Below are 144179 nucleotides of genomic sequence, written 5' to 3'. Positions count from 1 at the left end.
AATGGTTAACATTCAGCTATTAACCAAAAGTTTGGAGGTTCAAATCCAGCCAAGGGTGCTTCAAAAGAAAGGCCTGGTGATCTAGTTCTGAAGAATCAGCCATTGAAAACCTTACGGAGCACAGTTCTCTGATGCACACGGGGTCTCTGTGAGTTGCAGTTGAGTCCATGGCCAATGGTAACTGGTTTCAAGGACTAATCATTGGGATCCATGACTGTGTGGCTGGCCGTTACAGAAGGAACCACCCATGCATGCTTGTACTTTTCAAATCTCTCAGGATGGGCGCCATTCCAGAGCTGACTAGGGCTCAGAGTAATTCCTCCCGTGGTGGTGATACAGGTGTGTCCCCATCCCAGCCATGCAGCTGAGGGCCTAGTGTCCCCATTCAGATCTGCCACTTACTGGCTGTGTGAGTTTAGGCCAGTCCTGCCCCAGCCCATACATGAGAAGGCCTGCTGTGACCTGGTGAACACCTGCTGTGTGGACCAGATGAGTGCTTTATGTGAAAGCACTTTATTGAGTACGTGCAGAAGGGTTCACTGATGGCACTGACTTCAAAGCAGAGTCCAGTAGATTTTACATACTCTGTTTTGTAATAGGAGCCCTGGTGACACAGTGGTTAAGCATTTGGCTGCTAACTAAAAGTTTGAATCTACCAGCTGCTCCTTGGAAACCCTATAAGGCAGTTCTGCTCTGTCCTATAGAGTGACTATGAGTTGGAATCGACTCAATGGCGATGGTCTGGTTTTTATTTAGCAATAAAATGTACAGCAGTTCACAACACAAAATTACAGTGTGACCAGGTAAAGGCTATATGTGTTTGCCTGTGACTCTGCTTCATTTATTTCTGATGCTAGGGGAGGGTGGGACATTTTGGGGGTGAAGTCCTGGGCCAAAATATCAGAGGAGCTGGACATCTCTGACTCTACAGGCCTCTTATGAGTTTGTGAAACGTGTCTTTACTGTTGTTGTTAGCTACCTTCAAGTTGCCCCTGACTCATGGAAACCCCATTCACAAGGGTATCAGACTGTTGGCTGGTCTTCTGAAGTAGATCATCAGGCCTTACTGCCTAGTCTGTCTTAGTCTAGAAGCTTCAGTGAAACCTGTTCGGCATCATAACAACATGTACGCCTCCACTGACAGACCACACTTGAGGCGTATTGGCCAGGATAGAACCTAGGCCTCCCACTTGAAGGCAAGAATTCTACCAGTGAACCACCACTGCCCCCTTGTTTGCTGTTAGGCCCCTAATCTGCAGAGGCCGGTTGCTGAGAGGTGGGTCCTCACTGGGCCTTTCTTCTACTCAGGCATGTTTCGAGGGGAATCAGAACAGCTGTGAGCACAAAGGAAATATTTTAGGGGCAGGAGGAGGGTCAATGAGGACCCTACACCCCTGAGGTAGAGTAAATGGCATGGAGTCATAGCCCCAGAGTGTCCTCCTCAACGGCCTTCTGGGGGGCCACCACCCCTACTGGGAGCCCGAGCCAGAAGTGTGGTCTGTCTTCACCATCCGACCAGGCCCCGCCCAGGGCCGGCAGCCTTCTAGCACTTGGCGTCCCAGCTCCTACATCCTCTGTCACCTTTGCGCCTGGAAGCCCCCGAGGGCCCATAATGTACAAATGTCTGAATAGTTCGGAGCACTGCTCTCTGCCGCCCCAGGGGGGTGGAATCATATTCAGAATGCATCTTGTTTTCCCCTGTCTCCCCATAGAGGAATGAACTCTTAGAACATACTCAAAACACACATTTTGTTACATATGCCCTGATTTGCCCCTGAAACCGAACCTCAGACCTTATGGCTTTTCTTTCCTCAACTGAGCTGGAGCCTGGGTGGCTGCTTTGCTTCTCACGCACAGCCTACATTCACCCATGTTTCCTGTTTCCTGAGTGCCCTGATTATAAGGATCACCAGGGGCAGTTGCTAAATACTTCCATTACCAGGCTTCTCTCTGGAAGTTCTGGATCAGTAGATTTGGGGTCCCACCCAGTTATTTTTTAAAACACTTGATCCAGATGTTTCTTAGGTCCAGGTGAATGAACACTGGGTTCAGCTTCAGCCTAAGGCTCTGCTTTTCAAAATCTGCTGCATATTAACACACTGATGCATTGGTCTCAGCCCCAGAGGCTCCACTTTCTTTGGCTTGGTGAGGGTCAAGGCATTGAAATTTAAAACCTCCTGAGGTAGGCAGTTCTACTCTGTCCTATAGGGTCACTATGACTCAGAATCGACTCAATGGCACTGGGTTTGGTTTTGTTTTTGGAGGTAATTCTAATGCACACGCAATCTGAGAACCACTGGCCTACACTCCATCCAGCTCCACAATAAAAATTGTTAAAAAACCAAGCAAAGTCCTGTGGAGCTCCCTGAAGACTCTTGTTTATATTGCTAAGCATGATGTGCACCCCTTTTGGAACCTGGGTGACTTAATTTGCAAGCGCTTTTACTGCCACAGCCCTAGTTTGGACCCTGATACCCTTGCCTGGACTACTGTGGTGATTGTCTTGCTTCTAGATACACTGAAGTAAAAGTGAGCTTGCAAAACTGACCACATCCTATAATCCCTTGCTTAAAGTTCTTCAGTGACTTTCTCTCATCTACAGGGTAAAGTCTTTGCTTCCTAAAGGCGGGTGATGTTCAGCATTCTCCGTTTCTAACCCTTAATACCTCTCTGCGGTACCAGTACCAGTTTGCATCAAGTCAGCTCCGACTCTTGGAGACTCCGTGAGTGTCAGAGTAGGACTATGCTCCATAGGGTTTTCAATTGCTGACTTTCGGGGAGCAGATTGCCAGGCCTTTTGCCCAAGGCACCTCTGGGTGGACTACAACTTTTGGTTAGCAGCCAAGCACATTAACAGTTTGTACCACCCAGGGACTCCAACACATTTCTAGCTTCATGTTAATGGCTAAGAATAGCTAAGATTCATTAAACTTTACAGTTTGGCAGACACTATGCAAAATTCTTTACATTCATACATTCCTGTAGTCTTTACTTGCCAACAAGGCTGGCAAGTTAACATCACATTCATATTACAGACGAGGAGGGTTCAACGGTAGAATTCTCAGTGGTAGAATTCTCGCCTTCCGTGATGGAGACCCATGTTTGATTCCCGGCCAACGCACCTCAAGTGCGGCTGCCAGCGATGGCTTGTGTGTTGCAATGAGCTGAACGTGCCTCAGCAGAGCTCCCAGGCTAAGATAGACTAGGAAGAAAGGCCTAGTGATCTACTTCGGAAAATCAGCGAATGAAAACCCCGTGGACCACAGCGGTCTGCGCCACAGCTGGTCATGAACGTGGTGCAGGCATAGGCAGCATTTCCTTTCGTTCACATGGGGTCATCATGAGTTGTCAACTAACTACAACAACAAGGTTAGGTTAACCTACCAACATTGATAAGTCGTTGTAATTTTACAGCCCAGTAGAGAAGGTAATCCCAAAGCTGTTAGGGTTTTATAGCCCTGTAGAAGGTTAACTTGGAGTCCCTGGGTGGCACAAACAGTTGAGTGCTCAACTACTAACCCCAAGGCTGGTGGTTCATAATCCATCCAAAAGTGCCTCCAATAAAAGGCCTGGCAACCTACTCCCAAAAGGTCATCGTCATTGAAAACCTTACGGAACCACAGTTCTACTCTGCACACATGGGGTCGCCATGAGTCAGAATCGACTTGGCAACAACTGGTTTGGTTTTGGTTTCTGTTTAGGAGGCGGTGTTGTTGTTAGGTGCCATCTTCACCAGTATAATATCTAATTCAGCAATGTTTTTAGGCATTCCTTTCCTGACTGACCATAAACATCTCTAGTCCTTAAATACTATTTGAACCAGCATTTAAAAAGTTTTTCTGCTAGTTTCCTCTTTACAGAGTTTAACATTTTACTGACCAATGCTATCAAATCCGAGAATTTTGAACTAATAGCAAATGTTAAATCAGATTTGTTATATGTATTACTAAAATATGAATGAATATGTTATTTCTGGCCAGCTTTGTTATCAGCCTCCAGGGCTGAAGAAAAACTAAAATAGTAACAAGACTTTCTTAGTCCCAAACACTCCAGGATGAATCACTCTTGGGCGTCTGACTGGAGTTCTCTCGTGCTGGCTCGGAAAACCATGGTGTGCATGCAGGTGGTTTTCCAGACCACTCAAGAGAAGATGCTGCTACAGACTACCTACTTCCTGCTCCAGGGGCGTCAGGGGATGCTTGCCCACATCCTGCTCTCTAGGCTTTGTCCAATGGGTGGGCCCAGTCACCTGTCGGGACTTTCATCCTACCCCTGGCAAGAGTCTGTGCATCTCTCCTGAGTTGCTGAGGGGCTTGGTGTCTTAGTTTCCTAGTGCTGCTGCAACACAAATACCCCAAGTGGGTGGCTTTATAAAAGAAAATTTTGTATTTTCATAGTTCAGGAGGCTGTAAGTTCAAATTCATGGCGTGGTTCTGGGTGGAGGTCCTTCTTTGTCTATTTCAGCTTCTAGTGACTGCCAGCAATCCTGGGCGTTCCTGGGCTTGTAGACACATCTGCCTCCACCCTCAGCTAGTCTGTCTTCACGTGTCTGTGTCTAATCTGCTGGTTTTATAACTCAGAAGTGATTAAACTTAGGAAACACTACACTGGTATGGTCTCATTAACATAAAAAGAAAAGCCTACTTCCAAACAGGGTTAGAGTCACAGGTGTAGGGGCTAGGATTCCAACACACATTTTGGGGGACACATTTGATTGGCAACACTTGGGAAAGGCTTTCCTGAGAGGTGCATAAGACATGGCCATAATTGGATGCCATGAGCCCAAGCTCCTCTTTGGAGCCCCTTCTGGCCATCTATGTCCTCCAGCTCCAGCCTGCTGCTGTGTTGGGGGAGTGCTAGTTTATCTTTGTGAAAAAGGAGTTCCATTGAGCATGTCTCCCCTACTCAGGGTTCAGGCTACCAACTTCATGCCATTCTCAGATCTACCCCTTTGCCAGATGTTTGACATTCAGACACCTCCCCCCATCCCACTTACCCAGACAGGTTAGTCTTGCCTTAGGGTCCAGCCACCCATGAGTGCCCCAACACTCACATCCTGTACTCCCAGGCTGATCTCCTTCACCAGTGTGAAGATCTCCTGCCCTGGCGTCCTCTCCTCCCAGTCTCTGAGGTCATTGTTTGAACAAGGAAACATACACATTTCCCAAGAACTAATAATCAGTTCCAGGGACAATGCAAATCCATTTTTCTAAATAAACATTTTTTTATGAAGGAAATAAACATTTGCCTAAATAAATATGTTTCCTAAACAGTCTGCAGAAATGCAAACAAGTATACAGCATAGACAAACAACTTTTTTTGCGGACTCATTTGTCAATTCCTGTATAGGACTTTACTTTGCCTCTGGAGGAGGAGAAAAGGCCCATTAAATTCATTTTCCCTAAAGAGAGGTCTGAACTCAAAGATAAGTTAAAGATGTCACAGCTGGGGGTGGAGGGTGAAGGGGACCTGCTTGCAGCTTTAAAATGGCAGTATCCCAGCCCTATTTCTAGCTCTTACTCGTCAAGATTTAAAAAATGATCTGAGTCTAGTCTTGGCCAGATCATGTCCTATTATTCATTCATCAAATATTTAACAAGCTGATAGTGTGTCCCTGCCTCTGTTCTCAGCTCTGGGGATATGACAAAAAAAGGATATGACAGTGAGCGGTAAAGATACGGCCCCTTCCCTGACTGAGCCTGCAGACAAGCAAGTACAGAGAAAGCACCGTCGGTACAGTAGCTGATGACCCCACCTCATAGAATGAGCTCTCTCCTGTGAGGAAGCTGGATCTCAAGCCCATACATAGGGCAGTAGTCATGGGTTAAATGGTCCATAAATACAGTTTAGCATAGTCTTTATGAAGTCCACCCAGGACAGTTGTTATTCTCTTGTAGTGACGGGACGGTGTTTAACCAGCTCCCTATCGATGAACAAGGTTCATGGTTTTGATGAACATGTATGTTATTTCTTATCCTCAAAATTTAACCAATGTCTCCTTTAGAAAGGGCACAAACATCAGGCTTTTTCTCTGCTCATCCACCAAGTACTACCTAGAAAGACAGTATAATCTATTGAAAGAAATGTATTGCTAAAAGCCCCGAGTTAGCAAAGTATTAATATATTGGCTTGTACACTTGAGGAAAAACCTCTATAACTGAGTTTTAGCTGAGGATCTACTATTGAACAGAGACTTTGACATATATTTTATTTAATAGAGGTCATTCTTTCTCAACTCTGAAGGTCAGTAGAAGTCTGTGTTACTTAGGATACAGCTTGTGTAAGAAAGGGAAAATAATAGTATTTTAAAAAGATTTTTATTATTTCTTTCAGGTAATAGTTGAGCAAAAGTCATCCAGGGCTGACACTGTGGCTTCATAGCCCTGGGGCCTCTTTATCTTGCGGCATTATCATTTTCAGCATACGTCTTGTGGTCTAAGACAGCTGCACCTGACCTAGCTCCTATGTCCTCATTCTAGGAATACGTCAAAGATCAAAAACATATGACACTTCTCTACCACTCTTCCATCTTGGGTCCATCCCAGACATCACTCCTCAATCACACCTGTCTTTCCTGATCCCAGATGTGAATAAAACTTCATTCTTAATGGAAATCTTTTGGCGTCCCCTACCAGGTGATGGACATAACACAAAGGTTGAAATTTATTTGTTATTCTTGGGCTAAATGATCTCTAAAGTTCATTTAGATTAACCAAGGCATCTCGGCCTACCCAGCTTTTTCTTGGTTTTAGCACTGAAAGCCTTGCGTCCCAGAAGCCCCTCGGTTCCAGGCAAACTGAGATGCCCGGTCGCCTACTCTAGGTTCATTTCATTTCTACCCATCTGGGACTCATCTGTGATTTTAGGATTCTATGGGATATCTTTGAAATCTCAATATTTTGACATCTGAGTTGTGTCTCCCCTCTTGTCTCTGCTCTCTCACTGGAGTAGTGTTATACTATAACACACATTTGCCACAGCCTTATGGTGGGGAGTGTACTTTTTCACCTCTTGACTTTGACTATGTGTCTTGCTTCAGCCAATGGGATGTTGGTGGATGTGATATGAACAAATATTTGAATATGCTTATGCAGTTGGGTGTGGGGGCACTGGTGATTCAGTGGTAGAATTCCTGACTTCCATATGGGAGACTGAGGTTTGATTCTCAGCCAAAGCACTTCATTAGTAGCCAGCACCCATTTGTAAATGGCAGATTGCGTGTTGCTATGATGTTGAACAAGGTTCAGCAGAGCTTCCAGAGTAAGATGGAGTAGGAAGAATAGCCTGGTGACCTACTTCCAAAAATCAGCCAGTGAAAACCCAATGGATCACATGGTCCAGTCCTCAGCTGATCATGGGGATGGTGCAAGACGCACAGCATTCCCTTCGGTTGTGCATGGGGTTGCTGTGAGTCAGGGGCCGACTCAATGGCGGCTAACAACAACAGCTGGGCTTACTTTCTTGCACTTCTGCCGTCTGTCCGAGTAGAAAATTCCTGGAACAGAATCTCCCCAGCCACCCACAGATATGCAGCCTGAAGAAGAGCTGCGCAGCCCACACACAGACGAGTGAGCTGGAAACAAAATCTTATTAATATATTAATATATGCCACTGATATTTTATGATTGGTTTTAAGTAGCATCATTGTGGCAATAAACCCAAAAGCCAAAACCATTGTTGTCCGGTCGATTCTGACTCACAGCGACCTACAGAACAGAGTAGAACTCCCCCACCAAGGTGGATTCGAACTGCTGACCTTTTGGTTAGCAGCCAAACTCTTAACCACTATGCCACCAGGGTTTCCATTATAGCAATTGCTAAACACAATTTTCCTAGCCAACAATTGTGATACGTAGTCCAACCTAATTAAGATTGTATTTCCCAACTAGATTCCAAGTCTCTGAAGACAGCTGCCACATCTTATCCTCTTCATCACAACAGGTAGTTGCTACTCAATACCTGCCACTTGATGAATGAGGAACTTACCGATAACTGAAATCCCACAGAGATTTCTAGTTGAGAAATTTCGAGAGTCTGTGCTAAGGAACATCTGTCCTCAATAACAGGGAAAAAATTCATGTCACAGATGAAGCTGTTTAGCATAGCAGGTCAAGCTACTGGAAAACCAGGAGAATTAGCCAAGTTTAACTCATAATACTATATTAAGGCTCCTTGCTTGTTTAAAATGTTTGTATATTTACATCCTTTTATCCCCATTCTCCACTGTCATTTCTCTTCACATCACGAGCAACCATTCTATTTAAAGTACCTTTTTTTTTTTTGCAAAATTTGCTGCTTGGTGTGCATGTATTTTAAATGTATGCAAAAGGCATTATGTTATACACCTCCTCCTGTTTTCATTCAGCGCTGTGCCTTTGGGGGCCACCCATGTTCTGAAGGCATGTCAAATCTGTTACGCTCGAACAGTTGCTTAGTCCTCCATGGTGCCCATGCCCACATTTTCCACATCTCTCTCCTGGTGATGGGTACACAGGTCAGTACAAAGGATGCTGCAATGAACCCCTTTGAACATGTCTCCTTATGGGTCAGCTATTGCTGCAATAGTCCTGTGTAGCAGTCCACCTTAAACAGTGCTTACAACAGCAAACATTTAATTTTCTTTCTCACAGGTCTTCAGGTCAGTTGGGGATCTCCTGGGTTTGGCTGGATTGGCTGGGCTTAGTGTCAGGCTGTAGGGTGGGTTTAGGCCTGTCTCTCTTCATTTTCCTTGGACCAGAAGCCATCCAGGGCATGTTTTTGTTATAGTGAATGGCTGGAGTGTAAGAAGTAAAGAAAAATAATGCAAGCACGTTTAAATCCACTGCTTTTGTTCTGTTCATCAGCATTCCACCGGCCAAAGCAAATCACCTAGACAAGCACACCATCAGTGGGCTAGGGAGTATGCTCTACCCGCAATGGAAAGGAACAGCAAGGTTACATGGCAAAGAGTGAGGACATATACGTCATTCCAGGGGAGGGAAGAGTAGGCCAATAACCCAGCCTACCACAGATGTACTCACGGATGCCATTGCTAGGTCATGGGATACGCAAGGACTAAGCGGTCCAGATGAATCCCCAGAAATGACTAAAAATAAAAAAATAAAAAAAAAAGAAACGACTACACCAGCCATATATCTGCACCAGCAATGCCCAGGCTCTCGATATTACCACATGCCTGCCAACACTTGGCATTTCCAAATTTCTAGTTTTTTCCAATCAAATGAGTGTAAAGTGATATTATAATGCTTTAATTTGTACTTCTCTGATGACTAGTAGCTTGAACATTTTTTAAAATTTGCCTGATGGCCTTTTGGACTTTTCTTTTCTGTAAATTAGCCTGTATAGACCGTTTACCCATTTTTCTGTTGGAGTTTCTGTCTTTTTCTCACTGATTTCCAAGAATTCTTTTTCTTTGTCAGTTTTGGACATTACACCATTTTCTTCCATTCTTTCTGTCATCTACTAACTTTGACCAGTTCTTTGTTGAGCAGAAACCCTTTTTTTTCGTATAATCAAATGCATTGTGTGTGTGCACCTTATAGTTTTTATTTAAAATGTTTGTTTAAGGAGTTCTCTAACATACAAATGTAGTGTTAGGTAGGATCTGGTCTTATTTTTCTTTAGGAGAATCAATTTTAATTCATGAAATTATTTACACTTTAATTTCCCAATTTATTCCTAGGGAGAGACTTTATCATTTAATAGGTGTGGTTGTCTTTCTTTAGAAAAAGACTGGTACAGTTTATACAGAAAATTAGAGCTCCCATAGCTGGTAGCTGCAATTTCTTATTAAAAGTGTCTACTAGTGACCTGGCTATGGCACAATAAATGAGTTTTAAAATTGATTTCTAGCTTAGTGGTTGGAGGAATCATTAAACTTGACATTTTGTTCTATTTGAGGTTAGAGCTCTTATGAGAACTAAAAATAACCCAATCTACTTCCTATCCTGTGTCCTGGAAGGGTGATTTCATGGCCTATATACAAAACAGAATGATAACGAGGCATTCCCATCTTTAATTGCCAAAAAGTTAATTTTATCACAATAACAATAGGGGATGTAGAATTATTTTCTTTTCCTTGTTTGTCTTAGTTTTACTACTTTCAGTAAAAATATTCACATATTTTTTCTCTTCACTCCTCATACCACCCACATTTTCCCTCAAGAACTACGGCTGCTAACCAAAATTTCCACAGTTCAAATCCACCAGGTACTCCTCGGAAACTCTATGGAGTAGTTCTACGCTGTCCTATAGGGTCCCTATGAGTTGGAATCGACTCGACAGCAATGTGTTTGGTTTTTGGTTTTGGTTTAATTTGTAGCTAATTGTGAAAAATGAAGAATTTTGAGCAAGCAAATGTCTGAGTAAGTGGGCTTCCCACCTTTATTTTATTAAATTTAATTGAAGCATAACACACATGTAGAAAAACATGCAGTTAATATGTTTACAGTTCCATAAATTTCACAAAGTAACCAGCCCCCAGATCAAGAAGCCAAACATAACTGACATATCAGAAATGCCTTGGGTAGCCACAATCCCAGCTTCCAGCAGCATAGTTTAATGTTGCTTGATTCTGAACTTTATATAAGTAGAGTTAGAGAATGTGTCCTTTTTTTGTGGTTGGTTTCTTTGGCTTAGTATGCTTGTGAAATTCATCCATGTTGTGGTGTGTGTCGGCATTTCGTCGTTTTGCATTGCTATAGAGTAATCCACTGCCTGAATGTACCACAATCTACTTACTCATTCTGTTGTTGGTGAACATTGATTTGTTTCCAGATTTTGGCTACTATGAGGATAATGTTGCTAGGAACATTCTTGAACATGTGTTTCGGTGAATACATCTATGTATATCTTCTGTTGGTATTATACCTAGAAATGGAATTACTGGGCAAGGATATATGTATATCCAGCCTTTGTAAATACTGTCAAAAATGTTTCCAGAGTGGCTGTACCAGTTTGCACCCACTAACAGTGTATGGAAAACCCTGATTGTGTAGTGGTTAAGAGCTACGGCTGCTAACCAAAAGGTCGGCAGTTTGAATCCACCAGGTACTCCTTGAAAACTCTATGGTCCAGTTATACTCTGTCCTATAGGGAGTGTTCTAAATTATCCACATCTTTGCTAACACACATTATTTTCCGTTTTTTTCATTTTATCATTCTAAACCCATTGCCATTAAGTCGATTCCAACTCATAGTGACTGGATAGGACAGAGTAGACTGCCCGATAGGGTTTCCAAGGAGTGGCTGCTGGATTCCAATTGCTGACCTTTTGGTTAGCAACTGAGCTATTAACCACCGCACCACCAGGATTCTTTTATCATTCTGGTGGATGTGAAAATAATATTTCATTATGGTTTTAATTTACATTTCTCTGCTCTGTTGAGCACTTTTCATCCATTTTTCGGCCATTTGAAATACTCTTTTTTTTCTGTTTTTTTTTTTATTGTGCTTTAAGTGAAAGTTTACAAATCAAGTCAGACCCTCATACAAAAATTTATAAACATCTTGCTATATACTCCTAATTGCTCTCCCCCTAATGAGACAGCACACTCCTTCCCTCCTCTTTTCGTGTCCATTCGGCCAGCTTCTGACCCCCTCTACCCTCTCATCTCCCCTTCAGACAAGACATGCCAACATAGTCTCGTGTATCTACCTGATCCAAAAAGCTCATTCTTTGCCAATATCATTGTCTATCCCATATTTCAGTCCAATCCCTGCCTGAAGAGTTGGCTTTGGGAATCATTCCCATCTTGGACTAACAGAAGGTCTGGGGACCATGCCTCCAGGGTCATTCTAGTCTCAGTCAGACCATTAAGTCTGGTCTTCTTATGAGAATTTGAGGTCTGCATCCCACTGCTCTCCTGCTCCATCAGGGGTTCTCTGTTGTGTTCCCTGTCAGGGCAGTCATCGGTTGTAGCCAGACACCATCTAGTTCTTCTGGTCTCAAGCTAAGGTAGTCTCTGCTTTATGTGGCTCTTTCTGCCTCTTGGGCTCATAATTACCTTGAGTCTTTGGTGTTCTTCATTCTCCTTTGCTCCAGGTGGGTTGAGACCAATCAATGCACCTTAGATGGCCGCTTGCTAGCTTAAACAACTCCAGACCCCACTCGCCAAAGTGGGATACAGAATGTTTTCTTAATAGCTTTTATTATGCCAATTGACTTAGATGTCCTCTGAAACTATGGTCCCCAAACCCCTGCGCCTGCTACACTGGCCTTTGAAGGGTTCAGTTTATTCAGGAAACTGCCTTTGGTTTAGTCCAGTTGTGCTGACTTGTCCTGTATTGTGTATTGTCTTTCCCTTCACCTAAAATAGCTCTTATCTACTATCTAATTAGTGAAAACCCCTCTGCCTCCCTCCATCCCTACACCCACTTGTAACCATCAAAGAATATTCTCTTCTCTGTTTAAACTATTTCTCCAGTTCTTAGTGGTCTTATACAATATTTGTCCTTTTGCAGCTGACTAATTTCACTCACCATAATGCCTTCCAGATTCCTCCATGTTATGAAATGTTTCATGGATTCATCATTGTTCTTTATATTCCATTGTGTGAATATACTCTGATTTATTTGTCCATTCATCTATTGATGGGCACCTTGGTTGCTTCCATCTTTTTGCTATTGTAAACAGTATTGAAGTGAACATGGGTGTCCGTATATCTATTTGTGTAAAGGCTCTTATTCTCTAGGATATATTCCAAGGAGTGGATTGCTAGCTTTTTAAGGAAGGGCCAAATTGATTTCCAAAGTGGTTGTACCATTTTACTTTCCCACCAGCAGTGTATAAGTGTTCCAGTCTCTCCACAACCTCTCCAAAATTTATTATTTTGTGTTTTTTGCATTAATGCCAGCCTTGTTGGAGTGAGATGGAATCTCATTGTAGTTTTGATTTGCATTTCCCTAACGGCTAATGATTGTGAGCATTTCTTCATGTATCTGTTAGCTACCTGAATGTCTTCTTTAGTGAAGTGCCTGTTCATATCCTTTGCCCATTTTTTTTTATTTGGTTATTTGTCTTTTTGTAGTTGAGTTTTTGCAGTATCATGTGGATTTTAGAGATCAGGCACTGATCAGAAATGTCCTAGCTAAAAACCTTTTCCCAGCCTGTAGGTAATCTTTTTTACTCTTTTGGTGAAGTCTGTGGATAAGCATAGGTGTTTGATTTTTAGGAGCTCCCCATTATCTGGTTTCTCTTCTGCATTGTTAGTAATGTTTTGTATACTGTTTATGCCATGTATTAGGGCTCCTAGCATTGTCCCTATTTTTTCTTCAATGATCTTAATCATTTTCGATTTTATGTTTAGGTCTTTGATCCATTTTGAGTTGGTTTTTGTGCATGGAGTGAGTTATGGGTCTTGTTTCATTTTCTTGCAGATGGATATCCAGTTATGCCAGCACCATTTGTTAAACAGACTGTCTTTTCCCCCATTTAACAGACTTTAGGCCTTTGTCAAATATCAACTGCTCATCTGTGGATGGATTTATGTCTGGATTCTCAATTCTTTCCATTGGTCTATGTATCTGTTGTTGTACCAGTACCAGGCCGTTTTGACTACTGCGGTGGCATTATATGTTCTAAAATCAGGTAGTGTGAGGCCTCCCAGTTTGTTCTTCTTTTTCAGTAATGCTTTACTCATCCTGGGCCTCTCACTCTTCCGTATGGAGTTGGTGATTTGTTTATACGTCTCATTATAAAATGTCAATGGTATTTGGATCAGGATTGCATTTTATCTATAGATCACTTTGGGTAAAATAGACATTTTTACAATGTTGAGTCTTCCTATCCATGAGCAAGGTATGTTTTTCCACTTACATAGGTCACTTTTGGTTTCTTGCAATAGTGTCTTATCGTTTTCTTTGTGTAGGTCTTTTGCGTCTCTGGCTGGATTTATTCCTAGGTATTTTTTCTTAGGACCTATTGTAAATGGTATTGATTTGGTGATTTTCTCTTCGATGTTCTTTTTGTTGGTGTAGAGGAATCCAGCTGATTTATGTATGTTTACCTTATATCCGGATACTCTGCTAAACTCTTCTATTAGTTTCAGTAGTTTTCTTGAGGATTCTTTAGGTTTTTCTGTGTATTAGGTCATGTCATCTGCAAACAGAGATACCTTTACTTCTTCTTTCCCAATTTGGATGCCCTTTATTTCTTTATCTAACCTAACAGCTATGGCTAACATCTCCAGCACAATGTTGAATGAGAGTGGTGATAAAGGGCATCCTTGTCTGGTTTCCGTTCTCAAGGGGAATGCTTTCAGTCTCTCTCCATTTAGGATGATTTTGGTTGCTGGCTTTGTATAAATGCCTTTTATCACATTTAGGAATTTTCCTTGTATTCCTATTTTGCTGAGAGTTTTTATGAATGGGTGTTGGACTTTGTCAAATGTCTTGTCTGCATCAATTGATAAGATCATGCGGTTCTTGTCTTTTGTTTTATTTACGTGATGGATTACATTGATTGTTTTTCTAATGTTAAACCCTCCCTGTATACCTGGTATGAATCCCACTTGGATGCAGTGAATTTTTTTTTTTTAATACGCTGTTGGATTCTATTGGTTAGAATTTTGTTGAGGATTTTTGCATCTCAGTTCATGAGGGATATTGGTCTGTAATTTTCTTTTTTTGTGGTGTCTTTACCTGGTTTTGGTATCAGGGTTATGCTGGCTTCATAGAATAAGCTTGGGAGTGTTCCATCCCATTCTGTGCTCTGAAATACCTTTAGTGGCGCTAACGCTTTTCTGGAAGTTTGGTAGAATTCTCCAGTGAAGCCATCAGGGCCAGGGCTTTTCTTTGTTGGGAGTTTTTAAATTACTTTTTCAATCTCTTGTTATGGGTTTATTTAGATGTTCTGCCTCTGTTTGTGTTAGTTTAGGTAGGTAGTGAGTTTCTAGAAATTTGTTCATTTCTTTTAGGTTTTCAAATTTGTTAGAGTACAATTTTTCATAGTATTCTGTTATGATTCTTTTAATTCAGTTGGGTCTGTTGTGATATCGCCCATCTCATTTCTTATTCAGCTAATGTTTTTCTTTTGTCAGTCTGGCCAATGGTTTATCAATTTTGTTAATCTTTTCAAAGAACCAGCTTTTTTTTCAATTGTTCTTCTGTTCTCTATTTCATTTAATTCTGCTCTAATTTTTATTATTTGCTTTCTTCTGGTTGCCTGAGGTTTTTTTTTTTTTTTTTTTTTTGCTGTGTTTCTATTTGTTCAAGTTGTAAGGGTAATTCTTTGATTTTGGCCCTTTCTTCTTTTTGTATGTGTGCTTTTATTGATACAAATTGGCCTCTGAGCACTGCTTTTACTGTGTCCCAAAGGTTCTGACAGGAAGTGTTTTCATTCTCATTGGATGCTATGAATTTCTTTATTCCACCTTAATGTCTTCTATAACCCAGTCTTTTTTGAGCAGGGTATTGTTCAGTTTCCAAGTGTTTGGTTTCTTTTCCCTGATTTTTCTGTTATTGACTTCCAGTTTTATGGCTTTATGGTCAGAGAAGGTGCTTTGTAATATTTCAATGTTTTGGATTCTGTTAAGGCTTGGTTTATGGCCTAATATGTGGTCTATTCTGGAGAATGTTCCTTATGTGTTGGAAAAGAAAGCATACTTGGCTGCTGTTGGGCAGAGTGTTCTGTATATGTCTATGAGGTCAAGTTGGCTGATTGTGGCATTTAGCTCTTCTGTGTCTTTATTGAGCTTCTTTCTGGATGTTCTGTCCTTCACTGAAAGTGGTGTGTTGAAGTCTCCTACTATTACTGTGAAGCTGTCTATCTCGCTTTTCAATGCTCTTAGAGTTTCTTTTATTTTCTTGAAGCCGTGTCGTTGGGTGCATAAATATTTAATATGGTAATATCTTCCTGGTATATTGTCGCTTTAATCATTATATAGTGTCCTTCCCTATCCTTTGTGGTAGATTTAAGTTCGAAGTCTGTTTTGTCAGAAAATTTTATAGCCACTCCTGCTCTTTTTTTTCCATTCTTTGAGTTTTAGTTTGTATCTTTAAGTCTAAGGTGTGCCTCTCGTAGGCAGCATATAGACAGACCATGTTTTTTTAATGCATTCCGCAACTCTCTGTCTCTTTATCAATGCATTTTGTCCATTTACATTTAGCGTGATTATAGATAGGTATGAGTTTAGTGCTGTCATTTTGATGTCTTCTTTTTTTGTGTGTTGTTGACAGTTTCATTTTTCCCTTTTTTTTTGTGCTGAGTAGTTTTTCTTTGTAAATTGTGTGCCCGTCTTTTTTTTTTTATTGTTGTTGGTTTTGTTTTGCTGAGTCTTTATGTTTTTATTGTATTTTACTTTGATGTGTAGGATTGTTAGTCTCATTTGTATTTACCTTAATATTTACCCCTATTTTTCTAAGTTTAAACCTAACTCGTATCTTCCTATATCGCCTTGATTTCCCCTCATATGGAAGATCTATGACTACCTTATTTAGGCCCCCTGTACTGATTTAATGTTGTCATCTTTTACAGGATAACATCTTCAATTCCCTGTTTTGAGCATTTTTTTAATCTTGTTTTATTTTTGTGATCTTCCTATCTGGGTTGATATCTGGTTGCTCTGTCCTGTGTTCTAGTGTTGGGTTGATATCTGATACTATTGATTTTCTAACCAGAGAATTCCTTTTAGTATTTCTTGCAGTTTTGGTTTGGCTTTTGCAAATTCCCTAAGCTTCTGTTTATCTGTAAATGTCCTAATTTCACCTTCATATTTGAGAGGCAGTTTTGCTGGGTATATGACTTTTGGCTGGCAATTTTTCTCCTTCAATGCTTCATGTATGTCATCCCATTGCCTTCTTGCTGCATGGCTTCTGCTGAGTAAAAAAGAGCTTATTCTTATTGACTGTCCTTTGTAGGTGACTTTTTGTTTGTCCCTAGCTGTTCTTAAAATTCTCTCTTTATCTTTGTGTTTTGGCAAGTTTGATTATAATATGTCTTGGTGACTTTATTTAAAATCTACCTTATGAGGAGTTCGATGAGCTTCTTGGATTGATATCTTCTCATCTTTCATGATATGAGGGAAGTTTTCTGCCAACAAATCCTCAACAATTTTCTCTGTATTTTCTGTTATCCCTCCCTGTTCTGGTACTCTAATCACTCGTAGGTCATTTCTCTTGATAGAGTCCCACATGATTCTTAAGGTTTCTTCATTTGATTAAATTCTTTTATCTGATTTTTCTTCAAATATATTGGTGCCAAGTGCTTTATCTTCAAGGTCACCAATTCTGTCTTCCACTTGCTCGATTCTGCTCCTCTGACTTTTTACTGAATTGTATAATTCTGTAATTTTATTGTTAATTTTCTGAATTTCTGATTGCTGTCTCTCTATGGAGTCTTGCAACCTATTAAAGTTTTCGTTATGTTCTTGAATAATCTTAATTTCCTTGACTGCTTTGTCTGTGTGCTCCTTGGCTTGTGCTGCTTTTTCCCTGATCTCCTTCCTGATGTCTTGAAGAGTTTGGCATATTAATCTTTTGTATTGTACATCTGGTAATTTCAGGAATACATCTCCACCTGGAAGAGTCCTTGGTTCTTTGTTTTGGGAGTTTGTTGAAGCAATCATGGTCCGCTTCTTTATGTGATTTGATATTGACTGTTGTCTCCGAGCCATCTATAAGTTATTGTATTAATTTATTTTATGTTTGCTCTCTGTGTCCTAGCTTCTTGTTTGTTTTATTTTGATATACCCAAATAGGCTACTAGAGTGAGCTAACTTGATTATTGGAGACTTTGGAGCATTATGTCCTGTTATCAGATGGCTAGAGCTGTTACCAAGTGTATGAGCTGAGGAGTCCATTCACTATTCTTGTATAGATTCAGCTCAGGTGTCCTGGTAGTTGGTCACCTAGTGCATAGTGCAGGCTCTCACCTATGATCTTAACGGAGCAGTGGTGATTGGCATATGCACAGGTTTCTGGTAGCAACAGGGGGTCACACTCTGGGGAAGCCAGGGGGCTGACAACCTTCCCCTGAGTGTCTGTGAGGAAAGTACATCCCTGTTCTCTAGAGCATTCTTATGGGTGGGCTCTGTAGCCATATCATAGGCACCCAATGCTTTTAATTGTAAGGACTGGTAGGCAACACTTATCCTTGGACCCCTGTCACAGGTGGCTAGGTCATGTGGGTGGAATCTCCAGTCCTTAGGCAGCTGCTGTAGGTAGGTGAGGGCCCTGTTTAAGAGGCAGAGCAGTATCAGACGTCAAAAACCTGCCTCTCCACTACACAGCTGAAACAGTTACAGTCAGGCCTCAAACAGATTTGCCCTTGCAATATAACAGCCAGATCCTATCTGCTGTAATGGGGCCACCTGGATCCATACGGGGGTGAAAGACAAAGTCTGTGGACTTCTTGTGTCTGGACTGGAGCTGCTTCTGCTCTGAGATTCCAGATTAGGGTAGTCGGCAGAGTATTTTTCCAGTTTGTTAATTTGTTCCTTCTACAAGGCCAGAAGAATGGCTCAGGGAGCACAGTAGGACCTATCTCAGGCCCATGGAAATCAACCGTTAGTGAAGCCAGCTGGGGCAGAGGGAGGAGGGATCATATAAATAAGAGAGGGCTCTTTCAAAAGGAGGAGCTATTAGATTCAGGCAGTAAATAAGACAAAATCACTTATCTTGTGCCAAGAGCACTGTTTTATCTCTGATTCCAGAGGTGTGTGCAGACTGTCTGGGCTAGCTTGGTCCCTGCCATGATCACGCCAGGGGCTGGGGGCTGCACCACTTCACTTGCCTTCTTTCACTGAAGCAGCTGCGTCCCCAAACACTACCAGCAGCCCCACTGCAGTTGTGCCAGGGAATTGGAGCTGAAGTGCTGCTGCCAACTCGGGAACTTCTCACTGCTTCTGCACTGTCTCTCCCTCCCATTGTCACTCAGTCCAATTTCTTAACTTTGCCTTTGATGCTCAGGGTTCCTAGCTTGTCATATATATAATTGATTCACCTGTTTTTTCAGGTCTTTGTTGTAAGAGGAGTCACCACAAGTGTCTGATTACTTTGCCATCTTGGCCCCACCCCCCCACATACATTTTAGAATCAGCTTATCAATATTTACAAAATATCCTGCTAGGATTTTGATTGGCATTGATCAATATGGGAAGATTAGACATATTTATAATATTAAGCCTTCCAATCTATGAACATGGTATATTCATTTATTTCCACCACTAGTTGCTGTCAAATCAATTCCAACTCGTGGTGACCCCATGTGTGTCAGAGTAGAACTGTGCTTAGCAGGGTTTTCGATGGCTGATTTTCAGAAGTAGACTGCCATGCCTTTCATCCAAGGAGCCTCTGGGTACTCAAACACTCAACCTTTCAGTTAGAAGCTGAGTGCTTAACTGCGCCACCCAGAGACTCCATTTACTATGTCTTATTTAATTCCAATAATTTGTATAATTTTTGGTGTATATTTTGCGTATCTTTTCTTTGATTTACTCTTTAAGTATTTGATCTTTTGATGCTATTTTGTAGATACCATATATTTACACTTTATTCCTACTATTTCGACAGGTATCAGAAATAAAATTGATTTTGATATATTAGCCTTATATTTAGTGAATTGTTGAATTCACTTATTGATTCTGATAGTCTATAGATTCTTCTGGACTTTCTACTTATACTACCATATCATTTATGAATAATGACATTTTATTTCTTTCTTCCCATGTTTATGCTTTTTATTACTTTTTCTTGCCTTTTTGCTCTGGCTAGAAATTCCAGTACAAGGCTAAAGAGAAGTAATGATGGTGAGCATCTTTATCTAGCTCCAGATTTGGGGGGGTAAAGCTTTCAATAATGTTTTTAAAAATATGATATTTCTTAAGTTTTTTTTAGATATTCCTTATGAGATTAAGGAAGTTCTCTTTTATTTCTAGTCCTAAGAGTTTCTTTCTTCTTATAAAAAGGTATTGAATATTGCCAGGGCTTACTTAGCTATTGATTAGGATAGAAATTATACAAGAGAGATGTGGGCCAGTAATTATCATCAGAAATGGGTCTTCGGGTACAGCAGAGCTGGCAGGAGAGACTGAACAGCCTGGGACTAATAAGATCTCTCATTATTCTGCAGATATATTTCATTTATTCATTCATTCAGCAAAGTATTATTGAATGCCTACCAAGTGCTAGTTGTTAGCATACAACCGTGAATATGATAGTTCCTGTTTCCAAGTAGTTTCCAATCTAGTGGGAACACTTACCATCAGGGCCAAGTTTCCCAAACTGTGTCCAGCGATTCGCTGTGGAAATATGGTCGGATAAATAAGTAAAATTGCTACAGTCTCCATTTTCCCTTGGAGAATCACACTGATAGTGTCAAGCCAAAGCCTCTGACAAAATATGTGATAGAGATGCTAATTTTTAATTTATTTTTAACAAGTATTCCCAAGTTTCTTTATCTAACTTTCTACAACTAACATCTTATTGGGGAAAAATGTTTTGAGAAGTGCTATTTGAGTATATGATAAGAGGTACCATGTATTGGAACACATAACACATGCTGGTTTTTTTACAGACATTATCTTTACCTGCCCGGTAAGCAGGAAACTGAGTACCAGGAGAAAATAAGTGTGTTTTGCAGAATTGCAGCTTGTAAAAGGCTGTGCTATAATTGAAACTCCGGTCTTTCTGCCTCTGAAATCTTGCCTACACACAGAGAGGGACAGGTATGGTATCCAGGAAGCCCTCGTGTGTGCGCATTCACAGGCATGTGCATTTTTCTAGGAAGAGGATCCATAGCTTTCATGAGATTTTCCAGCATTCTGTGACACAAAAAATGTTAAGAAACACTAATTCATTGACGCTATTGCGTCAACCCCATGTGTGTCACAGCAGGATTTTCAATGGCTAACTTTTTTGGAAGTGGATCATCAGGCCTTTCTTCAGAGGTATCTCTGGGTGGACTGGAATCTCTAGCCTTTTGGTTAGCAGCCAAGTACATTAACCATCTGCATCACCCAGGAACTCCACTAGTTCACGTAGCCATCCTAAATCATCTCATACTTTGCAAGTGTTTTGTAGTGTGAAATGCTAAAGCCTTTAGTGTCTGATGTGCTCTTTTGGATACAGGAAAATCTAAATGGATATTATAGGAGTTGGTGGGAGAGGAGGACTTTTCCTATTAACACAATTCTTCCATTTCAATAACCCAAGTATATATCAAGGACTTCCTGTGTAGCTAATATTATGTTTTGCATATGCATAAGATTGGACTCTCCTGCTAACGGAGCACCTAAGTGGAAAGACCTGTGACTTCTACTCCCTTTATGTTCTCAAAGCACTCAGAAGAGAGACCAAAAGACCCAACCATGCATCTTCCAGGGCTAAGTGGTGTGAAACAGGACACAAACGCCTTAGAAGCGAGAGGCTAGAGGATCGGGGTGGCATGGATCATCAACAGGGCTCAGAAAGGTGCTTGGTAGGCAGTACAGGAAGTATTTGGATACAAGGTGTGAAGACTTTTAAAATTGTTGAGTTTTTCATAGATTTGCATCACACACAGCTTTTGGTAATTAAATCCTTTGCATTAGGTAGAGCCCACTAGCATGCTCGGGTAGGATCTACCTGGAACTACACAACCACAATGATCACAACACTCACTGAGCTCTTTCAGTGTTTACCAGTCACTAAGACACATGGTTTGCATGCATATTTCTTTCTGATTTATCCCTTCAACAACCCTACTAGGAAAGAATTGTTACTGTTAATATTTTACAGATGAAGAAATGAGCCTTGGAGAAGTTAAAGAATTTGCTCAAGGTCACAGAGAAAACGGTAGGTCCAGGATTGGAACCAGGCTGTCTTCAGACCTGATGATTAACAGTTTGAAGGTTCCAGTCCCCGGGGCGGGGGGGGAAGGTCAAGGTCCTCCCTGGTCTCCCTGGAGTGTGGTTCTATTTTTCATTTTTCCATCTGTTGGCTCCAGCAGCTTTGGCCAGATGGTGACGTCAACTCCTGTGCAGGTTCATTTTCTTCTCAGGAAGGGGTGCTAATATGCTGGTTGTTGCAATTCATAGAAGCAAAATGGAGGAAGGCACCTGGAGCTATGGGGGTGGGGGCATGGTAGCTCAGAGAAAGACCAAAACGGGGAGATTTCCATAGATACATGGCAAGCAGTTGCAATAAGGCAATACTCCAAAAAGAAAGAAAATAAAGTCCATATCCATTTAGAGGCGTGTTTTAGTGTCATGTGCCTAACTGATGACAGAATTAGGATTAAGAACTGAGGTTCATGAAACTTTTTCACTATGCACTGATACTGCCTGGGTTTACCAAGACACAGAACACCATGACTGCCAGTGATTGTCAGTCTAGGATGACTAGCTTTGGCTGAAAGGGTAGCAGTTCAGTCAGCCAAGATCCTGATAAGAAAACCAGTCCAGGCTGTATTCTTCTAGCTATTCAATGCTGGCAGCCACTGGGATTAAAACTGTATTATCACTTGTCTGTATATTTTATGACTTTGAATTTCATCTTCTAGTTTCTCAAATTGGGAATCCAATGGTCTGGGATTCTCTTGCTTGCAAAATTGTCATATTTTTATTATTAGTTTGAACCACATGAAATTGCCATTTTGTAAGTCAAAATGGTTGAATATCGGAAATTTCATATGTTCAACTTAATAATAAAAATATTTGTGCTGTGAGATATGAGATGGTTGATAGCATGTGAGAAAGAAGTGCAGTCAATGGATTGATGGTCTCACTGAGGTTGAGGACTTGCTGGAGTGGGGGTCCTGTGGGCAGGATGTTGGAAGGGTAAGGAGAGTAGTTGGAGGCTAAGAAGCTGGATGTTAAGACTTCAGAGGGAGAAGGGTGCTGGTGAGGATAAGAACTAGGGCATGACTTGAAAGTCAGTGGCTGAGGTGGGGGAGGAAAGATGAATGTAAGTATGCTCACCAAAACATTCTTGATACTTTTTAGGGATGGGACTTTGGAGATTTGTAAATATGTGTGAGGTTGTTATTGTTGTTAGGGGCAGTCAAGTCAGTTCTGACACACAGTGACCCTATGTACAACAGAATAAAACACTGCATGGTCTTGCACCATCCCCACAATTGTTGCTATGCTTGAGCCCATCGTTGCAGCCACTGTGTCAGTCCATCTCGTTGATGGTCTTCTTCTCTTTCACTGACACTATACTTTACCAAACATGATGTCCTTATCTAGGGACGGATCCCTCCTGATAACATGTCCAAAGTACTTGAGATGAAGTCTCACCATCCTGGCTTCTAAGGCTCATTCTGGCTGTACTTCTTCCAGGAAAAATTTATTTGTTCTTTTGGCAGTTCATGGTATATTCAATATTCTTTGTCAACACCTTAATTCAAAGGCATTAATTCTTCTTCAGTCTTCTTTATTCATCACCCAGCTTTGATACACATATGAAGCAATTGAAAATACCATGGCTTGGGTCAGGCACACCTTAGTCTTCAAAGTGACATCTGTTTTTCAACACTTTAAAGAGGTCTTTTGCAGCAGACTTTCCCAATTCAATACATTGTTTGGTTTCTTGACTGCTGCTTCCATGGGCATTGATTGTGGTTCCAAGTAAAATGAAATCCTTGATAACTTCAATCTTTTCTTAGTTTATCATGATGTTACTTATTGGTCCATTTGTGAGGATTTTTATTTTCTTTATGTTGAGGTGTAATCTATACTGAAGGCTGTAATCTTTGATCTTCATCAGTAAGTGCTTCAAGTCCTCTTCTCTTTCAGCAAGCAAGGTGTGTCATCTGCGTATCTCAGGCTGGGAACAAGTTTTCCTCCAATCCTCAAGCCATGTTCTTCTTCTTCATATATCCCAGCTTCTAATCCAACTTGCTCAGCATACGGATTGAATAAGTATGGTGAAATGATATAACCATGGCACACACTTTTTCTGATTTTAAACCACATAGTATCTCCTGGTTCTGTTTGAATGACTGCCTCTTGGTCCATTTACAGATTCCTCATTGAGCACAATTAAGTCTTCTGGAATTCCCATTCTCTGCCCTGTTATCCATAATTTGTTACTATCCTCGTAGTTGAATGTCTTTGCATAGTCAATAAAACAGGTAAACATCTTTCTGGTATTCTGTACTTTCAGCCATGATCCATCTGACATCAGCAATGATATGTTAGCTCCATGTCCTCTTCTGAATCCAGCTTGAATTTCTGGCAGTTCCCTCTCAACGTACTGCTACAACTGTTTTTGAATGATCTTCAGTAAAATTTTACTTATGTGTGATACTGATGATATTGCTTGATAAGTTCCACATTCTGTTCAATCTCCTTTTTTTGGAATGGATACAAATATGGATCTCTTCCAGTCAGTTAGCCAGGTAGCTGTCTTCCAAATTTCTTGGCATAGATGAATGAGTCCTTCTACTGTTAAAACATCTCGATTGGTATTCTATCAATTCCTGGAGCCTCATTTTCACCAGTGCCTTCAGTGCAGGTTGGACTTCTTTTGATACCATCAGGTCTTGATCATATGCTACTTCCTGAAATGGTTGCACCTTGACCAATTATTTTTGGTACAGTGACTCTGTGTATTCCTTCCATCCATGTACGAGTAGGTACTGTTAATATTGGCATTTTACTGAGCCTGAGGAGGTAGGTTTATGGATGTTTAAGAAACTTTCCTAATGTTACATAGTAAGCAACCATGCCCAGATTTTAAATCAGGTCTATCTGCCTCAAAAACACATGGTTTTCCCAATATGCTATACTGTGAAAAGAATTTGAAGAGTTAACACAAACATAAGCTAATATTAAACTGTTGTTTAGATGTTATTTTTACCTTTCCAAATTCTATATTTCCTTCAAAATCTGGCTGAAGTATGAACTCTTTCAACAAACTTGCCTCATTAGGGGTGGCCCAAACTGATCTTTTCTTGACTTTAAATGTAAATATCCAGGCAAAAGTATATCTCTACCCACCCTAACAGAAACTTTCTTGCTGTTAGCCTCAACTTTTCTACAGGATTCTGAAGACACCGAGTTGTTTTTCTTGTATTTCCAACTAGGCTTTGGACCGGGCTGAGCTACAGCTAAGTGCTGTGTCAGCCTAAGAGGTCACCATAAGTGAGAACACTGGAGCCAATTTTGACAAAGAGAAAGGAGCCTGAATGACGTGAGCCCAGACTTCTGGATCTTGAGTAAAGACGAGAAGGAGCAAAAGTATCTCCAGTATAGCAGGTTTGTCCTGGCACCAAGGTCTCATCTTCAAAGGAAATAATGACTGGCTGCAGACCAGCAGAGTCAGGGAGATCTTTCTAGGAAGACTGGAATGAATCTGTGTTGTGGCTGGGCCCTGGTTCCCAATCAATCAGAGAAAGCCTCTGTGTGTCTTCACAGGAGGGAAAATTACTGACGCTATAGAAGAGACATTGCCCCAGCTACTATGAGTTAGCCTTCTCTTGCCTCCAAGATAGCAAAGCATTTAATTTCCTGATTCTTTTGTACTTGTTGGACTATGACCCTTTCGGATGCTTTGGGGTTGAGAGATATAAACATTCTATCTCACACTGAGATCTTTCTTGGGATAAGTGTGGGTTCCTAGATAGTATCTCTTGGTTCTTGCTTCAAACCTTCAGCAGGAGAATAGACAGGACAGTTTTGCTCGTTACATTTGGCAAATAAGGGAAACTAGGCTCAGAAAAGAAGCAACCTAAATTTGTTTATTGTCGTTATGACAACTCCAGGTATAACAGAACGAATGTTGCCTGGTCCTACCATCTTCAAAATCATTGATATGTTTGAGTCCATTGTTGTGGCCACTGTGTATTTGGAGTGCCTTCCAACCTAGAGGGCTCATCTTCCAGCAGTATATTGCACAATGTTCTGTTTTGATCCATAGTTTTCATTGGCTAATTGTTGGAAGTAGATTGCTAAGCCTTTCTTCCTAGCCCCAAGGCATCTGAAAGGATCTTAGTCTGGAAGTTCCACTGAAGCCTGTCCACCATGGATGACCCTGCTGGTATGTGAAATACAGGTAGCACATCTTCCAGCATCACAGCAACATGCAAGCCCCCACAGTACGACAAACTGACAGATGGTGGAAGAAGTCTAGGTGTGTTCTAAGGAAAGGGCACTGATGCATGGAAGTGCTGGAATCTGGGCAGGGAGCCAAGCTTCAGAGAACCCCTTGGGGATGGGGTCTAGTACAAGCTTGCCAGGTTAATGATCTTAGTCTGGTGTCAGCTGTGCCTTAGGAATCTTAGGGAGGCTGTTGCCCAAGCTAGGCCCCAGAGAGACAGAGGCCATCATGGTGAGAGGACAGCCATGATTAGGGAAAGGCAGGTATGGGGGGAGGAGTCAGGCTGGAGATGTAGATGTCCCACCCCACATGGAAGAGCTCCCTACTCCATAGGGTTCCCAAGGCTGTGATCTTTACGGAAGCGATTGTCACATCTTTCTCCTGCAGTGACTGGTGGGTTTGAGCAGCCAACCTTTTGGTTAGCAGCCAAGTGCTCAGCCACTGCACTATCAGCGAGCCTTTGAATTTATACCACTACCCCTAAAAATCAGAGAAATAAGCATGGGGGCTCCCACACCCACAGTGGGTTGGTTAAGGTCTACAGTGGCCCTGGGGGCAGGCTTGGTTCTCTTTCCTGACCCTTGTCTTCAGTGCTATTGGGCCCAAGCAGACCCTTGTCCTGACCAATTCCCAGGCCTCTATCACCTTGCTACACTCTCTGTACTGTCAATCATACCTGGCCTTGCCCAGGTCTTTGACATCAGAGCCGGAGAATCAGATTTCTCCTGTCTCCTTGCAGACACTTTGCCTTTACCTCGCCATCTCCTCCTCCCTTGACATGTGTTATAAATTGAATTGTGTCCCCCAAAATATGTGTTGTAAATTCTAACCTCTATGCCCATGCTTATAATCCCATTTGGGAATGGGTTGTCTTTGTTACATTAATGAGACAGGATTAGGATAGTGTCTGTGTGAAATCAATCTCTTTTGAGGTATAAAAAGAGATTAAACAAGCAAAAGAGAGAAGGAGAGATGTGGGGAGAGAGATGCCAAGCCACATGAAGATTGCCTGGAGCAGAAGCTCGAAGAGACAAGGACCTTCCTCCAGAGCCAACAGAGAAAGAAAGCCTTCTTCTAGAGCTGGTACCCTGAGTTTGGACTTCTAGCCTCCTAAACTCTGAGAAAATAAAATGCTATTTGTTGAAGCCACCCATTTGTGGTATTTCTGTTAGAGCAGCACTAGATAACTAGGACAGCATGCCTTTAGGGTAGTTCAGTGGACACCTCTGCTTGTAATCATCTGCCTTAATTATTGAGGGCCCATACCTGTAGCAGCTACTGTGGCTTGTGTGATGTACAAGTGCTAAAAGAACAAGGAAACTAGAAGTCTTACAGGTAAAAGGGTGAGTCCAGACAGGCTGGAAGGACCCATCACATATTCTGCTACTGCTCTACACAGCCCCCTGGAAACAGGTACAATTATTGTGCATTAGATTATAACCTACAGGAATTTATGGGGAGTTCAAAGGGATGGACTCCAAATGACACCTGGTTTAATAAAGTTCTTTTAGTTTATGTTATTTCAAATTGGGCCCTGGTTCCAAATCTTGATATGACCCAAGGGCAGGAATCACAACTCCACCCCTTCACAGCAGCATATCCCAATGTCAACACATAATTGCTTGCCTTTTGCCCATTATTTCCAATAATAAATTGAAGGCCTGTGGCTCTCCAGCCCAGACATTGTTGATGATGTCAGGGGCGCTTGGGAGTTGATAACTTAATTTGCTCAGAAACTGCAATATCATCTGTCACTTGCCAAAGATGATGAAAATTGCAGCTCCTGCCCAGCAGTGCAGTCACTTCTGATATGGGGAAGGCAGGTGCGGACGGACATGTTCCAATCTGTCTGGAACAGGCCTGGGGAAGGGAGCAAAGACAAGACAGGGTTGGAGACAACCGGGGGCTGTTTAACCTCCCATTTACAATCCTCCTTGTCAGAATGCGGCTAAAGCCCCAGCAGCAGCCACTTCAGTGGGGGAGAGAGAGCATTGTTGTGTCAGTTGGTGCTTTAGAATGAAAATGTTGATCGCTGAGTGTCTATTTCCCTCCCTGGAATATAGGCTCCAAGAGGGCAGGGACCGTACAGAAGGCTTGAAAACAGGAACACAGAAGAAGGAATGCGCTGAGTAACACTGAGGGGTAAGGATCCTTTTCAAGACACTTATTTCAGCCTTTGAAGCAGACGTGAGAATCCCAGTGAAGGAAGAAGCAGAACCAAGACAGCCGCTGGGTTAGACATCAGGTGGCTGTAATGAGCAGACTCTGGATCTGGGATGCCCAGGGCCGAGAGGCAGCCACTTGCGTTCTTAATGATGCCCGATGCTGAGGGGAGTCGTAGGAAGTAGTGCTAAGGAGATCTGTGACCACCTCGGGCAAGAAGTGAGGCTGCTCTTAATTGTGACTCCGTGTCATCATGTCTACACAAACTACACACAATGCAATGCTCTCCTGCAAAACCGGCTCCTGTGGCTTATCAAAGTTTTTCCCTTGGCATGAGTCGAGATGATTTAGGCAGCAAATGAAAGGATGCGAACTCAAACTAGCTCAAGCAAGGAAGAATTTGTGGATCACACAACCGGAAGGCCCAAGGCTGGGCCTGACTTCTGGCAGATCTGTATTCATGGGCTTAAATGATGTCATTCTCTCCTCATTTCTTGGCTCTGCTCCCTCTGTGAATTAGCTTCATTCTTGGGCTGACCTTCCCCCCATGATGAGGAAGTTGGCCACTGGGAGAAACAAGGCTAAATCCTTATGCTTTGGGATCCAAAAGGAAGAGAGTACCTCTTTCGCCCCTCTCAAATAACACTCTGTGGCCCTGCTTGAGACACAGGCTACCTCTGGGCCAGTCACCATGCTAGAGGACAAGGAAATCTGATTGACAACCTGAATCACGTGCTCACCCCCAGGGGCTGGGGAGAGCTATGAGTTAGAGCTCTGCTAGAGATGAAATGATACCTGTGCCTTGCAGGGTCCCTGCTAGAAATAGATGGTACATTTAAAAATACATCCTCCAAGGGAGTTTAATGAAGGGACTCTTTATAAAAGTGAAGGCAAGGAAAGAAAAAGGGATGGTGAGACACCTGGATGAGCAACACCGGGTTTCACCTATAGGCCTGATGATAATCTAGGGGAAGGTGTGGCTCCTGAAACCCAACAAGAGCTGTAGCCAGAGGAGAGAAGCCAGCTCCTGTCAAACCCAGAGGGAAGGAAAGCAGGGTAAAATACCCTGCCCTCTCTCCTCCTTCATTCGGAGACCCTGACGATGCTCCTGTTGGTTGCATCCAACAGAATTCGAAAGCAAGAGAACCAGATTCTAGTCCCCAGAGGCTCCTATCATGGTATGGGTGGGACTGGAGAACCTTTGTAAGGAGCAGGGGCAGAGGGTGGAGAATGAACTTGGAGGTGCGATAGACACTACTCGGCAGACGACCACAAAGAGGAGGTGGGAAGACAAGCGGCCTTGTTTACTGCAACTCGGAAGAAAACACCTACAACGCTGTAAGCCTTAGTCGCATTCAGCTGCGCACTCGTCAGTTATCTTCTTCTGAACAAACAGGGAATGGATCGCGGGAATACCCCTACACCAGTGTTAAAGAAAGACGAAGACTAATAGAGACCAAAGATTTCATTAACCAAGTAACAAAATTGACTGGTGGTCAGGGAACCTGATAGAGCAGAGTCTGGGTGGGCCCTTGAGGATGAGGTTCAGGGGAGGAAAAATGCAATACAGCTTTTAAAACCAAAAGACCGCAGTGTGTCTTTCCGCTTCACTAGGAGAGCAGAGTCTCTGAGTGGTGGTGTCTGACTGGGCCGTCTGAGTTATCTGTGTCGGCGTTGGACTTCCTGGAGCTCACTCGTGGTAGCACCTGGAGTGATGGTGCCCGGCAGCCACTGCTGAGATGGAAGGTCCCTTTTGGGGTGATAGTGTAGAGATGCTCACGACATGCCCAGGAGGGATTGTGTCACCCGGTCAGGTCTGCGCTGGCATCAGCAGCTAGGACACCAGTGAGAACTTAGCAGCAGAAAGCAGCAGTGCCAGGCAGCTGCCTTGACTGTGTGGCTAATCGCTCATGAGTTTTATTCGGTTGGTCCAATCCTGGTAAGAAGTTGAATGAAAAAGAGCTCCAAGTTAAGTAAACGGAGCTCATTGGCGTAGACTTTTCATTGTTAAAGCACACACACACAGAGAATTAGAACTAGCTTGGAAAATTCAGAGCTCACAGTCATCATATAGGAAGGCAAGTAGTGTTTCCAAGCGGTGGACCGCACAGAAGCAGTGTTTCATAGAACGTGGCGTAGGAGTCAAAGGTGCTGGGAGCCCACATTGTCTTACACGGGCCCTCTCCCTTGTTTGCTGGGGTTGTTGCTGTCAGGTGCTCTCGGTCAGAGCCCTCACGCGGCAGAGCAGAACTGCCCACGGGATTTTCTTGGCTGTAATCTTTATAGGGGCAGATCACCAGGTTTTTCTCCTGCAGGGCAACTGGATGGGTTCCAACCGCCAACCTTCCGGTTAGCCTCAGAACACTTAACCACTGCACCACAGGGCTCCCTTGCTGGGAGTAAAGGCAGCAAAACACTCTCCAGGTCCCAAACAAGAAAGCTTTCTGCTTGAGTCATGCTCTCAGCCGATTTCATTGCAATGATAACATAATACATCAAGACAGAAATGCACAGATTCCCCTCCCCCCCAAGGCCTTTATAACATAATAAAAATAATCAGGTGCTCCAAGGCTGCTTTCAGAGGGCTATTGGCTTCCATTGGTGGGTGGTCGGCAGTTGGTCACACCCCCAAAGAGGTGATCATTTTGAGGCAGGTATAAATAATCGTTAGATAATTTTTTTTGTGGTTGTCCAAAGAAGGAAGCAGAATCCCCCTTTAGAGTAATTTTGGAAAAAGATGGGGTACAGATGTATAATAGTGGGACAGCAAAAGGGACAGGCCAGGAATTAGTTCTTTCAAAATTTTATGTAACTCATTTCCTTATGTACCAGTAAAGGATTCTGCAAAAAGTGAGGAGGCCTCCTGTATCACCAATCCCCACTTCTCGGCGAGGAGAAACAGCGGCCAATAGAGCTCCCTACCCAAGGGAAGAAGATATTCTTCTTTGTTGAAAACCAGCCTGAGCGCTGAGTAAATGCAAATTCACACAGATAGTTGTTTGGATAGAACCGATGCTGCAAAATGTCCAAATATGTCTTTTTTTTTTTTAAGCAGAAATATTTAAAATGTTAAGTATTTTCAGCAAGTCAAATGTCACAGAACCATTTTGCAGTTTTTCTAGTGTTGTGTTAGCGTGCGACCAAAGGCATTCTACATTCTCAGGGCTCATCTCTTTTCAAAATTTCACAGGTAAAGCTTACAGCTCCAGAGGGCTCCATACTCATGTCCTCATTTATCTAAAATTCACAGTTACTTCAGGAACAAGCCAATGTCTTAGAAGGAAAGTAAATGAAAAACTTTGCAAGAGGTTTGATATCTGAAACTGCCAGTCTGGACTCTCAGAGGGTGCTTTCCAGGAATCACCAGAACATCTTCATCAAAGGATTATAGTTGCTGGGTGTGGTAGGCAGCCTCTTAGGTGGCACCCATGGCCCTTGCTCCCTGGTATCCACACTCTTGTGCAACCCTGTCCCTTTTGAGTGTGGGCTAGACTTATTAACTCACTTTTTTTTTTTTTTTTGCCAGTTTGAAGTTTTTATTAGCATTTTAAATTGTTCGTTTTAAAAAATATTTTATTGTGCTTTAGGTGAAAGTTTGCAGAGCAAACTGGTTTCTCATTCAAAAATGTATACACAAATTGTTTTGTGACATTGGTTGCAATCCCCACAACGCTTCAGCACTATCCTCTTTCCACCTCGAGCTCCCTGTTTCCATTTTTCAGTCGCTTCCTGCTTTCTTGTCTTTGCTTTTGGGCAGGTGTTATCCAGTTGGTCTCATATGCTTGATTGATCTAAGAAGCGCGTTCCTCATGGGTATTATGATTTGTTTTCTAGGCCTGAGTAATCTTTGGCTCAAAGGTAAACTTTGGGAGTGGCTTCAGCTCTGAGTTAGCAGGTTATTCAGGGCCCATAGTCTCAAGGGTTTGTCTAGTCTCTGTCAGACCAGTAAGTCTGGTCTTTTTTGTGAATGTGAATTTTGTTCTACATTTTTCTCCCACTCTGCCTGGGATCCTGTATTGTGATTTTGGTCGGAGTGGTAGATAGTGTAGTCGGGCACCATCAAGTTTTTCTGGGCTCGGGCTGGTGAAGGCTGTGATTCATGAGGTCCATTAGTCCTTTGGACTAATATCTTCCTTGTATCTTTGGTTTTCTTCATTCTCCTTTGCTCCAGTAGGGACGAGACCAGTATCTTAGATGACCGCTTGTAAGTATTTAAGACCACAGACACTACTGACCAAAGTAGTATGGAGAACATTTTCTTTATGACCCATGTTATGCCAATTATCCTATATGTCCTCCCAGACCATGGTCCCGAGCCCTCGGTCCCAGTAACTCAGTCCCTCGAAGTGTTTGGTTATGTCTGGGAAGCTTCTGTGATTGTGCCCCCTTTGTGCTGTATTATATGTATGAACATATATGCTGCACATAAAAATATGTATGTAAAAACATCCACAGTCTAACCTATATCTGTGCACGGGTGTACTCCTATATGCCCTCTTTTCCTTATTCAGCACACCTATCAACCAAGGTATCTGCTTGTATTTTTTTTTTTCTTTTACTGATGTTATAGGTTTGTATATGTTAAATTATTTACCGAGGTTGCCTTTTTTTTTTTTTTTCCTTGTGTTTCTCTCAGTGTCTTCCTTTGCCTTGGTCGAGTTGTGCTGACTTCCCGTATATTGTGTATTGCCTTTCCCTTCACCAAAGTTAACACTTGTCCACTAGCTAGTTAGTGATTTCCTCTTCTCTCTCCCCTCTCTCCTCGGTAACCATCAAAGATTATTTCTTTCTATGTGTAAACCTTTCCCTGAGTTTTCATAATAGTGGTCTCATACCATATTTGTCCTTTTGTGATTGACTTATTTCACTCAGCTTAATGCCTTCCAGGTCCATCCATGTTGTGAAATGTTTTGAGGATTCGTCACTGTTCTTCATGGTTGCGTAGTATTCCATTGTGTATGTGTACCATAATTTGTTTATCCATTCATCTGTTGATGGGTTCTTAGGTTGTTTGCATCTTTTTGCTACTGTGAATAATGCTGTAATGAACATGAGTGTGCATATGTCTATTCACATGATGTCTCTTATTTCTCTAGGATATATTCTTAGGAGTGGGATTGCTGGATCATATGGTATTTCTATTTCTAGCTTTTTAAGTGCTATATCAATTTCCATAGTGGTTGTACTATTTTACAGTCCCACTAGTAGTGTATGAGAGCTCCAATATCCCCACAACCTTGCCAGCATTTATCGTTTTCTGAATTTTTGATCAATGCCATTCTTGCAAGGGTGAGAGGGTATCTCATCAATGGTTGTGATTCTTATTTCTTTAATGGCTAGTGGATGTTTGCAGCTGCTTCTTCTTATTTTGAGTCACACGACATCAGCAAATGAAGTTCCTGAAAGCTTGACTCCATCCACATCATCAAGTTCAACTCTAATTTGAGGAGGCAGCTCTTTCCCAGTCATATTTTCAGTGCCTTCCAACCTGAGGGGCTCATTTTCCAGCACTATATCAGACAATGTTCCGCTGCTATTCATAAGGTTTTCACTGGCTAATTCTTTTCAGAAGTAGACCACCAGGTGCTTCTTCCTAGTCTGTCTTTGTCTGGAAGCTTAGCTGTAACCTGTCTGCCATGGGTGACCCTGCTGGTATTTGAATACCGGTGGCATAGCTTCCAGCATCACAGCAATGCACAAGCCCCCACAGTATGACAAACTGACAGAAGCAAAACAGACAGCTACAAACATCCATTAATAACGGGAACCTGGAATGTATGAAGTATGAATCTAGAAAAATTGGAAATCCTCAAAAATGAATGGCATGCATAATGATCAATGTCCTAGGCATTACTGAGCTGCAGTGGACTGGCATTGATCATCTGGAATAGGAGAATCACATGGTCTACTATGCCAGGAATGACAATTTGAAGAGGAATGGCATTGCATTCACTGTCGAAAATAACTTTTCAAGGTCTATCCTGAAGTACAACACTGTCAGTGATAGGATAATATCCATATGCCTACAAGGAAGACCAGTTAATATGGCTGTCATTCAAATTTTCACACCAACCACTAAGGCCAAAGATGAAGACACTGAAGATTTTTATCAACTTCTGCAGTCTGAAATTGATCAAACATGCCATCAGGATACACTGATAATTACTGGTGATTGGAATGCAAGAGTTAGAAACAAAGAAGGATTGATAACTGGAAAATACGGCCTTGGTGATGGAAACAATGCTGGAGATCACATGACTGAATTGTGCAAGACCAATGGCTTCTTCATTGCAAATACCTTTTTTTCATCAACATAAATGGTGACTATACACATGGACCTCACCAGATGGAATACACAGGAATCAAATTGACTACATCTGTGAAAAGAGATGATGTAAAAGCTAAATATCATCACTCAGAACAAGGCCAGGGGCCGACTGTAGATCAGACCATCAATTACTCATATGCAAGTTCAACTTGAGAGTGAAGAAAAGTGGAACAAATTCATGAGAGCCAAAGTATGACCTTGAGTATATTCCACCTGAATTTAGAGATCATCTCAGGAATAGAACAGTAGTGATTGAAGACCAGGTGAGTTGTGGAATGACATCAAGGACATCAGACATGAAGAAAACAAGAGGTCATTAAAAAGACAGGAGAGAAAGAAAAGACCTAAATGGATGTCAGAAGAGACTCTGAAACTTGCTCTTGAACATCAAGTAGCTAAAGCAAAAGGAAAAAATGATGATGCAAAGGAGGTGAACAGAAGACAAAGTATTATGATGACATGTTCAGAGACCTGGAAATAGAAAACCAAAAGGAAAGAACATGCTCAGCATTTCTAGAGCTGAAAGAACTGAAGAAAAAAATTCAACCCTCAAGTTGCAATACTGAAGGACTCCACAGGGAAAATATTAAACGACCCAAGAAGCATCAAAAGAAGATGGAAGGAATACACAGAGTCACTATACTAAAAAGAATCAGTTGCTGATGTTACCATTTCAGGAGGTAACATATGATCAGAAATCAATGGTACAGAAGGAAAAAGTCCAAGCTGCACTGAAGGCATTGGTGAAAAACAAGGCTCCAGGAATTGACGGAATATCTATAGAGATGTTTCAACAAACGGATGCGAGGGCTGGAAGTGCTCACTTGTCTATGCCAAGAAATTTTGAAGACGGCTACCCAGCAAATTGACTGGAGGAGATCCATATTTACGCCTATTCCCAAGAAAGGTGATCCAACTGAATGCAGAAATTATCGAACAATATCATTACTATCACATGCAAGCAAAACTTTGCTAAAGATCATTCAAAAGTGGCTGCAGCAGTATATTGACAAGGAATGGCCAGAAATTCATGCCAGATTTAGAAGAGGATGTGGAATCAGGGATATCATCGCTGATGTCAGATGGACCCTGGCTGAAAGCAGAGAATACCAGAAAGATGTTTACCTGTGTTTTATTGACTAAGCTAAAGCATTCAACTGTGTGGATCATACCAAATTGTGGCTAACATGGCAGAGAATGGGAATTCCAGAACACTTAATTGTACTCATGAGGAATCTGTACATGAATCAACAGGCAGTTGTTGGAACAGAACAAGGGGATAGACATGGTTTAAAGTTAGGAAAAGTGTGCATCAGGGTTGTGTCCTTTCACCAAATCTATTCAATCTGTATGCTGAGCAAATATTCTAAGAAGATGGACTATATGAAGAAGAATGGGGGGAAGACTCATTAACAACCTTGGTTATGCAGATGACACAACCTTGCTTGCTGAAAGTGAAGGGGACTTGAGGCACTTACTGATAAAGATCAAAGACCACAGCCTTCAGTATGGCTTACACCTCAACATAAAGAAAACAAAAATCCTCGCAACTGGACCAATAAGCAACATCATGATAAGTGGAAAAAAGATTGAGGTTGTCAAGGATTTCATTTTACTTGGATTCACAATCAACACCCATGGATGCAGCAGTCAAGAAATCAAAAGATGCATTGCATTGGGCAAATTGGCTGCAAGAAATCTCTTTAAAGTGTTAAAAGCAGAGATGTCACCCTGAGGACTAAGGTGCACCTGACCCAAGCCATGGTGTTTTCAATCGCCTCATATGCATGGGAAAACTGGACAATGAATAAGGAAGACTGAAGAAGAACTGAAGCCTTCGAATTGTGGTGTTGGTGAAGAATATTGAATGGACTGCCAAAAGAACGAACAAATCTGTCTTGGAGGAAGTACAACCAGAATACTCCTTGGAAGTAAGGACGGCAGGACTGCATCTCACATACTTTGGATATGTTGTCAGGAGGCATCGGTCCCTGGAGAAGGCCGGGGATCCTGAACTATACAATAAGACAAGGGGTGAGTTATACAGGATGTTTTGTAAAATCCTGCAGCACACAGGAGCTGGCTCTTAATTTTATCTTGACCAGCTTGGCTTCTCCTAAATTCCTGGGTCTTTCTTGATACCTGTGATGTCCTCTGACCATTGGGAAGGAAGCCTGTTCAGGTTGACCTCATTCAGAATTGACCTGTACAACGCTGATTTGCTATAGAGGTGTCCATCTCAAACGCATTTTTATATGAACATTGAGCGTTCATTTCAGTACTGTATAGGATAGTAAGATATTTTCTTCCTTGTAAAAGAGGCATTTCGTAAATTCTAGGCAAATAGGTACTAAAGTACCTTAATCAATTTGAAGGGCACTCAACAATCACTTTGTAATTTTAAGGGTGTTTTTTTTTGTTGTTCTAGATGATGCCCAAGCCAGCTTTCAGAAGCGTGTGGCTTGCTGCATAAGTAATTCACCCCTACAGTTGAATTTTTCTATCCAAAAATTATCTCATCACATTTTCGTACCACAGTTTATATATTACAATGGTCCACAGACAGCCAATTTGAGGGGAGGTAGGAGCCCTAGTGGTGCAGTGGCTAAGTGCTCGGCTGCTAACCAAAAGTTTGGCGGTTCAAACCCACCCAGAGACTCTGTGGGACAAAGATGTGGCAGTCGGCTTCCATAAACATTATAGGCTTGGAAATCCTATAAGGCAGTTCTACTCTGTCCTATAGGGACACTATGAGTCAAAATCGACTCGACAGCCAATGGGTTTGGTTTTTTGGTTAAGTCTTATGTATGACATCCTAGTGACTAAAAACTTCATTGATACTTAGGAATGTTATTTATGATAAAAAGCCTTATTGAAACAGAGGATTCTAAGTCAACCTATCATAAGCAAGCCTAAACACACAAACATGTTGGGAAAAAACAGCCATTTCCAACTCTAACTTTAAGATTTAAGCTCCCTGCCATTCGAACCAGTACAGGTTTACCAGGTCCTAAGTACTGGGTAGGGGTCAAACAGCATGACTCTTAAGAGTCCTTCCAAATCCAATATTCTATGATTCCACAAACAAAGAGGATGCATTAGGAGTACGTAAGATTGTTGTTAGGTGATGTTGAGTTGGCTCTGACTCATAGTGACCTTATATATAACAGAAGGAAATGTTAGTCCTGTGCCATTCTCACAATCATAGGTATGTATGAGGCTATTATTGCAGCCACTGTGTCAGCCGTCTCATTGAGGGTCTTTCTCTTTTTTGCTGACCCCCTACTTTACCAAGCATGATGTCCTTCTCCAGAGATTGGTACCTCCTGATGACATGCCAAAGTATGTGAGATGAAGTCTCACCATCCTCACTTCTAAAAAAATAGAAGAATTCAATAAAGAGTAAAAAGGCAAGATTTCCAAATGAGTTAAAGATGAAAATGATTTTAGTCACAGATCAGACAAAGAGTTGATGGTTTGATACTGAATTTCCTTCATTCCAAACCATGCATTACAACAGAAACCAAATAGATGTAAAATATTACTCCAGATATCCTGGATTGACAAAAGTTAGGCAGTTTAAAGGAAGAGGATTCTGGGATCCTAGACAAAATGTAAATTAATACAAAAAAAAAAGTCTAGCAATTCAGATTGTGATAATGAAAATATGCTTCCCTATATTTTAATTTAAGAAGCCCTGGTGATGCGGTGATTAAGTGCTCAGTTGCTAATCAAAACATCAGTGGTTTGAACCTGCCAGCCACTCCAAGTGAGAAAGGTGTGGCAGTCTGCTTTCATAAAGATTTACAGTCTTGGAAACAACATGGGGCAATTCTATTCTGTCCTATAGGGTCGCTATGGTCAGAATCGACTTGATGGCAATGGGTTTGGTTTGGTTTGGGTTTTGATGGTACAATGGTTAAGCACTTAGCTGTTAACCATACGGTTGGTGATTTGAACCTACCAGCAGCTCATCAGGAGAAAAGACCCGGCAATGTGCTCTCATAAAGATTACAGCCTAGGAAAACCTGTGAGGCAGTTCTACTCTGTCCTACAGGGTCCATATGAGTCGAAATTGACTCAAAAGCCACATCTTTTAATTTAAGGAACTCTGGTGGTGCGCCTGTTAAGCGCTCAACTGCTAACCAAAAGATTGGCAGTTTTAACCTATCTAGTGGCTCTATGCAAAAGCATTTTGACTGTGTGGATCGTAACAAATTATGGATAACATTTCAAAAAATGGAAATTCCAAAACACTTAATTGTGCTTAATGAGGAATCTGTACTTAAATCAAGAGGCAGCAGTTCAAACAGAGCAAGGAGATACTGCATGATTTAAAGTCAAGAACGGTATGCATCAGGGTTGTATCCTTTCACCATACTTATTCAATTTGTATGCTGAGCAAATAATCCGAGAAGCTGGGCTACGTGAAGAAGAACACAGCATCAGGATCAGAGGAAGACTCATTAAGTGTTTTGGAATTTCCGTTTTTTACAATGTTATCCATAATTTGTTATGATCCACACAGTTGAAATGCTCTTGCATAGAGCCATGGACTGCCAAAATAACAAACAAATCTGTCTTGGAAGAAGTATAACTAGAATGCTCATTAGAAGTAAAGACGGCAAGACTTTGTCTTACATACTTTGGACATGTTATTAGGAGGGACCAGTCCCTGGAGAAGGACATCATGGTTGGTGGAGTAAGAGGTCAGTGAAAAAGAGGAAGACCCTCAATGAAATGGATTGACACAGTGGCTGCAACCGTGTGCTCAAGCAAAACAATGATTGTGAGAATGGCACAGGACCAGACAGTGTTTTGCTCTGTTGTACATAAAGTTGCTATGAGCTGGAGCCAACTCGATGGCTACCAGCAACAACAACAACAGCTCTGCAAGAGAAAGAACTGGCAACCTGCTCCCATAAAGATTACAGCCTAGAAAACCCTATGTGGCAGTTCCACACTGTCACATGGGCTCACTATGTGTTAAAAGTCAATTCGATGACACCTGACAACAACAAGAATTTAACTATTTTAACTATAAAATATAGTTTGTACCTGTTAGAGTACATGATTAAAAATATTATACTACCAAATGGTGAGATTGTGATGAGATTGGCACTCATATATTAGTGATAACACCCCCCAAAAAAAGAACAACCAAATTCACTGCTCTCGAGTTGATTCCGACTCATAGCCACGCTACAGAACAGAGCAGAACTACCCCATAGGGTTTCCAAGGCTGTAAATCTTTACGGAACCAGATTGCCACATCTTTCTCCCGTGGAGCGGCTAGCGGGTTCAAACCACTGACATTTCGGTAAGCAGCTGAACAATTAACCACTGCCCCACCAGGGCTCCTCATTACTGATAGCAGTATATACTAATATAATTTTTGGGGAAATAATTTAAATAGTCCATAAAATATTCAAACAATTTGACATATTAATCCCACTTCTGGAAATGCACACCAAGGAAACAATTCAAAGGGGTAATTACAATGACGGCAGATAAATATGTAGTACACAATCATGCATATAAAATGGAAAATAAAAATTTTATTGCACACTAGGTATATAACTAGGTAAAATGAAACATACGGAGTAGGTTTAACTTAATAATTTGAAAAATTAGAATAATATATTGCCAAACATTGAGTTATTTTTCTCAGGATAAATCCCACTTCGCCATGGTGTGGTATTCGTTTAACATAGCACTGGCTTCCATTCCCTAATACTCTATAAGTACTTCTGTAACCTCTTTAATAGGTGAGATTAATCAATAGGATTTTTTTTTTTGACTCTGTCATGTTTTGGAATTAATATTAAACTTAAAAAATGAGTTATGATATTTTCTCTTTCTATTCTCTGGAACAGTTTGAAAGGCAAAAAGAAGTGAGTTCTCTGTTATTCAAAAATTTGAAAAAAATTACCTACGAAAGTATTGGGGTTTGTTGCTTTCTTGAGGAGTCTATCCGGTGGATGATACAACAGGGAGTGCGGAGGCTCCCCATTCCATTGCTTGCTAGCAGTTTCATCCCATATTAACCCATTTTTATGTAAAACAGAAGATATTTCACAGAAAATCATATTTAAGACAGATCATTAAAATGTAAATCTATTTAAAAATAGTTTCAGCAATGAAAAGAAGTAATGTACTTTGTTTTTATATGCTTTGAGCATCAGTGGCCTTAAAGGAAGAAATCTAAAGAGAACGCCATTGCACTTTCACACACAGCAGAATCAGCAGGAAGTGTGTGTGAAGTGCTCTCTCTTGGTCATGAAGAGCTCAGAGCCCACTGGCTGCCACGTGAGTCAATGCATCAGGTCTTTATTCAGTGTCTTGCCTCATACAGTAGCTACTCTTGACAATCATTTGACAATAATTGGTAAATAAATGCTTAGTCTCCCAAACTCATATCTTCTCTACAGACTGCACAATATTGTGCCACTGCTTCTTGTTATTGGAGATGTTAGGTTAAAATGTGCTCCTCAGCAGAACACCGTGTGCTCTTGTCTCTTCTGACTGGCTGTGGGTGCCCTTTATTCCTGCAATCATTGAATTATAACAGAACTGAACCCTGGGCATGAAATGCAAACAACTGAATGAAAATAATATAAGAGCTTTCTTGGGAGGTGGGGAGAGAGGCAAGGTTAGGACTTTCCTGGCCTGAAGCCTTCCGTTTTGTCCCAAGCTGCCCCTTCCACTGGCAGGGAGCATCAGTCCTTGCAGTAAGGCACCCTAGAGCCATATTGCACTAGGCAAGACAGAATCTTCACACAAGGATGGACACTAAATCACTTGAGCTTTCTTTTCTAATTAACTTTCAGCTCTTCACCTCCTGCCCAGAATGTGCCAGGCTTGTCCCTGCTTCACCCTTTGCCTGTGTTGGTCTTCTGAGTACTCGAATTCTACCTTCTCTTAGATTCAGCCAAGTTCTATGTCCTTTAAACATCCTCTATAACTACTCTAGGTCACCTGGAGCCTTCCCTTTTCCAAATTCTTATGACACATGCTATATAAAACTTTCTAAAGAAATAAGTGTTAATAGGTATAGATTAGGCATTGTTTTTGCCTCTGAGCATACATTCTCCCTTCCTTTGGTAATATAGCACCCGGTTTTCCTTTGAAGTAGCTATCCTACCATTGGATACAATCAGGCAGACCTGTCAACCAATACAGTTTTCCTCTGCAACCAACAGGTGAGCATGTGACCCAACCTGAGCCAATAGGATGCTTCTTCCCAGAATTTGCATCTCAAGCAGTGATATAGTGGTCCAAAACTAGTTGGAGCTGATATATATGCCCAGTAGCATCAGGGCCCTGAGGAAACCATCCATCCTACTGCTATCCAGGCTCTCAGCGCTGCCTGGGGCCTGCCCCTTCCTCACCTGATTTTCCAGGTTCCTTTTTTTTTTTTTGAATTTGTAAACCACTCTATCTTCTTCTATAATGATGTTCATGCTTAAAAGGGCCACAGTCAGTTTCCATTGCTTGCCACCAAAGGACCTTGACTGGTGCCTAGTTCTGCACCTTGAGAAACTCTGAAATGCCTCTTTACCCTTCTCTTCTTCGCTTGCCCCTTCAGCCTTTGCTACTGAATTTGCACCTGCAAACCGATTCTGCAAGAAGAGAATCATCTGACAGTGACTCCAAGAGCTCATTCTAGGCAGTTTGGAAACTGTCCAACAGGAACCAGGGTCTTCCCCTCACTTCTCCCAGCAGGAGGTGCTGCACCTAAACTTGGCCTCCTACAGGACGATTGGCTCTTCCTTCTGGCAAGGGGATTGCAATTTCCATGGGCCCAAGACCCCAGGTGCTGAGCAGCTGGCATTCCCAGTCAACCCTCTACACCACGGGCACCCCAACGCAGACTGCCTGGAGCCTTGATGTATATTTCCCACAGAGAAGGTTGTTTTCTCACATTTGCCTGGTAAAAAGGGCAATGTCCCTCCACTGGCACCTAGACCTAACCTGCTTGCCTGGCAGAGAGCCAGCCCCAAGCACAGCTTTCTGTAGGAGCAAGGGGAGGTAAGGGATCCTCGCTGTGCCATGGCCTTTTACGTTTTCACTTTTCCTAGTAAAGCCTAATTCCTTAACCCATTCTGTGACATACTGTAATTCATTCTGAACTCAAGCAGGATAGCCCAAATTTTCACTTGTCCTCTGGTATAATTATCACTAGCTCTCTCCCTCATCCTAAAAGTGTCCCGGTTTGGACAATAAATAATGTCAGCACCCTACACAGAAAGGAGCCACCTTGCACAACACAGGTCCACCCAGAGAAGAGAAGAGATTGCCAGTGAGAGATAAGTATATGTGGCTGTGAACAGAGAGAAAGCAAAGACGGTTTCCATGTCTCCATGATTCCTGGCACAAAATTTCAGGCAATTTTGTCATGAGTCAAATGCTAACTTAACATTTACATCTCAAAAAATTTGGCAGTAATAGCAGTTCACTTGAGCAGATGTGTAAGATTGTCATTTCTGAAAAAAAAATGCTGACATGTAACACAAGTATGTACATTCACAGAAAAAAAAATTGATGTTACAACATTTAAATGGTAGAAGGTAGTGATCAGATACTGCATGGGGTATGTTCTTGCAAAGGAAGTGTATGGTCCATGAGGGTGGGGTGGCACCTTCATTTCTCCCCACACTCACAGCAGTCCAGGACATGGGTACTCTCTGCAAAGGGCTTTAAAGAGAACCAGGCCAACACTTAAGACCATTGAAGCACCTAGGAGTTGGATGTTGGTTCTCACATCCCCCTGCTCTGAGAACTTTCCCTCTCTGATGGTCTGGCCAATCAATAATGCAGAAGTGTTTGGTTTTGTTTCACCTCATTAGCACTAACTGAAAAACCCAGTGCTATTCCAACAGGGCAGAAGGTACCCCTGTTTTTGTGCCTGTGCTTACAGGTACAGTGTGATTAAGCTGTTCCAAAAGCTTTGTTCTTATAACAGCTCTTTTGGTGTTGTTTCCAGTCCACCAAATTCAATCATCTTAAAGACTGTTATGTACCAAGTAAGCCATTCTCAACATACATGCAAATAAGTTCAGCTTAGCACTAGGGATGGATGAAAAGCCTAAAAATGATGAAAGGTTTTTATCAAGTACCCATTACCTATAAGACACTCAGCAAACTTTAAGTGTCTCATTTTGTGCCTAACACGAACATTTATGGAGGGCCTACTAGGTGCCAAGGAGTCCCTGTGTGGTGCAAACATTTAAGAGCTCAGCTACTAACCAAAAGGTTGGTGATTCAAGCCCACCCAGAGGCACCTTGGAAGAAAGGCCTGGTGATGTACTTCCAAAAAAGCAGCCATTGCAAACCCTGTGGAGTACAATTTTACTCTGACACACATGAGGTCGCTTGGGTCACAATCAACTCAACAGCAACTGGTTTTGCTTACTGGTTTACTAGGTCCCAGGATCTGAGTAGGTACTTTGTCTTGTGATTTCTCACACTGCCCGTGATTTAGGCATTACCCTGATTTTATAGAGGAAAGCAAGCAAGTTAGCTTCCCCAACCCAGGTCCCAAGGCCACAGAGCTGGCCTAAACCAAGAGGTGTGTCCCGTGCCCTTGCTCTTTCCATTCCAGTGGTTCCTACCCTCAAGGAGCTGAAAAGGCCAGGTGAATATCTACAACCAGAATAAAGAGATCATTGTTTTATACCCTACTCTGTAGCAGAAAGGACCTAAGTAGACAGATAATAAAAAAGGTGAGCTCTAAGGCCAGAGAATGGCAGAGAGAGTAGATGCTTTAGGTATTTAAAGGAGGCAAGAATGCATCAGACTAGAGTGGTGGGGAATTTTTCTCAAGCTAGGCCTTTAAAACGTGAAAAGAAGGGTGGCTTTCATAGCAACCCCTACGTTTAGCTATGTGTGGCTTAACAAGTGGGGTGGGATGAAACTACACTTTGCCTTAGTTAAAGTCTTGACACAAGAGACTGAGTAACGTTGACCTTTAAGACTGGAAAGTAGAAATCATACTGCTGGGATGAAGAATGCAAAGCAAGTATGTTTTGAAAATGTGTGCTTAGAACTGTGAGAAAATGAAATAACAACTTCCATGACACTGAGACCCTTGAATTTCACCAGAGATTCCACATATGGGTTCTTGCACAACTTTATCAGTGTCATTTATGGGCAACCCCTTCGAGGATCAAAAAAATGTTTACTGATAGATATGTTCATTGTCTTGGTTGTACCGATGGTTTCATGGATATATATGGGTATGTATGACCTCCTGTCTGTCATACTGTAGTGGCTTGCACGTTTCTGTAATGCTAGAAGCTATGCCACAAATACCAGCAGGATCGCTTGTGGTGGACGGGTTTCAGTGGAGCTTCCAGACTAAGGTAAAACTAGGAAAAAAGGTCTGGTGAGCTACTTCAGAAAATTAGCCAGTGAAAGTCCTACGGATAGCCACAGGATATTGTCTGATATAATGCTAGAAGTTGAGCCCCTAGGATATGGATCTTTATGCATTCTATTTCATTTTTGATGATTTCTAATTTCCTTAGATTCACACTTCCCACATTCTATGTTCCATTATTAATGGATGTTTGCAGCTGTTTCTTCTCATTCTAAGTCATGCCATATTGACAAATGAAGGCCCCAAAAGCTTTACTCCATCCACATCATTAAGGTCAAGTATATTTTGAGGAGGCAGCTCTTCCCTAGTCCTATTTTGAGCTCCTTCCAACCTGAGGGGCTCATCTTCTGGCACTATATAATGTTCCACTGCTAGTCATAAGGTTTTCACTGGCCAATTTTTCAGAAGTAGACTTCCAGGTTCTTTTTCCTAGTTTGTTCTAGTCCAGAAGCTCCACTGAAGCCTGTCCACAATGAGTGACACTGCTGGTATTTCAAACAGCTTCCAGCAACACAGCAACATGCAAGCCACAAACACAAAATTGAGATGCATTGATAATTACTGGTGATTGGAATGAGAAAGTTGGAAACAAAGAAGAAGGATCAGTAGCTAGAAAATACAGCCTTGGTGATAGACATGACACTGAAGATCACATGATAGAAATTTGCAAGACCAATGACCTATTCATTGGAAACAACTTCTATCAACAATATTTCCAGATGGAATACACAAGAATCAAATTCACTACATCTGTGGAAAGAGATGGTGAAGAAGCTCAACATCATCAGTCAGAACAAGGCCAGGGGCTGACTGTAGAACGGACCATCAATTGCTTATATGCAAGCTTAAGTTGAAGCTGAAGAAAATTCAAAGAAGCCCACGAGAGCCAAAGCATGACCTTGGATATATCCTACCTGAATTTAGAGACCATCTCAAGAATAGATTTGACACATTGACAACTAATGACAGAAGACGAGACAGTTGTGGGATGATATCATACATGAAGAAAGCAAAAGGTCAATAAAAAGACAGAAAAGAAAGAAAAGACCAAAATGGATGTCAGAAGAGATTCTGAAAATTGCTCTAGAACATGCAGTAGCTAAAGTGAAAGGAAGAAATGATGAAGTAAAAGAGATGAACAGAAGATTTCAAAGGGTGGCTCAAGAAGACAAAGTAAAATATTATAATGAAATGTGCACAGACCTGGACATAGAAAACCAAAATGGAAGGACATGCTCAGCATTTCTCAAGCTGAAAGAACTGAAGAAAAAATTCAAGCCTCAAGTTGTAATATTGAAGGATTTTATAGCTAAAATATTGAACGATGCAGGAAACATCAAAAGAAAATGGAAGGGATATACAGAGTCACTGTACCAAAAAGAACTGGCTGACATTCAAATATTTCAGGAGGTAGCATACGATAAAAAACCTTTACATAGATCAAGAGGCAGTTGGTTTAAAGTCAGGAAAGGTGTGCGCCAGGGTTGTATTCTTTCACCATACCTATTCTATCTGTATGCTGAGCAAATAATACGAGAAGCTGGACTATATGAAGAAGAACGGGGCATCAGGATTGGAGGAAGACTCATTAACAACCTGCGTTATGCAGATGACACAACCTTGCTTGCTGAAAGTGAAGAGGACCTGAAGCACTTACTAATGAAGATCAAAGACCACAGCCTTCAGTATGGATTGCACCTCAACATAAAGAAAACAAAAATCCTCACAACTGGAACAATGAGCAACATCATGATAAATGGAGGAAAGATTAAAGTTGTCAAGGATTTCATTTTACTTGGATCCACAATCAACAGCCATGGAAGCAGCAAGTCAAGACATTAAACAATGCATTGCATTGGGTAAATCTGCTGCAAAGGACCTCTTTAAAGTGTTGAAGACCAAAGATGTCATCTTGAAGACTAAGGTATGCCTGACCCAAGCCATGGTATTTTCAATCATATCATATGCATGTGAAAGCTGGACAATGAATAAGGAAGACTGAAGAAGAGTTGACGCCTTTGAATTGTGGTGTCGGTGAAGAATACTGAATATACCATGGGCTGCCAAAAGAATGAACAAATCTGTCTTAGAAGTACAACCAGAATGCTCCTTAGAAGCAAGGATGGCGAGACTGCATCTTACATACTTTGGACATGTTGTCAGGATGGATCAGTCCCTGGAGAAGGACATCATGCTTGGCACAGTACAGGGTCAGTGAAAAAGAGGAAGACCCTCAACGAGGTGGATTGACACAGTGGCTGGAACAATGAGCTCAAGTATAACAACAATTGTAAAGATGGCTCAGGATCGGGCAGTGTTTTGTTCTGTTGTGCATAGGGTCGCTATTAGTCGGAACCGACTTGATGGCACCTAACAACAACAACAACAACATGATGGGATGAATATGTTTTGCATGTTGCAAGAATGTGATTTTGGTGGGGGGGCCAAAGGGAAAGGGCAGAATGTCATGGGTTGAATTATGTCCCCCCAAAAATGTGTGTCTCAACTTGGTTAGGCCATGATTCCCAGTATTGTGTGGCTGTCCCCCATTTTATGACTGTAATTTTATCTTGAGAGGATTAGAGTGGGATTGTAACACCATTCTTACCTAGGTCACCTCCCTGATCCAAGGTAAAGGGAGTTTCCCTGGAGTGTGGCCTACACCACCTTTTGTCTCTCAAGAGATAAAAGGAAAGGGAAGCAAACAGAGAATTGGGGACCTCATGCCACCAAGAAAGCAGCACCAGGAGCAGAGTGCATCCTTTTGGGCAAGGGGTCCCTGCACCTGAGAAGCTCCTTGACCAGGGGAAGATTGAGAACAAGAACCTTCCTCCAGAGCTGACAGAGAGAGAAAGCATTCCCCCGGAGCCGATGCCCTGAATCGGACTTGTAACCTACTAGGCTGTGAGAGAATAAATTTCTCTTTGTTAAAGCCATCCATTTGTGGTATTTCTGTTACAGCAGCACTAGATAACTAAGACAGTGACCCTATGTACAACAGAACAAAACACTGCCTGGTCCTGAGCCATCCTCACAATTGTTGTTATGCTTGAGCCCATTGTTGCAGCCACTATGTCAGTCCATCTCGTTGAGAGTCTTCTTTTTCGCTGACCCTCTACTCTACCAAGCAGTATGTCCTTCTCCAGGGACTGGTCCTGCCTGATAACATGCCCCAAGTATGTGAGACTCTCTTCTAATGAGCACTCTGAAATGTACTTCTTCAAGACAAATTTGTTCATTCTTCTGGCAGTCCATGGTATATTCAACATTTACCATAATTCAAATGCATCAATTGTTCTTCAGTCTTTCTTATTCATTTGTCCAGCTTTCACATGCATATGAGTTTATTCCTAGCTCTGTTTTTTTAATTACGCCTTTTATACATGTGTACATTTAAGCCAACAGAGGAGGTTCAAGAGAAGTTTTCCTCTCCTGCAGGTCAATGCTGTTTATCCAGCACTTTGTCAGCCCAGGCAGCACTTCTTCTTGCGTAATCTCAGGGCTCCTGCTGTTAGGTGTTCGTGTGCTCGTAGGGAATGTGCCCTTTGTACTGTGCAGGGAATGTGTTCAAGGTGCTAATGTAGATGAGTCATGCAGGCTCCACAAGGGCAGGAAGCCTCTTAAAGGAAGGTGTCTATGTTAGTGGACCAGGTAAGCTTTCAACAAGGAAAAGGGCTTTAGAGGATTTAAAAATTTATATAAAAGTCAACTAATATTCATTGTAGAAAAATGAGAAAATACAGACTCCCAAAACTTTTAAAATGCCCTCAGGAATATCTACTGCTAACACTTTGGTATTACAGCCTTCCACACTTTTAAAAATAAAAACATTTAATATATGTATTTTTCTACAAAATTATAACTTACCGTAATGGTGTTTTATAATTTGTGTTTTTACATAATGCATTGTGAACATCATTTCATGTCAGTAAATACTCATCTTTGCCAGTTGTTTTACAGTTTTCCCCTCAGGGGCTCCCTGGGGAGAAGCATGGAGTCGTACAAGGTGACAGGGCTTGGGCCTCCCACTCCCCAGCCAGGGCAGGCCTGGGCCTCCCACCCCCCGGCCAGGGCAGGCCTGGGCCTCCCACCCCCCGGCCAGGGCAGGCCTGGGCCTCCCACCCCCCGGCCAGGGCAGCCCCCTCGCATCTGTTTTCCGCCTTGGCTTCTGTGTAGCTTTGGTTTTTGTGTGGTTTTGCCAGTTACTTTTTAAACAAAGTTCCTAGCTGAAAAAACTGTTAGAAACATAAATAAAAGTAACTGTTTTAAAAACATAATGGCATTTTTTACAAATAGGGAGGTGATATGAATGGGTCCAGCTGGGTGTCATACCATGGTACAAGGTGACGTCTGTGGTCAACTACGGAGCATGTAGCTCTCTTCAAGGCGGTGACATTCATGCAGAACACTTTTCATACTCTCATACTAGTTAGGAAATACTTTCAAGATTGTATTTCATTCTTTTGCATCCCCTTTCTTCCTTCCTCCCCATTTCCAAAACACAGTTCCACCCTTGATGAAGGCGTATATTTGGCAAGCTTTCCTAGCACAATATCTGGGGTATGCATCTGTTGTTCTGCTTGCTCAGCCTACTTAGCCCTTCACTTAGTAATAGCCCCCTGATCGTCCATTGGGAACCGCCCTTCTTCTCATTCATGTTGAATATACCACTTCTATGTTTTTAAAGGCAATTCTGGTTCATTGCTTTGTTTGGTGCTCACTCCACCCCCTGCCTCATGGAGGAGCACATGATCTAAGCCTGACCAAAGGTTTCCACCTCCCATCCACTGTGACTGGTTCATATTTGGTCATGTGACCCCAGCCAGGCCAATGAAAGCAATCCCTGAACTTTTTCTATTTTTGCAGGTATTCCAAGAACATTATTCACTTTTCTCACTGGGTTTTCTACCAGGGGCTATCTTTGCCACCTGTGAAGAGAGTCCACATGAGAATGATGCGAACGCAGAGGACAGTGGACACAAGAGATGGAAGGACGGAGTCCTGGTGGTGTTATTTGAGTATCAGGAACAAGCCATGCCGAGAGGAATCTATACTTACTATGCTTTTCCATCTTAGTTAATGGGTTCTTTAGTTGCTGTTATTTAATCTAATCTAATTTTTTCATTTTAGTTTTATTTTGTCACTTGTAGCTGAAAAGGTTCTAATTCAAACTTCAATGTTCATAAAATCGGAGCAAAGAAAGTCTCATTAACCATCCAGTCTTTGACTGGTGTGTACAATGTCCAGGGTACAATGTCCAGGGAGTTAAGAAATTAGTCCCAACAAGTTTTAGTCATTGAAAATAGTTTATTTATAAAGCACCCCCCAAATCAGATACTTTTTTTTTCCACCAAGCCACAAGATTTAAACCCTTTTGCCTTGTTTTAGAAGAGCACTAATGAGTTTCTCCAGTGTCGTCTAGTTCATACAATTAACCAAAACAGGTTAATAGTGATGTTTCCTAGCACATGGCTCAGGTTAACTATTTTATCAACCAGCTTTGGTTGAAGAACCTCAATGTTTGCAAGGTGAAGTCACTGTCTCCGCAATTGTTTTCTAATGCCAACAGGGAGAGGTGAAATTTCCACAAATTTACTGAGTTCCCCCAGGGTATGTGCTCTGTGTAGCAGGTAGCTCTCTGTAAGGAACAGAAAGAGGAAGCCTATAAGAAGTTTTTATTTATTTATTTAAAACTCTTTTTTTATTATTATACTTTAGATGAAGATTTACAGAGCAAATCAGTTTCTCATTAAACAATTAATACACATATTATTTTGTGACATTGGTTGCCAATCCCACAATATGTCAACATTCTCCACCTCTCAACCTTGGGTTCCTAGTTACCGGCTTTCCTGTCCCCTTCTGCCTTCTTATCCTCTAAAGAGTTTCAAAAGATAGTTTCCAGGCCTCACCTAGACTTATTAAATCAGAATCTTAGAGGAAGGGGCCCAGGCATCTGTATTACTTAAAATATTTTATTTATTTTCATTGTCATTGAAAATGTACACAATAAAACATACACTAATTTCTACATGTACAATTCTGTGACATTGATTATATTCATCAAGTTGTCCAACCATTCTCACCCTCCTTTTCCAAGTTATTCCTCCACCTTTAACATGAGCTCACTGCCCCCTAAGTTTCTTCTCTAACTTTCAGAGCTGTTGTCAGTCTGATTCCATGAAGCTAGTTCTTTAAAAGAGCACAATTCTCAAGGGAGACATTCTTTACTAATTACAGGCTTCTATGTTTTTAAAGGCAATTCTGGTTCATTGCTAGATGCAAAAATGGCCATGCCCTAAAGTTGGTAGCATTTTTACAGAGAGATCCAATTTCTGAAGCTTAAAAGTATCACTAAAAGCTGTTGAATTGAGCCCGTTCTGGAACACCTGACCAGATCTCTAGGCCTCCTCCCCTCTCCCTCACCCGATGGACAATGGCACCTTTTCCTAGGAGAACGTGGCAAATCCATTTGTTTCTCCAGCACCAGGTTGATGCACTGTCAGAATTTTAATTGCTCCCTCAGGGTTAGCAGCAGCTACTAGAAATGTCACTGAGCCCCAAATGGCCAAAGGAATAACTGATATTGTCAGCTTATCTTCCACTGGCAAGAGAAGTCCTTTACTCTCCAGGGGAAAGCCGGAATAGACTGATTTCACAGGTAAGTTACCCAAAGACAAGGCAGACTGCAGACTTGATTACAAAAGCAGTTCTGTAGCCCCTAATTAGACATGGCCCTGAATTAAGACAGTGAGTCTAGAACTTCCTAGTCACTGTTGTAGTGTAAACTCTATGGTGGACTGGATTGGGCAAGGCACGTTTATCGTTTTCTGAGCTGTAGGTCAAGCATAACTAGAGGACAAGGTAAGGTCAGTGATGATAGCTGGAAAGCAAGCAGAATTTTTTAAACTGGAGGCTCTAGCTGCAGGTTAAAATAAAGTAATTGTTCCATCAGCAGATGGAAGCCAGCATCCCTTAACCAGAGATATCAGGTGCTGCCCACTTGGGTTGCTGGCCTCATTCTATCTCAGTAGTGGCTGGACCATCCTTTGATGAGAAATGTTGTTCTATGCTTTCAGCCCAATCCAATTACTGAAGTCCTTTAGAGTCAAGTCTCTTTTACCAGGATTCCTCCAGGCATTACTAACAGGGCTGAATTACTCAATAAGCAAGGTATTCACAGGCCCAATTGTGCCTTGCCACCAACCTGCAATGCACATTTTCACCCGCCACCACCACAGCAAAGATGTGGTGAAACCCACATGAAATTGCTCACTACAGATTATCAAGTAAGCACAATTAAGCCTATACGAACTTTGCTCAGTGTAAGCTGGTACATACTGGGTTTACAGGTTAATCTGCCCCTGACTACCAATCATGAAACAGGAGCAATGCAAAGCTAGAACCCAGGTCTCCCTTGCTGTTGGCGCCCTGCGTTGGTCATTGCCATCAATGGACCTCCATTCCCCTCTCTGCAAAAGGGAATTAGTGCCAATCACACCTACCTCACAAATTCTGGTAAAAAGAGAGTGTGGAAGGGAACTATAATGTATTTTGAAGCAATAAAATATTATATCTATTCCATATAATCTTCTTACAAATCTCATTTTTTGTGAATCCAGATGGGGCTCCAGGGGTAGGAAGTGAGGGAAATTCATTTGTAGGTTATTGGAGGAAGGCCATTAGGATGGCGAAGTTCGTATTCCCCACCCAGAGGACAGAGCAAGTGAAGCAGATGGCAGCCCAGACGAGCAGGGGTCCAGTGAGGAGGGTGTCAGCAAGCAACAGTCCCAGAGCCAGTAGGAGCCTGAGTCAAACCCTGGCTTATTGACTCAAGGGAAGATCTGATTGGGCCAAAAGCAAAGAGAGCCCCTATGTCTTCTTAGCTTGTTTCCAAAAAACCTAAATTACATAGAAATTAGGTGTAAACAAGTTGTCCTGGCCAGAAGCTCGGCCCAGAATTCCACCCTCCATCCTACCCTAGACTGTTGTTGTTAGGTGCCGTCGAGTCGGTTCTGACTCATAGCAACCCTATGCACAACAGGACAAAACACTGCCTGGTCCTGCACCATCCTCACAATTGTCACCATGTTTGAGCCCATTGTTGCAGCCACTGTGCAGCCACCCTTAAAAAAAAAAAACCCACTGCCGTCGGGTCGATTCCGACTCATAGCCACCCTAGACTATAAAAAAATATTTCATGCAGGGAGGAGGAGGCTGCAGGAGAAGGGGCATGGAAATGGTAGGGAAGCACCTCTCAGGTTCCTAACTGAGCCCCGGGATTGACGTAGGCAGCAGGGATGGCCAGGTGTGGCAGCTAATCAGAGATGCTCTCTTCTGGCTGCACATTAGAACGATCTGGGAGAGCTATTAAAAACAAAACAAAACACCAAGACCAATTGAAATCAGAAGGAGGACCAGAGACAGGTATCAGTATATTTGTAAAGCCCTCCAGGTGATGTGAACTTGCAGCTAGAGCTGAGACCCGCTGATCCAGTAGAAAGGAATGTGGACTTCCACGTCCTGATGCATCATGGGAGGGGGTAACGATGGGACCCTGACTGAGGCCCGTCTGGCCTGCCTCATTCCCTACCTCTGTGGCAATGGGCAAAATCCTACAATCATCCTGCAGCTTGGCAATTGACGAAAGCCACCCACCCGGGGAAAACACGGTTTGAAATATAAATAAAAGTGATATTTTGAGCAAACTGAAGTCTGTGGCCTGAACTTCCTGATTGTTATGCATTTCTGCACATTTCAATTCTACACATGCTTACTCATACCCTAAAATTCCTGCAGGGTGTTGCCAAGGAGAATAGGAGTCTGACTAGCATTGGTTCATTCAAAAAGTACGGTCTTGAACATTTACCTAGTGCCTGGAACCGTTCTAAGCCCGCTGGTGCTACAACAGTGAACTACACAGAAAGTAGCCCTGCCCTCAGGGAGTTTACACTCTAGGGGAACACCACTATGACTTTTGTGCAAATTTTTATTGCTCCCACCTAATCTGCCCAGGTGCCTCTCTTTATTTTAAGAAGCCTCTGTTGCTATCTTTGGTTTTCCTGGAATAGATAGATAACCCCAAGGTTATGGCTTCATTGCCCTATAGGCCACTAAGAAGTTTTTAGCAGCCTTATTTCAGCATTCCTATTCTCACTATGTTAGCCCATTTCCTCAAACCCTTTTTGAACCAGCTTTCTCAGTTCTCTGCTTGTTCACTCATTAATGAGTTAAATAAAACTTTGAAATGTGCTTATTTTACCTAACTTTTAAAAAAACAGTTTGAGAACTGTGCTTTTATAGTTTTGTCACCTTAAAGCGTGAAATCTTAGAATAATCAGTTAACATCAGTAAGACGTTTCTCCTTAGTAAATTAGTCACTCAGACTCAAGGACATACCCAATTCTATTCATGTTAAAACATATCACAAAGTTATCTCTAATTTCATGCCATTATTTTCAACATAAAAAATGGTCAGATTTTAACAATTCCATATGTGATCCTTAAAGTTGTGTGTCAACTTGGCTGGGACATGATTCTCAGTGATTTGGCAATTATGATGTAGTTCAGCAGTCATATGATGATATGATCACTTTCATGATGAGACTTAATACAATGTGATCACCTCCATGATGGGATCTGCTGAGAAGTCAGTCAGCTGAAAGGGAGTTTCCTTGGGGGTGTGGCCTGCATCCAATATAGGTGGACTTTTTGGCAAGCCTCATGGGCTTTTGCTCACTCTGGATCCTGTAGCTGGTTCCTGTTCATCTGACCTCCAGTTCCTGGGGCTTGAGCTAGCTGCTTACCTGCTGTTTTGCCTGCCAATCTTTGGACTCATCAGTCTTTGCAGCCCGTGAACAAGAGCCCTGCTCTCTGACCTGCTGGTCTTGGGTTTGCCAGCCCCTGCAGCTATGTGAATCAGGAGAAGCATCTATCCTGACCCACGGACTTCAGACTTTCCAGCCTCAACAACCACATGAGTCATTTCCTTTATATAAATCTCTCTATATAGATATTTATACGCTTTACTGGTTTTGCTTCTCTAGAGAACCCAGCCTAAAACACTGTATTAAAAGGTTTTTTAAAAGTCAATTCTTAATTGCCAGGGGAACCACCATGTAGAATTGCAATTTAAAATTTGACTTTAATTAAACCTCTTTCCCCTGATTGCTTTAATGCTGTGCTCAGTAGCCATTTTGAACCACCTGAGTAATAAATAAGTGAGAGTTTGTAACAGGCATTGTTGGTTGCCTATCCAGTGTCCAGGCCCTGCTTCCTCCTTTCAAGCAGACCCCCTTTGTGTGTTGACTTTTGGTCTGATAAGAAGTTTCTAAAATCAAACTGAGGCTCTTAGCAAGGCCAAGATGGCTGAGAACTAGGCTCTCAATAAAGGGTTAATCCAGGTCACTCTGAGTAAGCAGGGGAGGGAGACAGAAAGAAAAGTAATGTATGAGCTTAGAATGTTCCAGGAAGCATGCGATGCAAATGCGATGTCCTTGGAAATAGTGTTTTTGGAAGATGGTCTTCTGGAAGAAGACATGGTTAACTGATATGAAGAGCTGTTTTTGAAACATTTGTGGGATTACTGATGCCTAGCTTTGTGTATAAAATCTCAACTTTTTCTTCAGAAAAGCAGAGCATTTTGGAAATTCTTCCTGAATGCTGCCCGATTCAAATTGGTATGTTCCCTCAATAAAACTCTTTACTTTTGCTTTCAACAGACCCAGAGATATTAGTTTTTGACCGTCACACTCTCCACATTCCTCAGGAGAAGCTGATCTCAGCTCACCTGAAAAAGGGGTGGCTAATTAGCTAATTGGCTAATTCCCTTCTAGGCTAGTGATTGGTTCAGTAACAGGCATTTGATAGCACTCAGGCCAATAAGAAGGTTTGCAGAGGTCTTCTGGGAAACCCCAGTCTTATTCTGAGAGATCCTCTGGAAATTCCTACCTTTCCAGAAAAAAATATACCATAACTGAAAAAGGAAAAAAGGAAGTAGTTTTCACTTTGTACACAAAAGAAAGAGACTCAAAATCACATTATATTAAATTTATCCTATGTTTGTATTAGCTGCATGACTTGAAAAAGTTAACACGTTAATTCCATGTCTATATATTACCTTTAACACTACTATTGATAATTTCCAGGTTTGCTCAAGAGTAACTTTTAAGTTGGACAATTTAAATATTTCAGGGAAGTAAGAGGTCTCAGACAGATGAGCCACATCAAGAGGTCTAAGGCACTGATTCACACATTCGCCTAAGGGTAGTCATTTCACCACGTATGCCTCTAGGTAAAATCACTCCATCCAGGGAAAAGATCACCCGTATATCCAGAAACCATCCACAGCTTTAGGAGGATAAGATGTGTCTGTAGCCAGTTTCTCCAGCCTTACACTTGTATATTTGCAGCAGGGAATATTTTAAACCACCAATTTCAAACCACTAGTTTACAGAGTACAATTTTAAGATTGCCTTTCTTCCTTTTCTCCTTCTGAATTAAGGTTGTGTAGCTTGTTCCCATTCCTGCTGGTAGCCTCCCCTCCGCAGCACTCTGTGCTGGAGTCTGCTCGGCAGTGGTCCAGCTGCTGAGACAGCCACCTGCGCTTTTATTTAGGGACATGACATTTATGGGTAGGAGGATCTCTGTGTTTACTGTGAACATGCCGCCCTCCTTAGAATACGTACATTTGTATAAAGCCTTCCTTTCTGGCCACCTGTTGCCCTTTAGGCTATGCTTTATCCTGCGTACAGCCTGTTCCCAGTACCGACCCCTGAATAACCAGCGTTTTTGGTTTTTCCAAATCTCACAGACCTCTTCCTGACAAGTCAGTGAACTCCTTGTGCCAGTGTCCACTTGGCTTCTTTGAAGACTTCTGTCAGTTTGTGCTCGACTACTAACTGAAAGTTGGTAGTTCAAACTCACACAGTGGCACCGTGGAAGAAAGGCCTGGTGATCTGCTTTTGTAAAGATAACAGCCAAGAAAACTCTATGGAGCCAGTCTACTCTGTAACACATGGTGCCACCATAAGTTGGAGTTGACTCAAGGGTAATGGATTTGGTTATTTTTGGTTTTGTTTTCTTCCTTGGAAGGAGCCCTGATGGCACAGTGGTTAAGTACTTGGCTGCTAACTGAAAGGTCAGCAGTTTGAACCCACCAGTCACTCTGTGGGAGAAAGATGTAGCAGTCTTCTTCTGTAAAGATTTATAGAGTTGGAAACCCAATGGGGCAATTCTACTCTGTCCTAGTTTCCTGTCCCCACATGACGGTCACTCCACCAGAGGGCAACACAGCTGAAGAATCACATTTGAGGGCTAGCCACACACCAGCAACTGGACCAAGCTGGTCAGACACGTCATCAGTGAATTCTAATAATCTAAGGCTCAGGTAAGACATAACTTACCTGAGGCCAGGTACTCAGGGGTGGAGCTAGGCTCCAGGCTACTAGTCTGACTCCAAAGCTTGTGTTCTTAATCATTACATCTCTTGAACATATTGTATACTTAATCTCTAAAATGCCCCTCTACAGCAAAGGTGAGCACACTTTTCATTAGAGTCAGATAGTAAATATTTCAGCCTTTGAGGGCCAAGTGGTGATCTACTTCTGAAAAATCAGCCATTGAAAGCCTTATGGAGCACAGTTCTACTCTGACACACGTGGGGCCATCATGAGTAGGAACTGACTACTTCAACTGGTGGTGGTGGTGGACCAAAAGGCAAAATTAAGGCTGTTAAATAGGCACTTATGGAACCATTTAAAAAGTAATCACTTAAAAGCGTAAAAACCATTGTGAGTTCATAGCCCTAGTGATAAGCAGCCTGGTCTGCTGACTACAGCTCTAGATGGTGCTGTTGCAGGAAGTGGCTATAACAGACTAGTAACTGTCTCCAGTGCCTCTCTCTAAGCTTTGGGCTCACAGATCTAGCAAGTGTCTTTAGTGCCTCTGTAAACTTTGGGCTCAGGATTAGCAAAAGTACAAAGTTGATTTGATACTGAGACCATTTTTTGGATATTTTCATAAGTATTTGTGTACACGACTAAAAAGTCAAATAGTTTGAGTCACTTCTAATGAAAACCAATTCTGCTCCAGCCTACTCCTTCCCAACTCTGATTTCACCACTCAGAAGCAACCATTGTGAACTCTCAGCTCTCTTTTTCCCTGATGTTTTAACTCATCTCTAAAAAATAATCTTTATTATTATTTCATAAATACGGATTTCTTTCTACAAAGGATGAGAATTTAGTTCACTATTCGTTCCTCATTGGTTACCTAACTCTACCTAGATGGTATCTCTTTACTTGCCCCTTTCTGGAGAAGCATAAGGAATGTAATACCCTGTCTTACAACCTTCCTCCCCCTCCCTATTTACTTTGCATTGTCAAGTTTGGCAGGTTACATTCTATTTTGCAACCAGGATTGTCTTTTCTGTGCTGTCCATTAGTTCATGCTAAAAGCTGAAAATCAGTAAGGCGTGTTTGTATGCCAAATTAAAAGTATTGCTCCATGTCAGCTCAAAGAGTAAACTATGATTATATTTATTTTCTTTTTCAGTATTATTTTTCTTGAAGTTTGATTGTTTCTTTTCTTCCACTATGTTTTTTTAATCACATCTTTAAATTCTTTCAGCATCTTCAAAACCCCCTCAGATCTGTGTGAACGTCCCCCTCTTCCCCCCATATAGTAGTTTCCTAGTACTACTGTAACAAATACCATGAACTAAAAAAAAAAAAAAATTATTTACTGTAACAAATACCATGAACTAGGTGACTTAAAACAACAGAAATTTATTGTCTCACAGTTCTGGAGGATAGAAGTCCAAAATCAAGGTCTTGGCAAGACCACGAAGGCTCTGGAGGAGAATCCTTGCCTCTTTCTGGTTTCTGGTGGTTGCTGGTAATCCTTGGCTTCCTTAGATTGTAGATGCGTCACTCCAATCTCTGTCTCTATCATCACATGGTGTTCCCCCTGTGTGTCTGCGTCTATGTCCAAACTTATAAGGGTTATTGGTTATTGTTGTTCGCTGCTGTTGAGTCAGTTCCAACTTATGGTGACCCCGTGTGTGCAGAGTAGAACTGCTCCAGGGGCTTTCAAGGTTGTGACCTTTTAGAAGTAGATTGCCAGGGCTGTCTTCTGATGCACCTCTAAATGGGTCCAAACCACCAACCTTGTGGCTAGTGGTCAAGTGCTTAGCCATTTGTGCCACCCAGGGGCTCCCCTGATAAGGACTCCAGTCATTAAATTAGGGCTCATGCTAATCTAGCATGACCTCATTTTAACTTTATATCCAAAAACTCTAATTCCGAATACAGTTACATTCACAGGTACTGGGGGCTTAGGATTTGAACATATCTTTTTGGGAGGTACAATTCAACCCACAACACCCCAGAAACCCGGCGTCATCCTGTTCCAATTTGGATGTATCAATTTATTGCTCCTTTGCATACATGTTACCCTGAAACTTCCATTTATTATCTTTTTGGGGGGTTAAATTGAAGTCTAGATTGTTTACTGAAGTCTAGATATTCTTAAAGGAACCATCGTGGCACAACGTTTAAGCACTCAGCTGCTAGCTGAAAGGTTGGTGATTCGAACCCACCAGAGACTCCGCTTGAGAAAAGACCTGGTGATCTGCTCTTGTAGGAAGCCCTATGGGGCTGATCTTCTCTGTCCTATAGGGTTACTATGAGTTCGAATCAACTAGATAGTACACAACAACAATAGATATTCTTCTTATTTCCCCTTGTTTTGTTGTGGTACATTCTTAAATGACCTCGTAAGTTATTTGACTATTAGAGAAATAAACTTAGAGTTTGCCTCAAGATCTTTTTCTGTCTTCACAGTCAGCTTGCAATTAACATTAAAACTGATTTTCCTAAGAACTGAAGGCATTGCTCCCCAGTCTTATAACATCCAGTGTTGTAACTGTGAAGTTGAATGACAGCCTGATTTTTGTTTCATAAATAGTTTTTCTCCTCTGGAAATTTTTGGGATCTTCTTTATTTTTGCTGCTAAAATTTTATGACGATTGTGTTTTTTTTATGGTTGAGTTTTAAGAGTTCTTCGTATATGTTTGCTAAAAGTCTTTGCCAGAAAAATATCCTTAACAGTGTCTTTCGCACAGCAGAAATTTTTAATTAAATCCAACATCAATTTTTTTTCATGGATCATGCTTTTGGTGTTGTAATAAGAAGTCATCACTAAATCCAAGGTCACCCAGATTTTCTCCCACATTTTCTTCTAGAAGTTTTATACTCTCGCATTTACATTTGGGTCTATGATCCATTTTGAGTTAACTTTTGTGAAAAAGTGTAAGGTCTGTGTCTAGATTTATTGTTTTGCATGTGGATGTCCAGTTTTTCCAGGACTATTTGCTGAAAAGACTATCCATTATCCATTGAATTTCCTCTACACTTTTTTCAAAGACCAGCTGGTTATATTTGTGTGAGTCTATTTCTGGACTTTGCATTTTGTTTTATTGATTTATTTGTCTATTTTGCCAATAGCACAGTCTTGATTACTGTACCTTTTCTAAAAATGATTAATTTCATTTTTTATTGTTGTTGAAAATATGTTGTTGTTGATAGATGCCACTGAGTCAGCTCTAACTCATAGTGACCCTATGAACAACAGAACGAAACACTGCCTGGTCCTGTACCATCCTCACAATCACCATTATGCCTGAGGCCATTGTTGCAGCCACTGTGTGAATCCATCTCTGTGATGGTCTACACTTTCACTGACCCTCTACTTGGTACCAAGCATGATGTCCTTCTCCAGGAACTGGTCCCTCCTGATACACATGTCCAAAGTATGTGAGATGAAGTCTTGCCATCCTTGCTTCTAATGAGCATTCTGACTGTACTTCTTCCAAGATAGATTTGGCCAGGCAGCTGTCTTCCAAATTTCTTGGCATAGACAAGTGAGCACTTCCAGCGCTGCACCGATGTGTTGAAACATCTCAGTTGGTATTCCGTCAATTCCCAGAGCCTTGTTTTTCACCGGTGCCTTCACTGCAGCTTGGACCTCTTCCTTCAGTACCATTGGTTCTTCATCGTATGCTGCCTCCTGAAATGGCTGAACGATGACCAATCGTTTCTGGTACAGTGACTCTGTGTATTCCTTCCATCTTCTTTTGATGATTCCTGCATCATTTAATGTTTTTCCCATAGAATCCTTCAATATTGCAACTCGAGGCTTGAATTTTTTCTTCAGTTCTTTCAGTTTGAGAAATGCCAAGCATGTTTTCCCTTTTGGTTTTCTACCTCCAGGCCTTTGTACATTTCATTATAATACTTTACTTTGTCTTCTCTAGCCGCCCTTTGAAATCTTCTGTTCAGCTCTTTTACTTCATCATTTCTTTCGCTTTAGTTACTTGACATTCTACAGCAATTTTCAGAGTCTCTTCTGACATCCATTTTGGTCTTTCTTTCCTGTCTTTTTAATGACCTCTTGTTTGCTTCTCGTATGATGTCCTTGATATCATTCTACAACTAGTCTGGTCTTTGGTCATTAACGTTCAGTGAGTCAAATCTATTCTTGAGATGGTCTCTAAATTCAGGTGGGATATGTTCAGGGTTGTACTTTGGCTCTCATGGACTTGTGCTAATTTTATTCAACTTCAACTTGAACTTGCATATGACCAGTTGATGCTCTGCTCCACATTCAGCCCTGGCCTTATTCTGACTGATGATATTGAGCTTTTCCATCATCTTTTCCCGCAGATGTAGTTGATTTGATTCCTGCGTATTCCATCTGGCAAGGTCCATGTGTATAGTTGCCATTTATGTTGGTGAAAAAATGTATTTGCAATGAAGAAGTTGTTGGTCCTGCAAAATTCTATCATGCAATCTCCAGCATCGTTTCTATCACCAAGGCCATATCTTCCAACCACCAATCCTTGTTTGTTTCCAACTTTCACATTCCAATCTCCAGTAATTATCAATGCATCCTGATTGCATGTTTGATCAATTTCAGACTGCAGAAGTTGGTAAAAACCTTCAATTTCTTCATCTTTGGCTGTAGTGTTTGGTTCATAAATTTGAATAATTGTCATGTTAACAGGTCTTCCTTGTAGGTGTATGAATATTATCCTATCACTGGCAGTGCAGTACTTCAGGATAGATCTTTAAATGTTCTTTTTGATGATGAATGCAACATAATTCCTCTTCAATTTGTCATTCCTGGAATGGTAGACCATATGCTTGTCTGATTCAAAATGGCCAATTTTGTTGGAAATATACTCAGCAAAATAATAAACCCATTCAACAATTTCTGCATTACAATTCAGTGACATTGATTACATTCTTCAAATTGTGCCACCATGGAGGAAATTATTCCTCTACCATTAACATAAACTCACTGCCCTCTAAGCTTCCTATCTAACCTTTTGAGTTGTTAGATCTGGGGTCCTAAAAGCTTGAAAGTGGTCATCCAAGGTACAACAGTTGGCCTCTACTTGCCTGGAGCAACAGACAGAAAAGGAAAGTCAGGAGTAGGAGGAAATGGAATGTGTAGCTACTTGCCTCCATGAACAACTGCCTCCTTTCCTTTGAGACCAGAACTGGGTGGTACCCAGCTACCATTACTGAATGTTTTGATCAAAGATTCTATAACAGAATCCTGATCAAAAGGGGGAAAAAATGCAGAACAGAATTTCAAATTTTCATGGAATCCAGCCCTTCTGGAGCCACTAAGGATGGATGAACCCAAGAAACTATTGCCCTGATATAATTTTTAAACCTTAAACCAAAAATATCCCCTGAAGTCTTCTTTAAATCAAACATAGTTTGCTTAATTAATAAAGAATATCTGCCTTGAGCATTGTGCTCTTTAAAGAACTGTCTATATGGGATTACTGTATCTTTATAGCAGGTCTTAAAGTTGGGTAGTGCCAGTCCTCCTACTTTATTTTTCTTCAGCATTGTGTTGTCTATTCTGGTTTTATTTATGTATCTATGTATGCATATATGAATGTATTTATCTATCTACCTACCTACCTGCCTGTCTGTCTATATATTTGCCTTTCCAAGTAAACTTTAGAATCAGTTTGTCAATATCTACAAAATAACTAGCTGGAATTTTGACTGAGATTGTGTTGACTTTATGAAGAACTGACATCTTAACAATATTGAGTTTTCCTGTGTACATGGGATATCTCTTCATTTATTTAGATCTTATCCCCCCTCCTCCCCATTGGAGTCTTGTTGTTTTCCTCATGTAGATCTTGTACATATTTTTCTATATTTATGTCTATTTCTCTCTTTTACTTTTTGGTGCTGTAAATGGTGTTGTCTTTTTAATTTTAAATTCCAATTGCTCTTTGCTGATATGTAGAAAAAGAATTGACTTTTGTACAGTAGTCTTGTATCCTACAACATTGCTATAATCACTTATTTGTTCCAGAATTTTTTATTGTTGTTGTTGATTTTTTGGGATTTTCTTTGTAGACAATCATTTCAACTGCAAACAGAAACAATTTTATTTCTTCTGCCCAATCTGTATAATCTTTCTTTCTTTCTTTTTTTTTGTCTTATTGTATTAGCTAGAACTTCCAGTACAGTGCTGAATAGGAGTGTAGAGAGGGGTCATTCTTGTCTTGTTACTAATCTTTATGAGAAAGCATCTAACTTCTCACCATTAAGTATGATGTTAGCTGTAGGGTTTTTTTTTTTAATCATTTTTATTGAGCTTTAAGTGAACGTTTACAAATCAAGTCAGTCTGTCACATTTAAGCTTATATACACCTTATTCCATACTCCCACTTACTCTCCCCCTAATGAGTCAGCCCTTCCAGTCTATCCTTTCGTGACAATTTTGCCAGTTTCTAACCCTCTCTACCCTCCTATCTCCCCTCCAGACAGGAGATGCCAACAGTCTCAAGTGTCCACCTGATACAAGTAGCTCACTCTTCATCAGCATCTCTCTCCAACCCATTGTCCAGTCCCTTCCATGTCTGATGAGTTGTCTTCGGGAATGGTTCCTGTCCTGGGCCAACAGAAGGTTTGGGGACCATGACTGCCGGGATTCCTCTAGTCTCAGTCAGACCATTAAGTATGGTCTTTTTGTGAGAATTTGAGATCTGCATCTCACTGATCTCCTGCTCCCTCAGGGGTTCTCTGTTGTGCTCCCTGTCAGGGCAGTCATCGGTTGTGGCCGGGAACCATCTAGTTCTTCTGGTCTCAGGATGATGTAAGTCTGTGGTTCATGTGGCCCTTTCTGTCTCTTGGGCTCATAGTTGTCGTGTGACCTTGGTGTTCTTCATTCTCCTTTGATCCAGGTGGGTTGAGACCAATTGATGCATCTTAGATGGCCGCCTGTTAGCATTTAAGACCCCAGATGCCACATTTCAAAGAGGGATGCAGAATGTTTTCTTAATAGTATTATTTTGCCAATTGACTTAGAAGTCCCCTTAAGCCATAGTCCCCAAACCCCCATCGCTTCCGCTGACCTTTGAAGCATTCAGTTTATCCCAGAAACTTCTTTGCTTTTGGTCCAGTCCAGTTGAGCTGACCTTCTGTGTATTGAGTGTTGTCCTTCCCTTCACCTAAAATAGTTCTTATCTACTAACTAATCAGTAAATAACCCTCTCCCACCCTCCCTCCCTCCCCCCCTCGTAACCACAAAAGTATGTGTTCTTCTCAGTTTATACTGTTTCTCAAGATCTTATAATAGTGGTCTTATACAATATTTGTCCTTTTGCCTCTGACTAATTTCACTCAGCATAATTAATGCCTTCCAGGTTCCTCCATGTTATGAAATGTTTCACAGATTCCTCACTGTTCTTTATCGATGCATAGTATTCCATCGCGTGAATATACCACAATTTATTTAACCATTCATCCGTTGATGGACACCTTGGTTGCTTCCAGCTTTTTGATATTGTAAACAGTGCTGCAATAAACTTGGGTGTGCATATATCTGTTAGTGTGAAGGCTCTTATTTCTCTAGGGTATATTCCGAGGAGTGGGATTTCTGGGTTGTATGGTAGTTCTATTTCTAACTTTTTAAGAAAACGCCAGATAGATTTCCAAAGTGGTTGTACCATTTCACATTCCCACCAGCACTGTATAAGAGTTCCAATCTCTCTGCAGCCTCTCCAACATTTACTATTTTGTGTTTTTTGGATTAATGCCAGCCTTGTTGGAGTGAGATGGAATCTTATCGTAGTTTTAATTTGCGTTTCTCTAATGGCTAATGATCGAGAGCATTTTCTCATGTATCTGTTAGCTGCCTGAATATCTTCTTTAGTGAAGTGTGTGTTCATATCCTTTGCCTGCTTCTTGATTGGGTTGTTTGTCTTTTTGTGGTTGAGTTTTAATAGAATCATATAGATTTTAGAGATCAGGCGCTGGTCGGAGATGTCATAGCTGAAAATTCTTTCCCAATCTGTAGGTGGTCCTTTTACTCTTTTGGTGAAGTCTTTAGATGAGCATAGGTGTTTGATTTTTAGGAGCTCCCAGTTATCTGGTTTCTCTTCGTCATTTTTAGTAATGTTTTGTATTCTGTTTATCCCTTGTATTAGGGCTCCTAACGTTGTCCCTATTTTTTCTTCCATGATCTTTATCGTTTTAGTCTTTATGTTTAGGTCTTTGATCCACTTGGAGTTAGTTTTTGTGCATGGTTTGAGGTATGGGTCCTGTTTCATTTTTTTGCAAATGGATATCCAGGTATGCCAGCACCATTTGTTAAAAAGACTGTCTTTTCCCCAGTTAACTGACACTGGGCCTTTGTCAAATATCAGCTGCTCATATGTGGATGGATTTATATCTGGGTTCTCAATTCTGTTCCATTGGTCTATGTGCCTGTTGTTGTACCAGTACCAGGCTGTTTTGACTACTGTGGCTGTATAATAGGTTCTAAAATCAGGTAGAGTGAGGCCTCCCACTTTCTTCTTCTTTTTCAGTAATGCTTTACTTATCTGGGGCTTCTTTCCCTTCCATACGAAGTTGGTGATTTGTTTCTCCATCACATTAAAAAATGTCATTGTCTAGAGGAATCCTGGCGGTCATGGTCCCCAAACCTTCTGTTGGCCCAGGACAGGAACCATTCCTGAAGACAACTCATCAGACATGAAAGGGACTAGACAGTGGGTAGGAGAGAGATGCTGATGAAGAGTGAGCTATTTATATCGGGTGGACACTTGAGACTGTGTTGGGATCTCCTGTCTGGAGGGGAGATGCGAGCATAGAGAGAGTTGGAAACTGGCAAAATTGTCATGAAAGGATAAACTGGAAGGGTTGACTCATTAGGGGGAGAGCAAGTGGGAGTACGGAGTAAGGTGTATATAAACTTATATGTGACAGTCTGACTTGATTTGTAAACGTTCACTTGAAGCTCAATAAAAGTTAATAAAAAAAAACTGTCATTGGAATTTGGATCGGAAATGCATTGTATGTATAGATGGCTTTTCGTAGACTAGACATTTTTACTATGTTAAGTCTTCCTATTCATGAGCAAGGTATGTTTTTCCACTTAAGTAAGTCCTTTATAGTTTCTTGCAGTAGTACTTTGTAGTTTCTTTGTATAGGTCTTTTACACCTTTGGTAAGATTATTCCTAAGTATTTTGTCTTCTTGGGGGCTACTGTGAATGGTATTGATTTGGTGATTTCCTCTTCGATGTTCTTTTTGTTGATGTAGAGGAATCCAAGTGATTTTTGTATGTTTATCTTATAACCAGAGACTCTGCCAAACTCTTCTATTAGTTTCAGTGGTTTTCTGGAGGATTCCTTAGGGTTTTCTGTGTATAAGATCATGTCATCTGCAAATAGAGATAATTTTACTTCCTCCTTGCCAATCTGGATGTCCTTTATTTCTTTGTCTAGCCTGAATTCTCTGGCTAGGACCTCTAGCACAATGTTGAATAAGAGCGGTGATAAAGGGCATCCTTGTCTGGTTCCCGTTCTCAAGGGAGATGCTTTCAGGCTCTCTCCATTTAGAGTGATGTTGGCTGTTGGTTTTGTATAGATGCCTTTTTTATGTTGAGAAATTTTCCTTCAATTCCTATTTTGCTGAGAGTTTTTATCATAAGTGGGTGTTGGACTTTGTCAAATGCCTTTTCTGCATCAATTGATAAGATCCTGTGGTTTTTGTCTTTTGTTTTATTTATATGGTGGATTACATTAATGGTTTTTCTAATAATGAACCAACCTTGCATACCTGGTATAAATCCCACTTGGTCGTGGTGGATTATTTTTTTGATATGTTGTTGAACTCTCTTGGCCAGAATTTTGTTGAGGATTTCTGCATCTATGTTCATGAGGGATATAGGTCTGTAATTTTCTTTTTTTGTGGTGTCTTTTTTTTTTTTTTTACCTGGTTTTGGTATCAGGGAGATGGTGGCTTCATAGAATGAGTTAGGCAGTATTCCGTCATTTTCTATGTTTTGAAATACCTTTAGTAGTAGTGGTGTTAACTCTTCACTGAAAATTTGGTAGAACTCTGCAGTAAAGCCATCTGGGCCAGGGCTTTTTTTTGTTGGGAGTTTTTTGATTACTGTTTCAATCTCTTTTTTTGTTATGGGTCTATTTAGTTGTTCTACTTCTGATTGTGTTAGTTTAGGTAGGTAGTGTTTTTCTAGGAATTCATCCATTTCTTCTAGGTTTGCAAATTTGTTAAAGTACAATTTTTCGTAATAATCTGATATGATTGTTTTAATTTCAGTTGGGTCTGTTGTGATGTGGCCCATCTTGTTTCTTATTAGGGTTATTTGTTTCCTTTCCTGTATTTCTTTAGTCAATCTGGCCAATGGTTTATCAATTTTATTAATTTTTTCAAAGAACCAGCTTTTGGCTTTGTTAATTCTTTCAATTGTTTTTCTGTTCTCTAATACATTTAGTTCAGCTCTAATTTTTATTATTTGTTTTCTTCTGGTGCCTGATGGATTCTTTTGTTGCTCACTTTCTATTTGTTCAAGTTGTAGGGACAGTTCTCTGATTTTGGCTCTTTCTTCTTTTTGTATGTGTGCATTTATCGATATAAATTGACCTCTGAGCACTGCTTTTGCTGTGTCCCAGGGGTTTTGATAGGAAGTGTTTTCATTCTCGTTGCATTCTATGAATTTCTTTATTCCCTCCTTAATGTCTTCTATAACCCAGTCTTTTTTGAGCAGGGTATTGTTCAGTTTCCAAGTATTTGATTTCTTTTCCCTAATTTTTCTGTTATTGATTTCCACTTTTATGGCCTTATGGTCTGAGAAGATGCTTTGTAATATTTCGATGTTTTGGATTCTGCAAAGGTTTGTTTTATGACTTAATATGTGGTCTATTCTAGAGAATGTTCCATGTGTGCTAGAAAATAAAGTATACTTTGCAGCAGTTGGGTGGAGTGTTCTGTATAAGTCTATGAGGTCAAGTTGGTTGATTGTAGCAATTAGGTCTTCCGTGTCTCTATTAGCTTCTTACTGGATGTCCTGTCCTTCTCTGAAAGTGGTGTGTTGAAGTCTCCTACTATAATTGTGGAGGTGTCTATCTCACTTTTCAGTTCTGTTAAAGTTTGTTTTATGTATCTTGCAGCCCTGTCATTGGGTGCATAAATATTTAATTTGGTTATATCTTCCTGGTCAATTGTCCCTTTAATCATTATGTAGTGTCCTTCTTTATCCTTTGTGGTGGATTTAAATTTAAAGTCTATTTTGTCAGAAATTAATATTGCTACTCCTGCTCTTTTTTGCTTATTGTTTGCTTGATATATTTTTTTCCATCCTTTGAGTTTTAGTTTGTTTGTGTCTCTAAGTCTAAGGTGTGTCTCTTGTAGGCAGCATATAGACGGATCGTGTTTTTTTATCCAGTCTGAGACTCTCTGTCTCTTTATTGGTGCATTTAGTCCATTTACATTCAGCGTAATTATAGATAAGTGTGTGTTTAGTGCTGTCATGTTGATGTCTTTTTATGTGTGTTGTTGACAATTTCATTTTTCCACTTACTTTTTTGTGCTGAGATGTTTTTCTTTGTAAATTGTGTGTTCCTCATTTTCATAGTAGTTGACTTTATGTTTGCTGAGTCATTACGTTTTTCTTGGTTTTTATTTTGAGTTATGGAGTTGTTATACCTCTTTGTGGTTACCTTAGTATTTACCCCTATTTTTCTAAGTAAAAACCTAACTTGTATCGTTCTATATCGCCTTGTATCCCTCTCCATATGTCAGTTCTATGCCACCTGTATTTAGTCCCTCTTTTTGATTATTGTGATCTTTTATATATTGACTTCAATGATTCCCTGTTTTGAGCGTTTTTTTTCTTTTTAAAATTAATCTTAATTTGTTTTTGTGATTTCCCTATTTGAGTTGGTATCATGATGTTCTGTTCTGTGACCTTGTGTTGTGCTGGTATCTGATGTTATTGGTTTTCTGACCAAACAATTTCCTTTAGTATTTCTTGTAGCTTTGGTTTGGTTTTTGCAAATTCTCTAAGCTTGTGTTTATCTGTAAATATTTTAATTTCACCTTCATATTTGAAAGAGAGTTTTGCTGGATATATGATCCTTGCCTGGCAGTTTTTCTCCTTCAGTGCTCTATATATGTCATCCCATTGCCTTCTTGACTGCATGGTTTCTGCTGAGTAGTCTAAACTTATTCTTATTGATTCTCCTTTGTAGGAGACCTTTCTTTTATCCCTGGCTGCTTTTAAAATTTTCTCTTTATCTTTGGTTTTGGCAAGTTTGATGATAATGTGTCTTGATGATTTTCTTTTTGGATCAGTCTTAAATGGGGTTCGATGAGCATCTTGGATAGATATCCTTCGTCTTTCGTGATATCAGGGAAGTTTTCTGCCAACAGATCTTCAACTATTCTCTCTGTGTTTTCTGTTATCCCTCCCTGTCCTGGGACTCCAATCACATGCAAGTTATTCTTCTTGATAGAGTCCCACATGATTCTTAGGGTTTCTTCATTTTTTTTTAATTCCTTTATCTGATTTTTTTTCAGCTATATTGGTGTCAATCCCCTGGACCTCCAGATTTCCCACTCTGCGTTCCAGTTGCTCGAGTCTGCTCCTCTGAGTTCCTATTGCATTACCTAATTCTGTAATTTTATTGTTAATCTTTTGGATTTCCGAATGCTGTCTCTCTATAGATTCTTGCAACTTATTAATTTTTCCCCTATGTTCTTGAATAATCTTTTTGAGTTCTTCAACTGCTTTATCAGTGTGTTCCTTGGCTTTTTCTGTAGATTGCCTTATTTCATTTCTGAGGTCACCCCTGATGTCTTGAAGCATTCTGTAAATTAGTTTTTTATATTCTGTGTCAGGCAATTCCAGGATTGTATCTTCATTTGGGAATGATTTGTATTCTTTTGTTTGGGGAGCTGTAGAAGCAATCATGGTCTGCTTCTGTATGTGATTTGATATCAACTGCTGTCTCCGAGCCATCATTAAGATATTGTAGTGATTTATTTTGTATTTGCTCACTGAGTCTTATCTTGTTTTGTTTTCTTTCAATATACGTAGATGGGCTACTAGATTGCACTGTCTTGATTGTTGTAGCCCTTGAGTCACTTATGTCCTATTACCAGCTGGTTTGGGCTGTTACCAGATATATAAGCCTAAGAGCCCATTCGCTATTCTTGAGTAGAATCCAATTTTGGGTCATCAAGTGTGTGGTGCAGACTGACACCTATCCACCTTGTGAAGTAGTGGTGATAGTTGTGTGCTCCAGATTCTAGTAGCAGCAGGGGTTCACACTCCGGGGGGGCAGGATGCTGACAGGCTTCCCCCAAGTGCCAGTGAGGTAAGTGTGTCTCTATTCCTAAAGCACTTTGGTGGGTGGGCTCTGCAGCTGTACCTTAGGCCCCCAACGCAAGTACCTTTACAGATTGGTAGGTGTCACCCTCCTTAGACCTCTAAGGCAGGAGGCTAGGTGGTCTGGGGGAAGCTTCAGCCCTCAGTTCCGTGTTGTGGGTCAGTGACGGCTCTGTTGAATATGCAGAAATATCAGACCTGGGAAACTTGTCTTTCCAGTAATCTGCTAAAACAATTACAGTCAGATCCCTATCAGAAATGCCTTTGCATTATAATAGCTACCTTGTTCCCTGTAGGGATGAAAGCCCAAGGCTGTGGACCACACATGCTTGGCTGGAGCTGGTTCTGTGTTTTTAGTCCAATTAGGGAAGGATTTTTGGTCCCTGATTTTTTTTGTAGCTTTTTCTCTCAGGCCAGGACAATGGGTTAGGAAAAGACTAAAAAACAAAAACAAAAAAAAAAGGAAAGAAAAATCGCAGCGCAGTTCTCTCTCTGGCTCAGGAAATTCCAATGTTAATGAAGTTGCCTGGGAAGGGGAGGGGAGGGTTCAGATAAATAGGAGAGAGTAGCACCCCGGAATATAGACAAAGTTACTTATCTTGCTTGGGATGACTGTTTTATCTGAGATTCCCGAGGGCTGCGTCGACTGTGTGCACTGGCTGGGTAGAGAATACCCCCAAGGGTCAGGCTGGCGTCCCGTGCTTGTGCTGTCTCAGAAGCCGCGGTTAGTTCCTCCACTCCCAGTCCAAAGCCCAGCGCCAAGTTTCCCTGGCTGGGATGCTGCACTCCTGGCTCCAAAACCAGTCCCTGCCTCCTGGTGACTTCTCCTCCTGTCAGCCGTGTCGCTGCGCTGCCTGAGCGCACTGGCTGGGCTTCCCCCGAGGTCAGTTCAGGCGGCTAGGGCTGTGCCCCGTGTTTGCGCCATCTCAGGATGCCCTGCTCAGCTCCCCTGCGCCCAGTCCAAAGCCCGGCGCCAAGGTTTCCTGACTGGGACCCTGGCTCCAGGCTCCAAAAACAGTCGCTGCTTCCCCATGGTTGTTCGTTCTCAGTCTCTGTCACTCAGGTCAACTCTTTAGATCTGTGTGTGATGGTCAGGGTTCGTAGATTGTCGTGTATGTGATTGATCCACTTGTTTTTCCGAGTCTTTGTTGCAAGAGGGATCTGAGGTAGCTTCTACCTAGTCAGCCGTCTTGGCCCCCTCCTAGCTGTAGGTTTTTAAAGATGTTCTTTATTAAGTTGAAGAAGTTCTCCTCTATTCCTACTTTGCTGAGAGTTTTTAATCCTGAATGGATGTTGGATTTTTTCAAATGTTTTTCCTGCATCTGTTGATATGATCATATAATTTTTCTTTTTTAGCTTGTTGATGTGATGGATTACATTAATTGATTTTCAAATGTTGAACCAGCCTTGAGTACCTAGAATAAATTTCACTTGATTGTGGTATATCATTCTTTTACATATTTTTGGATTTGATTTGTTAATATTTTATTGAGAATTTTTACATCTATATTCATGAGAAATATTGACCTTTCTTGTAATAATTTTGTCTGGTTTTAGCATTCCTTCTATTTTTACTCTCTGGAAGGGATTGTGGAGAATTAGTATAATTTCTTCCTTAAATGTTTGCTAGGATTCACCAATGAAACTATTTGAGGCCGGTGATTTCCATTGTGGAAGATCATTAATCCTTGATTCAATTTCTTTGCAAGATATAAGCCTTCAGATTATCTATTTTTACTTGTGTGAGTTTTGGGAGATTGTGTATTCCAAGAAACTGGTTCATTTCATCTAAATTATAAGATGTGGGGGCATAAGTTTTTCACAATATTCCTTAATTATCCTTTTAATGTCCAGGGGATCAGTAGTGATTGCCTCCCTTTCACTTCTGATATTAGTAATTTGTGTCTTCTCTTTTTTTATTGGTTAGCCAGCCTGGAGGTTTATCAATTTTATTGAACTTTTCAAAGAACCAGCATTTGGTTTTATAGATTTTTCTCAATTGTTTTCCTGTTTTCAGTTTACTTGATTTCTCTTTCTCTGATTTTTTTTTTAAATATCTTCTTACTTTGGACTTAATTTGATCTTCTTTCCATAGCTTCCTAAAGTAGATTAGATTATTGATTTTAGATCTTTCTTCTTTTCTAATGTATGCATTCAATATTATAAATTTATTTGTAAGCACTGCTTTCACTGTACCCCACACATTTGATAAGTTGTATTTTCATTTAGTTTAAAATATTTTTAAAATTTCTCTTGATATTTCTTCTTTAACTCATGTGTTATTTAGATCCTTGTTGTTTAATCTCCACATATTTGGGGATTTTCCAGCTATCTTTATTATATTTATTTGTTATTTAATTCCATTATGGTCTGAGAACATACTTTGTTTTATATTTTTATTCTTTGTATGATATTATTTGTTAAGGTGTGTTTTATGGCCCAGAATATGGTGTATCTTGGTGGATATTTCATGTGATCTTGAGAAAAATGTGTATTCTGCTGTTGTTGGATGAAATATTCTATAAAGGTTAGTTACTAGGACCAAAAGATTGATGGTGGGTTCATTTCAACTATATACTTAGTGGTTTTCTGCCTACTGTACCAGTCAATTGCTGATAGAACGGTGCTGAAGTCTTCAATTATAATAGTGGATTTGCCTATTTTTCCTTGCCTTTATATTAGTTTTTTTTTTAATTTTTAAGTTCTTTTATAAAATTTTCTTGTGCTTTAGGTGAAAGTTACAGCGCAAATTAGTTTCTCAGTCAGAAATTTATATACAAGTTGTTTTGTGACATTGGTTGCAGTCCTTGCACTGTGTCAACACTCTTCCCCTTTCTACCTCAGGTTCCCCACGTCCATTCATCCAGGTTTTCTGTCCCTTCTTGCCTTCTCATCTTTGTTTTTGGGCAGGTGTTGCCCATATGGTCTTGTATATTTGATTAAACTAAGAAGCACATTCCTCTCGTGTGTTACTGTTTGTTTTATAGGCCTGTGTAATCATTGGCTGGAAGGTGGACTTCAGGAGTAGCTTCTGTTCTGAGTTAGCAGGGTGTCTGGGGGGCCATAGTCTCAGGGGTTCCTCCAGTCTCTGTTAGGCCAGCAAGCCTGGTCTGTTTTTGTGAATTTGAAATTGTTCTACATTTTTCTCCCACTCTGTCCAGGATCCTCTATTGTGGTTTTGGTCAGAGCAGTCAGTGGTGGTAGCCAGATGCCATCTAGTCCTTCGGGGCTCAAGCTATTGGAGGCTGTGGTTCATGTGGTCTGTTAGTCCTTTGGAGTAATATTTTCCTTATGTCTTTGGTTTTTTTCGTTCTCCTTTTTCTCTGGACAGGATGGGACCAATAGGTGTATCTTAGATGGCTATTCACAAGCTTTTAAGACCCCAAAAGCTATCCATCAAAGTAGGATGTAAAACACTGTCTTTATAAACTATCTTATGACAATATCCCTAGGTGTCCCCTGAGACCATGGTTCCCAGCCCTCAGCCCTAGTAACTCAGTCCGTAAAGGTGTTTGGATGTGTTTAGGAAGTTTCTATGATTTTTCCTTGGTCAAATTGTGCTGACCTCCTCTATACTGTGTGTCGTCTTTCCCTTCACCAAAATTAACATGTTTACTATCTAGTTAGTAATTTCTCCTCCCCACACCTCCCCTCTGTAGTAAGCATCAAGAATTGTTTCTTTTTGTGTGTAAATCTTTTCATGAGTTTTTACAATAGTGGTCTCATACACTATTTGTCCTTTTGTGATTGACTCACATAATGCCCTCCAGATTCATCCATGTTGTGAGATGTTTCACAGATTCATCATTGTTCTTTATTGTTGCATAGTATTCCATTGTGTGTACCATAGTTTGTTTATCCATTCATCTGTTGAGGGGCACTTAGGTTGTTTCCATCTTTTTTGCTATTGTAAATAATGCTGCAATGAACATGGGTGTGCATATGTCTATTCATGTGATGGCTCTTATTTCTCTAGGATATATTCCTAGGAGTGGGATTGCTGGATCATATGGTATTTCTATTTCTAACTTTTTAAGGAGGCACCACATCATTTTCCATAGTGGTTGTACCATTTTACATTTCCACCAGCAATGCAAAAGAGTTCCAATCTCCCTGAAACCTCTCCAATATTTGTTATTTTCTGTTTTTTTGTTGAATGCTAGTAATGTCAGGATGGACAGTATGTCACTGTAATTTCAATTTGCATTTTTCTAATGGCTAATGATCATGTTCAATTCCTCATGTGTCTGTTAGCCACCTGAATGTTTTCTTTGGTGAAGTGTCTGTTCATATCCTTTGCCCATATTTTAATTGCATTATTTGCCTTTTTGTTGTTGAGGTGTTAAAGTAGCCTATAGATTTGAGAGATTAGACACTTGTCAGATATGTCATAGTCGAAAATTTTTCCCAGTCTGTAGGTTCTCTTTTCACTCTTTCAGTGAAGTCTTTTGATGAGCATACGTGTTTAATTTTTAGGAGCTTCTTTTTTTTTTTTTTTTTTCTGGTTATGTAGTTTATCTTCTGGTGTTTGTGCTTTGTTTGTTATGGTTTGTTTTGCATTTATGCTATCTATTAGGGCCTCTAGTATTGTCCCTGTTTTTTCTTCCATGATCTTTATCATTTTAGGTTTTATATTTAAGTCTTTCATCTATTTTGAGTTAGTTTTTGTGTATGGTGGGAGGTATGGATCCTGTTTCATTTTTTTACAGATGAATATCCAGTTTTGTCAACACCATTTGTTAAAAAGACTGTCTTTTTCTCATTTAATGGACTTTGAGCCTTTGTCAAAGATCGGGTGACTGAAGGTGGATGGATTTACATCTGGGTTCTCAATTCTGTTCCATTGGTCGGTGTGTCTGTCGCTGTACCAGTACCAAGCTATTTTGATTAAAATGGCTGTATAGTAGCTTCTGATATCTGGGAGAGTTAGGCCCCCTACTTTGTTCTTTTTCTTCAATAATGCTTTGCTTATTCAGGGCCTCTTTCTTTCCACATAAAGTTGGTGATTAGTTTTTCCATCTCATCAAAGAATGGTGTTGGTATTTGGATTGGGATAGCATTATATCTGTAGATCACTTTGGGTAGAATTGACATTTTCACAACGTTAAGTCTACCTATCCATGAGCATGGTATTTTTTTCCATTTATGTAGATCTCTTCTGGTTTCTTGCAGTAGTGTGTTGTAGTTTTCTTTGTATAGGTCTTTTACTTCTCTGTTTAGATTTATTCCTAAAGTTCTATTAGTTTTTGCCTCAAGTAATTTGACACTCTGTTGTTAGGCACATACACATTAAGGATTGTTTTGTCATCTTGGAGAATTGACTCCTTTATCATTATGTAATATCCCTCTTTATCCCTGATAATTTTCCTTGCTCTAAAGTCTCCTTTGTCAGAAATTGATACAGCTACTCCAGATTTCTTTTGATTAATGTTAGCATGGTAGGTCTTTCTCCATCCCTTTACTTTTACTTTTAATCTGTGTCTTTATATTTCAATTAAATTTCTTTAAAATTAGAAAACATATAGTTGAGTCTTCTTTTTGAATCAACTCTGATTGTCTTTTAATCAGTATAGTTAGACCATTCAAATTTAAAGTGATTATTGATATATTTGAATTAATATCTATCATATTTGTAACTGCTTTCTATTCATTGCTCTTGTTCTTTGTTTGATCTTCCACTCTTATTTTGGCCTTCTCTGGTTTTAACTGAGCATTTTATAAGATTCAATTTCTCTCCTCTATTAGCATATCAATTATATTTCTTTTTAAAAATCTTTAGTGCTTGCCCTAGAACTTGCAATATACATTTGCAACTAATCTAAGTACACTTTCAAATTCCACTATACTGCTTCATGGGTAGTTCAGTTACTTTGTAATAAAGTATTCCCAATTCCTCCCTCTTGCCCCTTATAACATTGCTGTCATTCATTTCACTTATCCGTAAGCTGTGATCATCCACTATATTGTTCATATTATCATTTTGAACAGTGATCTGTTAGATCAATTAAAATAAGGAAATTAAGATCAAATTAACAATCTTTAAGAATTCTACAACAAATTTTAAAACCTAGAGGAAATGGACAAATCTGTAGAAAAATACTACCTACATAAACTAACACAAACTGAGATAGAAAATCTGAACAGGCCCATAACAAGAGACTGAAAAGGTAAAAAACAAAAAACTCCCAACAACAATAAAAAGCCCTAGCCCATGTAGCTTCACTGGAGAATTCTACCAAACATTCAGAAAAGAGCTTCCACTAGTACTACTCAAACTGTTTCAGAAGATAGAAAAGGAAGGAATACTTCCAAATTCATTCTATGAAGCCAGCATAACTCTGATACCAAAACCAGGCAGAGATACCACAAAAAAAGAAAATCGCAGACCAATATCTCTCATAAATATAGATGGAAAAATTCTCAACAAAATGCTAGCCAACAGAATTCAGCACCATGTAAAAAATATAATACAGCACAACCAAGTGGGATCCATACCAGGTACACAAGGATGAATCAACATTAGAAAATCGATCGACATAATCACCACATAAATAAAACAAAAGGAAAGGATCACATGATCATCTCAATCGATGCAGAAAAGGCACTTGATAAAGTCCAACATCCATTCCTGACAAAAACTCTCAATAAAATAGGTATAGAAGGGAAATTCTTCAACACAATAAAGGGCATCTGTACAAAACCAGCAGCAAACAACATTCCTAATGAAGAGAGACTGAAAACATTCCTCCTGAGGACAGGAACAAGACAAGGATGCCCTTTATCACCACTCCTATTTAATGTTGTGGTTTAAGTCGTAACTAAAGCATGAAAAAAAAAAAGAGCATCCAAATTGGTAAGGAAGAAGTAAAACTACCCCTGTTTGTGGATGATATGATTCTATACATAAAGAACCCAAAGGATTATACAAGAAAACTACTAGAACTGATAGAAAGATTCAGCAGAGTAGCAGGATACAAGATAAATAAGAAAAAAATGAGTGGGATTCCTATATACTAATAAAGAAAGCTATGAAAAGAGAACAAGGAAAGCAATACCATTTATAATAACACCTAAAAATTTTTAATTCTTAGGAATAAATCTAAGCAGGGATGTAAAAGACCTATACAAAGAAAATAACAAAACACTACCACAAGAAACCAAAAGAGACGACCTACATAAATGGAAAAACATACCATGCTCATGGACAGATAGACTCAACATTGTGAAAATGTCAGTTCTACTCAAAGCAATCTACAATCCAAATGCCAACAGCATTCTTTAAAGAGATGGAAAAATTAATCATTAACTTTTTATGGAAAGGAGAAAGGACCTGGATAAGTAAAGCACTATTGAAGAAGAATCAAGTAGAAGGGTTTGCACTGCCTGACCTCAGAGCCTACTATACAGCTACTGTAGTCAAAACAGCCTGTACTGGTACAATGACAGGTACATTGACTAATGGAACAGAATTGAGAACCCAGTTGTAGATCCATCCACATATGGTCACCTGATCTTTGACAAAGGCCCAAAGTCCATTAAAAAAAGGCAGTCTTTTTCACAAATGTTGCTGGTAAAACTGGATGTCCATCTGTAAAAAAATTAAACAAGACCCATACTTCACACCATACACAAAAACTAATTGAAAATGGATCAAAGGCCTAAATATAAAACAAAAAACTATAAAGATCTTAGAAGGAAAAAATAAGGTCAACACTGAAGGCCCTAATACACAGCATAAGTTGAATACAAACCACAACTAACTACGAAAACACCAGAAGATAAGCTAGATAACTGGGATCTTCTAAAAATTAAACACTTATGCTCATCAAAACTTGGCCAAAAGAGTAAAGAGAACCTACAAACTGGGAACAAATTTTTGTCTATGAGAAATCTGACAAAGGTCTAATCTCTAAAATGTACAGGAAAATCCAACACCTCTACAGCAAAAAGACAAATAATCCAATTAAAAAATGGGCAAAGGATATGAACAGACACTTCACCAAAGCAGACATTCAGGTGGCTAACAGACACATGAGGAAACGCTCATAATCACTAGCCATTAGAGAAATGTAAATCAAAACTATGTCTCACCCCAACATTACTGGCACAAAATCAAAAGAAAAAAAAAAAACAGACTATAACAAATGTTGGAAAGGCTGTGGGGAGATTGAAACTCTTATGCATTGCTGGTGAGAATGTAAAATGGTACAACCATTTTGGAAAAACATACGGCACATCCTTAAAAAGCTAGAAGTATACAATCCAGCAATTCCACTCCTAGAAATATATCCTAGAGAAATAAAAGCCGTCACATGAATAGACATATGCACACCAATGTTCGTTGTAGCATTATTTACAATGGCAAAAATGGAAACAACCTAAGTGCCCATCAACAGATGAATGGATAAACAAACTATGGTACAGACACACAATGGAATACTGTGCAACAATAAAGAACAATGATGAATCTGCAAAACATCTCACAACATTGGATGAATCTGGAGGGCATTATGCTGAGTGAATTAAGTCAATCACAAAAGGACAAATAGTGTATGAGACCACTACTATAAAAACTCATAAAAAGGTTTATGTACAAAAAGAAACAACCGTTGATGGTCACCAGAGAGGAGGGGGCGGGGAGGGAAAAACACTAAATAGACAATAGATAGGTGGTAGCTTTGGTAAAGGGTGGGACTGTACACAATACTGGGAAAGTCAGCACAACTTGACTAAGGCAAGATCATGGAAGCTTCATAGACATGTCCAGACTCCCTGAGGGACCAAATTACTGGGCTGAGGTCAAGGAACAATGGTCTCGGGGGACAGCTAGTTCAAGGCATAACAGAGTTTATAAAGAAAATGTACATCCTACTTTGGTGAGTAGCATCTGGGGTCTTAAAACCTTGTGAGTGGCCATCTAAAATACTCCACTGGTCTGACCCCATCTGGAACAAGGAAGAATGAAGAAAACCAAAGACACAAGAGAAAGATTAGTCCAAAGGACTAACAGGCCACAACTACCACAGCCTCTGCCAGACTGAGTCCAGCACAACCAGATGGTGCCCAGCTACCACCACTAACTGCTCTGACAGGGATTACAGTAGAGAGTCCCGGGAAGAGCTGGAGAAAAATGTAGAAAAAAATTTTAATTCTCAAAAAAAGACCAGACTTCCTGGACAGAGACTGGAGAAACCCTGAGAGTTTGGCTCCTGGACATCCTTTTAACTCAGTACTTAAGTCACTCCTTAGGTTCACCCTTCAGCCAAAGATTAGACAGGCCCATAAAACAAAATTAGACTAAATGGGCACACCAGCCGAGGGGCAAGGATGAGAATGCAGGAGGGGGCAGGAAAGCTGGTAACGGGGAACCCAAGGTTGAGAACGGTAGAGTGTTGACAGGTCATGGGATTGGCGACCAATGTTACAAAACAATATCTGTATTAATTGTTTAATGAGAAACTAATTTGCTCTGTAAACCTTCATTTAAAGTACAATTTTAAAAATTTAAAAAAAGAATCCTAGAGAAAAACTTCTTTACCTTCTTATACATAATCAATAGAAAAGTTACGAATTTCCTGCCCACTACTTGAAGGTTAATTTTGATCTCCCTTTCAGAGGAAAGGTCTTGTTATAAGAGCAAGGTATTATTGTTGATAAAATGACCCCCCACAATGTAATTTATATAAAGGATAAATCTGTTTCCCAGAGTACATTTGAACCCAAATGTTCTCAGTCTTCATATCGGCCTGTGAATCCTGGGCAAAACATTGCTACAAGTTTGTCCACAGTCTTAAGGATCAATAGCCCCCACCTGCCAAAGGTAGAGCCTCTGTCCTTCCATTTTCTTGTAGAAAATGGACAATGTACTTGAACCCGGGCAGAGACTGTTGCTCTGGCCATTTTTCCTGCCACCTTCACATTTCTTGATCAGCCCAGCGGATATCATAAACACCCTGGCCTGGCTGATAGAGTGACAGCCCAGCTTTTGGACCTTGACCTCTGACATTCCTTGGGACATCTGGTCCCTCCACCACTGACACTGGAGCACCATCATTGTCTGCATCTCTGTCCCTAAAGTTGCATTGAGGACTGCCCAGGGCTCTATCCAAAACTCGGTGAAACTTGCTCTTCCAGGGAAAAAACAAAACAAACACATAATAGGCATAACTGGGATTATACCATATGACAGTGAATGGATCAAAATTGAATATTTTCTCATTAATTAGTTTTTTTTTTTTCATTAAAGGGACCATTTGTTAACTGCCTTTAAGCATTTTTTTTTTTTTTTGTCCTATAACAGAACTTTCATTTTTTGTTAACTGTGTTTTATATTCATTAGCATGTTTTCTCTCTAGGCTTTAAAAATTCATGAAAACATTACCTAAAAAACAGTACAAAGATTATTACTGAACATGAATTGAAGCTTAAGTTTTGTCTTTCACTTTAAATAAATTGACCGGAAACAAATTAAAAGGATTAAAAACGAAGACAGATTAAAAAGTTTGAAACGAAGTTTTCACACTCATCTAAATTGTTGAGTGAATTTCAATACAATTCAATGGTAGGAAAAAAGTTATTCTTTCAGTAATTTAGCATAATTTCATAATCCTACAACCAATGAGTTTTAAAATAACCCAGGGTAAAAATGTATTAAAACACCACAATCTACTACTATTTATATTCGTAAACTCAGGGAAGCTCCATAAAACAAGTCTAGTCCTCATTGCTTTAGTATTTTTAAGTCATGAATATTGCAGGATTTAAAAAAAAAAAAAATCTTTGCTGAAAAAAGTTGTGAGCAACTACAGGTAAATGCTTGTTCTCTGGTATCTTCTTTCCCAGTTTTACCTACTAAGCCTCCCCGTTTGGGGATTATTCTGTATTCTAGACTTGACCTCCATTCACACCTTTCTGCACTGGAATGCCCTTGCCCCTCCTTCATTCTTGGGGAGCAGTATACATCTCATTTCATTCTCTCTCTTTCTAATCTCTTCAGCATATAGAAGTTCCTCCCTCCTCAATTGCTGCCCCTTACCTCCAAGGTTTTTTTTTTTTTTCCTTCTTTCTTTTCTTTCCTTTTTTGAGGTTCATATGAGGTTATGGGGCATTAATTTATAAGTTCTTGTGTTCCACAGCCAATAATATTTGCTTAAACATTTATAAGGTTTAACTGGAATTCATTGCTATGCCTTTTCCTAATCCTGCAAGGTCATATCTGTATTCATATATTTGAAGATTAACTATGCAGTGAATGTTAGGGATACAGACGGAGCAAAGGCTGCCTGGTTCACAAAGCTCGTGCTCTAGTGCAATTAGTGCTACCACAAAGGCATGACAGTATTTTGGAAAATTGAAAGAGGGTCCCAGAAAAGAGCCTGTGTTAGGGTGTGATGGTCCTCTATGAGGTGGTGGTTCCCCAGGGGTCTTGAAGGAGGAGCAATTGCCCATGCAGACCATATATAGGTCCTCACATCCACCCTAGTATGTTCTCATCACTCTTAGAGCAGAGCACAAATGCAGCACTTTCTTACCTGGGTATCATGGAACACTAGTTTACTGAGCAGCTCTGTGGAGGAGAGGAAAAAGTAGGGATGGGATAGAGGTAACTGTTAATAAATTTATGCCAAAGTTTCTCTACCTCAGCACTACTGACATTCTCAGCAGTATTACTCTTTGTCTTGGATGGCTGTCCTGTGCATTGTAGGATATTTAGCAACATCCTTGGCCTCCACCCTCTAGAGGTCAGCAGCACCTCCCAGTTTTGACAATAACAAATGTCTCCAGATATTGCCAAATGTCCAGTGGTGGGCATTCCCTTCTTAGAAAGTCTTAGAAATTCACAACATTGGTTTAAGAGTCCTAGGTGGCACAAACAGTTTGGCATTTGACTACTAGCCCAAAGGATTCAAACCTGTGCAGGAGTGCCTAAGAAGACAGGCCTGGTGACCTGCTTCCAAAAGGTCACAGCCTTTTGAGCCCTATGGAGCACAGTTCTACTCTGCACACATGGGTCACCATGAGTCAGAATAAACTCAAAGGCAACTAACAACAACAAAAACAGGTTTCTATAGGTCTTCTCAGAAACATAAATGTTTCCTTAGGATATTAAACTTTATCTGACTCAACATCTCATAAACTTATTTGGCTATAAAAAAAAAAAAGTTGCCATTGAGTCTATTTTGACTCATGGTGACCACATTTGTTGCAGAGTAGAATTGTGCTCCAAAGGGTTTTCAATGGCTGATTTTTCAGAAGTAGATAACCAGGTCTTCCGAAGAATCTCTGGGTGGACTTGAACCTCCAACCATTTGGTTAGCAGCTGAGCACATTAACCATTTGCACCACCCAGGGACTCCTGTTTGCCTATAGAACCCTTATATTCACATAATATCTATTCACATTCCTTGGGATTAGGATTTTATGAAATACGCCTTGATCTTTGAGAATCATGATTGAGGGCCATATGTTAATGAACAGTATCGTATTCATTATATGGGAGGGCGTCAATCCCAGGACCTACCTAAAGCAATGCAACCAGGAGTTTATCTCTTCTACTCTACCCTTTCTTTCCTTCACCCTCAGTTTCTACTAATTGTCTTCTACTCTTACAGTTGAGTATTGAAAGTAGAGATGCACCCTGGAGACACTGACATCTGGGCAATTTTCATTATTTTCTGTGGTGGAAAGCTGTGGATGGAAGTAGTGTTGCCCAAATCCTTTAGGGATTCCCCAAGTCCTGACCCTACACACACGTGGTCTCTTCTGCAGTCTCCCTTTGGGGCACTTTTTTCTCCTTTTTCCTCCTATAAGGCTTCAAAATGTGTTCTTGAAAACTATATTTCACCTGTATAAAAATGTTGTGGGGACCTTTCCCTCCCTCACCCACAAACAGAATCATATCAACTACAGGGAGCACGTCTGAATTTGTCTGCTCACATTGTTTAAACCTGGCACCTACACCCCCCACGCCAACGAAGCTCAGCTGGACTTTTATGTGACATGTCAGAAGATGCTATTCCTCCTTGCAGTGCTCGGGTCCAGGCAAGCAAGAGATTTAGCATTGACAAGTTGTTCTACTTGGTAAAAATGTACTTTTTTTTTTTTTTTTTTACTTACCTAAAGCATCAGGGAAACCAGATGCATCCCCTTGAATATTTATGATCTCCCGGCTCCTTCCATTAATAATTCATCAACAAGGGCTAAACAAACCAGGAGAAGAAACAGAAAAAGCCCCACTCCTCCTCCCCTCACCCCGGAAGTCCCTGAATCTGAAGCAGACAGATGGGGAGTCACATGTTTGTTTGGATCACCCCATGAAGGATAATAAAACAAACTTTGTGGGAATTTTACACAGCAAGGCTTTATTACTTTAAATAAAACAGTGAAAGGGGGATCAACAGGAAAAAAAGCACTCCTTTTCCAGCCAAAAGTTTAGGAGGAACATTTGGCTTCTTTTGCATTATGGGGTTAAATACTGTTGCTAAATTAGTCTATTTTAAATACAAAATAGGCCATAAATATGGAAGAGATCCATATTATGCCTATTCCCAAGAAGGGTGATCCAATAGAATGTGGAAATTGTTGAACAATATCATTAGTATCACATGTAAATAAAATTTTGCTGAAGATCACTCAAAAGTGGCTGCAGCAGTTTATCAAAAGAGAACTGCCAGAAATTCAGACCGGATTCAGAAGAGAATGTGGAACCAGGGTTATCATTGCTGATGTCAGATGGATATCAGCTGAAAGCAGAGAATAACAGAAAGATACTTACCTGTGTTTTACTGACTATGCAAAGGCATTCGACTGTGTGGATCCTGACAAATTGGGGATAACATTGCGAAGAATGGGAATTCCAGAACACTTAATTGTGCACATGTGGAAACTGTACATAGATCAAGAGGCAGTTATTCAGACAGAACAAGGGGATACTGTGTCATTTAAAGCCAGGAAATGTGTGCATCAGGGTTGTATCCTTTCACCATACCTATTCAACCTGTATGCTGAGCAAATATTCCGAGAAGATGGACTATATGAAGAAGAACGGGGCATCAGGATTGGTGGAAAACTCATTAACGACCTGTATTATGCAGATGACACAACCTTGCCTGCTGAAAGTGAAGAGGACTTGAAGTACTTACTGATGAAGATCGAAGACTACAGCCTTCAGCATGGATTGCACCTCAACATAGAGAAAAGAAAAATCCTCACTTCTGGACCAATAAGCAACATCATGATAAATGGAGAAAAGATTGAAGTTGTCAAGGATTTCATTATACTTGGATCCACAGTCAACAGCCATGGAAGCAGCAGTCAAGAAATCAAAAGATGCAATGCATTGGGCAAATCTGCTGCAAAAGACCTCTTTAAGATGTTGAAAAGCAAATACGTCACCTTGAAGACTAAGGTGTGCCTGACCCAAGCCATGGTATTTTCAATCATATCATATGCATGTGAAAGCTGGACAATGAATAAAGAAGACAAAAGAAGATTTGATGCTTTTGAATTGTGATGTTGGTGAAGAATATTGGATATACCCTGGGCTGCCAAAATAACGAACAAATCTGTCTTGAAAGAAGTACAACTAGAACGCTCCTTAGAAGCAAGGATGGTGAGACTGCGTCTTACATACTTTGGACATGTTGTCAGGAGAGATCAGTCCCTGTAGAAGGGACTCATCTCTACTGATTGATAATAAAGTTGCTGCTGCATTTTTCTTTTATTACAAAAACATGCTGCATGAGCACTCTTGTATTGTCATGTAGTGTGATATTTTCCTCTTCTTCCTCCATCCCCATCCTGATTTGAGAATGTCTGTATCCACAGATCTATTCTTCTTGTCATATCACTGCACTCTAGGGAACACAGGACAACAGGTACTTGTATCTTTGAGCATTCTACCTGCAGTTCATGGTTTTTCCTCCATTGTTAAGATCCTGGGGCAGAAGCAGTAAGAATAAGCAGCAGAATAGCTATGTCTAGACTGATTCCCTATGGGGTCTATGTCCTGCTCAAAAAAAAAAACAACTTTTTTTGGCGGGGGAGGAAATTAGTCATAGAATCATCATACAGGGAATTCAAGGAGCCTCTGTGATGACATTTCTTAAATCTCTATAGCTTGATTTTGATGCTGGATTTTGATAGTATAATAAAGCAAGCATGGCATTTTTCTGAAGATAGAAAGCTGTTCAGAATGTTTTCTCAAGGACTTACAACAAAGGGAGTGCCACAGCATGAAGCAATGGAGGCAAACAGCAAAGCAGGGTCACACAAGCCTAAGAGAAGCCTCCAAACATGGACCATTGCTGCTGCTCTGCCATCCTGCAGCACCTGCAGTTCTGCATCCATCTATGTGCTTCCATGGATGCACCACCTCTTTCGATTCCTTGTCACAACCAACTACAGGCTGTGGGGATCACCAACCCTTTTAAACCCAAACCACTGCCGTGAAGTCGATTCCCCTTTTATGAAGGTTGAATTAACTCCAATGGAATTTCCCTAAATACCGGATTGTATCACTGCTTCTAGAGTTTATTGGCCATGTTCCTTCAGAGAAATCCTCGCTTGTCTTCATAGTTCAGAGATGGAGTCTCTGTCAGCAAGTCTCCCTCTCATAGTCTATTCTCTCTCCACATGGAAAACAAATGATAAGAGTTATGATTTGTTATCTTAACTCTGCATCTTAGAAAGAAACTATCCTGTATTATAATGTAAAATAATTTAAGCTCCTAGTTATTAGCGTCACTTCAGAATATGATTTCACTTTTCATTGCACAATCAAAGGCTCTTTTCAGTAAAAGATTCCATCCTCCGAAATGAAATCCAGTCTCCACCTCCTTCAATACAAAGAAGACAGGAAATAACTTCTTAGCAATTTCAATAACTCCAGGTCAGTTTCTTAGCTGAACTTAAGATCAAAATACTCAAATACAACTCTTTCCTTCTCAAAAATGTCTGTGAATGAAAAGGTTTTTCCAAATCTCTGGGGAATCCAGGCCTAATTAGGGGTAAGAAGAGAAAAAGAAGTTTTCCATGTTATACATATACTCAAATCTCCTGTTAAGTAGAGCCAAATGGCCCTTCAACAATATCGGTATAATTTTTACTCCTATCAACTGGGAATGAGTGTGATCACATACTCATAACCACCCCAGCACTGGGCATAGTTCACTGCCAATGTGTATCAAATTTTTAATCTTGCCAATTATTTTCTTAATTAAAAGGTTGAATATTACTCTTAATAATATATTATTTTTTGTAATAAAGAATATTTATATTATTCTTGGTCATATGTGACTTTTTTAGACGCCCACTTATATTCTCAACTTATTTTTCTACTGGGATATTTATCTTGCATAAAACCTTTAAATAATGCAGAGGAAAACAATGAAAATGTAAAGGACATAATTACATGAACAAATAAGATCACCATGAATCAAAAGCCAAATTCAGAAACTCAGAAGAGAAATAGATAAATATTAAGTTATAAAGTAGTAACTAACTAAACTCAGGAGAGAAATAAAGGAGAAAGACAAAGTTAACCAAAAAGTGCAGACTAAATTACAAAGGAAACAGAGAAGAGACATAACCAAAATCACAATAAGGAACACAGAAGAGAAATGCTAAGGGTAAAAAGAAAATAAAAAGACCAGAATGAGATTGATGATACAAATACTGTCAAAGGAGATACTACATACTTCTAATTGAAGTCCCTTAGGTAAGATAAAACAGTGGAACAGAATATTTACAATTTAATTCAGGAAGTTTTTCTGAAATAAAAGATGAACTGAATCTACATGTGGAAATGTTCTGTTACGTTCCTGGGAAAACTGATAAGTCCGTTCTGAACTATAACCTAATAAAGTAAATTTTGAACATGGAAAAAAAAAATATTTGGCTCTTCTGGCTGAAAGATCAAGTAACTTACAGAAAAAGAAAAGCAGGTTGGCATCAGATTTCAACAGCAAATATACATAGGAAGCAGCAATAAAGTAACAGTTCAAGAAAGCTGAGGAAAGAATGCAAGTCAAGTATTTTATATCCAGTCAATTTCCTACAAATATTAAGACTATTAAAAAAATTTTTAATACTCAAGAATTGAACAATTAGAGGCGGGGCCAAGATAGCAGAGTAGTCAGATGCTTCCGGTAGTCCTTCTTACAACAAAGACCCCAAAAAACAAGTGAATCCATTATATATGACAATCTGGGAGCCCTGAACATCAAAGGCGAAGTTGAGGAATCAGACTTAGTGGAAGGAGGAGGGAGAGATGGTTCAGAAGCATCAAGGAGGTGCCAGACCTGACACGGCAGGAACTGGCACCCTGCATGCTGGATTGGCTGGCATCTGTAGTGAGGCAAGCAGTGGCACTGGGGACACATTTTCCACATCAGGAGAGACCAAGCAGTGTACTGCTAAACTCTCCAGAACCGGCAAGAAGCAGCCCTCAATCGGCAAAAGAGAAGTACATATGTCTAACCTACCACACAAATCAAAAAGTACCCCATTTGGAAAGAACCTCTCTCTCATTTACCTGCTCACTTCTCGCTCTGCACCAGGTCCTGGGCCAGCTTCAGTGATTGCCACTCCCCCTGGGCCAGATGTAGGGCCCGTCACGTGTTGTGAGCCATTCTGGCCTGGGAGAGAGAACAAATTAACAAACAGGAAAAAAAATCTGCCAGCTCCCCTAAGCCAGGAACTAAGGGCAAGCACAGCTCCTTTGCCTAGGCACAGGCATAAGGGGTCCATGGACTTTCAATGCCTTGCACCCCTGCATACACCTGTGTGGGCCCATTTCAACAGTGTAGGCCCTCCTTAGCACAGTACAACAGGGTGCATACCTGAAGCCTAACTTTACTGTATCAACTATATGGTGGAGTGGCAGATTCGTGACATTTGACACCTCTCTGCCCATTAAGCAGGGGTCTCATCTACCCACATCAGGGGCCTGAGGACTGGTGGCTCCACCCACGCCACTTGCAACAGGCATCCAAGAATAAACAGTGCCTCCCAGTCCTTATAGCCAACAGCATTGGGTGCCCATAGTCTCACTGCCAAATCCATCCACCTAGGCACTCTAGGTACAGGGACACACTTCCCTTCCAGACACTCAGGGGCAGCCATCAGCTTCCTGCCTTGTTCAGTGCATTACCCCCTACTGCAGCCACATGCCTATGCCTATCCCAAAAACCCCTGCCTATCTAGGAATGTAGGTAAAAGTCTGCACCACACACTTGATGACTGGCTCTCTGAATCCATACAAGAAAAGTAAACAGACTCCTGGGCTCACTTACCTAGTAACAAATCTAACCACCGGATAACAGAATGTTAGAGCTTTAAAAGCACCAATTATCAAACTAGCTCACATGAGCAGACTATTTGGTCATATCAAAACAAAACAAGAAGATAGGACACAGTAAGCAAATATAAAATAAATATATATAACAACTTATTGATGGCTCAGAGACAACAGTTGATATCAAATCACATAAACAGGCAGACCATGATGGCTTCAACAAGCTTCCAAAACAAAGAATCAAGAAATCTTCCAGAGGAAGATAACGTCTTGGAATTACTGGAGGTAGAATACAAAATATTAACACACAGAGTTCTTCAAGAGATCAGGAAGGAGATCAGGCAAAATGCAGAACAAGCCAAGGAACACACAGACAAAACAATAACTTAAGAAGATTATAGAAGAGCACAAAGACAAATTTAACAGGCTGCAAGAATCCACAGAGAGATAGAAAACAAATTCGGAAGATTAACAATAAAATTACAGAATTAGAGAATCCAGTAGAAAGCCATAGGAGCAGAATCGAGGCAATGGAACTCAGAAGTAGTGAGTTTGAAGATAAAGCACTTTAAACCAACTTATCTGAGGAAAAAATCAGATAAAGAAATTAAAAAAGAAACACTAAGAACTTTGAGGGATTCTATTAAGAGGGATAATCTAAGAGTGATTGGAGTACCAGAACGGGGGGGATAATAGAAAATGCAGAGAGAATTTTTGAAGATTTGTTGGCAGAAAATTTCCCTGATATCATGAAAGATGAGAAGATAGCTATCCAAGATGCTCACCGAACCCCACACAAGGTAGATACCAAAAGAAAATCACCAAGACATATAATCAAACTTGCCAAAAATAAACATGAAAATTTTAAGAGCAGCTAGGGATAAACGAAAAGTCATCTACAAAGGAAAGTCGATAAGACTAAGCTTGGACTACTCAGCAGAAACCATGCAGGCAAGAAGGCAATGGAATGACATACATAAAGACTTGAAGGAAAAAAAATGTCAGCCAAGAATTATATATCCAGCAAAACTGTCTCTCAAATATGATGGCGAAATTAGGACATTTCCAGATATACAGAAGTTTAGGGAATTTACAAAAACCAAGTCAAAATTACAAGAAATACTAAAGGGAGTCCTCCAGGTAGAAAGTCAATAACATCAGATAACTCAAGACCAGAACACAGGACAGAGCAACCAGATATAAACCCAGATAGGGAAATCACAAAAGTAAATCAAAGCTAAAATGCTGAAAATAGGGAAACAGGGGCATCAATATGTAAAAGATGACAACATTAAAACAAAAACAAGGGATTAAAAAATGTAGTCATAGCTCTTTCATATGGAGAGGAAGTCAAAGCAATACAAAGAAATAAGAGATTGGCTTAGTTAGAAAAATAGGGGTAAATATTAAGGTAGCCACAAAGGAAACTAACGATCCTACACTTCAAAATAGAAACAAGGAAAACATAAAGACACAGCAAAAACAAAATCAAAAACAATGAAAAAGATGAAAAGAAAATACATAAAGAAAAACAACTCGGCACAGAAAATAAAGTGGAACAAAGAAACTGTCAACAACACATTAAAAAAGACATCAAAATGACAGCACTGAATTCATTCCTGTCTATAATTACGCTGAATGTAAATGGATTAACTGCACCAGTAAAGAGACAGAGAGTGGCAAAATGGATAAAAAAAACGCGATCCATCCATACGCTGCCTACAAGAGACACACCTTAGACTTAAAGACACAAACAAACTAAAACTCAAAGGATGTAAAAAAATATATCAAGTAAACAACAATCAAAAAAGAGCTGGAGTGGAAATACTAAATTATGTCAAAATACACTTTAAAGTAAATCCCACCACAAAGGATATGGAAGGAACTTATATAATGATTAAAGGGTCAATATACAAGAAGAACATTAACCATAATAAATATTTATGCACCCAATGACAGGGCTTGAAAATATATAAAACAAACTCTAACAGCATTGAAAAGAGAGATAGATAGCTCCACAGTAATAGTAGGAGACTTCAACACACCACATTCAGTGAAGAACAGAACATCAAGAAGCTCAGTAAAGACACAGAAGATCTAAATGCCATTATCAACCAACTTGACTTCATAGACATATACAGAACACTTCACCCAACAACTGCCAAATATACTCTCTTTTCCACAGCACATGGAACATTCTCCAGAATAGACTGCATACCAGGCCATAAAGCAAGCCTTAACACAACCCAAAACATCGAAATATTACAAAGCATCTTTTCTAACCATAAAGCCATAAAAGTAGAAATCAATAACAGGAAAAAAAAAAAAAAACAAGGAAAAAAAAGTCAAACACATGGAAACTGAACAATATGTTGCTCATAAACTACTGGGTTATAGAAGAAATTAAGAACAGAATGAAGAAATTCACATAAGTCAAATGAGAATGAAAGCACATCTTACCAAAACCTTTGGGACATAGCAAAAACCATGCTCAGAGGTCAATTTATAGCTATAAACGCACACATCCAAAAAGAAGAAAGGGTCAAAATCAAAACATTAACCCAAAAACTTGAACAAACAGAAAGAGAGCAGCAAAAGAAGCCCTTGGGTACCAGAAGAAAGCAAATAAAAATTAGAGCAGAATTGAATGAAACAGAGAATAGAAAAACAATTGAAAGAGTTAACAACACCAAAAGCTGGTTTTTTGAAAAGATCAACAAAATTGATAAACCACTGGCCAAACTGAGAAAAGAAAAACAGGAGAGAAAGCAAATAACCCCAATAAGAAATGAGATGGGTGATATCATAACAGATCCAACTGAAAAGAAAAGAATCATATCAGATTACTATGAAAAATTGTACTCTAACAAATTTGAAAACCTAGAAGAAATGGACGAATTTCTAGAAATACACTGCCTACCTAAACTAACACAAACAGAGGTAGAAAAACTAAATAAACTTATAACAAGAGAAGAGATTGAAAAGGTAATTAAAGAACTCCCTGGCTGTGATGGCTTCACTGGAGAATCCTACCAAGCTTTCAGAGAACAGTTAACACCACTACTGCTAAAAGTATTTCAGAGCATAGAAAAGGATGGAATACTCCCAAACTCATTCTATGAAGCCAGCATAACCCTGACACCAAAACCAGGTAAAGTTACCACAAAAAAAAAAAAAAAAAAAATTACACACCAATGTCTCTCATGAACATAGACACAAAAATCCTCAACAAAATTCTAGCCAATAGAATTCAACAACATATAAAAAAAAAAAAAAAAATTTCACCATGACCAGGTGGGATTCATACCAGGTATGCAGGGATGGTTCAACATTAGAAAAATAATCAACGTAATCCATCACAAAAATGAAACAAAAGACAAAAACCACATGATCTTATCAATTGATGCAGAAAAGGCATTTGAGAAAGACCAGTACCATTCATGATTAAAACTCTCAGCAAGATAGGAATAGAAGGGAAATTCCTCAACATAATAAAAGGCATTTATACAAAGCCAACATCATCCTAAATGGAGATAGTCTGAAAGCATTTCTCTTGAGACAGAACAAGACAAGGATGCCCTTTATCACCATTCTTATTCAACATTGTCCTGGAGGTCCTAGCCAGAGCAATTAGGCTAGAAAGAGAAATAAAGGCATCTAAATTGGTAAGGAAGAAGTGAAAATATCTTTATTTCCAGGTGATATGATCTTACACAAAGAAAAACCCTAAAGAATCCACAAAAGAACTACTGGAACTAATAGAAGAGTTCAGCAGAGTATTAGGATACAAGATAAACATACAAAATTCAGTTGGATTCCTCCACACCAACAAAGAGAACTTCAAAAATGAAATCACCAAATCAATACCATTCATAATAGCCCCAAGAAGATAAAATACTTAGAAATAACTCTAACAAGAGACATAAAATACCTGTACAAAGAAAACTACAAGACATTACTGTAAGAAATCAAAAGAGACCTACATAAGTGGAAAAACATACTTTGCTCATGGATAGGAAGAGTTAACATTGTGAAAATGTGTATTCTACCCAAAGCAATCCTGATCCAAATTCCAATGGCATTTTTTAACAAAATGGAGAGACAAATCATGAACTTCATATCTAAAGGGAAGAGGCCCGGAGAAGTAAAGCATTACTCAAGTAGAAGAACAAAAGTGGGAGGTCTCACACTACCTGATTTTGTTAGGTGCCATCGAGTCGGTTCCGACTCATAGTGACCCTATGCACAACAGAATGAAACACTGCCCGGTCCTGAGCCATCCTTACAATTGTTGTTATGCTTGAGCTCATTGTTGCAGCCACTGTGTCAATCTATTATACCACCACGGTAGTCAAAACAGCTTGGTACTGGTACAACAACAGATACATAGACCAATGGAACAGAATTGAGAATGCAGATATAAATCCTTCCACCTATGAGCAGCTGATATTTGACATAGGCCCAAAGTCTGTTAATTGGGGAAAAGACAGTCTCTTTAACAAATGGTGCTGGCATAACTGGATATCCATCTGCAGAAAAATGAAAGAAGACCCATACCTCACACCATGCATAGTAATGAACTCAAAATGGATCAAAGACCTAAATATAAAATCTAAAACGATAAAGGTCATGGAAGAAAAAATAGGGACAATGCTAGGAGCCCTAATACATGGCATAAACGGTATACAAAACATTACTAACAATGCAGAAGAGAGACTAGATAACTGGGAGCTCCTAAAAATCACACACTGATGCTCATCAAAAGACTTCATCAAAAGAGTAAAAAGACAACCTACAGACTGGGAAAAAAATTTTGGCTACAACAAATCCAATCAGCATCTAATCTCTAAATTCTACAAGGTACTGCAAAACCTCAACAACACAAAGACAAATAACCCAGTGAAAAAATGGGCAAAAGAAATGAACAGGCACTTCACCAAAGAAAACATTCAGGCAGCTACCATGTACATGAGGAAATGCTCACTAACATTAGCCATTAGAGAAATGCAAATCAAAACTACAATGAGTTACCACCTCACCCCAACAAAGCTAGCATTAATCCAAAACACAGAAAAAAATATTGAAGTAGTCGTGGAGAGACTGGAACACTTATACGCTGCTGGTGGAAATGTAAAATGGTACTACCATTTTGGAAATTGATTTGGCACTTCCTTAAAAAGTTAGAAATAGAAGTACCATAGGATCCAGCAATCCCACTCCTTGGAATATATCCTAGAGAAATAAGATCTGTCACATGAATAGATATATGCACATCCATGTTCATTACAGCACTGTTAACAATAGCGAAAAGATGGAAACAATCTAGGTGCCCATCAACAGATGAATGGATAAATAAATTATGGTATACTCACACAATGGAATACTACGAAAAGCTAAAGAACAGTGCATCTTTGAATGAATCTGGAAGGCATTATGCTGAGTGAAATTAGTCAGCTGCAAAAGGACAAATACTGTAGACCACTATTATAAGAACTCAAGAAATGGCTTAAACACAGAAGAAAACATTCTTCGATGGTTAAGGGGGTGGGGAGAGAGGGAGAGGGGTATGCACTAATTAAATAGTAGATAAGGATTATCTTAGGTGAAGGGAAGGACAACACACGATACAGGGGAAGAAGGCACAATTAGAATAAACCTAAAGCTAAGAAGTTTCCTGAATACAACCAAACACTTTGAAGGACGGAGTAGCAGGGGTGGGTTCTGGGACCTTTGTTTCAGGGGACTTCTAGGTTAACTGGCATAACACAGTTTATTAAGAAAATGTTCTGCATCCCATTTTGGTGAGCAGCATCTAGGGTCTTGAAGGTAGCGAGCAGGGTGGGGCCAAGATGGCAGAGTAGTCAGATGCTTCCTGTGAACCCTCTCCCTATAATGTGTCAGCACACTCCTCCTTTCCACCCTGGATTTCCTCTAACTTTTTCAGGCACACGTGGAACATTCATTATATAATATGGCTCTCTATATATTACTGTATAACTATATATTAGAGCTATATATTAGAACATTCATTGCATAACTATATAATAATAAAAAAATAATAAATACTACATATTACTATATAACTATATGTTAGACAATACAACCTTAATTTAAAAAATTAGAACATTCATTATACAATATAACTATATAATACTACATATTACTATATACTATATATATTGTATTACGGAAACCCTGGTGGTGTAGTGGTTAAGTGCCATGGCTGCTAACCAAAAGGTTCGCAGTTCAAATCCGCCAGGCACTTCTTGGAAACTCTAAGGGGCAGTTCTACTCTGTCCTATAGGGTTGCTATGAGTCGGAGTTGACTCGACGCCAACCAGTTTGGTTTTTTTTTTTTTATATTATATTATAACTATATATTATAACTATGTATTAGACAATATGACCTTAAGAAATTACATAAAGTAGAATGTAAATAGCATTCTCTGATTACAATGCAATACAACTAGAATTAAAAAAACAAAACAAAAAGACTTTGCATCTGAAAATGTTAAAAACTCTTAACAACTCTTGGTTCAAAAATACAATAGCACAAACTGATGTTAGGTAATTTCTAGAAAATAATGATGAAGAAATTACTGCATATCAGAATCTATGACATAAAGCTAAAGGAGTACTTAGAGAAAAATTCATATCCTTAAATCCAAAAAACCAACCAAACCCATTGCCGTTGAGGCGATTCCAACTCATAGCAACCCTATAGGACAGAGTAGAACTGCCCCGTAGAGTTTCCAAGGAGCGCCTGGCAGATTCGAACTGCTGACTTCTTGGTTAGCAGCCATAGCACTTAACCACTACGCCACCAGGGTTTCCTATCCTTCAATAAGATAGTTATCAAAAATCAAATAATTAAAATTAATGTATTTTCTATGGATAGTAAAAGACATGTAATAATATTCAGGCTTTTTTTAGTTAAAAAAAATCCTCAATACAAAAAATATATGTACACACAGGTACATACACCCATCAGGCCAAAAGCCAGAATCTTACTGGCTTTTAGTAAACCAAACATCAGATTTCCTTCTTACTAAAATCAAGGACAAATTAAGGATGCCTATTAGCCTCACTATAATACTGGACTGGCAATTGTTATGGATTGAATTGTGTCCCCTCAAAAATATGTGTCAACATGGTTAGGCCATGATTCCCAGTATTGTGTGGTTGGCCTTCATTTTGTGATTGTAATTTTACGTTAAGAGGATTAGGGTGGGATTGTAACGCCACCCTTACCCAGGTCATCTCCCTGACCCAGTGTAAAGGAATTTCCCCTGGGGTGTGGTTTGCACCACCTTTTATCTCTCAAGAGATGAAAGGAAAGGGAAGAAGCAGAGAGTTGGGGATCTCATACCACCAAGAAAGCAGCACAGGGAGCAGAGTGCATCCTTTGGACTTGGGGTCCCTGTGCCTGAAAACTCCTCGACCATGGGAAGATTGAGGGCGAGGACCTTCCTCCAGAGCCGACAGAGAGAGAAAGCCTTCCCCTGGAGCTGACACCTTGCATTTGGACTTTTAGCCTACTTTACTGTGAGGAAATAAATTTTTCTTTGTTAAAGCCATCCACTTGTGGTATTTCTGTTATGGCAGCACTAGATAACTAACACAGCAGTATTAGCTAATGCAATCAGAAAACAAGCAAAAAAAAAATAAAATTAAAGAGAAAAAACAAAAAGCCTAAGAGACTCAATATTATAGCAAGATATAAAATTAACATACAAAATCAATAGATTTTATAAACACAAATATAACCACTTAGAAGATATTATGGAAGAGAAGCCTCTATCTACAATAGTGAAAAATAAAGACTCTTAGGAGTTAAAAAACAATTATACAAAACCTATAAGGGAAAATTCAATACACACCTGAAAGAAAGAAAAGTAGACTTGAAAGGCATTGTATGAAGGGTGGAGACAGGTCATCCCAGTCCTGAAAGGGCAGAGCAAAGTGACATGGCAAAAGGCTCAATACAGAGAGGAATAGACGCAGGGCCAATAATTGCGTTCCCCTTGCCTACAGACCGTTTACAAAAAAATGAAGTGTCACACCTCATAAAAATGAAAAACTTATGCTCATCAAAGTACTTTATCAAAAGAGCAAAAATACAACCTACACACTGGGGAAAAGATCTTTGGAAATGATACATTCGATAAAGGTCTAGTCTCTAAAATATTGAAAACTGCAACAACTCAACAACAAAAAGACAAACGTCTGAATTACAAAATGAGCAAAGGGCATGAACAGAGACTCTACCAAAGAGGATATCCAAGTGGCCAACAAACACATGAAAAGATGCTCATGATCATTCACCGTTAGAGAGATGCAAACAGAAAGCTACAATGATATAACACCTCACCTCAGCTAAAATGGCACTGATTAAAAAAAAAAGATAACAAATACTGGTGAGGATGTGGGAGATTGGAACCCTTATCCATTACTGGTGGGACTGTAAATGGTATAACCACTATGGAAAACATTATGGCACCTTCTCAAAAAACTAGAAATAGAACTACTCTCTGATCCAGCAATCCCACTCCTAGGTATATATCCTAGAGACCCAAAAGTTGTGACAGAAACACAGATATGCACACCTATGTTCATCACAGCATTATTCACAAAAAAAAAAAAAAAAAATGGAAACACAGAAAGTGCTCATCAGCAGATGAAAGGATAAGGAAAATGTGGTACATACATATAACAGAATACTATGCAACCATTAAAAAAATGATGAATCCATGAAACATATAACATGGATGGACCTGGAGGGCATAATGCCAAGTGAAATAAGTGAAGCACAAATAAGTCAAGGACGAATATCGTATGATCCCTCTTCTATAAGAAGACAAGAATAACCAAACCAAAAAGCCACACCCATTGCTGTTGAGTTGATTCTGACTCATAGGACCTTATAGGACAGAGTAGAACTTCCCCATAGGGTTTTCAAGGAATGGTTGGTGGATTTGAACTGCTGACCTTTTTGGTTAGCAGCCAAGCTCTTAACCACGGACCCACCAGAGCTCCGAAGACAAGGATAGATATATATAAAGGGACCAATGTTCATTGGTGGTTACCAGGAAGAGGAGGTGGGGAGAGGGAGGAGCATGCTTTAGATTGTAGTTACTTGTTATTTTTGGTGATAGGAAAAGTGTCACTGGCTGTAGGTTTAGCGAGCACAACATGACCAAAGTAAATGATGTTGCTGAGAAGCGCTCAAAAGAAAAGAATGCCTGTACTAAAGAATTTGACATATATAATACTGCAACAACTCCGACAAAGACCAAAAGATGAATGTATGGTCACATATGGATGGGTATAGGCATATGGTGTAGGTACAGGTATGTACATATGTGAGAACAGACGGAAGTATCTATATGTACATGTAAATACAGACATGTATGTGAAGGCACATATATTCATCAAAGACACAACTACAGATACTCCTTAGACATAATCAAACACCTTACAAGACTGGTTTTCTGGGTTTGAAAACTTAGGATTATAGTCTCATGGTAGAACACAGTCAATTGGCATAATGAAGTTCACAAAGTTCTTGTTCTGCATCCTAGTGAATTGACCAGCATCTGGGTTTTAAAAGCTTGCAAGCAGCCATCTGAGATACAATTATTGGTCTCTACTCATCAGGAGGGAAGAAGTAAGGTAACACAAATCTCAGAGAAGAAACAAGTCTACAGGGCTGATAGACTACACAAGCTACCCTGAGACCAGAAGAACTAGATGGTGCCTGGCTACCACCATTGATTGTTCTGACCAGGGTCACAATAAATGGTCCCGGATAGAATGGAAGAAAATATAGAACAAAACTCAAATGCTTAAAAAAGGCCAGACTGGACCAGACGAGACCAGAGAACTCCCTGAGACTATCACCCTGAAGCATTCTTTAAACCCGGAATGGAAATTATCTCCTGACATTATCTTTTAAAGAAAGAGAAGCAAACAAAATAAAGAATATTACCCACAAGAACATTGCTCTACTAAAAATCCGTTTGTATGAGACCAAAAGGTCAACATTTACTCTAAAGCAAAGATGAGCAGATAAGGAAACAGGAAAAATAGATTAGTGGCAATGGAACAACCAGAACACAATTAAAAAGAATGTTGACACATTGTGAAAAATGTAACTGATGTCATTGAACAAGTTATATGGAAATTTTCAAATGGGAACCTAACTTGTGTAAACTTTAACCAAAAACACAATAAACTTTATTTTTTTTTTAAAAAGTGTCACATCAGTCAGGGTTCTAATAGGAAATCAGTGGCTATAGGAAAGTTTGAGTAGGATGTATTTACCTGGGCTTTAAAATTTTTTTTTTTTTTTTTTTATTTAAAAAGCCCACCACGTCTATCAGCTTGTTGTACTGTGGTGTCTTGCATGTTGTTGTGATACTGGAAGCTTTGCCACTGGTATTTTAAATACCAGCAGGGTGACCCTTGGTGGATAGGCTTCAGCAGAGCTTCCGGACTAAGACAGACTGGGAAGAAGGACCTGGAAGTCTACATCTGAAAAACTTGGCCAGTGAAAACCTTGAATAGCAGCGGAAAATTGCCTGATGTAGTGCTGGAAGGTGAGCCCCTCAGGTTGGAAGGTACTCAAAATATGATTGGGAAAGGGCTGCCTCCTCAAAGTAGAGTTGACCTTAATGATGTGGGTGGACATTTTGGGACATTCATTGGCTGATGTGACACAACTCAAAATGAGAATAAACAGCTGCAAACATCCATTAATAATTGGAAAGTGGAATGCAGGAAGCATGAATCTAGGAAAATTGGAAGTCATCCAAAATGAAATGGAATGCATAAACATCAATATCCTAGGCATTAGCAATGAACTGGTATTGGCTATTTTAAATCAGACAATCATATGGTCTATTTTTTTTTTTTTTATTATGCCCAGAATGACAAACTGCATAGGAATGGCGTCACATTCATCATCAAAAAGATTTTAAGATCTATCTTGAAGTACAATGCTGTCAATGATAGGATAGTATTCATCCTCAGGGAAGACCAGACTTGGGGTGTTCCAGCCTCTAGGACCGCATGAGCCATTTCCTTAATAAAAATCTTTACATATATATTTATGTACTTTACTGGTTTTGTTTCTCTAGAGAACCCAGCCTAAGACATTTGGTACTGACGGTGGTTCTAGAGAAACAAAATTGTAAGGTTGAGTTTTCTAAACTGGTTCTCAAGTCTGTTTAGTCTTAAAGATGTTGATGACTCTGCTTCCAATAGTAAAGAAAAAAAAAATAGTAAAGAGGGCACTGCTAATCCACAGGATGAGGCGGCAACATAAATACACAAAATATCACCACCAATATATCAGGTACTGGTGAAAGACGAGGCTTTGGGTGATTGCACGTGTGATACCTTTCTACAATTTTGTCACAATGAGAAGTATAAGGAAGCTGGTTGGCTGGTCCTACTTTTGCTGGACAAATTGGTGAAAGAAAGAGATGAGCTCAGAATTTCAGAGGCAAAGCTCAAGTGCTGCATAAATGACCTCAGAGTCAATGCGGTAATCAGAATAGTCAGCTACTTAGTCATGACATCCCTAGGGGTGAAATAGATAGGAAATCTACTAAATATTTACTTGAACTGTACAAGCAGATGAATTCTAGGTCAAGAGAACAGCCAGATGAATTCTAGTTCAAGGGAACATTCAAGTCTCACTCAAATCACCAGAATAGAGAGTCACGGCCTCAACAAATTCCCAGACTTGACTGAGTTTAAAGACACACAACTCCTTGAATGAAGGGGAGGGTGTGTCCCCTTGAAGAAGGACTCCAGTACACTGCCAAAAACTTATACTGGTAGTCTTTCTCCAAGCCTTCCCCAAAGGGATCTATGGCCTTTTACGAGACTGACTGTTCACTGGGGAAAAGGAAATAATCAGACTTTGGGGGGATTACTGGATACTGGCTCTGAACTGACACTAATTCAATGAAACCCAAGACATCACTGTGGCCCATCAGAGTGGGAGTATATGGGGGTCAGATTATTAATGGAGTTTTAGCTCATGTTCATCTCACAGTAGGTCTAGTGGATCCTGGAATCCATCCTGTAGTGATTTCCCCAGTTCAGGAATGCATAATTGGAATAGATATACTCAGCAACTGGCAGAACCTCCGCATTGAACCCCTGACAAATGGGATAAGGGCTATTATGGTAGGAAAAGCCAAGTGGAAGCCATTGGAACTGCCCTTACCTAGGAAAGTAGTAAACCAAAAGCAACATTGCATTCCAGGAGGGATTGCAGAGATACTGCCACCATCAAGGACTTGAAGGATACAGAGGTAGTGATTCCCACCACATCCCTATTCAACTCAGCTGTTCAGCCTGTGCAAAAAACAGATGGATCCTGGAGAATGACTGCAGATTATCAAAAAACTTAACTAGATGGTGACTCCAATTGGAACTGCTGTTCCAGATTTAGTTTCATTTCTTGAGCAAATAATACATCTCTTGGTACCTGGTATGCAGCTGCTGATCTGGTTAACGCCTTTTTTCTCCATACCTGTTTCAAAGGATGATCAAAAGCAGTTTGCCTTCAGCTGGCAAGGCCAGCAATACACCTTCAGTTGCCCAGCTCCTGGCTACGTCCTCTCCAGCCCTATGTCATAATTTAGTCCCTAGGGACCCTGATTACCTTTCCCTTCCATAAGACATCACACTGGTCCATTACATTGATGATGTTGTGCTGATTGGACCTAGTAAGGGAGAAGCATCAGTGACTCCGGACTTATTGTAAAGAATTTGTGTGTTAGAGGGTGGAAAATTAATCTCACAAAAATTTAGGCACCTTCCACCTCAGTGAAGTTTTTAGGGTCTAGTGGTGTGTGGCATGTCAAGATATTCCTTCTAAAGTGAAGGATAAGTTATTGCATCTGGCTCCTCCCACAACTAAAAAGTAGACACAATGCCTAGTGGATCTCTTTGGATTTTGGAGCAACATATCCCTCATTTGGAAACCCTGGTGACATAGTGGTTAAGTGCTACAGCTGCTGACCTAGCAGTTCAAATCTGCCAGGCGCTCCTTGGAAACTCTATGGAGCAGTTCTACTCTGTTCTATAGGGTTGCTGTGAGTTGAAATCGACTCGACGGCAGTGGGTTTTTTGGTTTTGGTATCCCTCATTTGGGTGTGCTACTCTGGCCTATTTCTCCAGTGACTCGAAACACTGCTAGTTTTGAGTGGGACCCAGAACAAGAGAAGGCCCTGAAACAAGTTCAGGCTGCCATGCAAGCTGCTCTGCCCCTTGTGCCATATGATTGGCTGATCCAATGGTGCTTGCAGTGTCCATGGCAGATAGAGATGCTGTTTGGAGTCTTTGGCAGGCTCCTATTGGTGAATCACAGCACAGACCCTTAGAATTTTGGAGCAAAGCCCTGCCATCCTTTGCATATAACTATGGTCCTTTTGAGAAATAGCTTTTGGCTTATTAGTGGGCCTTAATAGAGACTGAACACTTAACTGTGGGACACCAAGTTACCACGCAGCCAAGCTGCCCATGATGAACTTGGTGTTGTCTGGTCCACAGAATCATGAAGTTGGATGTGTGCAGCAGCACTCCTTCATTAAGTGGAAGTGGTATATACAAGTTCAGGCTGGAGCAGAACTTGAAGCCACAAATAAGTTGAATGAGGAAGTGGCCCAAACGCCCATGGTCTCCACTCCTGTCATACTACCTTCCATCTCCGAGTCTGCACCTATGGCCTCATGGGGAACTCCTTATGATCAGCTGAGGAAGAGAAAACTCATGCCTGGTTTACAGATGGTTCTGTATGATATGCAGGCACAACTCAAAAGTGGACAATGGCAGTACTACAGCCCCTTTCTTGGACTTCCCTGAAGGACAATAGTGAAGGAAAATCTTCCCAAAGGGCAGAACTTTGATCAGTGCGCTTGGAAGGAGAAATGGCCAGATGTGCGATTGTATACTGATTCATGGGCTGTGGCCAACAGTTGGGCTGGATTGTTATGGACTTGGAAGGAACATGATTGGAAAATTGGAGACAAGGAAGTATGGAGAAGAGATTTATGGATAGATCCCTCTGAATGGGCCAGAGAAGTGAAAATATTTGTGTCTCATGATCACCTCCATGATGGAATCTTCTGTGAGTAGCCAATCAGTTGAACGTGATGTTCCTTGGCCGTGTAGCCTGCATCGAATGTAAGTGGACATCCTGGAAAGGTTCATGGGATTTTACATGCTCTGGATCCTGCAGCTGGCTCCTGTTCATCTGACGTCCAGTTCTCTGGACTTGAGCTAGCATCTTACCTATGGTCTTGCCTGCCAATCTTGGGATTTGTCAATCTTTGCAGCCTGTGAACAAGAGCCATGATCTCTGATCTGCCGATCTTGGGTTCACCAGCCCCTGAGGCTACGAGAGTCAGAACTCACCTCTATCCTGACCCATGGAATTGGGACACTCCAGTTCTACAACCACATGAGCCATTTTCTTAATATAAATCGCTCTCTATGTATATTTATATGATTTATTGGTTTTGCTTCTCTAGAGAACCTAGACTAAGACAAACCTCAAGTTGCAATATTGAAGGATTCTATGGGGAAAATGTCAAACAACACAGGAAGTATCAAAAGAAGATGGAAGGAATACACAGAGTCACTGTAACAAAAAAAAACTGGTCTAAGTAAACCATTTCAGGAGGTAGTATATGATCAAGAACAGCTGGTACTGAAGGAGGAGGTCCAAGCTGCACTGAAGGCATTGACAGAAAACAAGGCTCCTGGAACTGATGGAATACCAATCAAGATGTTTCAACAAACAGATGCAGCACTGGAGGTGCTCACTTATCTATGCCAAGAAATTTGGAAGACAGCTTTCTGGCCAACTGACAAGAAGAGATCCATATTTGCACCCATTCCAAAGAAAGGTGATCCAACAGAATGTGGAAATTATCAAACAATGTCTTTAATATCACACAAAAGTAAAATTTTGCAAAGATCATTCGAAAGTGGTTGCAGCAGTATATCGACAGGGAACTGCCAGAAGTTCAAGCCAGATTTAGAAGAGGACGTGGAACCAGGGATATCATTGCTGATGTCAGATGGATCCTAGCTGAAAGCAGAGAATACCATAAAGATATTTATCTGTGTTTTACTGCCTATGCAAAGGCATTTGACTATGTGGATCACAACACATTAGGTATAACATTGAGAGGAATGGGTATTCCAGAACACTTAATTGTGCTTATGAAGAACCTGTACTTAGACCAAGACGCAGTCATCTGAACAGAATAAAGGGTTACCGTGTGGTTTAAAGTCAAGAAAGGTGTGAGCCTGGGTTATATCCTTTCATCAGATTTATTCAGTTTCTATACTCAGCAAATAATCCAAAAAGCTGGACTATATGAAGAAGAACACAGCATCAGGATCGGAGGAAGGCTCATTAACAACTTGCGATATGCAAATGACACAACCTTGCTTGCTGAAAGTGAAGAGGACTTGAAACCATTACTGATGAAGATCAACGACCACAGCCTTCAGTATGGATAACAGCTCTACATAAAGAAGACAAAAATGTTCACAACTGGACCAATAAGCAGCATCATGATAAATGGAGAAAATATTGAAGTTGCCAAGGATTTCATTTTACTTGGATCCACAATCAATGCCCATGGAAGCAGCAGTCAAGAAATGAAACAACTATTGTGTTGGACAAGTACATTGTAAAAGATATCTTTAAAGTGTTAAAAACAAAGATGTCATCTTAAGGCCTAAGGTGCACCTGACCTAAGCCATTGTGTTTTCAATCTCCTCATACGCATGTGAAAGCTAGACAATGAATAAGGAAGACAAAGAAGAATCGATGCCTTTAAATTATGGTATTGGTGAAAAATATTGAATATACCATAGACTAGCAGAAGAAAGAACGAATCTGTCTTGGAAGAAGTACAGCCAGAATGCTCATTAGGAGTGCGGATAGTGAGACTTCATCTCACATACTTTGGACATGTTATCAGGAGGGACCATTTCCTGGATAAAGACATCATGCCTGGTAAAGAAGAGGGTCAGGACAAAAGAGGAAGACCCTCAATGAGATGGATTGACACAGTGGCTGCAACAGTGGGCTCAAACATAACGATTTTAAGGATGGCAAAAAAATAAATAAATAAATAAATTTTTTTTTTTACAGGACCAGGAAGTGTTTTGTTCTGTTGTATATAGGGTCACTATAAGCCAGAACCAACTGGATGTCACCTGACAACAACAATAACATTTAAAAGTCTTCCACCCATCTATCAGTGGGTTTGTTTGTTTGTTTTTTATGTGTCTTAGTCATCTAGTGCTACTATAACAAACACGTGTCTGTCAGTTTGTCGTACTGTGATGGTGGTTTGTGTGTTGCTGTGCCATTGGTATTTCAAATACTAGCAGGGTCATCCATGGTGGGCAGGTTTCAGTAGAGCTTCTAAACTAAGACAGACTAGGAACAAAGGCCTGGGATCTACTTCTGAAATCAGCCAGTGAAAACCCTGTGTATCACAACAGAATATTATCTGATATAGTGCTGGAGGATGAACCCCCTATGTTGAAAGGCATTCAAAATACACAGTGGCCACAACAACAGACTTGAGCATACCAACTATCATGAAGATGGCAGAGGACTGATCAACATTTTGTACTATTTTGCATGGAGTCTTCATGAGTTGTAGCTGACTCAACAGCAACCAAAACAAAAACATTTAAAAAGTGTGAGTTTCTAAAGGAACCACAAGGTATATTGCAGAACATGAGGCTAGTAACAGCTTGGCTGATCCCACCTATGGCTGCCCAGACCAGGAGAGGGATGGTGCTGGGGACCTGAGGAGAGAGTTGTGTGGAGTAGAGAGCAGTAAGATGAGCAGTGAGCTTTGATTATTGCACAACCAGCATAAAGTGGCCTTGCAGGGAGGAAACCAGTGGAGAATACCCTGAACATACTTCCTTCCCTCCCTCTGATCTCCTGTCAGGGATCCCCATTCACTAAGCCCAACCCAAAGGCTGAGGGCATGGGAACTCATGATGCAGTCCATATGAGTCAGACCCCAGAGCAGAGAGCAGGGCCGATAAGAGGGGATCTAGGAGGGAAATGAAGACATCTAACACCTGCCTTCACTGGAAATGAAGCAGTGGGTTTCAATACTCTTTTCTAGATGTTTGGGAGATTCCCCTGCAGCACACAGAACTGTTTTGGGCAAGCTGACAAGGTGGTAGATGGGGACAGCTTCAAGCTTCTCATCAAGTGAGCTGGAAGGGGCTCTGGCCAGGGCTTCAAATGAATCCATTCAAGCTAGCCAGGGCTTCAGACCGATTCATTGCTCTTTGAATTGATTCATTCTGGTTCAAACCCCTGGTGAGAATTGCATTTCTAAAAAGTTACCAGAAAGGTATACAAAAGCATCACCTGAGGATTTTGTTAAAATGTAGATTCTGAATCAGTATATCTGGGGTGAAAATGCAAATTCTCAGCAGGGGTCTTAACCAGAACGAACCGATTTAAAGCCCTGGCTCTGGCAAACCGGACATAGTACCGGGAGCTACTGCAAAGTAATTAGGTCCTGCTGTGATATTTAGGGGCTCCAGATAGAGTCCTTGCCCTCTCACTCCCCCCGCCCCCACCACCATGTATACCTTTGCCCCAACAAGGTCGGGCAGGAACCAATGATAGGGCTGAGATATTATCCACAGTCACACAGGAAGCAGAGAGCATGACCCTTTGCAGATGTTTTCACCTGGAAGCCTCCTCATTCACTAATAGGTCTGGTTCATGCATCCAGAGCAGGATGCCTCTCATAATGTTGTGGAAGGATGAATATGCTCAACCAGGGCAAGGACACAGTCTGAAGGGGAAGGTCAAGCGTTGGCTACCCAAAGGAAACAACAGTCTGTAACAAGCTTGGTGCACCCAGGACACATTCAGTTAGGACAAGACACTGATATCGGGAAGAGATGCAATCTCCCACCTCCATCCTGCCTTCCCTATGACCACCCATCAATGTGCTGTTAGTCCATAGAGATCCTCAGATGGGCATTCGTGAGTCCCTTCTCTGCTGCCTCCTTCTAATTGCCCCTAACCATCTTCTCGGCCTATCCTTTCTCTGTCCATGGCATTCAAGGTCCATCCTGGAGAAGCTCTATAAAGCAGTGACAACACTGAGGAGTAGCTTCAGCTGCAACCTTCCGAGCTTCTAGACATCCCAGGTAAGTATATGATTCTGGTTAAAAATATGTTAGCTGTGCAAACAATTTCAAGACAGTGCTTTAGTCTCTCTTTTCCCAATCAGATTAGAAATTTTGGAATCACTGCTAATCTTGACTGTGCAGAGTGTGAAGTTTCAGAATTTTGGTTATAGTAGGCTGAAATTAATGATAGCTAACACAATGCACCAGACATTTCCATTAAACTCTTAGTTCCCATGAGGGAATCCTCATCTGTAGAATCAGAGCCAGAGAGGTTAACTAACTCTCTCAAAGTTACTCTCAGCACCACTGCTCTCCATTGCCTCCTTAAGGACTTAGAAGTTTCCACGAGTGCATGGTTCTCAACTTTGGCCGATCATCAGAATTCACTGAGGAGTCTTCAAAACTGATGTCTAGGTCCACCCTTAAAAAAAAAAAAAAAAAAACCCTTAGAGAGTCTTATTTAGTTGATCTGGGTGAGGTGTGGGATTTATAAAATCTTCCAAATGATTCTAGTATCCAGCCAAGATTGAGAACTTCCACACTAGAGGATAGCACAGATGTTTCTCTCTTCTTCCTTTCTCTGAACGTCTGGCCTCTTGTCTGTCCCTTCCTGTCCTTTGTTCCCTTTATCCCCAGTAAGGAATGGGTCCCAGCCATGCTAAAAGTCTCTCTTTAAACAATGCTATGCCTTGCAAACTGATCAAGACAACATCATATCCAGTACTGGGAGTTACTCAAACGCACTGGGCGTGTTTCCATTTCACCATATCTTTGTATATGCTAGTCCCTTACCCTAGAGGTTCCTCCCAGTTTCCCTTGTCCTTGTCTACAGTGACATTACTCACAGCTACTTGGACAAAAATGGCTTCTTTTTCAGGATTGTACATTGTAAGCCCTAAAGTCCATTGTACTCCCCACTTCACCTTCTCTTTTACCTCTTTAATAGTGCTTGTCATAATGAAGCACATCTGTTTATGTTCCCTAGTAGGCTCAGCCCTTGAGAACAGAAGTTCTGTCCATGAGATAGTAATATTAGATGAGACTCTGCCTGCACATACACCATGTGGAAGGAGGAAAAATTCCCTGAGATGCTAGTCTTGACATTCCCACAATATCTAGTACTCCCCTTATGAGTACCACATAATATAATTGCACACTTACTTCTTTGAATCCGTTTCAAGAAACTGTAAGTAAGCTTTAAGTAGGTGGAGACCGAGTAGCTGGTTCACTGTGGTATTCACAGCACCTAGCACACAGCTGGGCACACATAGCAGGCACTCAAACATTTGTTGAATTAATTGATTCAAATCCCATATTTGTTTCAGTGGTGAAGAGCATCTTTACAAGATCAAGTTTACATGACTACTACACCTTATCCTCTCAGGCAAAGATTCTTGCAAATTTCCTTCCCTACACATTGGCCCTCCTACCTTCAACCCTCTTTCCTCCATCATTTTAAAGGTAACAGAAGCCTTCCACCTTTTTTTATTGTGATAAATACATATATAACAAAACATCTGCCATTTCAACAATGTTTACATGTACAATTCACTGACATTAATCGAATTCATCCTTTTGTTCAGCCATCACCACTCTCCATTTCCAAAAGTTTTCATCACTCAGAATAGAAACTCCTTGTACCCTAAACAATGACTCCTTCTTCCCCCTCCCTTCCACTCAGCTCTAGTAACCACTAATAAACTTCTGTCTCTATACACTTGCCTGTTCTAGATATTTCATATAAGATCTCCACCTGTTTTTTAACCGTCTTTCTGTTCTTATTCTACTTTCTCTTTCTGGGTACAGCAATCATTGGTGGTTCCCACCCAGATCTCTTTAGGCACCCAGACCATCACTTCTGCTGACAGTATTTGATACCTGTAACTACAGAGATAGCCTTGGCAGTAAAGGCGCCTCCCCAGACCTCCCAGTGGCCCAGGACTGTACTAGAGTATATGAGGCAGTACTAGAGCCCAGCTCCTTCACCTCATGCCAGGACAGACTCTGAAGTTTGATTTATACTTGAGGGCTCCCTACAGAATCGGGCTGCGTCTCCATGTTCACCTGAAATAGCACCTTAGCTTGGCTTCTTCCCCTTCCCTATCCAGTATTCCCGATTCCCTCACTGGTCTTCGTGGGAGTGCTTCCTGGATAAATCACCTGCACCCAAGGCCTTGCCTGTGCTGCTGTGAGATCCCAACCAAAGATACTAATTCTCTCTACTTATCCCTTGATTAAACTCAAGTTCCCATTAAAAAAACAAAGCAAACATTTCTAAACCACCATTCCCGTGGTTAAAGTGTTCCCCTGTTCTGAACTTGAAAGGGTAGAACACTGGAAGAGATGAGGCCTAAGACAGGGCTTTTAGGTCCCACGTTGCCCTCAGACACCAAGAGGAAATAATAGCTGGGGAATCTCTGTCCATATCAGGAGGATGTACCTTCTAGCCTACATGTTCCAGAAGGTTAAATTCCAGATCATAAAGCATGGCTTCCCTCGGGAGATCAGCAAAGCAGCCCTAAAATACTTTAAAGCATATCTAGGATCTCTGTGATCTAGCGTCAGTGTCCCTACATTATACTTAAAAATCTTAGCAACTATAAAAATTGAGAGTAATTCGAAATTTTTGTTTCTCAAACATAGATGGTGTTGTAACCTCAAGCAACAAGTTCTCTTCCCTTTCATGCCATATTCAGTAGCTGTTCAGGCTCTCCAACTTCCCTGGCACACTTTACCCCCGTGTGTTAGTAATAGAGAAACAGAACGTGTGATTATAGATACAGAAAGACATAGATATAGGTATAGCTTGGCCTCAAGGAATTGGCTCACACAGTCGTGGGGACTGGCAAAGCAAAAGTCTGTAAGTCAGAATCCCAAGAAGACTTTTTAAAACCAAACGGTAGTTTAGCTTAACTAATAAAAAATGTCTGCCTTGAGTATTATGCTCTTTTAAGAACTATCTATATGCGATCAAATTGACAACCGCAACTTGAAAGATTAGATGGAATCTTAGGGTACAGTGAGTTTATGTTAATGGGGAGGAACAACTCAAAAAAGGAGGATTAAAATGGTTGCATAACTCAAAAACTGTAATCAACGTCATTAAATTGTACATGTAAGAACTGTTGAATTGGTGTGTGCTTTGCTGTGTATATTAACAACAACAACAACATAAATAAAAATTTTAAAAATATCTATAGGTCAGACAAGAGATTGGAGCCTCCTGCAGGCTTGTATTCCAAGCTCTATAGGTATCTATTTATAGTCTGAATGCAGAACACCCCTTAAACTCCCTTTCAGCTGATTGATTACATTATATTAGATTGCATTATGAAAGTAATTACATTACAATCTACATTAGATTACATATGGAACAGCAACTAGACTAGTGTTTGGCCAAACAAGTGGAAAACAGTTCAGCCAAGATAACACAGAAAATTAACCAACACACCTTGTCCCTCACTCCCCAGCCCAAGACTCTCATCCATTCTACCACTCACCCTTGCCTCCAGGCCTTCCCCTTCCCCTTGTTCCTGATTATGCATCAACAAAACCCCAAATAATGTACCTGAGAAGGTCAAACCTGGCTTAGTAGACTTGGCTTGGACAGAAACTGAGAAACAAAGCTAGAAACCATCTTAGCAGATAGGGAAAAAGGGCAAGCCCAGGAATGCTCATTAATATTACTGATTGTTTATTAATTTGAAGTTGCAGGCCCAAAAGATGGGAAAACTATATTGCCAACATTTGACAAGTTTTAAGAAAAATTAAAAATGACATTTTTCTCCTGACCACTTAGACTAGGGTCTCTCTTCTAAATTTTAAACAGCAAAGTTAGAGTTGAACTGCCAGGAAAAGATGGGTGGAATAGTGAGAATCCAGAAATAGTAGCTGGTTCTCAGATCTTGGAAAGAAGAGCTGAATCTAGACTCAATAACATCACATATCATTTGGTATTTTGAAATTCTATCTTTAAATTCTTGCCCTTAAGATTCCCTGTAACTCAGCTGCTAGCTGCTATGCACAATTCTCCTCATCCAGTGGAGCACTCAGAGAGGACGTGCTCTTACACATGCAACTAATAGCGACTTTACACTGAGGCACAAAGGGCATTGCTCAGCCTCTGTCCTGAAGAGTCATGCTGGGAGATTGTCAGACTGAACTACTCAGAATTCCACAGAGAATAGTGCAGAGGGAGAAGAGGGGACAGAGGAAGAAAAGGATTATCTGGACAGGTCCTAACCCTGAGTGAGGAAGGGTACATTAGGGCAAGCACATTTGCCAGAGTTGATTTAACATCCCTGTATTAGTTATCTCGTGCTGCTATAACAGAAATACCACAAGTGTGTGGCTTAAGCAGAAATTAATTTTCTCACAGTTTAGGAGGTTAGAAGTTTGAATTCAGTGTGTGGGCTCTAGGGGAAGACTTTCTTTCTCTGTCAATTCTGAAGGAAAGCCCTTGTCTCTTCTGAGCTTCTGAACCCATTGAACCCTTTGTTGTTGAGTCGATTACAACTCACAGCAGCCATATAGGACAGAATAGGATTGCCCTATATGGTTTCCAAGGGTATAATCTTTATGGATTACATGCTCAGCATTTCTCAAGCTTAAAGAACTGAAGAAAAATTCAAGCCTCGAGTTGCAATAGTGAAGGATTCTATGGGGAAAATATTAAACAATGCAGGAGGCATCAAAAGAAGATGGAAGGAATACACAGAATCATTATACCAAAAAGAATTAGTCAATATTCAAACATTTAAAGAGGTGGCATATGATCAGGAACTGATGGTACTGAAGAAAGAAGTCCAAGCTGCTCTGAAGGCATTGGCGTAAAACAAGGTTCCAGGAATTGATGGAATATCAATTGAGATGTTTCAACAAATGGATGCAGCGCTGGAGGTGCTCACTCATCTATGCCTAGAAATATAGAAGACAGCTTCCTGGCCAACTGACTGGAAGAGATCCATATTTATGCCTATTTCCAAGAAAGGTGATCCAACCAAATGTGGAAATTATTGAACAATATCATTCATATCACACGCAAGCAAAATTTTGCTGAAGATCATTCAAAAATAGCTGCAGGAGGCGGGGCCAAGATGGCTGACTAGGTAGAAGCTACCTCGGATCCCTCTTGCAACAAAAACTCAGAAAAACAAGTGAATCAATCACATACATGACAATCTACGAACCCTGACCATCAAACACAGATCTAAAGAGTTGACCCGAGTGACAGGTAAGCGAAAAGCTGCGTCCTGAAGCAGCAACAGCCTCTGGAACCGGCGTCTGGTGCCACAGCCTTGACCCCTCGCGGTTCCCTGGTGCCAAGTGGCGGGGCTGATTGCAGCTTGCTGAGGTGGGGCAGGCATGGGACACAGCCCCAACCCCGAGTCCCCTGGGGTAACCTCGGTAGATACTCAGCCAGCGCAAGCAGGCCACACTCTGACGGGGCTAACAAGAGAACGAGCAACCACAGGGAAGCAGCGACTGTTTTTGGAGCCTGGAGCCAGCGTCCCAGTCAGAAAACTTTGGCGCTGGGCTTTGGACTGGGCGCAGGGGAGCTGAGCATGGCATCCTGAGACTGTGCAAACACGGGACTCAGCCCTAGCCCTCTGAAGTGACCTTGGGGGAAGCCCAGCCAGTGCATGCAGGCAGTGCAGTGACACGGCTAACAGGAGAGAAGTCACCAGGAGGCAGTGACTGGTTTTAGAGCCTGGAGTGTGGCGTCCCAGCCGGGGAACCTTGGCACTGGGCTTTGGACTGGAAGCAGAGGAACTGACCACAGCTTCAGAGACAGCACAAGCAGGGGACTGACCCTCGGGGGCAATCTCGACCCAGCCAGCTCACACAGGCTACACCTCCCTCGGGAATCTCAGATAAAACAGTCAGCAACAAGCAAGATAAGTAACTTTGTCTATATTCCTGGGTGCTACTCTCTCCTATCTATCTGATCCCTCCCCTCCCTTCCCAGGAGGCTTCATTAACATTGGAATTTCCTGGGCCAGGGAGTGAAGTGCTCTTCAGTTTTTTTGTTTGTTTGTTTTTGTTTTGTCTTTTCCTAACCCATTCTCCTGACCTGAGAGAAGCAGCTACAAAAAACCCAGGGATCAAAAATCCTTCCCTGACTTCCCGAAATTGGACTAAAAATACAGAACCAGCTCCAGCCAAGCATATGAGATCCACAGTCTTGGGCTTTCATGCCTACAGGGAACAAGGTGACTATTATAATGCAAAAGCAATTCTGATAGTGATCTGACTGTAATTGTTTTAGCAGATTACTGGAAACACAAGTTTCCCAGGTCTGATATCTTTACCTATTAAACAGAGTCCTCACTGACCTACGACAGGGAACTGAGGGCTGAAGCCCCACACAAACCACCTAGCCTCCTGCCAAAGGGGTCTGAGGATAGTGACACCTACAAATCTGTGGAGGTACATGCATTGGGTGCCTAAGGTACAGCTGCAGAGCCCACATACCAAAGTGCTTTGGGAATAGAGATACACCTACTTAACTGGCACTTGGGGGAAGCCTGTCAGCATCCTGCCCCCCCCCCGTAGTGTGACCCCCTGCTGCTACTAAAGTCTGGTGCACACAACTATCACCACTACTCCTCTAAGTGAATAGGTGACAGTCTACACCACACACTTGGTGACCCAAAATCAGATTCTACTCAAGAATAGTAAATGGACTCTGAGGGTTATATATCTGGTAACAGCCCAAACCAGCTGGTAATAGGACATAAGTGATTCAAAGGCTACAACAATCACGACAGCACAATCTAGTAGCCCATCTATGTATATTGAAAGAAAACAAAACAAGATAAGACTCAGTGAGCAAATATAAAATAAATGATTACAATATCTTATACATGGCTCGGAGACAGCAGTCAATATCAAAACACATAAAGAAGCAGACAATGATTGCTTCTACAAATCCCCAAATTAAACAATCAAAATCTTTCCCAAATGAAGATACAATCCTGGAATTGCCAGATGCAGAATATAAAAAACTAATTTACAGATTGCTTCAAGACATCAGGGATGACCTCAAAAAAGATTTAAGGCAATCTACAGAAAAATTTTTACAGAAAAAGCCAAGGAACACACTGATGAAGCTGTTGAACAAATCAAAAACATTATTCAAGAACATAGTGGAAAAATTAATACGCTGCAAGAATCCATAGAGCGACAGCATTCAGAAATCCAAAAGATTAACAGTAAAATTACAGAATTAGACAACTCAATAGGAAGTCAGAGGAGCAGAATCCAGCAATTGGAATGCAGAGTGGGGGAGGTGGAGGATAAGGCAATTGACACCAATATAGTTGAAGAAAAATGAGATCAAAGAATTAAAAAAAAAATGAAGAAACCCTAAGAATCATGTGGGACTCTATCAAGAAGAATAACTTGCATGTGACTGGAGTTCCAGAACAGGGAGGGATGACAAAAAATACAGAAAGAATAGCTGAACATCTGTTGGCAGAAAACTTCCCTGACATCATGAAAGACGAAAGGATATCTATCCAAGATGCTCATCGAAACCCATATAAGACTGATTCAAAAAGAAAATCACCAAGACATATTATCATCAAACTTGCCAAAACCAAAGATAAAGAGAACATTTTAAAAGCAGCCAGGGATAAAAGAAAGGTCTCCTACAAAGGAGAATCAATAAGAATAAGTACAGACTACTCAGCAGAAACCATGCAGGCAAGAAGGCAATGGGATGACATATATAGAGCACTGAAGGAGAAAAACTGCCAGGCAAGGATCATATATCCAGCAAAACTCTCTTTCAAATATGAAGGTGAAATTAAAATATTTACAGATAAACACAAGCTTAGAGAATTTGCAAAAACCAAACCAAAGCTACAAGAAATACTAAAGGAAATTGTTTGGTCAGAAAATCAATAATATCAGATACCAACACACCACAAGGTCACAGAACAGAACATCCCAATATCAACTCAAACAGAGAAATCACAAAAACAAATTAAGATTAATTTTAAAAAGAAAAAAATGCTCAAAACAGGGAATCATTGAAGTCATTATGTAAAAGATCACAATAATCAAAAAGAGGGACTAAATACAGGAGGCATAGAACTTCCATATGGAGAGGAAAACAAGGCGATATAGGATGATACAAGTTAGGTTTTTACTTAGAAAAATAGGGGTAAATATTAAGGTAACCACAAAGAGGTCTAACAATTCCATAACTCAAAATAAAAACCAAGAAACACATAATGACTCAGCAAACATAAATTCAACTACTATGAAAATGAGGAACACACAATTTACAAAGAAAAACATCTCAGCACAAAAAAGTAAGTGGAAAAATGAAATTGTCAACAACACACATAAAAAAGCATCAAAATGACAGCATTAAACACATACTTTTATCTATAATTATGCTGAATGTAAATGGACTAAATGCACCAATAAAGAGACAGAGAGTCTCAGACTGGATAAAGAAACATGATCCGTCTATATGCTGCCTACAAGAGACACACCTTAGACTTAGAGACACAAACAAACTAAAACTCAAAGGATGGAAAAAAATACATCAAGCAAACAATAAGCAAAAAAGAGCAGGAGTGGCAATATTAATTTCTGACAAAATAGACTTTTCAGTTAAATCCACCACAAAGGATAAAGAAGGACACTACATAATGATTAAAGGGACAATTGACCAGGAAGATATAACCATATTAAATATTTATGCACCCAATGACAGGGCTGCAAGATACATAAAACAAACTTTAACAGAACTGAAAAGTGAGATAGACACCTCCGCAATTGTGGTACGAGAGACTTCAATACACCACTTTCGGAGAAGGATAGGACATCCAGTAAGAAGCTCAACAGAGACACAGAAGACCTAATTGCTACAATCAACCAACTTGACCTCATAGACTTATACAGAACACTCCACCCAACTGCTGCAAAGTATACTTTATTTTCTAGTGCACATGGAACATTCTCTAGAATAGACCACATATTAGGTCATAAAACAAACCTTCGCAGAATCCAAAAATCAAAATATTACAAAGCATCTTCTCAGACCATAAGGCCATAAAAGTGGAAATCAATAACAGAAAAATCAGGGTAAAGAAATCAAATACTTGGAAACTGAACAATACCCTGCTCAGAAAAGACTGGGTTATAGAATATATTAAGGAGAGAATAAAGAAATTCATAGAATGCAACAAGAATGAAAACGCTTCCAATCAAAACCTCTGGGACACAGCAAAAGCAGTGCTCAGAGGTCAATTTATATCGATAAATGCACACATACAAAAAGAAGAAAGAGCCAAAATCAGAGAACTGTCCCTACAACATGAACAAAGTGAGCAACAAAAGAATCCATCAGGCACCAGAAGAAAACAAATAATAAAAATTAGAGCTGGACTAAATGAATTAGAGAACAGAAAAACAATTGAAAGAATTAACAAAGCCAAAAGCTGGTTCTTGGAAAAAAATTAATAAAATTAATAAACCATTGGACAGACTGACTAAAGAAATACAGGAAAGGAAACAAATAACCTGAATAAGAAACGAGATGGGCCATATCACAATCCCAACTGAAATTAAAAGAATCACGTCAGATTATTACGAAAAACTGTACTCTAACAAATTTGCAAACCTAGAAGAAATGGATGAATTCCTAGGAAAACACCACCTACCTAAACTAACACAATCAGAAGTAGAACAACTAAATAGACCCATAACAAAAAAAGAGATTGAAAAGATAATCCAAAAACTCCCAACAAAAAAAAAAAACCCTGCCCAGGACGGCTTCACTGCACAGTTCTACCAAACTTTCAGGGAAGAGTTAGCACCACTACTACTAAAGGTATTTCAAAGCATAGAAAATGATGGAATACTACCTAACTCATTATATGAAGCCACCATATCCCTGATCCCAAAACCAGGTAAAGACACCACAAAAAGAAAATTACAGACCTATATCCCTCATGAACTTAGATGCAAAAATCCTCAACAAAATTCTAGCCAATAGAATTCGACAACATATCAAAAAAATAATCCACCATGACCAAGTGGGATTTATACCAGGTATACAAGCTTGCTTTTATATTAGAAAACCCATTAATGTAATCCACCATATAAAAAAAACAAAAGACAAAAACCACATGATCTTATCAATTGATGCAGAAAAGGCATTTGACAAAGTCCAACACCCATTTATGATAAAAACTCTCAGCAAAATAGGAATTGAAGGAAAATTCCTCAACATAATAAAGGGCATCTATACAAAGCCAACAGCCAACATCACTTTAAATGGAGATACTCTGAAAGCATTTCCCTTGAGAACGGGAACAGAGAAGGATGCCCTTTATTGCCGCTCTTATTCAACATTGTGCTAGAGGTCCTAGCCAGAGCAATTAGGCTAGACAAAGAAATAAAGGGCATCCAGATTGGCAAGGAGGAAGTAAAATTATCTCTATTTGCAGATGACATGATCTTATACACAGAAAAACCTAAGGAATCCTCAAGAAAACTACTGAAACTAATAGAAGAGTTTGGCAGAGTCTCAGGTTACAAGATAAACATACAAAAATCACTTGGATTCCTCTACATCAACAAAAAGAACATCGAAGAGGAAATCACCAAATCAATACCATTCACAGTAGCCCCAAGAAGATAAAATGCTTAGGAATAAATCTTACCGAAGATATAAAAGACCTATACAAAGAAAACTACAAAGTATAGTGAAAGAAACTAAAAGGGACCTACATAAGTGGAAAAACATACCTTCCTCATGGATAGGAAGACTTAACATAGTAAAAATGTCTATTCTACCAAAAGCCATCTATACATACAATGCACTTCCTATCCAAATTCCAATGACATTTTTTAATGTGATGGAGAAACAAATCACCAACTTCATATGGAAGGGAAAAAAGCCCCGGATAAGTAAAGCATTACTGAAAAAGAAGAAGAAAGTGGGAGGCCTCACTCTACCTGATTTTAGAACATATTATACAGCCACAGTAGTCAAAACAGCCTGGTACTGGTACAACAACAGGCACATAGACCAACGGAACAGAATTGAGAACCCAGATATAAACCCATCCACATACGAGCAGCTGATATTTGAAAAAGGCCCAGTGTCAGTTAATTGGGGAAGAGATGGTCTTTTTAACAAATGGTGCTGGCATAACTGGATATCCATTTGCAAAAAAAATGAAACAGGACCCATACCTCACACCATGCGCAAAAACTAACTCCAAGTGGATCAAAGACCTAAACATAAAGACTAAAATGATAAAGATCATGGCAGAAAAAATAGGGACAACGTTAGGAGCCCTAATACAAGGCATAAACAGAATATAAAACATTACTAAAAATGACGAAGAGAAACCAAATAACTGGGCGCTCCTAAAAATCAAACACCTATGCTTATCTAAAGAGTTCACCAAAAGAATAAAAAGACCATCTACAGATTGGAAAAAATTTTCGGCTATGACATCTCCGACCAGCGCCTGATCTCTAAAATCTATATGATTCTGTTAAAACTCAACCACAAAAAGACAAACAACCCAATCAAAAAGTGGGCAAAGGATATGAACACACACTTCACTAAAGAAGATAGATATTCAGGCAGCTAACAGATACATGAGAAAATGCTCTCGATCATTAGCCATTAGAGAAAAGCAAATTAAAACTATGATAAGATTCCATCTCACTCCAACAAGGCTGGCATTAATCCAAAAAACACAAAATAATAAATGTTGGAGAGGCTGCAGAGAGATTGGAACTCTTATACACTGCTGGTGGGAATGTGAAATGGTACAACCACTTTGGAAATCTATCTGGCGTTTTCTTTAAAAGTTAGAAATAGAACTACCATACAATCCAGAAATCTCACTCCTCGGAATATACCTTAGAGAAATAAGAGCCTTTACACGAACAGATATATGCACACCCATGTTTATTGCAGCACTGTTTACAATAGCAAAAAGCTGGAAGTAACCAAGATGTCCATCAACGGATGAAAGGTTAAATAAATTATGGTATATTCACACAATGGAATACTATGCATCGATAAAGAACAGTGAGGAATCTGTGAAACATTTCATAACATGGAGGAACCTGAAAGGCATTATGCTAAGTAAAATTAGTCAGATGTAAAAGGACAAATATTGTATAAGACCACTAGTATAAGATCTTGAGAAATAGTACAAACTGAGAAGAACACATTCTTTTGTGGTTACGAGGAGGCGGGGAGGGAGGGTGGGAGAGGGTTATTTACTGATTAGATAGTAGATAAGAACTACTTTAGGTGAAGGGAAGGACAATACTGAATACAGGGAAAGTCAGCTCAACTGGACTGGACCAAAACCAAAGAAGTTTCCTGAATAAACTGAATGCTTCAAAGGTCAGCAGAGCAAGGGCGGGGGTTTGGGGACTATGGCTTAATGGGACTTCTAAGTCAATTGGAAAAATAAATTCTGTTAAGAAAACATTCTGCATCCCACTTTGAAATGTGGCGTCTGGGGTCTTAAATGCCAACAAGCGACCATCTAAGATGCATCAATTGGTCTCAACCCACCTGGATCAAAGGAGAATGAAGAACACCAAGGTCACGCAATACCTATGAGCCCAAGAGACAGAAAAGGCCACATGAACTAGAGGTTTACATCATCCTGAGACCAGAAGAACTAGATGGTGCCTGGCCACAACCGATGACTGCCCTGACAGGGAGTACAACAGAGAACCCCTGAGGGAGCAGGACAACAGTGGGATGCAGACCCCAAATTCTCATAAAAAGACCAGACTTAATGGTCTGACTGAGACTAGAAGAATCCCGGAGGTCATGGTCCCCAAACCTGTTGGCCCAGGACAGGAACCATTCCCGAAGACAACTCATCAAACATGGAAGGGACTGGACAATGGGTTGGAGATAGATGCTGATGAAGAGTGAGCTACTTGTATCAGGTGGACACTTGAGACTGTGTTGGCATCTCCTGTCTGGAGGGGAGATGGGAGGATAGAGAGGGTTAGAAACTGGCAAAATGGTCACGAAAGGAGAGACTGGAAGGAGGGAGTGGGCTGACTCATTGGGGGAGAGTAAATGGGAGTATGTAGTAAGGTGTATATAAGTTTATATGTGACAGACTGACTTGTAAACTTCCACTCAAAGCACAATAAAAATTATTTAAAAAAAAAAAAACAGCTGCAGCAGTATATCAACAGGGAATTGCCAGAAATTCAGGCTGGTTTCAGAAGAGGAAATGGAACCAGGGATATCATTGCTGATGTCTGATGGATCCTGGCTGGAAGCAGAGAATACCAAAAGGATGTTTACCTGTATTTTATTGACTATGTAAAGGCATTTGACTGTGTGGATCATAACAAATTATGAATAACATTGCAAAGAATGGGAATTCCAGAACACTTAACTGTGCTCATGAGGAGCTGTTACATAGGTTAAGAGGCTGTTGTTCAGACAGAACAAGGGGATTCTAATTGGTTTAAAGTCAGGAAAGGTGTGCGTCGGGGTTGTATTCTTTCACCATACCTATTTAATCTGTAGGCTGAGCAAATAATCTGAGAAGCTGGACTATATGAAGAAGAATGGGGCATCAGGATTGGAGGAAGACTCATTAACAACCTGTGTTATGCAGACTATACAACCTTGCTTGCTGAAAATGAAAAGGACTTGAAGCACTTACTAATGAAGATCAAAGACCACAGCCTTCGGTATGGATTGCATCTCAATATAAAGAAAACAAAAATTTTCACAACTGGACCAATAAGCGACATCATGATAAATGGAGAAAAGACTGAAGTTGTCAAGGATTTCATTTTACTTGGATCCACAATCAACAGCCATGGAAGCAGCAGTCAAGAAATCAGAAGACGCATTGCATTGGGTAAATCTGCTGCAAAGGACCTCTTTAAAGTGTTGAAGAGCAAAGATGTCACCTTGAAGACTAACGTGTGCCTGACCCAAGCCATGGTATTTTCAATCACATCATATGCATGTGAAAGCGGGACAATGAATAAGGAAGACCGAAGAATTGATGCCTTTGAATTGCGGTGTTGAAGAAGCATATTGAATATACCATGGACTGCCAAAAGAATGAACAAATCTGTCTTAGAAGAAGTACAACCAGAATGCTCCCTAGAAGCAAGGATGGCAAGACTGCATCTTACACACTTTGGACATGTTGTCAGGAGGGATCAGTCCCTGGAGAAGGATGTCACGCTTGGCACAGTACAGGGTCAGCAGAACAGAGGGAGACCCTCAGCGAGGTGGATTGACACAGTGACTGCAACAATGGGCTTGAGCATAACAAAGTTTGTAAGGATGGCGCAGGACTGGGCAGTATTTTGTGCATAGGGTCGCTATGAGTCGGAACTGACTCGATGGCACCTAACAACAACAACAACAATATTTATGGAAGCAGACTGCCACATCTTTGTTCTGTGGATCTGCTGGTGGATTCAAACCCCAGACCTTCCAGTTAGAAGCCAAATGCTTAACTCCTGGGCAATCTTCATGTGGCTTAACATGTCTTTCCTCATCTCTGCTTGCCTAATCTGCTCTTTTTATCTCTTGTAAGAGATTAACTCAAGATACAAGACACAACCTACACTAAATCCTGCCTCATTAACATAACAGAAAACTCATTCCCAAATGAGATTATATCCACAAGCATAGAGGTCGGTATTTATAACACATATTTTTGGGAGACGCAATTCAATCCATAACAGTACCCAATGAGCCCAACCCTAGCAGGAAAACAGAACTGCCAATTCATCAAGTTTCTTTTTCCATACTTGTTTAAATGGCCTCCTTTAGTTTAAGTATTGAAGAAGAAGAAAAAACAACCAAAAGCCATTAGCCAAACTTTTACTAAATGGTTACAATGAGAGAACAGTTCAAGATGACTGGAGACTTCCAGCTAATATGGTGGCCTAGGCAGACGCTCCACAGCAAAGATCTAAGGAACAAAGTGAAATAGATACAGATGGCAACCCTGGAACCCGGAGCATCAAATGAAAGGATAATGAACTAGACTGAACACTAACTGGACAAAGAAATTGCCTAAAAACAGCAAATGAAAAGAGACAGAGAAGAGGTGTCCTGCCAGCCAGCCTGGCACAGTGTGGCCATGTTGAGACAAAGACAGTAGCAATCTTGGATGAGAAGCACAGAAGGTAACTTCACAGAATTCCCAACAGGACACATAGTAACTGTGTAGACACACCTGGAATGAAATAAGGTCCTGATTGCTGGCTGTAGCATTTGGGAAGCTCCCTACCACACCCTCCTGGTGATTAGCAGCACAACCCCCCCATCCCTGCAGACTAAACTGGCAGGGACTAAAGTACAAGCCATCCCCCTTCCTCTGCCAACCCTGATCACCATTCCCCTGCCTACCCCCCCCCCTTCTAAGCTTGTTGGGACTCCTCTGATGACCCTGCCTGTCTGTCTCTGCCCCTCACCCACTGCCTCACTGCTCTGAGCAGCCTGGAACTGCTTTGGAAAACTTCCCCGTTCAACCCTGGCTCCCACCCATTGCCACCCACACCCCTCAGAGGAGCCTGGGACTGCTTTTCCAACCCTGCAAGCCCAATCCCAGCTCCTGTTTGCTGTCCCACCCCACTGAGCAGCATGGAATTGCTTCAGCAACACCAGCCACCCAGAGCCAGATGGTGAGTGCTCCAGTGCTGCCATACTAATGACCAGTGTAGCCCACGTGCTCTGCCTGGCTGGATGTATCAAAACAAAATAAAAAATCAGGATGCAGCAAGCAAACATACAATAAATAAATATAATAACACCTTAATGCCTTGGAGACAACAGACAATATCAAATCACCAAAAGACACAGAACAAGATGCCACAAGCAAGTGACCAAAATAAAGGGCCAGAAAACCTTCCTGAGGAAGAAATAGTAATAAAACTACCTGATAAGAAATTCAAAAGAATTATGTACAGGAGCTTCCAAGAGATCAAGGAAAACACAGACAAAGTCAAGAAAACAGAGACAAAAGTCTAGAATAATTCAGGAAAACAAAAGAAGAACAAAATGAAAAACAGACAATTAGAAACCATGCAAAAACAGCAAATAGAAATCCAAACAAATGATAAACTTTCAGAAATAGATAACTCAATGGAAGGACATAGGAGTAGAATTTAATCAATGAAAGACAGAATCACCGAAATAGAGGACAAATTCCTTGGCACTACTCTGAGGGACAATCAGAAAAAAAAAAAAAAAAAAAATGGAGGAAAATGCAGAAAGCCTGAGAGTTATGTGTAACAGTATCAAGAGAAATAATTTATGTGTGATTGGAATTTCAGAACAGGAGGAGACAAAAAACAAAAAAGCACCGAGCAAATTTTTGAAAATTTTTTGGCAGAAAACTTGCCTAATATCATGAAAGATGAGAAGAAACACATCCAAGAGGCCCAATGAACCCCATACAAGAGAGATCCCAAAAGAAAGTTACCAAGACATATCACGATCACCTTTCCAAAACCAAAGACAAAGAAATAGTCCTGAGCACAGTTTGGGAAAAATGAACTGTCACCTATGAAGGGGAACCAATAAGACTAAGCTCTGATTTCTTGGCAGAAAGCATGCTGGTAAGAAGGTAATAGGGTGACGTATATAAAAACCCTGAAAGAAAAAACTTGCCAACCAAGAATTATATATCCAGCGAAAATGTTTCTCAAATATGATGGTGAAATTAGGATGTTCCCAGATAAACAGAAACTAAGGGAATTTGCGAAAAACCAGACCAACCATACAAAAAATATTAAAGGAACAGAGAATCAACAACACCAGAAAACAAACTAAGATTAAGACACATGACAATATCACCTAGATACAAACCAAGATAAAGAATTTTAAAAAATAAACCTATAAGACTGAAAACAGAGAAATAGAGATGTCAATCTATAAAGGACAACCACTTTAATATAAAAAAGGGAATGAATCATGTAGTAACAGAACCTCCATAGGGAGAAGAAGTAAAGATAATACCAAGATATAATAGACAGTTTTAAAATTAGGAAGGTAAAAGTAAAATTCAGGGTCATCACAAAGAAAATTAATAGATCTATTTACTGAAATAAAAAAGAAGAAAATCATAGATTCAGTAAACACAAAACCAACAACAAAGAAGGAAATGAAAAGAAAACCCATTAACAAACAAAAACTCAGCACAAAAAACATATACAGAACAAAGAAATAACATCACACACACAAAAAACAGCAAAATGACAGCAGTAAATTCATACTTAACAATATTTACATGGAATGTAAATGGATTAAATGCAGTGTTGAGAGAGACTGGCAGAATGCATAAGAAAACATGACCCATCAATATGCTGCCTACAAGAAACACAACTTAGACACAAAGATAAAAATAAGCTAAAACTCAAAGGATGGAAAAAATATATATAAAGCAAATGGCAACAACAACAAAAAAAGCAGTACTGGCAATATTAAATCTCTGGTAATAACCAGCATAGGAGACAAGGAAGGGGGTTATATAATGATTAAAGGGTCAATCCAACAAGAAGACATAACCATAATAAATATCTACACACTCAACGAAAGAGCTCCAAAATACATAAAACAAACATTAACAGAATCAAAAATAGAAATTGTTGTTGTTGTTGTTGTTAGGTGCCGTCGAGTCGGTTCTGACTCATAGCCACCCTATGCACAACAGAACAAAACACTGCCCGGTCCTGCACCATCCTTACAATCGTTGTTACGCTTGAGCTCATTGTTGCAGCCACCGCGTCAATCCACCTCGTTGAGGGTTTTCCTCTTTTCTGCTGACCTTGTACTCTGCCAAGCATGATGTCCTTCTCCAGGACTGATCCCTCCTGACAATATGCCCAAAGTATGTAACATGCGGTCTCGCCATCCTTGCTTCTAAGGAGCATTCTGGTTGTACTTCTTCTAAGACAGATTTGTTCATTCTTTTGGCAGTCCATGGTATATTCAATATTCTTTGCCAACACCACAATTCAAAGGCATCAACTCTTCTCCGGTCTTCCTTATTCATTGTCCAGCTTTCACATGCATGTGATGTGATTGAAAATACCATGGCTTGGGTCAGGAGCACCTTAGTCTTCAGGGTGCCATCTTAGCTCCTCAACACTTTGAAGAGGTCCTTTGCAGCAGATTTGCCCAATGCAACGTGTCCTTTCATTTCTTGACTGCTGCTTCCATGGCTGTTGATTGTGGATCCAAGTAAAATGAAATCCTTGACAACTTCAATCTTTTCTCCGTTTACCATGATTTTGCTCATTGGTCCAGTTGTGAGGATTTTTGTTTTCTTTATGTTGAGGTGTAATCCATACTGAAGGCTGTAGTCTTTGATCTTCATTAGTAAGTGCCTCAAGTCCTCTTCACTTTCAGCAAGCAAAGTTGTGTCATCTGCATAATGTAGGTTGTTAATGAGTCTTCCTCCAATCTTGATGCCCTGTTCTTCTTCATATAGTCCAGCTTCTCATATGATTTGTTCAGCATACAGATTAAATAGGTATGGTGAAAGAATACAACCTTGATGCACACCTTTCCCGACTTTAAACCAATCAGTATCCCCTTGTTCTGTCCGAACAACTGCCTCTTGATCTATGTAAAGGTTCCTCGTGAGCACAATTAAGTGTTCTGGAATTCCCATTCTTCACAGTGTTATCCATAGTTTGTTATGATCCACACAGTCAAATACCTCTGCATAATCAATAAAACACGAGTAAACATCTTTCTGGTATTCTCTGCTTTCAGCCAGGATCCATCTGACATCAACAATGATATCCCTGGTTCCACGTCCTCTTCTGAAAAGAGAAATAGACAACTCCAAAATAATAGTAGGAGACTTTAACATGCCACTTTTGATGAAGGACAGAACAAATGGAAAGACACTCAGCAAAGATACAGAAGATTAAACAACACAATCAACCAACTTGATTTCATAGACATATACAGAACACTCCACTCAAAAGCAGCACAGTACAAATTCTTTTCCAGGGCACATGGAGCATTCTCCAGAATAGACCACATGTTAGGCCACAAAGCAAGCCTCAATAGATTCAAAAATGTGGAAAAACTGCCAAGCACCTCAGAAAACAGCTCTATAAAATTTAAAATTAATAACAGGAAGAACAAGGAAACAAAATCAAACACAGGGAAACTGAATAACACCCTGCTTAAAAACTACTGGGTAACAGAAGAAATAAAAAATGAAAAAAAAAAAAAAATCCCAATAATCAAAGAGAATGAAAACACTACATACCAAAACCTATGGGACACAGCAAAAGCAGTCAGAGGTCAATTTATAGCAATAAAGTCACATATCAAAAAAGAATAATAAAAAAAGAAATCAACCCCTTAACTCTACAACTCCATCAAACAGAAAAAGAGTGCAAAAAATCCAGTTACCAGAAGAAAGGAAATAATAAAGATTAGAGCAGAAACAAATGAAACGGAAAAACAATAGAAAGAATCAACAAGACTAGAAGTTGGTTATTTGAAAGGATTAATAAAATCAACAAACTGTTGGCCAAACTGACAAACGAAAAGAAGGAGAAGATGCAAATAACACAAATAAGAAATGAGATGGGTGATGTTACAACAGAATCAATTGAAATAAAAAAGGATCATAACAGAATACTAAGAAGAACTATACTCCAACAAATTTGAAAACCTAGAAGAAATGGACAAATTTCTAGAAACACACTACCTACCTAAACTAGCAAACTGAGGTAGAAATTTGAAAAGAACTACAACAAAAGAAGAAATTGAGGAGGTCATTAAAAAAAAAAAAATCCCAACAGAAAAAAAAGCCCTGGCCCAGGTGACATCACTGAAGAATTCTACCAAACATTCAGAGAAGAGCTGACACCAATTCTATTCCAAATATTCCAGACCATAAGAAAGGATGGAATACTGCCTAATTCATTGTATAAAGCAAGTATAACCCTAATAGCAAAGCCAGGCAAGGACACCACTAAAAAATAAAATTATAGCCCAATATCCCTCATGAATACAGATGCAAAAATTCTCAACAAAATCCTAGCCAAAAGAATCCAACAATATAGCAAAAAATTAATACATCATGACCAAGTGGGATTCATACCAGTTATTCAAGGATGGTTCAACATTAGAAAATCAATTAACACAATCCATCACACAAATAAGAAAAAGAAATACATGATCATACCAATCAAAGCTGAAAAGGCATTTGATAAAATCCAACACCCAGTCCTGATAAAAACTATCAGCAAAATAGGAATATAAGAGAAATTCCTCAACATAATTAAGAGCATATATACAAAACCAACAGCCATTATTCTCAATGGAAACAGACTGAAAGCATTCCCCCTTGAGAACAGGAACCTGAAAAGATGTCCTTTATCACCATTTTTATTCAACATTGTACCGGAAGTCCTAGACAGAATAAGGCAAGATAGGGAAATAAAAGGCATCCAAATTGGTAAGGAAAAAGTAAAACTTCCTACCTGCAGATGATATCATCCTTGTCTTAGTTATCTAGTGCTGTTATAACAGAAATACAAGTGAATGGCTTTAACAAAGAGAAATTTATTCTCTCACATTCTAGGAGGCTGGAAGTCCAAATTCAGGGTGCCAGCTTTTTCTTTTTGTCAGCTCTGGAGGAAGCTCCTTGTTATCGATCTTCCCTGGACAAGGAAGTTCTCAGTGCAGGGACCCCAGGTCCAAAGGACATTCTCAGCTTCCGGAACTCCTTCCTTGGTGTTATGAGGTCCCCATGTCTCTGTACTCGCTTCCCTCTTTTATATCTCAAAAGAAATTGACTTAAGACACAACCTAATTTTGTAGATTAAGTCCTGCCTCGTTAACATAACTGCTTCTAGTCCTGCCTCATTAACATCATAGAGGTAGGATTTACAATACATAGCAAAATCACATCAGGTGACAAAATGGTGCCCAATCACACAATAATGGGAATCATAGCCTAGCCAAGTTGCCATACATTTTTGGGGAACACAATTCAATCCATGACAATCCTATACATAGAAAATCACAGAAATTCTGTAAGAAAGCTATTGGAATTAATGGGCAGATTCAGCAAAGTGGCAGAGTACAAGATCAACATACAAAAATCGGTCAGACTCCTCTACACTAAGAAAGAGAACTCCAAGAAGGAAATCAAGAAAACAATACTATTTACAATAGCCCCCATGTCTTAGTTATCTAGCGCACAAGTGGATGGCTTTAACAAACAGAAATTTATTCTCTCACAGTCTAGGAAGCCAGAAGTCCAAATTCAGGGCACCAGTTCCCAGGGAAGCTTTCTCTCTCTGATGGCTCTAGGGGAAGGTCCTTGTCATCAATCTTCTCCTGGTTTAGAAGCTTCTCAGCACAGGGACCCCAGATCTGAAGGATGCGCCCTGCTCCTGGCTCTTGCTGCTCTGTGATAATAAAGTCCCTCTCCTCACTGCTTGATTCTCTCTTTTATATCTCAAAAGACATTAACTTGATTCTCTCTTTTATATCTCATTATGTTAATGAGACAGGACTTTAGACTGAGCCCTGTCTTATTAACATAACTGCCTCTAATCCTGCCTCATTAGCTTCATAAAAAACAAACTCATTGCCATCAATTCTGACTCATAGTGACCCTAGAAGACAGAGTAGAGCTGCCCCATAGGGGTTTGGTATTGGCCATTTTGAATCAGAATCATACAGTCTACTATACCAGGAATGACAAATTGAAGAGGAATGGCGTTACATTCATCACCAAAAAGAACACTTCACGATCTATCCAGCAGTACAACACTGTCAGTGATAGGATAATATCCATATGCCTACAAGGAAGACCAGTTAATACAATTATTATTCAAATTTACCCATCAACCACTAAGGCCAAAGATGAAGCAGTTGAAGATTTTCGTCAATTTCTGTAGACCGAAATTTATCAAACATGCAATCAAGATGCATTGATAATTACTGGAGATTAGAACACAAAAGCTGGAAACGAAGAAGGGTTGGTAGTTGGAAAATATGGCCTTGATGACAGAAACGATGCTGGAGATCACATGATAAAATTTTGCAAGGCCAACAATTTCTTCATTGCAAATATATTTTTTCAACAACATAAATAGCAACTGGACACATGGACCTCACTAGATGGAATACACTGGAATCAAATAAACTACATCTGTGGAAAGAGATAATGGGAAAGCTCAATATCATCAGTCAAAACAAGGCCAAAGACTAACTGTGGAACAGACCATCAATTGTTCATTTGCAAGTTCAAGCTGAAGCTGAAGAAAATTAAAACAAGTTCACGAGAGCCAAAGTATGACCTTCAGCATATCCCGCCTGAATTCAGTGACTATTTCAAGAATAGATTTAACACTAATAACTGAAGACCAGATGAATTGCAGAATGACGTCAAGGACATCGTACATGAAGAAAGCAAGAGATCATTAAAAAGACAGGAGGACTCCCAGCCGACATGGTACCATAGACAGAAGCACCATGCTGTCACTCCAGAGCAGACACCCTAAAAACTAAGTAAAACAGAGATAAACATCATTCCTGGAACCCGAAGTGTCAAATGAAGTGATAAAGAACCCAGAAAAACACTGAATGGAATAAGAAACCAAGAGAAAACAGAGAGCAAAGAGAGATACGTGCAAAGGTCCCCTATCAGCTAACACAGCAGGAATTCACCATCTTGGACTCCTGTCAGAGATCAACAGACATTAGCATGGGAAAGCAGCTTCACAGAGCTCCCAGCCAGCAGGAGACAGAGCACCCAGTAACCAGTGATATACGTTTTACTAACCCCTACCCTTCTCACCACCCCCTCCCCTTTTGGCCTCCTCTGCTTCCCACCAGCCCAGCCACAGTCTCTTGGCTGTAAGGCAACTGCTTTGGTCCCAGGCCACTTAGATTCACCCCATCCACACTGGCCAGTTCACTGAGTACCATTTGTCTGTTGTTGATGTTGCTTTTTTCTGCTTCTTTTGGTTTCTTTCGTGCCTCCCACCACCTCCCCCTCCTTTCTCTCAAACACCTGGCTCCATGTACCATCTTTGCTTCTTCTTGAAAAGCTATGAAGCACCACTAGACCAGGGAACCACCCCCTGGCACACTACACCATGCTGGTGAGATCCCCAAGGCTTTTTTTTGTTTGTTTGTTTTCTTTTTCTTTTACTGCTTGGGTGCCCCTTCTAACCAGGCTGCACTACATGGCTTAAGAGACAGCTCCCCAGTTTGCAGAGCCCCTAGTGGCATTTCTTTTTTTTCTTTCTCTCTTTTTTTTTTCTTTTCTCTCTTTCTTCCTTTCTGTCTTTCTTCATTTCTCAGTTCTCATCTCTCTATACTTACTTTCTTTTCCTGTCTCCTGAATACCTGGAGCTGTGTGACATCTATACCCCCTCTAGCAAGGCTATACTGTGCATACTGGGAGCCACTTCCTCAGTCTTCAAAGCTGTACCAGTAGAAACCCTGAGGGCTTTTCTTTACTTTCTTTCATTCTTTCTTCCCCTCCCCCAAGTTTTTATCTAGTTATTTTTTTCTTTCTTTTTCCCTTTTTATTTATTTATTTTTTTTACTTTTAGTTTTTATCCATTTCTTGGTTTCTCATCTCTCCACCCCAACAGCAAACTCCCTATGCACTCTTTGGTTTGTTCATTTGTTTTTGGCTCCTGTTTCTCTCTCTTCTTTCCCATACCCATATTACCTTCGCACACCACAACCTCCCCCCTCCTTCCCGATTACCTGTACCGTGCACTGAACATCACATTCTCAAGCAGCATAGGCATGGACTACGGTAACCTGCCCAGCACTGATTCCTGGCCTGCCCTGTCAGCCTTAGTACATGCCACAAAAAACCCATCCCAGGCCCTCCCCTTCAGCTGGACCTGCCCTGCTGCACCATAGCTGAGTGACTGGCCCTGTCCATTGGACAAAGAGATAAAAAGCATCGTGACTACAGACAAGTAAACAACAAAGAATGCACAGCCCACCTGCTCAGACATAACCAAATAAAACAAAAAAATCAGGATGAAACTAACAGATCTACAATCAATAAAATGGCAAATATAACTACTGACTGTCCTGAAGACAGCAGACAATATCAAAACATATTTAATAAAACAGGGCAGGATGGGTCCAGTAGGCACCCAAAATAAGACACCAGATGACTTTCCAGTAGAAGGAAAGGCATTAGAACTACCTGACATGGAATTCAAAGCTATAATATTCAGAGCTATTCAAGAGTCAAAGCAAAAACGAGGAAAACATAGACAAATTCATGGAAAAGGCAGACAAATTCATGGAAAATACAGACCAAAAAGTGGAAGAATTCAGAAAAAGTAATGCAGGAAAAAAGTGCCAAAATCAATTCATGACTAGAAATCATACAAAAACAACAGTTAGAAATCCAAAAGATAAACTACAAGATTTCAGAAATGAAGAGTGTCATAGAAGAGCTGAGGAGCAGGTTTGAAATAACAGAAGACAGGATCAGTGAAATTGAAGAAAAACACTTCCTTACAACACTCTCTGTTTGAGGAAAAATCAGGAAAAACAATGAAGAAAAACGAAGAAACACTGAGAATTATGTGGGATACAATCAAAAACAAAAATTTGCAAGTGATTGGAGTTCCAGAACAGAGAAAATGGAAAACACAGAAAGGATCACTGAAGAATTGCTAACAGAAAACTTCCTTAATATCATGAATGATAAAAAGCTGACCGTCCAAGAAGCTCAACGAATCCCACATAGGATAGACCCCAAAAGAAAATCACCAAAACAAAAAACAAAAAAAACCAGTGCCGTTCAGTCCATTCCAACTCATAGCGACCCTATAGGACCAATAAGGCATGTCATAATCACACTTGCTAAAACCAAAGACAAAGAAAAAAATCCTGAGAGCAGCTCGAGAAAAACAAACAGTCACATGCAGAGGAGAAACAATAAGACTAAGCTCTGAGTATTTGGCAGAAACCACGCAGGCAAGAAGACAATGGGATGACGTGTATAAAACCTTGAAAGAAAAAAAATTGCCAACCAAGAATAATATATCCCGCAAAAAACTCTCATTCAAATATGATGGTGAAACTAGGGCATTTCCAGATAAACAGAAATTAAGACAATATGTAAAAGCCAAAACAAACTTGCAAGAATTATTAAAGGGAGTCTTTTGGTCTGAGAACAAACAACATCAGACCACAGCCTGAATCTAGGACACAAGATTATACTAGCCAGATATCAACCCAGGAAATGAACTCTCAAGGACTATCCAAAACCAATAGAACTGCAACAGGGAACCAGAGAGGTTAATCTGTAAATGACAACATCAAAACAGTAAGAGGGAATAAATGGTATAGGTGTAGAACTTTCTAATGGAGAGTAAGGCAAGGCAATACCAAGTAATAATAGACTGGTTCAAACTGAGGAATAAAAGGGTAAATTTCAAGATAACCACAAAGAAAGCTAACAATAAATAAAAACAATAACAAAAAATGAAGAAAAACATAAAGTCTCAATAAAAACAAAATCTACAAAAAAAGATAAATGAAAAGAATTCATAAACAAAGGAACTCAGCACAAGAGAGTAAGAGGAACAAAGAAAATGTCAGCACCACAAAAAAAAAAAAAGACAGCAATAAGCACACTTACCAATAATTACACTGAATGCAAATGGCCTAAATGTACCCATGAAGAGACAGAGAGTGACAGAATAGAATAAAAAATAGGATACGTCAATATGCTGTCTACAAGAGACATACCATAGAAACAAAGACATAAATTTATTAAAAATCAAAGGATGGAAAAAATGTATCAAACAAATAACTACGAAAAAAATAGCAGGAGTGGCAATACTACTACCATCTAAAACAAATTTAAAACAAAATCCACCATAAAAGACAAGGAAGGGAACTATATAATGATTAAAGGGATGATCCATCATGAAGACTTAACCGTAATAAACATCTATGCACCCAATCACAGGGCTCCAAAATACATAAAATAAATTCTAACAGTACTGAAAAGAAAAACTGACAATTCCACAATAATAGTAGGAGATTTCAACACACCACTTTTGGTAAATGACAGAACATCTAGAAAGAAACTCAACAAAGATACAGAGCTAAAGGGCACAATCAGCCAAGTTGACTTCATAGACATATATAGAACACTCCACCCAACAGCTGCAAGGTACATATTTTTCCCAACACACATGGAACATTCTCCAGAATAGAACACACCTTAGACCATAGAACAACTGTCAACAAAATCCAAAACACTGAAATAATACGAAGTATCTTCTCTGACCACAATGCCATCAAAGTGGAAATTAACAACAGGAAGAGTAAGGGAAAAAATCAATTACATGGAAACTGAATAACACCCTGCTTAAAAAAAACATTGGGTTATAGAAGAAATCAGAGATAGAGTCAAAAAATTCCTAGAATCAAAGGAGAATGAAAACACATCACACCAAAACGTTTGGGACACAGCAAAGGCAGTGCTCAGAGGTCAGTTTATAGCAATAGATGCACACACCAAAAAAGGAAGGGACAAAATCAAAACATTAGCTACACAACTTGAACAAATGGAGAGCAGCAAAAGAAGCCCACAGCCACCAGAGGTAAGGAAATAATAAAGATCAGAGCAGAAATAAGTGAAATAGAAAATAGAAAGAATCAACAAAACTGAAAGTTGGTTCTTTGAAAGGATCAACAAAATTGACAAACCACTGGCCAAGCTGACAAAAGAAAAACAGAAGAGGACTCAAAAGCCCAAAAAAGAAATGAAATGGGGGACATTGCAACAGACCTAACTGAAATAAAAAGGATCATTGCAGAGTATTATGAAAAAATATACTCCAACAAATTTGAAAACCTAGAGGAAATGGAAAAATTTCTAGGAACACACTACCTACCCAAACTAACACAAAAATGATGTTGAAAATCTGAACAGACCCGTAACAAGAGAAGAGATTGAAAAGGTAATAAAAAATTTCCAACGAAAAAAAGCCTTGTCCCTGATGGCTTCACTGGAGAATTCTACCAAACATTCAGAGAAGAGCTTATGCCAGTACTACTCAAATTATTTCAGAACAAAGAAAAGGAAGAAATGCTTCCATATTCATTCTATGAAGCCAGCATAACCCTGATACCAAAACCAAGCAAAGATACCATAAAAAAGAAAATTACAGACCAGTATCTGTCATAAATATAGATGCAAAAATTCTCAACAAAACTCTAGCCAATAGAATTCGGCATATCAAAAAAAAAAAAAATACACCGTGACTAAGTACGATTCATACAAGGTATGCAATGATGGTTCAACAATAGAAAATCAATCAATGTAATCCACCAGATAAATAAAAGGAAAGAAAAGAATCACACAATCATCTCAATCAATGCAGAAAAGGCATTCAACAAAGTCCAACACCCATTCCTGATAAAAACTCTCAATAAAATAGGTATAGAAGGGAAATTTCTCAATACAATAAAGGGCAACTATGCAAAACCAACGACCAATATCATTCAGAAAACATTCCCCTTAAGAACAGAAACAAGACAAGAATGCTGTCTTCATCACCACTCCTATTGTGGTGGAAGTTCTAGCTAGAGCAATAAGGCAAGAGAGAGAAATAAAAGGCATCCAAATTGGTAATGAAGAATTTAAACTGTCCCTATTTGCTGATTTTTTTTTTTTCTATTTGCTAGGTGATATTTTATGATACTATACATATAAAACCCAAAAGACTCCACAAGAAAACTACTGGAACTAATAGAAAGATTCAGCAGTGTAGCAGGATACAAGATAAATATACAAAAATCAGTTGGATTGCTAAAGAGAATGAAGAAAAGGAAATCAAGAAAACAATACCATTTGTAATAAACCCTAAAAAAAAAATAACATACTTATGAATAAATCTAACCAGGGATGTAAAAGACCTATACAAAGAAAACTACAAAACACTACTGCAAGAAACCAAAAGAGAGCTACATAAATGGAAAAACATACCATGCTCATGGATAGGTAGACTCAACATTGTGAAAATGACAATTCGACCCAAAGCGATTTACATATACACCACAATCTCGATCCAAATACCAACAACATTCTTTAAAGAGCTGGAAAAAAAAAAAAGACAGGAGAGAAAGAAAAGACCTAAATAGATGTCAGAAGAGACTAAAAGTTCTTGAATGTCGAGTAGCTGAAGCAAAAGGAAGAAATGATGACTTAAAAGAGTTGAACAGAAGATTTCAAAGGGTGTCTCAAGAAGACAAAGTAAAGTGTTATAAATGAAATGTGCAAAGACCTGGAGATAGAATGCCAAAAGGGAAGAACACGCTCAGCATTTCTCAAGATGAAAGAACTGAAGAAAAAATTCAAGCCTGAAGTTGCAATATTGAAGGATTCTACAGGGAAAATATAAACGACACAGGAAACATCAAAAGATTTTGGAAGGAATACATGGAGTCACTGTACCAGAAAGAATCGGTCGACTTTCAAACATTTCAGGAGGTGGCATATGATCAAGAACTGATGGTACTGAAGGAAGAGGCCCAAGCTGTACTGAAAGCATTGGCAAAAAACAAGGCTCCAGGAATAGACAGAATACAAATTGAGTGCTGGAAGTGCTCACTCATCTATGCCAAGGATTTGGAAGATAGCTACCTGGCCAACCCACCGGAAAAGATCTATATTTGTACCCATTCTGAAGAAAGGAGATCCAACAGAATGCAGAAATTATTGAACAAAATCGTCAATGTCACACTGAAGATCATTCAAAAGCTGTTGCAGTAGTACGTTGACAGGAAACTGCCAAAAATTCAAGCTGGATTCTGAAGAGGATGTGGCACCAGGGATATCATTGCTGATGTCAGATGGATCTTGTCTGAAAGCAGAGAACACCAGAAAGATGTTCACCTTTGTTTAATTGATTAAAGCCCTTCAACTGTGTGGATCATAACAAATTACAGATAACATTGTGAAGAACGAGAATTCCAGAACACTTAATTGTGTTCATGAGGAATCTGTACTTAGACCAAGAGGCAATTGTTCAAACAGAACAAGAGGATACTACATGGTTTAAAGCCAAGAAAGATGTGCATCAGGGTTGTATCCTTTCACCATACTTAGTCAGTCTGAATGCTGAGCAAATAATCCAAGAAGTTTGACTATATTAAGAACAGGGCATCAGGACTGGAGGAAAACTCGTTAACAACCTGCGTTATGCACATGACACAACCTTGCTTGCTTAAAGCCAAGAGGACTTGAAACACTGATGAAGATCAAGGCCACATTCTGCAGTATGGGTCATACTTCAACATAAAGAAAATAAAAACCCTCGCAACTGGACCAATAAGCAACATCACGATAAACGGAGAAAAGATTGAAGTTGTAAAAGATTTCATTTTACTTGGATCCACAATCAACACCCATGCAAGCAGCAGTCAAGAAATTAATGTATTGCATTGGGCAAATCTGCTGCAAAAGATCTCTTTAAAGTGTTAAAAAGCGACTTCCAGCCAACATGGTGCCATAGACAGAAGCACCACTGCCCCTCCACAGCAAAGACCTAAAACACTAAGTAAAACACAGACAGATGTCACTCCTGGAACCCGAAGTGCCAAATGAAGAGATAGAGAACTCAGCCAAGCACTAAATGGAATAAGAAACTGACAGAATACAGAGAGCAAGGAGAGGTATGTGGGAGGGCCCCATCAGCTAAAGCAGCACAAATCCACTGTCTTGGGCTTCTGTCGGGATTGGCAGGCAGGGAGCACGGGAAAGAAGCTTCATGAAACTCCCAGAAAGAGACAGAGCACCCAGTAACCAGCCATTCTCTTCCCGCTGCTCTACCTCCGAGCCTCCTGGATGGCTGTGGAGGCTCCGCTGGCCGGAAGTGCAGCATCCCTGTGGCTTGGATTCCCCCCAAGCGTGGGAAAGCAGCTTCAGGAAGTTCCCAGCAGGAGACAGAGCACCTCTAAGGAGTGATATACACTTTCCTAAACCTGCCCCTTCTCCCCTCTTCAGCCTTCTCTGCTTCCCACCAGCCGCAGTCTCTTGGCCGGGAGGCAACTGCTTTGGCCTCAGAATGCTTGGATTCCTGATGCCCACACTGGCCAGGCACCTGAGCTGATAATACTTCTTTCTGTCTCTTTTGGTTTCTTCTGTGCCTCCTACCACCTCCCCCTCCTTTCTCTGGAACACCTGGCTTCATGTGCCACCTTTGCTTCTTCTTGAAAGGCTGTGAAGCCATGGGGAACCACTACCCCGACCTGTGACACCATGCTGGTGGGATCCCTGTGGCTTTTTAATTCCTTGTTTTGCTTTGTTTGCTTGTTTTCTTTTTCTTTTCACAGCTTGGGAGTCCCTTTTAGATGGGCTGCACTGCATGGCTTAGGAGCCACTCCCCCAGTCTGTGCAGCAGAGTAGGTGGGATCCCTGGAGACATTTTTCTTTCTTTCTCTCTTTCTTTCTTTCTCTCTCTCTCCCTCTCTCTCTCTTTCTTTCTTTCTTTCTCTTTTCCTCCCTCCCTCCCTCCCTCCCTCCCTCCCTCCTTCCCTCCCTCCCTCCCTCCCTCCTTCCCTCCTTCCTTCCTTCCTTCCTTCCTTCCTTCCTTCCTTCCTTCCTTCCTTCCTTCCTTCCTTCCTTCCTTCCTTCCTTCCTTCCTTCCCTCCTCCCTCCCTCCCTTCTCTTTTCTCTCTCTTTTCCCCTTTCTGTCTGTCTTCATTTCCCAGTTCTTATGTCTCTACACTTATCTTCATTTCCTGTCTCCTGAACACTTGGTGCTGTGTGACATCTATACCCCCTCTAGTCAGGCTATACTGTGCAGGCTGGGAGCCATTTCCCCAGTCTTAGCAGCCCAACCGGTGGGACTCGGGGACTCCTCGGGGCTTTTCTTTTTTTCTTTCCCAAATTTTTATCTAGTTTTTTTCTTTCTTTTTCCCTTTTTCTTTTTTTGCTTTTCTCTGTTTCCTGGTTTCTTATCTCTCCACTCCAACAGCAAGCTCCCTTAGTGCTTTTTTTTCCCTTTGTTTGCTTGTTTGTTTTTAGCTCCTGTTTTCCTCTCCTCTTTCCTATACCCCATTAACTCCACACATCACAACCCCCCCCCCATTCTTGCCTATCTGCACTGTGCACTGAGCATCACACCCCTGAGCAGCACAGGCAGGGCCTACTGGAACCTGCCCAGCACTGATTCCTGGCCCTCCCTGTTGGCCCTAGTACTTCCCACAAACAACCCTTCCCAGCTGCTCTCCTTCCACTGCATCTGCCCTGCTGCACCATAGCTGAATGACTGGCCCTGCCCATTGGACAAGGAGGTGAAAAGTATCCTGACTACAGACGAACAAACAACAAAGAACGCACAGCCCACCCACTCAGACATAACCAAATAAAACAAAAAAGCAGGATGAAACAAACAAACCTGCAATCAAGAAATGAAGAAAATAACTACTGAATGTCCCAAATACACCAGACAATATCAAAACATATAAAAAAAAATGGGACAGGATGGTTCCAGTAGGCATCCAAAATAAAACACCAGATGACTTTCCAGTAGAAGAAAAGGCACTAGAATTACCTGATAGGGAATTTAAATCTCTAATATTCAGAGCAATCCAAGAGTGGAAGCAAAAAGCAGACGAAAATGAGGAAAAAATAGACAAATTTATGAAAAATGTAGGCGAATTCATGGAAAATACAGACAAAAAAAATGGAAGAATTCAGGAAAATAATACAGGGACAAAACACCAAAATAAGTTCACAACTAGAAATCATTCAAAAACAAGAATCCAAAAGATAAACAACAAGATTTCACAAATGGACAGTGTTATAGAAGTGCTGAGGAGCAGGTTTGAGATGATGGAACACAGAATCAGCGAAACTGAGGACAAACACTTGGATATAACTCTGAGGAAAAATCAGGAAAAAGAACGAATAAAATTAAGAAAACCAGAGAATTACGTGGGATACAATCAAAAGCAAAAATTTTTGAGTGATTGGAGTTCCAGAGCAGGGAGAGAAAAAGGAAAACACAGAGAGGATCATTGAAGAATTGCTGACAGAAAACTTCCCTAATATCATGAATGATGAAAAGCTGACCATCCAAGAACCTCAACAAACCCCAAGCAGGATAGACCCCAAAAGAAAAACACCAAGGCATATCATAATCACACTCACTAAAACCAAAGACAAAGAAAAAATCCTGCGAGCAGCTTGAGAAAAACAAAAAGTCACATACAGAGGAGAAACGATAAGACTAAGCTCTGATTATTCACATATATAGAAACTTTAAAGAAAAAAAATGCCAACCAAGAATAAAATATCCTGCAAAACCTTCATGCAGATATGATGGTGAAATTAGGACATTTCCAGATAAACAGAAATTAAGACAATATGTAAAAGCCAAACCAAACTTACAAGAATTTTTAAAGGGAGTCCTTTGGTCTGAGAACAAACATCAGACCACAGCCTGAAACTAGGATGCAAGATTGTACCAGCCAGATACCAACCTAGGAAATGAACTCTCAAGAACTATCCAAAACCAAAACAATTGCAACAGGAAACCAGAGAGGGTAATCTGTAAATGACAACAACATCAGAACAATAAAGGAGGGAATAAACTGTATAGGTATAAACTTTTTAATGGAGAAGAAGGCAAGTAATAATAGGAACCTATTACCTAAGAAGACAAGGGTAAATTTCAAGGTAACCACAAACAAAGTTAACAAACCTACTCATCAAAATAAAGAAGAAAAACAAAGTTTCAATAAAAACAAAAGAAATGAAGAAGAAATCCACAAACAAAAGGAACTCAGCACAGGAGAGTTAAGAGGAACAAAGAAAACATTAGCACCACAAAAAAAAAAAAAAAGCACTACAAAATGACAGCAATAAACTCAATGATAACAACAATGGATCTGTGAAGCATCTCATAACACAGATGCATCTGGAGGACACTATGCTGAGTGAAATAAGTCAATCACAAAAGGACAAATATTGCATGAGACCACTACTGTAAAAACTCATGAAAAGGTTTACATGCAAAAAGAAACAATATTTGATAGTTATGATGGAGGGGAGGGGTGGGCATGGAAAAACACTTCAAAGACAAAAGATAAACAGTAACTTTGGTGAAAGGTAAGACAGTACACAATACTGGGGAAGCCAGCACTACCTGTACAAGGCAAGGCCACGGTAGCTCCATAGACTCATCCAAACTCCCTGAGGGACTGAATTGCTGGGCTGGGGACAGTGGGGACCATGGACTTGGGGAACATCTAGGTCAATTGGCATAACAGAGTTTATAAAGGATATGTTCTACATTCTACTTTGGTGAGTGGCCATCTAGGATATTCCACTGCTCTCACCCCTTCAGGAGCAAGGAAGAATGAAGAAAACTAAAGACACAAGGTAAAGATTAGTCCAAAGGACTAATGGACCACATCTACCATGTCCTCCACCAGACTGAGTCCAGTACAACTAGATGGTGCCCAGCTACCACCCCTGACTTCTCTGACAGGGATCATAATAGACAGTCCCAGACAGAGCTGGAGAAAAATGTAGAACAAAATTCTAACTCAAAAAGAAAGACCAGACTTGCTGGCCTGACAGAGACTGGAGAAACCCTGAGAGTATGGCCTCTGGACACCCTTTCAGCTCAGTAATGAGGCTGCTCCTGAGGCTCACCCTTCAGCCAAACATTGAACAGTCCCATGAAACTAAAACAAGACCCTGGGGTGGGGACCGGAAGGCACGAGGGAACAGGAAAGCTGGTAATAGGGAACCCAGGGTTGAGAAGGGAGAGTGTTGACATGTCGTGGGGTTGTTAACCAATGTCGCACAACAACATTTGTACTGTTTGAGGAGAAACTAGTTTGTTCTGTAAACCTTCGTCTAAAGTTCAATTAAAAAAAATATATATATATATAAAATAAAGTGTTAAAAAAAAAAAGCAAAGATATCACCGTAAAGACTAAAGTGAGCCTTACCCAAGCCATGGCGTTTTCAATCACCTCACATGCATGTGAAGCTGGACAATGAATAAGGAAGCCCGAAGAAGAATTGACACCTTTGGGTTATGGTGTTGGTGAAGAGTACTGAATATACCGTGGACTGCCAGAAGAATGAACGAATCTATCTTGGAAGTACAGCCAGAATGCTCATTAGAAGCGAGGGTGGCAAGACTTTGTCTCACATACTTTGGATATGTTATCAGGAGGGATCAGTCCCTGGAGAAGGACATCATGCTTAGTAGAGTAGAGGGTCAGTAAAAAAAGAGGAAGACCCTCAATGAGATGGATTGACACAGTGATTGCTGCAACAAAGGACTCAACCATAACAAAGATTGTGGGGATGGTACAGGACCAGGCAGTGTTTCGTTTTGTTGTGCATAGTGTCTCTATGAGTCAGAACTGACTCGAAGGCACCTAACAACAACAAATGTCTGCTTTCATGGTACAATGACAAGTTGATAGTTTTGACATAGATCGTATGACCTGCAAAGCCTGAAGTATTTACTATCTGACCCTTTACAGAAAAAGTTTACCAGCCCTTGATTTAGACTGAGGAAAGTCAGTCAAACATAAGTCTTTCCCTGAGATTGTTCACTGTACATATTCTCAAAATGTAAGGGGAAAGTGATTTTATAAGCAAAAATAAAGGTGTCACAGTTTAGTACTGTTGTTTGGACAATTTGAGTTTAGCAAGAGAAATAGAGAGGAGTAGTTGGGGGCCAAGGTGTTGCAAGTATTGATGGAAAATTCTTAGTCCCTAAGCATCTTTCATAGTATACAGTTGTATAGTAAAGAATTTAACTTTGCCCAAAAAGTGGTCTGACCTTTGCCCTCAGCTTCTGGAAAGTAACCTCTAAGGAGTGTGTTTGTTCAGGTGGGGGTTTGCCATTCCAGGAATTTAAACAATGTAATTCATGGTGGGGGCTTGGGTCATGCAGAATCAGTTCAACCAGCAGAGGAAATGAGACTGAGGTCAGCTACGTGGACAGTCGACCATAGAGCCCCAATACAGACTCTGAACACCAAGGCTTGGGTGAGCTTCCTGACTGTCAATACCCTGTATGCTTTGTCACACGTTGTTTCCAGGAGAAGGTAATGCTGCCTATGACTCCATAGAGAGAGAACAACTGGAAGCTCTGTGTTTGGAAAACTCTTGGACTCTGCCCTACAAGTCTTTTTCTTTGGCTAATTTTAATCTGTATCCTTTTCCTGTAATAAAACATAACTGAGTATAATGGCTCTTAGTGAGATCTGTGAGTCCTTCTTGTGAATTATCATAGCTGAGGGTGGTTTGGGGAAACCCCAAGTTTTCAATTGGTGTCAGAAGTGAAGGTAGTTTGAAGGTAACTTGTGGACTGTGTTCTGGGGGAAACTGAGATGTATAAGCAGCAGGACTGGGTCACAGTTTGGCAAGAGAAGTAGGGAGGAACAGTTGTTATTGCTGTTGTTAGGTGCCACCTAGTTGGTTCAAACTCATAGTGACCTTACGTACAACGGAGTGAAGCGCTGCCTACCCCTGCACCATCCTAACAGTCATTGCGATGTTTGAGCTCGTTGTTGCAGCCACTGTGGGAATCCACCTCATTGAGGGACTTCCTCTTTTTCACTGACCCTCTACTTTACCAAACATGATGTCCTTCTCCAGGGACTGGTCCCTCCTGATAACACGTCCAAAGTACATGAGACTAAGTCTTAACATCCTTGCTTTGCTTCTAAGGAGCATTCTGGCTGTATTTCTTCCAAGACAGATATGTTCATTCTTCTGGCAGTCCATGGTATGTTCAACATTTTTCACCAACACCGTAATTCAAAGGCATCAATTCTTCTTTGGGCTTCCTTATTCATTGTCCAGCTTTCACATGCATATGAAGCAATTGAAAATACGGTGGTTTGGGTCAGGCACACCTTCATCTTCAAAGTGACATTTTTGCTTTTTAATACCTTAAAGAGTTCTTTTGCAACAGATTCACCCAATCCAATACATCATTTGATTTCTTGACTGGGTATTGAAAGGGCCTAGGTATTGAAAGGATCGATGGAAAATTTTTAGTTCTTTAGTAGCTTTCATACTATGCAGTCCATTTAAATTTCAATCTCTACCATAGCTAGCTTAAATAATTTTTTGAATGACTCAGATTCTCTAGGTAAATACCCACTGTCTGAGCATGTGCTCCCCTCAGTCTCCTCCAGGAGACAGGATTCCTTGTGAGGATGGGCTCATGATCCAGCAGGTATCATTTGGATTCACACCAGTCTCTGATGTGGAATGATTACTCTGATTTTCTTCCTGGACCATTGACCTTTGAATTGGAACTGATCCCACTTGCCTCTCAGGCTTATGTGTGGGTACTTGGTACCAAACACCTGGGTCTGCCATCTCAGTTTACATTCTCCACCCTTGGCTCTGCGAGGTCATCATCCTTCTTTGTACCTCTGTGTCACCTCAAAACACAACTTTCTGGGTCTTCTTCACACTGGCACAGGCCAAAGTAGTCAGAGTGCTGGCATTGGCTCAGGCTCATCTTGGGCCATTCAGCTCTGTCACTTTGGCTCCATTTTGAACATGATGCTGAGCTAATATCAAACACTGCAGAGCAAAGATACTAATGACACTGATGTTCTTAGTCTCCCACATATCTAGCTGACTATTTCTAAAGCATCCCAGAAGGGACTGGAAAACAAGAATTATGATGCCTGCCCTCATGGCTTTCTATGTCCGTTTTTCTCAATGCCCCTAGTGGGAAAGGTAGGCTTTAGCCTTTCTACCTTCATCCAACAAATATTTGAGTGCTTATTATGGTCCAGGCACTGAGGATACCACAAACATAATTGTGGAAGAGAAATTTAATAAATATACATTTCCTGTGCTAAAGAGCAACAAGTCTCACAGCTTAACTGCCATAGCAGGAGAGTTAGCATATCTACATTAAATGAAGAACTTGAAGGGGTTCTAGGAAACTTGAGAGTCTCTCAGGCCCAATTACTATGCTCCAAAAAAGGAA

The sequence above is a fragment of the Loxodonta africana genome, chromosome 22 (assembly GCF_030014295.1).
Source record: "Loxodonta africana isolate mLoxAfr1 chromosome 22, mLoxAfr1.hap2, whole genome shotgun sequence".
Lineage (NCBI taxonomy): Eukaryota > Metazoa > Chordata > Mammalia > Proboscidea > Elephantidae > Loxodonta > Loxodonta africana.
The sequence above is the reverse complement of the archived record's forward strand: the minus strand, read 5'-3'. Positions refer to the sequence as shown.